General features: G+C 39.3%; 4 protein-coding genes across 5 annotated transcripts; 1 reads left to right on the top strand and 3 right to left on the bottom strand.

Annotated features, from left to right (window-relative positions):
- Positions 1-12,396: 12,396 nt before the first annotated feature.
- On the bottom strand, positions 12,397-64,078 carry USP13 (ubiquitin specific peptidase 13). Its single transcript, XM_005146921.4, has 21 exons — positions 63,844-64,078; positions 52,671-52,796; positions 48,224-48,284; positions 39,635-39,756; positions 39,078-39,220; positions 38,696-38,880; positions 34,708-34,802; positions 33,669-33,856; positions 31,917-31,988; positions 31,562-31,655; positions 26,978-27,103; positions 25,535-25,688; positions 23,576-23,750; positions 21,427-21,515; positions 20,931-21,053; positions 18,684-18,710; positions 17,774-17,917; positions 16,637-16,803; positions 15,343-15,502; positions 13,661-13,745; positions 12,397-13,019 (listed from the first exon to the last, which is right to left on the bottom strand). Exons 1-21 carry the CDS (start codon positions 63,994-63,996, stop codon positions 12,926-12,928), a joined length of 2,583 nt encoding a protein of 860 aa, XP_005146978.1. The 5' UTR covers positions 63,997-64,078; the 3' UTR covers positions 12,397-12,925.
- A 3,145-nt stretch (positions 64,079-67,223) lies between these two features.
- Positions 67,224-72,390, bottom strand: NDUFB5 (NADH:ubiquinone oxidoreductase subunit B5). 2 transcript variants are annotated; one of them, XM_005146920.2, is made up of 6 exons: positions 72,248-72,390; positions 71,561-71,649; positions 70,607-70,673; positions 69,825-69,886; positions 68,701-68,807; positions 67,224-67,468 (listed from the first exon to the last, which is right to left on the bottom strand). In XM_005146920.2, exons 1-6 carry the CDS (start codon positions 72,372-72,374, stop codon positions 67,348-67,350), a joined length of 573 nt encoding a protein of 190 aa, XP_005146977.1. In that variant the 5' UTR covers positions 72,375-72,390; the 3' UTR covers positions 67,224-67,347. The 2 variants fall into 2 exon arrangements, with proteins under 2 accessions (XP_005146977.1, XP_030903002.1); XM_031047142.1 differs by having other exon boundaries at positions 72,257-72,390.
- A 135-nt stretch (positions 72,391-72,525) lies between these two features.
- Positions 72,526-81,146, top strand: MRPL47 (mitochondrial ribosomal protein L47). Its single transcript, XM_005146919.4, has 7 exons — positions 72,526-72,644; positions 73,182-73,327; positions 73,901-73,961; positions 75,130-75,226; positions 76,820-76,950; positions 78,790-78,885; positions 79,269-81,146. Exons 1-7 carry the CDS (start codon positions 72,544-72,546, stop codon positions 79,384-79,386), a joined length of 750 nt encoding a protein of 249 aa, XP_005146976.1. The 5' UTR covers positions 72,526-72,543; the 3' UTR covers positions 79,387-81,146.
- A 467-nt stretch (positions 81,147-81,613) lies between these two features.
- Positions 81,614-90,722, bottom strand: ACTL6A (actin like 6A). Its single transcript, XM_005146918.3, has 14 exons — positions 90,541-90,722; positions 89,551-89,627; positions 89,182-89,356; positions 88,714-88,814; positions 87,306-87,403; positions 86,516-86,610; positions 86,174-86,280; positions 86,001-86,090; positions 85,768-85,829; positions 85,338-85,452; positions 84,874-84,954; positions 83,819-83,914; positions 82,677-82,763; positions 81,614-82,124 (listed from the first exon to the last, which is right to left on the bottom strand). The coding sequence occupies exons 1-14, from the start codon at positions 90,563-90,565 to the stop codon at positions 82,044-82,046; spliced, it is 1,290 nt and encodes a 429-aa protein (XP_005146975.1). The 5' UTR covers positions 90,566-90,722; the 3' UTR covers positions 81,614-82,043.
- Positions 90,723-111,379: the final 20,657 nt, after the last annotated feature.

Here is a 111,379-nt window from a genome sequence, read left to right as displayed (position 1 = left end):
AAACAAAGCTAGATAATCATTATTGCACAGTAGAATGGAAGCAATGCATCCAAGGAACCTGCTTACTAGCTCATCACACTATGCTGACATCACTTTGCCCTTCAACGTGGATTCCCTATCCTTTGGCTTCTTTGTTGAAAAGTCTTCTCAAGGTCCATTTTTAACATAGCTCTGAGAACAGATGCATGTAAAATGGATGTATTTTGGTTGAATATATTTATTAGCTGGCAATCAAGAAAATTTTTGCTTCCAAATGTAACTTTGATTAATTTGGGCCCAATCCCATAGGCTCATGGAGTTGTAAACCATGTGCAGCATTAAGAGAAACATTATACATAGAGGTCTATGGGATTAGGCCATGTACATACAGGAAAGCTAACTGTTGCCAGCAGAAGCACTAATTTGCACTAGAATTGTTGCTGTTCAAACCAGCTACCCCTGATCTTGCATAGAGCACGTCTGCTTCAAAGGGGCTCATAGCAGGATCTGCAACTACGTACTTAATGCACTTTAATTTTTCTTTTTGTAAGATAGTGCTATGCTTTTAGTTACTAACAACAGAATGTACAGGATAGCCTTGTTGGCATAGAGGACCAAATATAATTTCCTGAAATGTGATGAGAAGGTTTTCAATATTCTTGTGTTTAAAAAAATGCAAATACAGTATAAACTGCTATATCCATTAGAAAGATCATTCTGGTATCATCAGGTACTGCACACATACATGCATGTGCATGCACATACATGTTGTACGTGAATTATGACATTTCAGAACATATTAAGCCACAGATCTTCATTGCAAATAAAGAAAAACCTTCATAGGACTGCAGACCATGCTCAAGGGAAAATTCTCCCTGGAAAAGTTGGTCCGTATGCTTGTAGGACTGAGACTAAGATTTGATCCTGCTATTACAGCAAGTAGTAGCAAAAGTCTCAGTGATCTCCATGATAGCAGACTAAATCTTTCAATAACATCTGTATTCATAGCTGCCTAAAAATGTGTGTATATATATGTATATACACACACACACACTTATATACATATATATACACACTTACACACTTATATATACATGTATCATCTTAATTTTTCCTGACTTGATGAATGGGAAACAGTATTGGGAGATTGCATGATGAAGGGATTAATTCAGCTACAATCAAACACATTTAGCTCAAGGTGAAGGTGTCAATCAAAGTCAGGAATAGAAATTTTTAAGGTAATAATTTTCAGTTGCTGATATTTTTCCTATACAGTGAAAGATAAAAAACCTAATCAGATGGCTACTATGTTGCTCTGTGGTCAGAAATTCAACCTGCAGAGTAGGTACTGAAATCTGTTAAAGTGGGACAAATAGCATATTTCCTACAAACAGCATTAAAAGAAAAATCCAGCTCAAAAGATCACAGAGAAAGAAGCTCTGTGGAAATCAGACTGTTTCAACAGTATAAACCTACTGTTTCTTGCAGCTATTATTTTGAGCAACCACTTAAAGGAAAATTCCAGGTAAGACAGTGTAATCACTGCATCTAATCACCAACTATAGCTTGTTAAATAAAATAATCAATTTTCATTAAAAAATAAAAGGCTTACCTCACACTCTCTCCCACAGAATACAGACGCTGAAGCTGCTACTGGAATTCTTTAGTAGTGCTTTATTAATTCATTCTTTATACATGTATTCCTTTTTAGCTATCAAGCATTTCATAACTGATTTCTGCAACTTTCTCTAAGTATTTGTTACCAAGGACTAACTGGGAGTGTTGTTTTAGCTAAGTGGGCTGCTGTATGCATATCTTCTGATAACAGTTTGCTTCTTTGCTTTGATAGTGATGTGTGATAAGGCAGAGCAGAAGGTGCAACTGAATCTGGAAAGTGATAAGAAAGAAGGGAGGCATCTTTGAGAAGAGGTTCTAAGGCAAAAGCAATATGCTTACATTTTGCTTGATGCCTTGCCATCACACACATTCTTCCAGAATATCCTCTGTGCTGTGGTGTAGGACAATCAGTACTTATCCAGAGGAACTGGCTGCTCAAGAGCTTTATTTTTATACCTTTCAAATAAAATAAAACCACTTAACTGCTTGACTTCTCAGTCAGAATGACAAAGGGCATTTGATACTGATACCAGTTCGGTAAACCTCTTCTCTATGATGTAGGTGAGTAACAGCAATTCTGTTAGGAAAACCTAATGCAAATCCTGATGTCCCCAGAAAAGAACAGACCGAGTAGGCAATTTTTGATACATCCTGGAATGCACTGTTCAAAACTGTATTCATTTGCTGATATGTGTCCACACCCACGTGACTGGTGTGAGAAAAGTTGTCAGTGTAAACCTAGAGACAAATGAAAGGGCTGAACTCTGCCTCCCATGGGGATACTCAGGCCCCCAGTTCATCACAAGCACTGCAATCCTGCTGTACTGGACACAGGCTACAAAGCCTATCCAAAGGGACTGTACACTCTTGGAGGTTAACATATCTCCTCCAATTAACCATGTACCACTGACCGAGACACTGCATGAGGGAAAGACTAAAGCAGATAGAGGACAGTGGCACATCTCCTTACACTAGACACCAGATCTGGCCTGGTCTGTGTTGGGGAATGGCCAATGACTGAGCTCACTTCACCCTAACAGCTCAGGCTCAGCAGCTCTTGATACTTCTGGAGACTTCTTCAATATCCTGAGCTTTATTGTCCTCCTTTAGCCTCCACTGCCAAGCACTGTTGTGTCTTCTATCAGTGCAGAGGACATGATTAGATGCAGCTTTGATCTGACTTCCTCACAGTGTTTCTCAAACATTCAGCAGCATGTATATTTGGCTGAAACAAGAGAAAACATGTGAGGAGGTTGCAGCATTTTAACCTGAAGAGGAAATATATCTACTCAAGCTTCTAATCAAGCATGAGACAGGATAAGGAAGGCAGTTGCTGAATAGTAGCAGATTGAGCCTGAGAGTGACATGGTAAATCTGGGTCCTGTTCTCAGTGCTTCCTGTGAGCTAAACCAGGTCAACACTTCCTGCCATCTCTGACTTGCTCAGGTGTGCAAGGAAGATGGGCAATTAACAGCCACTGCCTGTGATGGCACTACCAAAGAGCAGTGGACTGCCACTGTCCCACTGACCACATGGGTCAGGTCACCACTCATGTAAATTGAAGGGTAGCATATGAACACAAGGTTGCTCAGATCTACATAAGAAAACAAACTTGAAGTTCACACAGGAGACTAGCAATTTGAGCAAAGAAGAGACTCGGAGACATTTCAAGACAACTGTGCAGCATCTATGGGATGATGACAAATTAACATTACAATGGTTTATCATCATCTCTCACCCCTGTTTCCCCTTCCTGTTACTCCCCTCTTTCTCCAGAGGTGATTTATCACTGCCAGGTAATTGATTACAAGTGGTTTTGAGTCTTCTATTTTATATTTTACACAGTTACATATTGTTTTCCCAACCTCAGCTTGTGAATGGCCCTCGCCTCTGCAAAGCTTTATGAGTAAAGGTAAAGCTTTTTTTGACCTGTAAGTCTGATCCATCAAGCTGCTGAACAGTGAAAGTCTGTAGTCTTCACTGGAGTCCTTCACACTTGGCATGATCAGTTCATGTGCCCATATTCAGTGACTGGACAAGGGCTGGCCTCTGATACCACTGCACATGCTAAGCAAGTACTGAAATCAAAGTGATTATTTATGGAGTGCAGCTTTCCAGTTAAAGCAATAGGTTCATTTCTTGCCTATCTTCTAAACTGCAACATCTATTGCTGCAATATAGTGGTTTATGTCAGTTTCAAGAATCAATCTGATCTTCAGGTAAACACATACACATATCTGTATCTAATAGTATTTTCTTATGATGTGATGAAACACAGCACTTGTAAAAATATTGAGGGGGAGGTTCCAATGACAAAACCTCATGAGAATATTGCATGCAATTACATTAATAACCACACTGAAATATTAACACAAAGCATGCAATAATAATACTTGAATATATGTTTACAGAATGCATGCAGAAGGCCAACTCATAGGGTATTTTTAAACTATTGATTGGTATCTTCTATGGGATATTTTAAAAGTACTTTGCATCTGCCATAGTCAAAACTGAGTTGCTCACATTACTTGGAACAGATTAGACCAAATGCAGAGCCCTTTTTAAATCCCATCCTTAGAAATCACTTTGTGTTGTGCATTTCATGTTTGCTTCAAATGCTTATTTAATGACAGACATGTAGTAACAGCTTTGGCAGATATGTATTAGTATCGTCTTAAGAATTAAAAAGCTAAATGCGTGCAGCTTTCACTGTGAAGCAGGTGTTTAGACTTTCACATTTTCTTCTCCAAACCACAGAAAAAGATTCCCAGAATCAGTGAAACAACTATTGTCTCAGTCTACACTTACTTACCAAGGCCAGGCTTGTCAAAGTTGCCCACCAGCTCTGAAGGTAGCTCAGTGTCCAACTGTCCTGTTTGAAATATATACACATAAAACTTCAGAGGATCTGTGTATCTGCTTCAGCCACTGAATTCAGCTGAAAGCTCAGGACATGAAGTTACACATGAAGAGCTAATGAGCCAATTTAGAGAACTTGAACCTGTCTGTCAGGTGAAATGGAGGACCCTGACAACACTAGCAGATCAGCCAGGTGATTCTAGGAACATCCATAGCACACAGGCCTCCATAACACAAAAGCCACCACAGCAGAAATAATAACCAACGAAATTACTGATGGCCACAGATGCAAAGCCTGAAGCCTAAATCATTGCCTGTTGGAGCCAGTGAGAACTGAAGTGAAACATAAATTGGTTTTACATCTCCTTTGCCCAAATATGCGTCTGCAAAATGAGATACATTAGTTACTTCTCATGAATAACCTGCACAGTTGAAAAATGCATTTCTGGTCACCAGTATTGTCATCCTAGCAGTCTGTACAGTGCATTTATGTAATAAATGCTTATAAAATACTGAGTATTCACAGATAAGTGATAGACAAAATGCACTGCATGTTGTGAAAAATAAAAAAGTGGTATGCAATACAGTACTACCTACTAGTCAAACCTTATCTAGGCTAGAAATCAGATTCCTTCATTATAGTTCTACTGATTTTGGACTGGCGAAATAAATGAGAGAAAATGAATGTCACACATGAAGAGATCACTGACACTTTGAACAAACCTAGGCAAAATGAAAACAAGCATGTTGCAGAATCCACAGAAGGTTTCAGAGCCTCAGCCTGCAAAATAATAGCTACTAGACATGGGAAAGAGACTGAAGGAATCCAATTTTCCTAAAATAAACCTTAACTTTATGAATGCTTGCACAAATGACAACGCATTGAGCAAGCTTGCATGGTCAAGACTTAATGTGCTTTGATCTTTATTCCCCTTCCACATTCACAGAATGCCATCAACATTAATAAAACTTTAATTTAAATAGCTTTTTTAATATCAGTAATCTATTGTAAACTCAGAAAAATCGAAAGCATTTGTAAGTATATTTTATATATCTGGGTATAATGTATCTAGAGTAGAAGAAAATTAGTTTTGAGAGGCATTCTGTGCAGCTTCTTCTTTATGCTGTAAACTGTTTGAAAATCCTGGCGATCTTGCATCGGTTTTTTTGGCTTTATTTTTAAGCCAACATACAGGAAAGAAGAGATTATAGGGTTGGCAGATACTTTCACCTGGGCCATCTGAGAGCCCTGTTGCTGCAAAGACTTACATTAATCACTTAACTTTTTGTGTGGATAGTTAAGTGTAAGTGTAAGGCTGAGCAATGAAGCGGGCAGTGGATGCAGAGGTGGGAGTTCAGCCCTACACCTGAATGTTTACATTCCGTTTCCAAGGTTCATATTGACCCAGATTGAGAATCTGAGTGCAAGCACATATGCAGTAAAAGATTAGTTTCTTACTACAGGTAACTTTGCCTATCTATACTTAGTGCATTATCAGCTGTGCATAATATTAAACACAGACCTGTAGTTTACTGATGCTTGAATTTGACGTTTTCTTGCACTGCTGTTTAAAATAATTTATTTCCTCAAAAAGGAATGATGCGCATACTGGATGTGTTTAATTTATTAAGGTCATAGATGACTATTTGCAGAGCACCACATTTAATGTAGTATTTTTGTACTATAATGGAGGCATGCCTTCCTTGGGTTCTTTTCCACATATTAAATTGTATTTATTTACCTGTATTTATAACTGTGCGATTTTTAAATATGGTTTAATAATAAACTGTCTGTGGCTTCAAATATTTCAAAATCTCTCTTCAATTCGAAAACAATTCTTGATTATAAATACTTGAACTGAAAGGAGGGATCTACTTCACCAACTGGAATAAACAATTATTTGGAATGAGGTGTTCTATCCCATTGTTTATGACGTGAGCATGCTTCTCTGCTTAAAAATTAAGAGCCCAGAGGATGCTTTTTTTTTTATTACCATTTTTCAAAAATTCATCATTACTCTGAGGTAGAGTTGTTTTTCTAATTTCTTTTTATTGCTATATGTTGATAATTATACTTACAATTGGGATTTATACTAGTTGAGGTCTGGCCCAAAGGATTTTGCACATACACTTCATATGAAGCGAAACAGAAAAAAGTACGTACAAAACCCCACAAACTTTCAATTACTGAAATTGTTACTCAAGCAATTTCCCACAAATCACAGCAGGAGCTGGCTGTTTTTCAGTTTTGGCTTTCATGCGATGAAACTGACAGTAGAAATTACATCATCTTTACATTTTTTGCTATGAGATACTAAGATGAGCACAAACACAAGAAGGACTTAAAACTCCTGTTCACCACTGTGGACAGAAAAGATGACAACCAGAAAGGGGGCTGTGATGTTATGGCAGAGAGCTATTGGCAAATCAGGACAACACTGTCATGGATCTGAAGGCTGACTCCCTTCAGGGACCTATGTGATGCCCCAGAAAAACAAACCACAAGCAAACAGACAATAACAAAAACTCCGTGAAAGACAGGCAGGATTAGCCTGTAGAAATAAAGTTCTGTCAGGAAAGTTAAAGTTAATGGCTTTAAGTAGAACCTTACAGAAAAATAAAAAAGGGAACCAACACTAAAACCACACTGACCCTCAGGATGCAAGTACAGGTGCTCTTGTTTTGCCAGATTTTCTTGGTGTCCTGGTTTAAACCAAGTCCACACAGTTCGCTCACTCACTCCCCCCCCTTGCTTCCCCAACTCCCAGAGAGTTAGGAAGGAGAATCTAAAGAATGTAGCCCCCATGGGTTGAGATAAGAACAATTGAATAACTAAGGTATAACACAAATCACTACTGCCACTACTACTACAAACAATAATGATAAAGGAAATAACAAATGAAGAGAATATAACATCTCACCAGCCACCGACCCATAACTCACCCCACCCTGCCCAACCAAGCACCGACCGATACCTCCTCCAACCCCCAGAGTCCCAGCCCTTCCAGGTAACTCTCCATTACATCCTGGGCATGACGTGCTATGGTATGGAATACCTCTTTGGCTAGCCTGGGTCAGGTGTCCTGTCTCTGCTTCCTCCCGGCCTCCCGTCCTTCCCTGGCAGAGCATGAGGCTCAGTCCTTGAACAAACCAAACATCTGAGCAGTAACTCAAAGCATACTTGCTATCAGCAACCGTTCCCAGCCCGAAAGTCAAAACACAGCACTGCACCAGCTACCAAGAAGGAGAAAAAATGACTGCTACTGCTTGAACCCAGGACACTTGGTTTAGTTCTTGCTGCTCACATATGCTAAGAAATAGCAGTAATGCCTATTAGTTATGTGTTCTGTAGCAAACACAGACCAGGAACAGAGCCAAAGACAGTGGCTGTGAGAAAAGCATTAGTACTAAATCCTACATACAAAACTGCTCAAAAAAAATTACTGGTAAAGAAGTCTGAAACAGAATCACCTGCTGTCAGTCATGCACTGTCTTCAATGTTTTTATAGCATTCATCTTTCATGACAGTTTTCAGTGCCTCTCTTATTTTTGTTATGCTTGTAGCACACCTGCAGGAGAGAGAAGTGTTACTTCCCACTTTAGTGAGGGGGAGAAGAAACCAGGGGTGGTGTTAAACTTGCCAGTTGTCTAATACTTCTTTCCACAAGCAGTCTGCAAAAGTTAACAGGTACAAACCCTGTGCAGGAAATTCTTGCACAAAGTCTGAGCAGAGACCGTTAGTTTGCACAAGGAGCCACATTTTCACACATCTTCCAGTTGCTACAAGTGGTGTGAACACAGCAAGGCATGATTTGACATGGTCACAATGTTCACCTGTGATAGAAAAGAAACCAAAACAGGTAATTAAATTTGGCCTTCAGGAGTTCAACCATCTTTAACTTTCTCATCATTCAACATTTCACATGTCCTCTATGTCACCTGTATTCCAACAGGTTTACCTCTCACCTCTCCTCCAGTTCCTGGTCCCATGATCCTATAAAAAGATGAAAAGGTTGCCATCTCACAGTCTTCTTTCTTGGCCATTACCAAAGAAACCCAAGGGTCACACTGCTATGTAAAGCCCTTAAACATCAGGAACAAAAGGCTTCTCCTTTACTGAACAGCAGGTGAAATTTCTAAACGAGTATCAGGAATCACAGACCAAGATAAAGCAGGAATTTAGGAGTGAGAAGACAACACTCTTCCACATGAACATTGCCAACTCTTGTGTTCAAAGAATATCAGGTGGCTTAACTTAAAAGTTAAAAGCAAACCCCCCCCCCAATCTTACCTTAAATCGTTTTTAGTTTTGCCAAGCTTTATATCCACTCAGGGCTTAGGTTTTTTTTTGTGGGATTTCCCCCTATGCCCTCCAATCCATACAAGTGCCATGAGTCACAAGAAATCAAGACTGTTACAAACCTCTTTGTTCCCCATACAGTTCTTTTAAAGAAAAGACCAAACATGACCACAAAGAGTAAAAAAAGAAGCAACATTAATACATATTCAAGGTATTCCTCTTCAGACAGGAAAGACAGAAGCAAGAATCCACACAATCACAAGATGTGAGAATATTTTTTAATTTAAAACAGTAGCAACAGTGTCATTCACAACCATTCTCATCACAGACAAATACTCTCCAAAATATTAACAGTGCTTCAACTCTGAATGGTGCAAAGTAAACCAGTACAGACACTTCCAGGATACAACAGTAAAACCACCAAAAATGAACAGAAATCAGAAACTGACCTCAGCCATCAAGGTAGGAAGGGTGACGGGAAAAAGAATAAAAAGTTATGTCTAGTTACACATTTTGCATAGTCTTTCAATGCATGAAAACAAAGAAGATAAAAATGGCTGCTGCCAGGATGGAGAACAAAAGGAATGAATTGGAGATACTTCTAAAACAATCTAACAAGCTCTGGTTGCATCTGTATTTAGAATGTGTGCTATGACCCAGGGGAGGCTGCCCAAATGAAAAAAATAAATAGATGGCCTGTTGCAGGTTTCTGTTAAACCAAAGTCAGAAGTGATGCTGCTGAACCCACTACAAGTGATAGCAGTCAAGAAATATCTAGACTTGTTTTTAAACTACAGCTTTGAATATTTTTTGTCTTAACTATAATTTAGCTAGGAAGATTAAATAGGAGTTATAGTCTACACATGTTTTGGAGACAGAAGATTGAGACTCAGAATGAGAGGTCTACTGGATCCAGCACACTGATAGGAATAAGAGGAGAAAAGGAAAACAAGGAAAAGTTGTTGAATTCTTCCTCCTTCCACCCTAACCTAAATGTATCTTGTCAAAAAGTAAAAATCAGTCTAAGAAAGAAAAACATTACTATTTGCTGTGAAGTCCTGGCTTGCCATAATTCTCAGGTTAGATTGTCTCAAACAGCTCACAGTGATTTTTCTTCCTCCATCCTTTTTGTCAAGGAGCTCTCAGCACACCTGACCCCTATTTTAGTACCTAGACACAGAGTTTCCCCACCAGCCACTGCCCAGGTTGCACATCCATGCCTGGCCCAACACCATTGAGTGCATACAAATTTTAGCAGGCAAAGCCAGATAAATCAGTCAATTATTCAGTACAGTCTGAGTGTGGCTTCTGCATGTTGAAGTTTAAAACAAAACAAAACTCCTCTCCCCACATTAGTCTAAAAAGTCAGGAGCTCATACCTTGCTCCTGCAGATTCATGATGTTCACACAAAATCCATTACAAAAATGACACGTTCTTAACTGGCCAATTGAAAAAAAAGGGAAGCCACCCTCGGTGATAAAATAATTCCTTAAATAGCTGAAGAAGTTTTAACGTATTTTTCAAGTGCTGTATTTAGGTGATCCATAAGCCTTTCCTCTAAGCTGCTCCCTGCATTTCTGACCCACTGGTAGGCAGGCAGTATGCAAGAATGATGAACTGAAAGGAATTTCAGAAGCTTAGCTGCTACAGTTCACCTATCACAGCCAGTGAATGGCTCTCCCCTTTTTCATGTGTCAGCTTTCTAAGTGTGCCTCCCACTAACCAGTCCCACAGCACCCCAGTTTCAGGACATACGAGACAAATGGTTTGCAAGTGTCCAAGCCCCATCCTTAATCCCACGAGACCAGCCATGTTTCCAGTTTAGTAATGAACATGGGAACTACTCTATTGACTTTCATTTACCCAATGCTTCTAACTAAAGAAGTAGTGGCCACCAGATCTTGTTAGCATATAAAACAGCCCTTTAAGTTCATGAAGTGAGAGGGAAGCTGTTATTGAGCTTCCTCAGAATGCAACTGGGCATTGAAAAAAAAAATTAAATTAAAAATAGAAGCAAAGGGGTAGAAGCCTTTTGTCCTTTTCCTACTGCCAAAATGAAAGAGCACAAACAGACGTGGAAGTTTTATTCTTTCACTTTAAATAGATAGTGCATCACTGCATAAATTGCTGATCTCGTTTTCAAATCTGTCACTTTCTGGTGAAATACACAAATATTTAAAACCTGGAAGAAGCAAAAATAATTACTGGCAGCATTTTCTTTGTCCAGAACTGTGGCTCAATAACGACAAGGCAGCTGAATCTGAGAAGCCACTTATTCATGTGCTGGGATGCCACTCTCCTGTGTCAATAAGAGCACTAAGTGCAGGAAGCTTTCCCAGCAATTAGGCACCATTTAGACTCTATAGAATTATTGCACTAGAATTTCTCTCACAATCTTTTAAGATCATAAACTGATTAAAAAAAAAAAAAAACAAAAAAAAACCCATCCAGCAGTGGACTATATGACTTTAAAGGAAAAACTATACTGGAAAAAACCAAATGCCCTACTCATAACATCATTTTAATTTAGATTCCCTTCTGTAGCGTGTAGCTGCCTGAATTTTGCTATTAAACTTGCAGGCACTAACTGCAAAGAAAACGTAATTACACCTCCCTGCCTTTCTTGATTCTGTGAGGAGAATTTTACTTTTTATTTTATTTTTGACCGTTTCAACTTATTTTCAGGGCTCAGTAGATTTATATGAAGCAACTTCAGCAACAGTCTCTAAGCAGTGGCCAACATTGTGAACCTCTGAGGGTTTTTGGAATCGTGAAAGGTTTCACACTCACCATTTACTTTTTTTAGAACCAGTATTCTCAAACAGTTTAAAACCCCACATACATATTTTTGCCTGCGCCTGTGACACAAACTGAAATAACACCGCTACTCCCCCTCTCATGAGAAAGGCAGGAAAAGCCAGCCCCTGCCTTTATATCTGCCAAAAATATAAAAACCCCTTCAGAATGTGTCTGTTAAAGAGATCAAATTATTAGTGTGTTTGCAAGTTTTAAGAAAGCTGAAACACTTCAAGGTGGGTTTCTTTTGTTGTTTGGTTTTGATGGTTTGGGATTTTCTAAGGGCAGAAGCAGAGAGGGGCAAATCAATAAATCAGCAATCTTACTAAGCAATTTCACCCACTCATGGATGGAACTAAGTATTTAAGCAATCTTTGACAGACAGCAGAATTGCACTGTGAGTGCTTTGTCAGGTTGATTTCAGATGGAATGTGAGTGGTCAAGAAGAAAATTTTCCTGAAATAAATTTAATGGGACATTAACACCTCCTTTACCTCCTTTATAAGAAGATAAAATTTAAATAATACCCTTGGCTTTCCTAAGGGTATTTAATTTTATAGTCAGAAAGTCTGCTTCCTTTAGCCATCTGTAATCCTGAATCTGTTGAAAGATCTTGCAAAAGAAACATTAAAGAGAAGATGAAGAAACCTGTGTCTGCAAAAATAAAATCTACCATTTCTCTTTCCAAGAAAATGTGCAGGGCACTGGCAGGAGATTGCTTCCATCTCCATTTATTTCTTAGGTTTATGCATCAAAAAGGTAAACCAAAATACTATAAAGCTGAATTATAACAGGTATATCTCTAGTTGTATCTGTTGGAATTTTCTTATTACACCAAAAATAATCTCTGAAATAAGACATTCTATTCTGAATTACACTCACATATCCCCTCCAATTCTATATGCAACATGATTTATCTAAGTGGTCTTGTCTCTGGTTGAAAACACTGGTTCCCACTTACCAAAGGTGCAAGTATTTCTTTGTGGTCTTCAACAGATGCATGGACAGAACAGGCAGGAGCTGGGCTGAACCCCAGTTGATAGGCTATTCTTGCTCAACCCTGAAACTTCTGTTTTCTCCATATACTAGCTGCAAACTCCACCAGTAATCTGCATGGTCTTAAGGTATCCTTTTAACATGTACAAATTTAAAACAATGTACATCACCTAATAGAAATTTGCCCTCTAACACTTAAGGCAGCATCAAATGACTTTTTAAATAAACTATAAATATCCCAGGATGTCCTTGGCTTTTTGGCAGTTCAAGGGCTAGGGGTCTTCTGTATGTTTTAGATTTTCTTTTTTTATTGTATGGGGTTTTGGGCTGGTTAAAAAGGCTTATGGCTTTTTAAGGCCAAGTAAGAGATTTCAGGTCTAACTTGGTATCCTGTGGTAAAAATAAATGTATCCCAGGTCTTTGGGAGGTCGTTCTGAGGCACAGACTCTAAGGTCATTGTAGATCACCCATCTGAAAGGAAAACAAGATTGATTATATTCCATGTGTATAAAAATCATCACAAGTTTATCAGGGACTTCTCTGATCCAGACTTCAAGAGCTTAAAATCTAAAATTAGGTACTGCCATAAGAACAAAGGATCAGAGAAACAGACAACGTTGGATTACTGGCATAGTCAGGAACTGGAAAGGATGAGGGACATACAGAGGAATGTGTAGTTGCAGTTCAAGTGAAGGAAAATCAGAGATTCCCAATGCCAAATAATAGCAGTATATAAAATTCACAGCCAAGATCAGTATTGCAGTACTAGCACTACTGATATCAGCCCATAGTTTGATGGGTTTCTACTGATGGGGAATGAAAGGAAGCTGGGGAAAGCTCAGATAAATGAAGTCAGATACAGAACTGACACCCCAAAATGAACAGATTTGGAACAGCAAGTGCAGTATAGTTGATGGTACATTTCAGCACAGACCTTGGCAGTATCAGAACTGACTCATCACATCTACAGTCTGTAACAATATCCATTTATTTGGTGGGAAATGTACACCTGGTAACAACATTCATGTTTGCCTGCCACCCTGCTCTGTAGAGAGGTACGCTTCAAAGAAAACATTTATTCATCCTTCCGTGTCTCTCTCAGTTCCACTCACCTTCCTTCTTTTTTGAGATGACAAACATAGTGGCCACTCATTGTGGATGTTCCCATGTGGCTGATGAACCCAAACAGTTCGTACTCTGTATAAGAAATACAAATGGGACCATAAATCTTTTATTACTAAAATTACAATATGACTTGAGGGGACGCTTTCTTTCTAACACAGGAGAAATAGCTAAGCACTCCTAACTTAGATTCTGCATCCCCAAACACAGTTTCTGTTAAGACTGCAGCATATTCTTGCTTTAACTAGCAGCCAGATTCACTGTAAAAAATCAAAACAATTCAAATCAAACCCACATAGATCTGTGCATATACAGCAGGGCTGTGATCACAGCCCCTGCTAGGAAAAAAAAAAGCAGATTCATTCCCAGTTCACAGAGAGCACCACAGAAAGTGCCAGGTACGGCATTCACTCTGCACACAAATTAGGTATGTCTGTAAGTGTGATCACAGACCCCTTTTCCTTTCACGTGAAGAAAAATTTTGTGGCTAATGTCTCTGGAGAGCTCAACATCGGTTCTTTCTCCCCACCCATTCATGCCATTCACCCAAATTACCACCAAAAGTAAAAGGGTACCTTCTTTCAGGATATTGCATAAGGACAAGGGCCTGGATTTTGGTGGAGAGGGCTTTCTGGAGCCATTTTACAGTATCATGTTGGTTATCACGATTTCAGGCACTCAGTAAATGGTCTCAGTCTATAAAGGCTAAGTACCACAAAAAATTATTATTCCATATCTATTTTTTAACCTTATGATAATCAATGTTTCCAATGTCTCCAAGAGACTTAAGATTGTTTTTAATGTTATAGAGACCAAAGAACCTAATATTCTTGTATAAGAACAGCAACCACAGAAATAAAAATCAAATTGGCTGTTACTTTTTATTTATTTTTTTCCCCCTGTAAGACCGTTGCAGTCAAGGTCAGAGGTACAAGTTTAGAACATACCCTGTTGCTTGAACTGGTCACTCAAGACACTTGAAAAATCATCATGTGATACACTTATTTTAGAACCATTACTGAGGTTTGGTACTCTAATGCTTTTACACTCACAAGAGGCTCTTTACCTGCTTCACAACTTTGGCATACATTAGCCCCATCTTGTGGTTTATTCAGTAGTAGTATGACTGAGAATCTCAAAGAAAAACAAACAAAACCAAACAAAAATAAACAAAAGAAAATATCTAAACAGTACATGCAGGATACCAACTATACCTGCTGTATTTAGATTAAGGAATTTTGTTGAAGGAATTACCAAATCTCCCATCAGACCACAAGAGGACAAAAACTCAGGTGAACTGTAACAGCAATATTATCTTTAGGGTGCTCAGCTTCTGACGATTTAAACAACCTAGTTTTTCTTTGTCTTTTTATCTTATAGCAATAAAACAAAGAATAAAGCTAGACCAACAGAGACTTATATGCTGGGGCAACAAGAAACTTCGACTTGGGTTATTCAGTGAGTCCAGGGAGTTCTCTGAGCAAATGCAGCCCACAGAATCTAGCAGCTCCACAGAGCTGACTCAGACCTAGAAGCAAGACTGAAGTAAATTGTCTGGATCACATCAAAAGGACCCACAATAACTACTTTCAAAACAGAAAGGAGCTCTAGGAATGGCATAGGTTTGACACAACAACATGATACCCAGGTTCTACACTGAAGAACAACTTACTTCCAGAACCATCTTTGACCCTGGGTCCCTCCGATCCAGTCTCTGCAATATTGGCATTAGCATTGTTGTCCATATCCATCATGTCCAAAGCAGGCTCACTTTCTTCCTCGAGTTCAGGGTGGCTGAAGATCCATTCCAGTCCACGCTCCAAATTATTGTTCTGTGAATCAAACAAGTGAAAGAGCAGCCTTTAATAAAATCAGTCCAGGAAGCCAACCGTATCCTGGGCTGCACCAAAAGGAGAGTGACCAGCAGGTCAAAGGAGGTGATCCTGCCCCTCTGCTCTGCTCTCGTGAGACCTCACTTGGAGTATTGTGTGCAGTTCTGGTGCCCTCAACATAAAAAGGACATAGAACTGTTGGAACAGGTCCAGAGGAGGGCCACGAGGATGCTCAGGGGACTGTAGCAACTCCCATATGAAGACAGGCTGAGAAAGTTGGGGCTGTTCAGCATGGAGAAGAGAAGGCTGCGTGGAGACTTCATAGCAGCCTTCCAGTATCTGAAGGGGCCTATAGGGATGCTGGGGAGGGACTCTCTGTTACGGACTGTAGCAATAGGACAAGGGGTAATGGGTTAAAACTTAAACAGGGGAAGTTTAGATTGGATATAAGGAAGAAATTCTTTACTGTGAGGGTGGTGAGGCACTGGAATGGGTTGCCCAGGGAGGTTGTGAATGCTCCATCCCCAGCAGTGTTCAAGGCCAGGGTGGACGAAGCCTTGGGTGATATAGTTTAGTGAGAGGTATCCCTGCCCTTGGCAGGGGGGTTGGAACTAGATGATCTTGAGGTCCTTTCCAATCCTAACTATTCTATGATTCTACGATTCTATGCTACTGCTAATTGTTCTTTGAAGAAAGGAAGGCTCATGTTCAACAGCATGTACAATTTGTAAGATACATACTTTTTACCTTCATGAAAACAGTATTCAACAGTCCCTCTGCAGAAGCTTGACAAATGCAAAAGAAATCCTCCCACAACTAATCCCCCTAACCCCCAGGTTCTCATCTTGAAGATGTACAGTCTTTAGGCATCCAGGTTGTTTCTCAAAAGATGGTAAAAGAAGCTGAGTTTTTCTCACTCTCCTCCACACTTAAACATTCATGTGAAATACAAACCACCTTCCTTACCCTAACACAGTCAAGTCAGGCATCCTATGCTTTGGCAGAATAGTTCTATGTGCATCACCCACTAACTGGATTTTTATACACATTTCAAAGGCATCTAAGCATGCACGTGTAACAAAGCACATAACATGAAATGAAACCCAAGTGTTATCAATAGCTCCTGGAACTCACTGTTGCCTTCAGCGCTCGAATTGCCAGATTCCTTTGGAAGCCCATGGAAATTATAATTGCAACCATCTCTTCAGGAGGTTGGTTATCTAGCCCAACAGTTCCAAATGCAGCTGCTCCATTGGAAGCAACTTCTCCATATGCAGGTATGGCCAATGGCTCAGCAAAGTCTGGAACAAAGAGACATTAATTAGTTTGTTCTTTTGCCCCACTGAAATGGAAAATCAACAAACAACAAAGAGGATCTCAAAGCAGTCCCAAAATCAACGTAATTTTATTTCACTGGAGCACTTGGGATTTAGATGACTGGAAAGCCTTAAAAACAACCAAACATGCACATTACAAAATATCTAACTGGACAAACTCATACTGAGCCATCTGTAACAACTTGGCACATCACAGAAGTGAAAAAACTACAGGAAAGTAGCAAAGAAGAATATGGAAGCAATGATGGCACCGAAGTCGACACCCAGCTGATATACATATAGCTGTAAAATCAATTGATTCCATAGCTGAAATACATCAGTTAAGCCCCAGTGAAACTCATTCCCTGTTTACATAAGCAACACAAAAGCCCATGGTGAAGTGTGAACTCAACCAAATTGAGTTTCCTGGCAAGGAAGTGCTCAGATATACTCAGCACTGAATCATGAGTCCAGACTGCATGGATGAAACACAGGAAGTGGAGAACATCTAGCAGCCCTGTCCACCACCATTAGATAGTCCACATTCTAAGTATGTCACGAATGCTCTAGCCTGAGCTAGAGGAGGCTGATATGGAAGAAAAGCATCTGGACCACAGGATTCTTTGTACTTACACTTGATCACAAGTCAGCTTCCCCCTTAGCAGCACGGACCTAAGCAAAGGGCAGAAAACAGAGAGCTGGCCCACATGATCAGTGAGGACAGGAGAGTACTTCTGGTGTAGCTTATGTTTGTCGTCTTCTAGGCAGAGGATGCCACACAATGGTAAAGATCTGCATATCCCAGGAATAGCTTAGGAAAATCTACTCACACCTCCAGGTTTCCTGGGGTGGGGAAGGTGCCCGTTGTTTCTCCATCACACATTATAAAATTTCTACGGACTGCCAAAATGTACAATCAAGAGTTTAGTTTAACTTACACCTTCCAATCACTAACCTGGTTCTTCCATGTGTGCAATGATCCAGTTGAAAGCAACTTCAGCACCCAGGTTGCCTGTATAGTACACAGCTTTACGACATGCTTCCAAAGGAAAACCCATCTCTGCCAGTTGCATAACTGAACACTCATCAATATCTAGAGCTAAAAGAAAGGACCTTCTAAAATATAAAAGTCTAACTTTATCCATTATATAGTATTTCTTATCATTATTTGTGGTAACACATATCACAGCACATATTGGTTGGATTTGGTTTAGTACTATAATAAGCCCACACCCATTAGAAAACAGCCTCGTAGAAATCATTTGTTACGGACATTTTTTATAGTATTTATTATAGACTTACTGGTAATCTTTTGTCACCATAATCTAAATTAGATCGTTAAACATTTACAAATTCCTACAGGACTTTATTTGCTAAAAGCACTCACCACTGGATTTCAAGGGGTGAAGAAATTAGGTGCTGTGCTTAGCTAGAGGTGGCAGCCAAAGCAATCATCTTTCTTAAAGCCAGGATCTTGCAGGTCAGAGAAGCAACAGCTGCTGGATCTAGCAGTCTCCAGTTGAACTTCATCTCTGAATGACAGGGCTTGACAGCTGCAGCTGAGATCAGAGTCCAGAGGGAGACAGGATGAGGCAGCTGTGACCCTGAGAACTGCAAGATCCCTCTGATGAGCAGCAGACAAAGGGGCAGCTCATATTCTGGCTATGCTGATGTTGCTACAGACTCAAAAAGTCCTGCACACATGGAAGCAAATGCTGAACAGGTACAAAAATCAGCTCTATTTAGAAGCATGCAGGGCAATAATTCATGCATCTCTATAAGGACAGAGAAGCCATTAGCTGAGCAAAAGCATGAAAATTTTTTCAGCCACTTAAGTACCAGTCTCAGAAAAATGAGATACGTACACTCCATGACATTGTTCATCATGCGACCTGAAAATTAAGAAAGAAAAAAAAAAAACAAACAGGAAAAAAAAAATATTAAAGCAAGGTAGATTCATATTGGAAAAACAAATTCACATTTTTAAAGTCACAGAAACATTTGATGTTTTCTATGCCTCACATCATATTTTTCTATGATAACATCATATGGATGTTATCATAGAAAAATATGATGTTCCTATGCCTCACGCAGGCAAGGCATGTTGATTCTCTCATCCCTGATGTTTTTGCTATGAATTAAACCAGGGATATTTCTGCCTAGTTATTTCTCTAACCTCAGAGGGAAGTGTCACTGGTATTATAAACTGGTAAGAAATATAGGTGATGGCTGACCTAAACCAATTTTAAGTAAGGATCTGTTTTGTTAAAAATGAGGTACATCACCCATACATTTACACTAAATTTAGGTTAGTCCACTGAGCAAGAGAATAAAAAAGAGTAAGCCTTTATAAGAATCCTACAGATAAGGGACAAAATCAAAAACTTGAGAATTCAATTTTTCTATAGCCTTTGCTCTGACACACAATTTCAGGTATGAGCTTCCTTTCACATATGTACAGCTTTATATTATACCACCACTAGTACAAATATCCAAGCAAATGAGGCAGTTATGTCATGGGAATAGTTGCATTACTGGTTTCCAATTAAATACCAAAGCACCCAAGCTTAAGACATCTGGAGGAAATTGCAGCAACCTGGGCCTAACGTCACACTATAAAACCAAGATTTTACTTGCTATAAACCATTTAATCCTCCAGAGAAAGCCAGGGAATGAGGAAGTGGGATATTCTAATATTCTTGTTTCTGAATTTCAGTGAGAAACAGTAATTATAAAAAAAAAAAACAGCATAGCATGTTAAACACACTCTTTCTGCTCTACAGATACTTTAGTCAGCAGTTTGACATCAGCTCCTTGAGACAGAGCCCTTCTTAATAGCCTGTGCAGCCCACATACGTCAAGAGAAGTGGACTATGCATGTCTGCACAGCTGCTAGGGTCTACTGCAACCTAACAAATCTTGAAATTTAAAAATTAGTAAGATTTTGAGTCTTAATCTATCCCTATAGAAAGGTTTTCTTAAACTGTAGTCCTTTGTGCTTTAAGTATCACTGTACTGTGAATGAATCTATCCTGCAGACAGAGTGTTTGTTGTTCCACCTTGAACCAAAGTGTTTCATGTTATCAAAGCAAATCATGTGACTAAACAGAAAACCATCTGCTCAGAACCGTAACACTAAAATCCTACAGCAAATTATCATAGTAACTGACAGATTTTAAAATTCCTTCTAATCAGGGTGGACCATTTACTGTACACAAGAACTGACAGATTGATTTAGCTACAGTCCCACACAGACTACTTTATCACCAGGTTTCAGACAGAAGTTAGTACAGAAGTACTCAGAAGATAAACAGCAGTTTAGTAACACCTCTAATGAAAATGTAAGAAATTAGTGGATTAACACGCCACCTCACGACACCTGTCATGAGACTCAGCTTATTGGTCTGAGTCCAAGTCCTTCACACCAGACCCTGGAAAGTGCACAGTGACTTTACTGAAAGGGAGTGATGAATATGCACTGAAGGTCGATGAATGGTCAGATGTTCCCTGCATGTAGCTGATATTCCTAAGCCTAGAGGTGTTCACACACTTCTCTATTCCTTTAAGTCTTACATATCAATGAACATTCAATGAAGATGAGCACAAGGGCTTCATCCTTAACTAAGGATGATCACCCATGCATATGGAAGACATGAAAAAACTCTGCTAGCAAAGATGAAGAGATCGTAACGCAGCACAAGCTGCTCCATTAAGCAGCACTACACTATGGCAAAAGAGGCAACCACCACACAGTAGGGTATACAAGACTATAGTCAGTAAAGCAAGTGAAATAATCCATTTCACAAAATAGAACATCCATTTATGAGCACAACAGTTTCACAAGAATGCAAATTATTTTGAGAGAGTCCAGAACAACAGCAACAATCATAAATCCTGAAAACATCCAAGCAGAAAAGCTGGAAGGATCTAGAGTTTTCCAGTAGAGAGGAACAGAAAAAGCTGTGGGGTGTTGTAAGAATCTTCAATTATAAAAGCACAAGAGCTGCTTTATTGTTCCTAGCTCCAAAAGATGAAGATTAAAGAGAATCAGTATGTGCTAGAGGCAAAGAGGACTACAGGAGAGAATCAGAAGAGAGAAAGTCAGTAAATACCTTTTGGGTCATCAGGAATGATAATGGGAGGAGCAATGTCTGGAAGTTCCTCTTCTCCTGCCTGGAGACCCCTGGCCCGAAGGTGGTTGATATCTAGGAAATCTGGCATGTCTATAGAAACATCTACAAAAGTAAAGAAACAGTCCAAGTTTATTAATCCAGTGAAATGACCTCATGGTGCAACCTACCTCTTCAGAGAGGCAGACTCTGGTACTCAAGGTACAAACACAGCCAGGATTGCCCTCCTGAAAACAGTTATTTGAGAAAGTCAGAACACTAAAGTACAGTTTATCTCAGAAGTCAGATTATATGAAACTGTATTTTAACTCCACAGACCTGACAGATTAATTTGGGGGAAAGAAGATTCAGCTACGATCTTTACAAAATAAACCCAAGATTCAATGTAGGTTCTCATTATAGACCAAAGCATGTATTTTGTAATCTTGCAGATTACTTTGGGCAGAATGAGAAAAAGGTAAATCTAAAAAGCACATACCAAGCTTTTTGGGTATCCAGTCGAGGCCAAAGGTGAATTTTTTTATCTGCACCACTAAGTATTCAGGAAATGAAGCAAACCGAGAAGTCCTAGGAAGCACAAGAAACACAATTCATAGAAACAAAGTCACAAGCAGCACAGATTTCAGTACTTCATGCACACTGAGATGAATAGCTTGAGCCCTAAGTGAGATCAAGTGATGGATTTTATAAACATTAACTTCACAAAGACGTTTCCAAGTACAGTGGAGAAGTATGGCAATACCTTTCTTATACATCCATATCCTTAATGTCAGCTCAAACCCTTGCAGACAATTCAGCCTCTAGGAAGACTACAGAAAACACCTAAAAGTACTATTACACTTGCTCACTCAAAGTGTTTTGAAGCTGAATGTCAGGAAATAATTTCTGAATGACACTGACTAGAACTTCAGGAAACAGGCTTAAAACACATCTTGGACAGAATAGAGTAACAGTTCAATCTACATTTTATTTGCTCTCTTTCTAGTAAGAGTACCATTGTCCATGAAGTATCAGTCCACCCATAAGACATTTTATTTATCAAAGACTGAAAAAGCTGTCATTTGTAGTTTTTCACATGAAAGTGCTGTATAAAAAAATTCTACATGATATGCTTACTCAGATACTATAACATTTATCAAAATAGAGGATGACTCATGTTTAAGGGCATCCCTGATATTTAACCAATTAACAAAAAGAAAAAGTTTAACCTTGAACACAGTGTAATGTTAAATGTACCACCATTCTTCTCCTCTCTGGGTCAAGTACAGTAAATGCATCCTAAATATAAGGTCTTAATCATAGAATCATAGAATAGTTAGGGTTGGAAAGGACCTTAAGATCATTTAGTTCCAATCCCCCTGCCATGGGCAGGGACACCTCACACTAAACCATATATTCTTACCATACGATAAGTAACTACTTTCTAAACTCTTCAGAGCACCACCCTACAATTTTAGTAACTTTCTCATCTGCAGCATGAAACTTTATATCCTAAATAGCAAATTATTCTTCATCTTTCAATATTTGTAAAGACCTAGAGGACGAAGAACAGCTAAATTACAAATTAACCTTGGATATACTTAAAGACTAGAATGTTCTTCCAATATGTTCATAGTTAATACAAAAGCCTTTAGATTTGTTGCATTTTTCTTCACCAAGTGCACTTGTCTCCCAATTTTCAATACAATGTCAGTGAAATTCTATCCTAAGATAGCAATGAGTCATTGGTATGCTAAGTGATCTAAAAATAGAAATTACCTAGTCACTTAGCAAACCAGTTGCAGAGTGCAATTTTCAACCACTCCTTGCTGCTGACATAAAAATGAAGCCAGATGAGAGACTAATTCTTGTTCTCAGCAAGAAATACTGCCCCTGAAAATTGCACTTATCTCTGCCACACTATTTCTTCTTAATGCTTTTTTAAGCCCAAGATGGTTTTGGTTCTTTTATCTATCTCATTATAAACACAGGGTGGCCTTGTTTAATATGTCCACCTTGTACCATGGCCCCATGTAAGTTACAGCAAACTTAACAAATGCAACCAAACATACAAAGGAGATGGGTTGAAATCCAAATGCAAACAATAGATAATATATGACAATATAATAAACCCAAAGTTTTCATCACTTCACAAAAGCAAAAGTTTCTGTTTATCTAAAGAATTTTCTCAGAAGAGAACACTTTTGTTTGCTTCACCCTGTTTTGTTGTCATACAATGCCCCTCACCAGCCTTAGTGAAATGAGACATTAAGAGATTAAGCACAGAGATCCAGACTGTATTTTCTACCACACAATACAGAGCTCTATGACTACCTGATACATATGATCCAATTTTAAAACATGCGCAGACAATTAAGCTACAAGCATTTAAAGTTCAAGTTCTTAACAACCAGAACACATCACTTCCTGAAGTCTGACAATTGAGAAAAATTTCTCTCCTGCTCAACTGCTCATTACAATTCCCATCAGGCTTGATCTACACACTACATTTGTGAACCCCAACAGTAATACAATGCCAAATCCCACTATGCCTTTGTCTGTTTCTCTCTTCATCATATCCAGGTACTAAAATAAGCACACAACACTACCATACATATATTTTAATAGGCAGCCAGACACACACTTACTTCACTCCTGCAGACTTTGCTTGAAGGGCACTGCTCCAGAAGTCCTCTACATTGCTTGGCTCAGAAAAGGCCTGCAGACATGCACTAAATGGGATCTTGGCACGAACAAGCTCTGGTAGAGGTCTCCTTGTAGCTTCTGCTTCTCGCCTCTTCAATTCATAGGCAATTAATTCATCTGAGAAATACATATCACACTAATAGCTAAATGAACATTGTCATGGTTATAATGTCCCTCACCAGGCTTATTTTTGAAAGTTTTAGAAATTCAAAACCCCACTTATCAATAAAACACCTTATGGCTTTCACAAGGTATCCAATCTTTTTTTCTGCATTGGGGTCAGGAGCTGCACTTAACAACCACATCTGGTTTCTGAAGGCTTCTGTTCATGGTGACAACACAGAACTGGTAATACCGGGCAACAGGCAATTAAAATCTTGCCATTATAGCCTGAATCCTGTGTTAATGAGAACACCAACCACCTGCTTTATCAGCTCAATATGACTTGGAAAATTATTGCTGTTTGTGTCATCTGACTTTCTAGACAGGACAGGATTATGTACAATATAGAAAGAATCCTGACACTGGCAGGACAAGCATCACTGTACGTTAAATTCAAAATCTAATATACCTCCTGAGCCATTGCCTGAAAATAACATGCCATTTTATAAACATAGAATCATCACTGAAACTGATGAACAAAGAATGTAAAGTTCTACAAACCTTAGATTTTTCAAGTCAAAATGGTTATTTCAAAACATTGTCCATTCAAGAACCTGTGAGCTAGGTAAAAAGCAATAGGTAGAACTATGTTTTGTCCTATTTCAAAGGATCAGATCAAATAGTCAGGATAGCTCCTTCTGGCTTTAAAATATTTTTTCATTTTGAGATTATGCAGGAAACCAGAGGAAGATCCCCCTTCTCATGCACCTGTGATGTTCCCTTCACTTCCACCTCAGGCATACGTTTATTTTGTTAACCTACAACACTCTTCACCACTGACTGCAGGGCAACCAAGATGTGTCAATACCTCTCTCCTGCTTCCGAGTCCTCTAGCCTCCTCAGCCATTTTCTCCTTTAAAAACAAGTATGCATTTTCAGGAAGCTCACAGACATGAAAACCACCCCTGTATATTAAATTAATGTCCGCCACTTCATCCTCCTTCCCACATCTCCTAAAGCTCTAGCTATCCACATTGTGCATCTTGGTGTAACAGACAACAAACTGTCTTATACCCCTATTCTCTATCATCATGTTAGGCCTTATCTTCTGCTGCTAATGAACACAAAGCCAATGTGGCGGGAGTTTTGGGTTGGGTTGGTTTTTTTTTTGGGGGGGGGGGGTTGGTTGGTTGTTTTTTGGTTGGGTTTTGTGAGTACCTGCTTGTTTTTACAAGATATTTATTACCTAGTTTATTTGATTCCCTTAGAGCTAAGAATTTTTTATATACTGGTTCACTGTCCAGAAAAAAGAAATCCAATCCTAATGACAACCTTTGGGCACACATATGCACAAACCCCAAGGGTGAATAAATTGTACTACAAGTGGTGTGGCACATCCCTGAGTCAAATCCAGGTTAAGGTTTTAAATCATAAGTCACTGACATTTTTATCAAATAAACTGCTACAATTCTCTGTGATATATTCCTGAGTGGTGACACTTAATGGTGGTCCACAGTTTGAGGAGAAATCTGTCTGAAAACTTGCCAGGAACATCTAGGTAGAATCCTTCTTTCCTAAAAATATAAGCAGGTACAGTATAGCCACAAACTGATGTGTGGATAAAATCTTCTTTAAAGAAAATCAAATCAAGTAGCTTTCCCCAATCAGTTCATTGGTGTGATATGCCACATGGCCTTGAACCATTCTATCTGTGTAGAGAGATCATATAGGGGTGAGAACTTCATTCCCTCATGACTGAGAGTCACCAGAAGGTCAGTCAAACTAGTTTCTTTCCTTACCTTTGTTTGCTGCTGCCTCCATGGCAACAGGTAACTGCATGATATAGTCCACCCTCTCTGTGTAGCGGACCTTTCTAGACTGGCAGCATTGTGTGCGTTCTTCCACCAGAAACCTGAAAACATCACTAGGGTTTTCTGATCCTACAGGGTTCCTCTGAAAGGAATATCAGATCAGATCAGATCATTTAAGTGACGATCATTAAAATGACCAGAGAAGCCAAAGGCTCCTGATAGTTTTATGGCAAGCACAAAGACAACAATCTTGCACCAGATCTGGCAGCTCATGCTCATTTTACTGCATGTAGAACTCTTATGCAGACAGAATCCCACTGAAGTCTGCAACACACATCAGTATCTCTTTACACATAGTAACTTTCAGAGTGTGTCCCTAATAAATCTGAGTCAAGGTGAACAAAAGAAGATACAAAGGTGGTAGGTTACAATAAAGACAGAAAGCTCAGGTAAATAACATGGAGCATCCTTTCAGCAAACAATTTCTCCTACCACTCTCAATCCGCACTGAAACAGAACAAGCAACTTATTAATTTTCCAGATGGGAATGTCATACAAGTCATATACCTCCTCTTTATTGTTCAAGTGAATGTCTTATCAGGCGAAAGCCAGAAAATGTCTTCTAACCATCCTATAATCAGTACATGTATTTTGGGATATGGAACACAATGCATGCAAATGTGAATAACTTCATCTAGACTGTAATACATTAATAAATACCCTCCGTTCTTGGGGAAAAAGGGGATAAGAGGGTGGAAGGATGGGCAAGAAAAGTTCTTTAAATCAAAACCACATATACTTGTAAATTTGCTTTTCAGAAAGACATTAACGTTCACAGTACTGACTCTTACACACAGCACTGAGCTGGAGCTCAGTGAAACAAATTTTATACAGAAATACTCAACTGGTAAGAGTCCCTTTGCTGTGGGAGATGTTCTTTCTCCCATAATGATTCACTGATGTACAGCTGTGATTTTTAAGAGAATGGGACATGGTAATTAGTTCACTCCCAACTATGATATATATTTGGAATAATAATAATAGCCAATCCATTAATATCCCAAGACAGACTTCAATATAGTAAACAAATGGATAGCATGTAATCATAAAATGAACAGCAATTTAAAAGGACAGTCATGTATGTTTATAAATCTTACAGCCTATACAGTAATGCTTGCTTGATGCCTTTCTATATCTCTAGCTGTAGTTATCAGTAGCATTGGCCCTGCGTGTGGTCACACAGAGAAGGGCCCAAAGTAGAGAAGGAAGAATTAAAGAAACAAATGTTTATAAACCAAAATACATTTTAATCAGTGCCATTTTCTAGGTACCCAAGGCTAAAAAAAAGGATAACAAAAAAACCTGAGCCACTCAGCTCTGTCCTCATTCTCCAATATAAACAGGGAAAACAAGTAATTCAGATTTTCTCACCTCTACTAGATTTATAAGATGTAGGAAAAATTCCAGCGCATCTTGCTGTCTATTAGAGGAAAATTCTGGGTGACTTTTACTTATAAAAGCTTTAAACATCTGAGGAGATATTCCATTGTGTTGAGCCTAAACAGAAGAAAGAGAAACCTTTTAAAACATTCTTATTAATTCCTGGACCAAATATCACAAAGTTACTCAACTAGATCTATCTAGGACCCATTTCTGCCACTGTAGAAATGATAGTTTTGGTATTATCTGGTTTTCCATTTTAATAAACGTGATCGGGGGGGGGGGGGGGGGGGGGGGGGGGGGGAGTACGTATTATGACATAGTTTCTACAGCATTCACTCATCTGATTTTTCTATGACATTTGCAAGTTAAAAGAGATTACTGAAGGTTTCTTAAAGGTTAGTGGTTTCCAGAATCTGACTTTTTTTCAGAACCATCTTCCACCTAAATATATGTGGGCATGAAGTACGTTGTATATCAGCTAGTAGCTTTACTCAGGACATAACCTTTCCAGAGATCTCTACAGAATCAAGCAGGGAACAACTAATGTGTGCAGCATTGCCTTCCCAGATGGGCTGCTAAGAAGAGATAAGAATTTGCAAGTGTTGGCCATGTTGAAAGACCATAACATACTGCTTTAGATTCAGTAGGAAACTACTCTAAACTAGAAAATCTTTAGCTTCCAAGGAAGTCTTAGTTTTTACTTTCTCACTCTCTATACCATTTCAAGAAGCCTTCAAACCACCCCAAATGGCATCCTAAAGACCTAATTAGCTATTAAGCCTTTAAAATAACATATTTGAAAGGGTCAGAATCCCTTACTCAAATTTGCTCTCATCCTCCATGGCACCAAATCACTTTCAAGACAAACCAACCAGAAGCGCAGCCTTTAGGATATTAGAGGCTGTTAAAAACTTGGCCAATCTCATTCTTTACTACAGTTGTGCTATCACAGCAATATAAAAATAGAAAAAACAGTATAAAATGGAAGGCACATAAAACACACACTAGCAGATCAAAAGTTTACTCTTGGTTTCACCAGGTATTCCTAGATCCACTGAATTCAAAAGTAGGTTCTCCTAATGTTTTTTCAATTTCTGGCAGTACACCAGCAACCACATTAGGTTCAGATGCTCTTTAAAGGCTGTCATAGAGAGACAGTATCAGTATTGCTCGAACAAAGAGGTATTCTAGGGATATCTGAATCTTGGGTTATATATATTGCTTCAGAGTCCTCATCTGTCTTTCATCAAAGCTAGGAGTAGGGAGAAGAATGCATAAACCAGCTCAAATTACTATATACCAGGCTTCCTTGTACATCAGATGCAAAAATATGGCCTGTGGCACATTTGCCCTAATGTAATAGAGTAAGTTTGGAATCAAGGCCTGTTTCCACCTATACACCTTTTACTCAGCCATTTGAGCAGGGAGAAGAAAAACATGTCGAGCATGACAGTCTGTAGAAGAGAATTGGTCCCTGTCCTCTAAACCCTTTCTACTTCAAGGACAAGTAAAATAACAGAAGAAATGGCAAAGCTCTAAGTAGAAAATCAAGTCCTAGCTGACAACCCTTTAGGCTTTCAACTTATTTTTAATGTTAAAGTGGGTACAAGAAAACTGCTGCCATCTCCACACTAAATTCCCCCAGTTAAGAATTTTAGCTGCACAGTACCACGAATATTTATAGAATACCTAGCATACTTTCCCCGTCAACAGTCACAGAACAGATCAGCTAAATATAGACTGTGCTGGACCACTGCAGATCTCATATGAATGCTTTTACAGGCAACAACTCCCCAAAACTCTGGATGAATTCCAAAGACCCAGAAAACTAGAGAACTTTGCATATAGGAGAGGGGAGAAAAAAAGTGAAAAAATAAAAATAAAATTAATGATTGATTTTACAGACAAAAAGCAGAAGCACTTGAAACCACTGAAGGCCTAAAATCCTGTGCAATTATATTTATTATAAATGTCAGTACAACTCTCTGGATGAGAAAATACTAGCTGTAGACACACCAGTATTAATGGGGGAAGGAAGGGGAAACACACCAAACAAAAAAGCACCCCAGATTGGCAAAAACATAGATTTCTATGCCCAGAGTGAGGGAATGGAGAAAATATCTACACTTGATTTTTCTTTTAAAATAAATCTTCAATACAACAAAGAACAAAAGCAGTAAAAGCTGTTTCAAATCCTAATACATGCTATTAATTACTTAAGGAAGTCATCTGATGCTACATGTAACTACTACATTATTAAACTGAACTTACGAACAACACAAGTATTGTGAAATGCTGGCAAATGGCTACCACTCAATGACAGAGTTTTATACCATCTGTAATTAAAAAAAAAATCTCAGTATCTCATTGCTAGTAGTGGCTGCTGGGCTAAACATGAAAGTGACACTTTACTCAAAGGGTTAAAATCTTTGAACTTCTGCATGCTATTCTTCATTCATATCTTGTTTGTGTTTAAGAAAGCAGGTAAGTCTGTTGAAATCTACTCCACTATTCCTTAGTCACAGTGATGTACTGATTAAGTTTTAAACCATTAAAAGAAAAAAAACAACATTCATTCATTGCTTCAAAACACTAGATAGCTACTATACAAAGCAACTAACTCAGCATTTCAGATCATGTAAACTACTCTGCACCAGATGCTCTATCTTTCTCCAAAATCTCCTTGGTATTCTGATTTCAGAAGGAGGAATTCCTGTATCAGCAACTGGTAGAGGAAAATATCTATTACCATGGGAACTAACACCAAGCTTCTGTGACAAAAGTGTGCATGATTTCTACTGTGTAGAAAACTACAACTTGGCATCAGAGATTCTTTCTCAATAAAGGCAGCTCTTTCTACAGGTAGCATTTTCAGTATTGGTTATTAGTTGACCTTTTATTTCTAAATATCCCATCAATGGAGTCTATGGGTTGACTCCATATGCTGCTTGGGGTCACAATAACAGGAGGCTTGTAGGGATGCAAACATTCTAGTCCAGTGTTCCCAGTATCACTCTAAACAAGATGCTTCACAGTAGATGGTTTGAGTAATAAAACAAACCCAAAACAACATGTTTGCTTGGGTAGACAATATAGTCCCAATAACTAGTATTTTGCTTTAGACAATTGTTAATTGGATGACTCCAGGGAAAACAAAGGCAATTTCAAAACCAGTAGAGTTTAAGCAGAACAGCAAAACCTGAACTGATCTCACTCTCCAAAGGGTGATGTAAGCTTAAACCAACTGAAAAAAAGAGAAATTTTCCATTTCACCACTAAGCTACTGTGATTACTTCACAACATCAAGCAAGAACAAGTAAAAAAATAATCCAGTGAATCAGGCAATGCCCGTTAACCTTGTTAATACAAAGAGATCGGGAAGACCTTCATCAAAGATCATCCTTACTGCTGAAACCAAAAGGCTGTTGAACAAAGTGGCTTTCTGATGACTATGAATGAATTTATTCATTGCTGGTGAAGGAGAAAAGCACAAACAGATGAAGACATGGGTCCATGGATATTACAATGCCAAGACATGCCATAATGATTTATGAAGTGTAAGAGAAACAAGCAACTCTCTTGTTGCTGACAGAACACCACAAAGGCAATATGAAAATTACAGAACAATACTGGAGTTCTCAAAGCTAGCTCACTACGTCTAGTTCTAAGTATCTGCTTTGCTGCAAAAATTATTGCAAATTACAGTAAAAATAAAAGGACAGTCTCCCACTGGTAACACAATGACAGAGAAATAAAATTCTGTATTATGTAAACATGAGAGAAAAGGTCATTTCATCCTCCAGTTCCTCTCTTTCGCATCTAGGGTGTTCTTGCCCCTCACTATTCCTTTGTTCTGAAATTGCCTATTCTGAGAAAAGCCAATTGCAGTATTTTTTTCTATTGCAAATTATTATAAATCAGGATACATACATTATTCTCCCTCGGTTGTCTGGCAATTAGAATTTCAATTTATATCAAAACCCACATGCACTGCTGTTCTCAGTATAGATCACACTGGTACAGACATGCTTCTGAGTGATTTTTGTACCATAAAATAACCTGAGTAAAGCCCCAGCAGACAAGACTCTGCATGGTCCTTCCTTCATCTACATGAAGGCCTCCAGCACCACTTAATCTTGCATATTACCCAGACAGCTTTTCCTGTAATCAGGCAGAAATCTGTCAGGCACATCCTGGAAACAACTCTTTAGCTCTTTATAATTCTTTCCGAAATTAAAGAGGGTTTAGAAATTTGCTTACAAATACATAGTATTCTCTAGATAACTTTTTTATTTTGTTCCTCAGAGAAGATAAACGTAAGTTAGAAGTTTTATGAACTTTTGCACTCACATTGGAGCAGTAGCATACTTTATTAGCAGAACCAGTGGTTACTTTGATGCTTTGCACAAATAGCCCCTGACTAATATATTCCTGACTGAAATCGTGCACATTCCACCTTGCTAAGCATCCCATGATGGATCCACATATGCTCTTCAATGCCCAGCACCTGTTCCCTTTTCTCAGGATATCACTTTTACCTAGTTACCAGGCTGTACAAACTCAGGCAAATACCTTGTGTTCTTCTTTCATCACCTGCTCAATAAGCTCAGATTTCATGGGTGGCTTAGAGTACTGGCCTGAAAGGAGGCCATGTCCCAATTTAGCCCTGTAGGGAAAAGAGTGATGGGGTAGAAACAAACATGTGAGAAAAACAAAAAAGAAAAATTTTATTCCAAGCAGTAAAAGTTCACTGTCTTTGACCCTCTGCTGAAAGATCATCACCTGCAACTAAGTGGGCAAATCTTCCCATTCTACCTTGCGCCATATCTCACTTTCAAGCCCACACAGATGTGTTTTTTTGTTCTGTCATTAAATTGTTTAGATTCTATTTCATTTGACCCAGTAAACACTGAGAAGTGCCACTTACATCTGAGTGCTAAAATCTTGCGTTGGATCAAGAGGGGAGTAGTCAAATATTCGTGGAAGGTTTCCTACATACCTGGGTGGCAAGAACAAAGCAGAAACATTTAAATAGTGCAGTTAGATTTACTGAAGAATACCCTAGCAGATCCTCAGTGTGATACATTAGCAGGCTTCCTCTGCACTAACATGTCAACTTTTGCATCATAGCAGTGACTTAATCTATCCTTTGTGAGTGCTTCTGCATGAAAAAAATAGTAATAAAGAAATTAGGAAATGGGCATTCAAAGTTTTGCTTAGATGTTTCTAGCTATAAAAGATATGGTGGTGGTGGCCACCCGGAATTTAAACTCTATTCCGTGATCCTGAAATAGCTTCAGGATGGTGTTATGTTTTGATGTTAAAACAGAGCTGGGTTGAGAACCAATGTACTTTTTATTCTTAATCAACATCAGCAAATAAATTCCAAATTTGTATCAGGAAGAAAACATGTAAAAAGAATGTTTCTATGGAGTTTTTTCAGAGAAACAAAAGCTAATTCCTGACAATAAATGCTGACGTATACATCATTATAGCCAGTTTGTTGGACAGTGAGACATTCAGTACTATGTTATCTGAGCACTGCTTCCCTTGAGCACAAGAAAAAACAGGGTAGGTATGTACAACCATGTTGAAAAAACACATCTCATTTCTGCCTAGTCCCTCTTTCATCAAAGATATTCACTACTTGGTTGATAATAAGTGTTCCAGGTAGCTCCAAGGACCATGCTGTGGGAACACAGTCTCCCTTTAAAGTCCATTTTAAAATTTCTTGAAAATGGAAGTAGAAAAACTGGCAGACCGTAATCTACAGACTGTACTACACACAGCTAAAAAAAAAAAAAAAAAAAAAAAAGAAAAAAACAACACAAAATATACATCTTCTCCTTCTTCTTCTCCAGAAGGCAATTGCTACATGAAAATCTGGGAGGCTTTCCAAAATCTAAAAGCTTTGCTCCAGTACACGCTCTACTACTGCTGTGGAATGAAAGAACATTCTGAATTTTATTGCAAACTAAATACAGTCCCTTATAAAAAGGGTGCCCTCCTTGGAGTGATGTGATCAGCTCCAAACAGTCACAAGTATTTCATATTCCTCTGTTGTGCTTCTGTCCTTTTTTAATTATTCAGTGGAATAATAGGCTCACAGTACCCTTCTCATGAAACGAGACTTTAATTTTTTTAATAAGAATATTAATTTTAAAATGCCTCTGATAGTTTCCCTCTTTTTAGCCAGACCTGCACATCAAAGGTGCACTGCTTTACATTAGCATGGATCAATATTAGCATGTTTGTGCCAGTACATTTTTTTGCGCAAATGACACTGGAGCAATAGAATGATTCTTGCACCTTTAGAGGCATGGGCCACGACAAAAAACCTTAATGTGTTACTGATGATATTGAGATAGAAATCTATACATACATATTATGAAAAAGAGGGATAGCCTGTGGTTTTCTGACAGAGCAATCAAATTTACAAGGTGGCATATTATTTCCCACCACTAAAGCCAAGTTAAGAAGTTCTGATTTCAAAAGCAAATTGGGTTTTGTGTTCCAACCTTTTCCAGAACAGAATACAATCACTAAATCCTCTAAGCCACTGAACTGACTGAAAGAGACCTGTTTGCAGGTGAGACAAAAATTAAAATACCATTTTTCTTAGAAAAAGAGATTGAGGAATGCAGCAGCTGGTGACAAGAACTAGTTTGAAGCTACTTACGCTCGCTGGAACTCTGGAATGCTGAAAATGGCTTGCATGACAGCATTGAGGTAGCAGCTATTTCCCAGGTTCTTCATGCCAGTGTATCCTGGGCCATACATGGGCTTGAGTTTCACACCAGCTTCCTGAATCACTTCCCATTCAGAGACTCTTGGTTTTATATCATTATCTCTTAATCCATTCTCTGTCTGAAAGCAAGAAGATGATTTTTTTTCCTCATCTGCTTAACTTCTGCAAGAATCATGTTGCTGCCATCATCACCAACTTTGTGATATATACTCTAGAAAAGACGAGCCAAGCCAATAGGCAAAGAGAGGTAAATCCTGCACACAGTGGAGGAAATTGGAGTCAGAACACTATCAGCTTGTTCTGCTAATATACATCTTAGCTCTTCACCACAGACTACTGGCTCTTTGAGTGTTCCTAGATGTGACCTCAAACCCAGCTGGGAGCTTCACTTCTCCCAGGGCTCTGACCTCATCAAAACACTGCATTATTTCAGGTTTCATATTCCACTTTTAACGAACAAGAATAACTGCTGTAGAAGCTGGTCCCAGCAAACAAACCACACAAAAAGCTGCAGATCCAAGAACTATTGCCCTCTTTCAAATGGGAAAAGCCAGAATTTATGACACTGAAGTTTCTCCCCTTTACAGCTCAGCTTTCAGATACATCAATTGTTCACAGCTTGTAGGTACGGATCACTATATTGTCATTTACTGCAGGCACTACTCCATCACTTCACTAAGAATTTCAGACTGATCTGAAGAACAGAGATGAAACCTTTACAACAGCTAAGACTAAGTTTTCAATGTTGCTGAGTAAAATAGGTTTTCTGGAAAGACCACTGGATAAGAGTAATGATTCACTCAGACCTCAGAAAATAAAACATGAAGTGTCTGGCTTTACAAAACTACATACTATCAGAACAGTCTGAAGGATCACACAAATATAAACTACCAGTATCATTCTCCTGTTTCTCTCCCACCCCCAGCTAAGACAAGTAAACAGCAAAATAAACAAAAGACAGATTTCCTACCACTTGCATCTGCAGCATATCAATTCCGAAGTGTGCCAAATGTTTTGCTATATGTGGGTCTAAAACCGGCTCCTCTTCATCAAAGGAATAGACATCTATGAAAGCAGAGAGAAATCAATAAGTATCAAATGTTATTCCTTCTTTGTTTACCAACATCTCATGCTCAGTACAGGACTGCCTATAAACATGCCTCATTCATATTCACCAAATTTGGCTATGAAAAATGCAGAAAAATGCATAGACATCCATATAGCTCAGTAAATATCTTCAATGTTCTCAACACAATCACCTCAACTGCTCTCCTCAAAAGAAATTACACGGCTCACAGTATTAAGACTTAAGAACATTCATAGTGATTATATCATTTCCCCCCCAAAAAAATAAGAAATTTGTAGGGCAAACAAGAAACAGGGCACGAGAGTATGCAAAATTCTCAGATACGGGGCCAGTCCACATTTTGAACATGACAAGAGACTGAATTTTTGCGGAGCTATTAGGTACAGGCAGACACATCAAAACTATGAGTATACAGGCCCAACAGACTACTGTCAATGGTATTTTAATATCTAGTACAATTTAAGGAATCCATCTATGCCCTTTTCCCACAGAGATGCAGAGAGAACTGAGAAATTCTGTATTAGGAATAAAGAGGTATTTATTGGATTGGACACCACTGGACTGGCCTCTTCCTCTGTAGTGAATGACTACTTCCCTCCTTTGGTCCCTACTCATACCTAAATCCAGAATCCCTCTGCTAGTCTGCCTGTGCTTCTCAGCCACGTCTTCAAGTCTAGCATTTTCTCACAGTGACTTTCCCCCATATGACCAGATGTAGGCTAACAGAGAAAACTTAGCCAGAAGAAAGATTAAACAAACCCAGAAGAAAGCAGGAACCCACATAACAGCTGTCTGCAGCACAAATATAATTACTAAAATGTCCTTAACCCTGCCCTCTCCTTGCAACTATAGACCCTGGCTCTGATGCAGCCCATCCCCTATGTAAGACTTCAAACAAAAAAGGCAGCTTCCTTGAAGACTGCTAGTACCAAACTCACACTAAAATGGTAAACTGAAGGTCAGCCAAGAGCTCAAAGACCTAATGCAACTTTTTAAATCTATCAGCCCTATGAAAAACAAACACTCTTAAACCAAGGAATTGAACTTTTCAGTTGTGCTGCCAGCTGCTGAATAGCCAATCAGACTCTCTCTTTACTGATCCTGATGACCTCTCTGGCATGCCTGTGGCTGTAGCTGCCCATCTGCTGGAATACCACTATGTGGTAGCAAGCATACCCAGAAGTTACAACTGTTCATCCACATATAAGACATCACAACATTCTCATAGATTTCTGGTGAGGTCACAGTGCAACCAACAGATTACGAAAAGTTCAAACTTAAATGGAGCAAGATTACACATCAGTTGATTTTGGGTGAATATTTTCGATGTGGAAGATTTGATTTCGTTTTTCCTCTGCTCTGGCAACTGAAGAGAAAGCAGCCATCTGGGACTACTGACCCAGAGCAGCAAAAATGGAACACAAAAACACATTAATCTTTCACTCAAGGCCAGCCTGTGCCATATACTTTAGTACTTTTCAACTTAAATTCATGTGAGAGAGATATAATTCACTTACAAAAAAATAGAAATAAAATAAAAATCAAAGAGCAACAAATCATAAAAAGAGGATGAGAGATCACAAACATGGGTCTGTAATGCTGTTATATGGACAAATGTAGACAAGGAATGTAGACAAGTTGGTAAATGTGACGCACAAAAGCTGGTATCCTTAGAGTGAGAAAGGGGGGAAAAGGGAGGGAGTGGCACAAAAAAAAACCAAACCCACACAAACAAAACCCAAAACAAAGAAAAATCCGAGACAGATAACAATGTTATTAAAGGGAAGAAAATCATTATTTTTATTCATATAAATATAAGAAAAATTTACAATGCTACCTCTACTTCCTTTTCCTCCACAGCTCAAGATTTACACCCGTTCTGGCTGTGTAGACATCACTCCTTCCTACTTAGAGGGGATAACAGGCAATTGCAACACTGTCCCTGGAGAAAAACGGTGCTGAGGATCTCCCAAAGAAGTACCTGACAATTGCCAAGACTGGCACCCACAAAGCAACTTATTCAAGTATCTGTCAGATATGGCTTCCCATGTCAAATCCCCATTCCATTCCTCCAGCCAAACACACAACCTCAGAATGTCTTGAAATGAAATCTAATGGCATTGTCAAGAGAGGCAGCACGTCGCACAGTCTGCAGAGTAGTACTCAACCTATTAAAGCAAGCAACATTTCTGACACTCTTGTGCACCCTGTCCAAGGTCCAAGAGCAGAAGACAGAAGTTTCGTTCAGATCCCAGATGTATTTGTTGTCAGAATGTTACAAAACAAGGCTAATGCTCCAGAAATCTTTCATAATGTATACAAGATACATTTCCTACACAAGCAGCTCTCCTCTGCTCTCTCTGTTAACACACACGGGAAAAGTGTAAGTGGAATACTGGCACCACCTCTTTCCCCTCTTACTGTTGTGAAAAAGTAGTAAGTTGTATCAACAGAGGGACTAAAAGCTTATTATTCCTCTACCATCACCTCTTCACCTCCAGGCCAGGAAACCAGAAACCAGACAGACTGCATCACAATCAGCCATGGAGCCCTGTTTCCTGAACCTCCCGTCATCCAGCCCTATTGAGAGGTTATGATTAACATGGCAATACACATCAGAGAGAGAAAAATTACTGGAAAAGAAACAAGGAGGGTTTGGGGAAGGACATCCTTTCTATAGGGAAACCAAGTAAATACTATCCAGCAGAGCAAAGGTCTGTGGAGAATAGATGGTATCCATCTTTCAGAGGGAAGGATGACCGCCTGTCCGTTGTTATCCCAAACACACAACCTATTAAAGAGTATTTTGTTTATTTTGTAGATGCAGTTGAAATCTACAACTGGGCAAACCCTAAACACCTTCAATAACTCAGAGATTTGGATGGAAAACATCCAAGACCAGACTAATGCAAGGAAACAATATTCCATCTGGGAGAGAAAAGAATGAATTTTGCTCAATTGTTTCTTAGGCAGCACTGGTTGAATCTGACTAGTCTCCTTTTCCTGACACTAAATAGGAGGAAAAGATGGGAAAAAGATGAAAAGATGAAAAATTCAACTGATGTGTTAAAACAGGGGCTGCTCTAAACAGCTGTCTTTCACCCACATGGTCATAAGCATTAAACCCAAAATATAATTATGCTATGTGTTCTGCCATTTTTATTTCTCCATACCATTACAGCAAAGGATTGCTTTGTTTATGACTTTTTCAGCTTCATGCATTTACTCCATTTAATCCTCACACACCATAATACTCCACAGTAACAGTGCAGAACATTTGCATATTCTCCAAGTGTGACAAAGATACTTTTATAGCTTTTTTCCCCCTCAAGATCATGAGGCATTTTACAAATGTACACCACAGCAGCTCCACAAAGATGGGCGTTTATTAGACTGAACCAAATGTTACCAAAACAGTAAGGAAAACCAGCACAGTTTCCAGTATAAAAAACCCCAACATACACACTGTTAAGAACAGGCTTTTCTGACTTAAAAATAATTTTCATTATTGTTTCTATGTACATAAGATTGAACCATTTGCCCTAACAAATGAAGAACTGGAAAACACTTTCTCTGGATTCTGCTGTCTCAAAATAATACCATTCTTCTATTACATATCTACTATTATACAAACCAAAAAACCTATTTACACTAAATATGAAAAGGGGAGAGCAGGTAAAAAAGGTAAGGCCTTTCTCCAAATGGAGTATGTGTTGGTCCCTCCTATCCCAATCAAGATTCACAGACTCACAAGGTTTCCTTTTCATATCACACTCTCAGAAAGATTTATACTAGAAGTACAAACACACTTTGTAATAGATACACACATGCACAAAAGGTAGCTCATCTCAGAACCTGTCAGGTGGCTGACCTGCTCCATCAGGACTGATGGTTCCCAACTTCACTGCTAGGGGATAACCCGTCTCCTTGTAGTGCTCTGTTGCATGCCCATTCCCACCACTGCCATCAAAGAACCACTTTCCACAAAGCACAGAACCATCTGTCAAGTTTAGCCACAGATTCTCCCGCAGGTCACATTTTGAGCATTTCCAACCACTGCAAGAAAAAACAGGAAGAAATTACAGAAATAAGTAAGTCAGAAACTAGTCCTGTATTTCCAATTACAGTAGATCAAACCAAGCATACACACCCAGCCCGGAGTCACATAGAACTGCTGGCTGAGTTGCTGGCTTAATTCTGTTACTCTGGACATTATTAGAGTATCTACAACAAACCAACCTTATTACCCTTACCTGGGTGGAATTCTAACACCATTGTCTAACTGTACAAGAGTTTTGGCATGTTTAGATGCCTGTAGTTCTTCTTCCCAGGAGTCAGGGTCCTGCTTCCTGTAGGGTGATTTTGCACTGAGGAGTGCATCACAAGCTATCGTCACCTGGAAGACAAATGTATTGTCAAACGAAACCTAACATGGTTCAGTGACTAGACAGAACCTGGCATTCAGCCCACTTCCAACCACTTGCAGAACTGGATATCAGTAAGACTATATGTATACTTAAATATGCACATAATATTCTGGATTGCAGTTTTATTTTAGCAGAAAAGTAGACACACGTATTACTTGAGTTTCCCTGGAACAATCTGGCATCATAATAAGGGAAGCAATACAGGAGGTAAAAAGCAAATGCAAGAAACAAAGACAAATCAGAGTTTTTAAAATTACTATTATAGCTGATCAAAAAAGATCTTTATGTAAAACCAAGCACCACACATGAGAAAACAAAGCACCATCTTGATAAAAACTGAAGCAGAAGACAATTTGTATCACAACTTCCACACACTCACTGACCAGTGCTGGTAACTCTTCTATATTAGGTAATGGGATTTCATAGTGATCAGGAAATAAAACGAGTTTTGCTTCATCTTCATATTCAAAGTCATCACTGTTCAGATCACCGTTTACCTCTAGATCTGGAAAACAAGATGGGGAATGTTAGGAGATTGTCCTGAGATCAAGGTTCCTAAATTGTGGCATGGGTACCATTATGAAGCATTGCTCGCCTGGCATCAGCCAACAAGTTGATACTGTCAATAAGTAGTTTCTTCTGGCTACAAATGTTGCAAAATCCTAATCTAAACTGAAATCTGACCATCCTGCAAGAGAATGCTCTGAGGGCAAAGATTTCCATCTTAATCTCATCCCCAGTCACAGTTGATTTGGCCCATCTCCAAGCAGTGCTCTGTTGCAGACATCACATTCTGGAAAGCAGCTAATAAAATACTGCTCATTTTGGACAAAACCAGGATATAACACTGTTTATGTCTTTCACCCAGGATCTTGAATGCTATACAATATAGAGACCAGGTCACACTACCCATGTCCAAATTGCAGAGCAGGAATAATGCATCTTTTCTTCAGCCCCCCCATATTTTCCAGATGATAGGACTGGCTGAAACATGCTATGACTCCCATCCATCTTGAACCTCTGGCCTTTCTGCCCATGAAGATGTCCAAGGCTAGAAGTATTCACACATCTCATTCATACTTTCAAATAGCTACAGCAAGTACAGTTATACCAGCATTATCCCTCTCTTGCAAACTCCACTCTGTAACCAGCATAAGTGTTTAGAAAACACTTACTAATAAAGCTTTCCTTCGAAGATAAAAGTCTTCCATAGTGTAAAAATTACTTTTTTTGCTTAGAAATGTGCCTTCAGCTAAAACACTCATCCAGAAATAAGCGGACCCAGAGAGAAGCAAGGGGGGTGTATAAGTAGCTAAATCACTAGTATTTTTATCTCTAGCTTCATCAAAAACATAATTATCCCATAGTGACAAGACTGAGTTCAAATCTTGCTTAGCTCTTTCCAGGACAACGGAAAAAGTGAACACCAAATATGTGCAAGCTCTGTCTGATATTTCACAAGATTCAATTGCAAGAGTAGCTTAGGCAAGGATGGAATGTTCTGGATTCTTCTCCCATCTGAGATGCTGGATCAACTGTATTCCAATGTACCAGACAGTCACTGACAGAGTAAGGTTCAACCAAGAAAGAAGATACGTTAGCAGTAGCTAAAGCTGGTTCTTATTTTCACTCTAAGTACATGCATATGCTTAATGTCTCACTCAATACTAAACGAGCATTGGCAGCAACCACTGCACCCAGGGAATGACTGAAATCTCAAATGTATATTTGGCAGAGAGGTGAGAACGGCAGAAGCCAGATTCAGAAAACTAAACTCTCTGTTTACCCAGTGGGCAGTAACAGCCTAAAACCTAAGTAATAAAACAAATATCAAAAAACATTTTAACTTGACCTGGAAAGACGACTTCTTGAGAACAGCATAATCTGGTTTCCATTCAATTCTTGGCTCACCTGCTCACCAGCCAGTCCTCAGGGGTGGCAACCCCCCCACTGTCAGCAACTTCCAAGCAGCATGACCTCTTTCTCAGCAGTAACAAACAAAAGCCCATTCTTATCAGCTGAATATAAACACAAAAGCAAGGACTTCTTCTTGTACTGAATGACATTTATAAAGAAAATATTATTTTGTTACTAATTCCCAAAATCACAGTACTTTCATAACGATCCCTTCCCTTACTGCACCATAAGAGATAACCAAGTACCTCATTTTACTCTGGGCTTCTTTCCCATCTTGTATTACAAGCCTGTGTTTTAATAGAAGAGTGAATCTCAACAGACATGGTCTGTAACAGTAAGCTTTTTCACTCTCTGAAGCAAATAAATTTAGTATCTCCAAGTTGACACAAGCAATGGATCAAAGATTTCATGCCCAAAATTTGATAGTGACCAGGACAGTGAAACCAGAAGCACTGCCCATCTCCTAAACATGACAGAGGTTACCCAGAAACAACGAAAACTCCGTGTATCTTCATCCAGCTTTAAAGACAGCAAACGTCTCTTCCAGGGCCTGCAGTCACACACCTAGCTCAGCCACCAGAGGGAACCTAAGGACAGCTCACATCAGCTGCTGTTATCTGTAGACATGTGTGAGATGGGCTGGTATTTTTATTTCCTTATGACACCGACATTAAGCTTATGGTATTTAAAATCCGCTGTATAGAAATGGTAATGATACAGTTCCCTGGATTCAAAATTCAGACACACTTCAGCTTATCTCACAAGCCAGACACAGGCCAGACAACAGGCACGTAGTAGTAACTTTACTGCTGCTGACCTGACCTGCATTTGAACTAGTGATCCAGAGATAAAAGACTGAATACCATATTAGCAATCATCCACTGTCACCTAAGGACATCACACACTTAAAAGCATCAGCCTTTTGTGTCCAGTGGGTAGGGAAGGAAAGCTCCCTTTTACCTTCGTGGGTCTCATACCATGCACGTTTCCAGAAAAGCAGAAAACCATGTCTTGTCGGCATGGCATTCTGGATATCCAACACACCGATATGGCAGCATCATACTTCCTATTTTAAAGAAAGATACATGCAACCTCGTTACAGGGAAAAAAAAAATAAATGAGGATTTAACTGGCAATTCAAATCACTTCTGAAGGTGACCATGTGAAGCTGGTAGACTTCTACTCCACACTCCTACTCCCTCTGAACAGGCATTAAGTACTGCCAGTACTTCCTGGCAATTATCACTCTGAAGACATTTTCTCAGGATTCAGATCCAGTACATAAGAGTGGAAAGGACTTCTATGGTCACTGACTGAAACCCCTTGCTACAGCAGATAACCATATAAACTTATCCCTTCTGTTGACTGTCAGAAAGGCCCCTTAACGATGTTCAGCAGAAAACCCCCAAATCACTACTCATCCTTTTATACCTTGGTTTGTATGTGCTGAGAGCCACAGTTGCGAAGTTCAGTAAGAAGGTCTACCCGCATTATATTTTCCATGCCTGTGCAAGAGCCAACACGGCTAAGAAAGCATGAGCATGGATATAATAGAAACAGACAATTATTACTTTAGAAGGCGAAAGAGCCACACTAAATGAGGGCAGAGGCTGACCTTATAGCCAGCAGGCACAATGTGTAGTCTTGTAGGCAGCTTTGAACTTAGATTTTAATACTAGAGCAGAATTTCAGAGAGGAATAAGAGTAACTGCATGAAAGAGGAGCAGGGAAAAATTGACTTCCAAATGCAGCATTATTTGACAAAAATGACTGTAATATTAAAGGCACTGAAAAATACGAACCTTCAAGCACTATACTTCAGACAAGAACTTCTGAGGAAAAAAAAAACGCTTTGCTCAGTTCCAAGACTGAGGCACAAGACAACCAACCAGTTTAATCTTTTTAAAGAGCTGACAACTTGATGGGGAATGCCCATATGACATTGTGGACTAACAGCTTTACAGTGTCTCCTCAGGGCCCCAGTTAAACTCTGTGGTCACTAAAACAGTGTCCATAGGTCATAAGTGTGGTGTTGGGATGCCAGGATGACAGGCAAAGCAAAATAACAGACATTACAACAGAGGCTCCACTGACGTTATTTTGGGCAAGTAGCCAGTAGAGTAAATTTACTGCAGCTCATAGGCATCACTTTAGTGACTGTGAGAAAACTCACTGCTGCTGAACTGACTGAAAACAGCAGCTGGAAGTGGAAGACAGTACTGTAAACCAACCCACTGGAGGGGAAGAAAAGGAGTGGAGGTGCTCAGATCAGATTTAGACAGGTTACCAACAGACTGCACTAATAATAGTGGCATAAGGAGACTCCAGCCAGGACCCCTAAACAGGATTTCCTGTGCATATGAATGTATCTGTGTCATATGAATGGGAACACAAACACAAAAATTGAATGGGAATGTTAACTAGCAAGCCTACAACTAATTTTGAAACCCTAGAAAGACATCTTGGGAATCTGGGCTTGACCCTGCTCTCTCACTGAAAAGCAATAGACAAATTTGTATTGACTTGGAAGTGGAGAACTGAGTCCTTAAACCAAAATGTTTCTTCCTGAAGCCTCTAAATAATAATGAATTGCAGCAACAGCATTTTGGAAAATAAAGGCTGATCAATTCATTTGTCTTCAGTCATATCTGGAACACTGAACTCACCAGATGAGCTATTAAAAAAAAAAAAAAGGAACAAAAAAACCCCACCACAACAACAACAACAAAAACCCTCTTTAGTAATGACAGTCTCCTTTGTGGCAAAAGGAAAAGCAAAACTTTGTACTAAGATCATTTAGATAATTTGCTATCTGTAAAATAACATTAAAATTGCTTGCTATGCTCTAATCAGTTCCACTGCTACTGCTGGTAAGTTTACACAACTTTACTACGCTAAAATTTAAAAATATTGCCAGAACACACTCAAATCCTCATAAATCAAGCTTTCCACTCAGGCATGCATACTCTTTAAGTACTTACTAATGTAAATATAAACTTAAACCACTGGTAGTAAAAAGTCCTCTTCAAAAGCTTATCAAACAAAAGCATCCATACTGAAAATAGGGTTCTGCTACTCCCTACTATGAGATCTGCAACAGTTGAGTGAAGCTGTGGTGAAATGCAGCATGGCCACTCTTATGAATGGTCTTTACAGTTAGAAACAGCATTCATAACTACATACACTGCCACAGGCAGGCAGATGCCACCCAGGAAAAGCCCAACAAGTTTATATGTTCCCCAGAAACTCTTAGTGGAAGTTTTGTCTTCCTTTCCAAGGCCTTCTCTGAGACCAGCTGTGCGTCATGGATACAGCCCCTCACTGAGACTCCTCTCACCAGTAATTACCATCCTCACAGATCTGCTGACAGAGCTGTTCATTTGAGAACGTCAAAACACTTTTAATTGATGGTCTAAGTTAGCCCTGACTTTGCTCTGAACAGAGCGCACACAACTTGTTGCACTGGCAGATCCTGCTGTGGTAACTGATCTGGAAGAGGATGTCTATGGACAAGTTTTACAACAGCCCTTCTGTCAGCTCTGTTTAGCCTAGATTCCAGACTTTGGAAGGGACCAACAGGTGCCTAGAAGAGAATACCAGAACAGGGCAAAAATGCAGCGATCCCTCCTGCAAGATATACCTTCTACCTTCCAGATAACTATTTTGTTTGCTGGGGCAATAAGGAGTGTGCCTGTCTGGTTGGTTTTAAGAGATGGGGGAGATACTGCATGAACCTGTGGTTTCTCTATTCGAAAAGAGAGGTTCACTTATTATTTAGAAAGCAAAATAATAGAGAACAACATTTAAAATGCTGCTCTACTCCTGATGTTTCACTTAACTCTCCCAGCTGCTGAGAGAACCATTCACACCGTCTCCCTCAGAACTACCTTTCTGAACAGCCATAGCTAATTTAGACATCACTATGTACACACAGTTAAAGCACTTTTCATCTTCTTTGCGTTTTCCAACATTTACTTCATCTATAGTTTCGTTACTAGCACATTTAAGAATCACTTTCAGATTTTAAATCAACCACCAAACTCTATTTCCTCATTTTCCAATATCTTCCCAAACCATTTATGATTGCATTAATTCATCAGAACTAGAACATTATGAAGGACTCTGCTGATAACTCTACTGTAAGAACTGGGCCTCCAGTCTTTTTAACACAAGGATCTTCCCCATTATTCTACTGCCCCTTTTGACCAGGGTCTCATGAGGAAGATCACAGTACATCCTGTTAACCAAATTGCTCTTATTCACATAATCACCGAATACGAAGGAAGACTACTACACACAGTCACAGAATATTCTTAGGCCCAGAACTATTACTTCACTTTGGAAAATCCATAATGGTTCTTATCTGTTACAGCATATTTATACAACTCTCCCTCAGTTCTCATCCATCCGTTTCCTTCCAGATGTGCAAATATGAAAATCAGATTTAGTGATGGTACTTTTCCTTGTCCCATCATGTCTTTTTTTTTTTTTTTTTAGTTTTTCCCCTATACCTGGTATCACATTTACCACACTGTGGCTGATTTAAACAACAGTTTGCATACCAAAGGCAACAGTGCAGCTGGTTCTTATCTGAGAGCCTTGTGAGGTCATGGGGAGCTACCATCTTGTCCAAACAATTAATTTTACAGACTGGATCTAAAACCTCTTTGTGGGACAGCCACACATACTGATAAGCACAAAGTATCTTCAATCTTGCTAGCCTAGCTAACAATGCAGTAAGGATACTATTCCATGCATCATGACGCAGTCTGCCCTAAATACCACCCCAAATCCCCTGAAGCTTGCACATCTGAGCTGAAGTAACCATATCTACACTGCCTAGCAACACCTAAATAACCTAAAGGCAGCTCATCCATTTCAATGCACAATGTTTTATTAGTCTTCCTGATTACATAGAATACTCACAGACAACACCCTCCAGCCTTCTCCAGAAGGAAAACAAAACAGAGTAAGCTCAAACCCCAATTTTATTATTATGCACACACTCTTCGTAACAGATCTTTTAAGGTTTAGGAAAAAGATAAAGCTTTCAGCTGACTGACCCAACCAGTCTGTGTTTCCATTGTATTTACCAGATACCAGCAGTGCTAGAAAGTAATCAGTAAGTATCCAAAAGATGTTGTCCTAATACAGAGGATATTGAGAAGGGTTTAGTATCTTTAATAGCTTTACATCAAAGAGGATTATAAGGAGCAATGTAACAAATGCCCAAACTGGACCGAGTTTGTACCCAAAGCTTAAACCTCTGGGTCTTCAGAGAATTCTTCAAAGACACCTAAAAACACCATGATGTTAGATCTATCCATCAATAATTATCTATTCCTGTTTGACAGGGTAAGCCCTGCATTGCCAGCTTTTTGCAAACCTTTACTGTAAGTGCCTACGGTCACCACAATGAGAAAGACATGGCCTGGTAACATTAGAAGTCCAGCAACAACGAACCAGTGAGGAAGATGCTGGATTAAGAGATAAAATGCCCAATTTGGCCAACCATGTCTACTGCTGTCACATGCAATCAGCTGGCCTCTATGTGCTTTGATTTCCTCAGCTATGAACAAGGACAGGAATAATTATTTGTTAAGTATGACCAAAAAAATAATAAAATCTGCTGAGCCAAAGAAGTGAATACAAAGCATTTGGATGCACAGGAAGGATCAGAATTTATACCACTTTACTCCCAGCCAGCAGGGGCTGCAAAGAAGACTGCAGTAGAACAGACCAGATGAGATACAATTTCAAAAGCAGATTAGATTCTAGAATGTTGGATTAAATGGTGATAGTTCCATGTGCTAAATCCACCCCAGTGGAACTATACCACCTTCATAAGTCTTCTGGGACACTTGGAACTGCTGCACCAGATTTATTCAGTGGGAACAAAATGCTCATGTGCAAGGATGGAATCTGAAGACTGCAACATGGCACAGCAGAGGAAATATGCTACATACACTCTATGCCAGAACACCACAGTGACAGGAGCCTCAAAATGCAGGGAGTAGATCAGGAAGAATAAAATTAGACCATGCTTTTGTACTTATTTATTCTCACATTGCTAACACTGTACAACCTTTGCTGCACCGCAACCAGCTTTGTTGCTGAACCTATTATTTTATAAGCATCCAGTAAATGGCATTTAGACCAGCATCTGCAAATTAACTCCTTAACTGACTTAACTCCTACAAAAGAATTTTCATTTCTTTATGACTCATCTTTAGATTTTATTTTTCTTTTCTCTCTAAGCCCTCCTTTGAAATCTTACTCCAAACATTAACAACAATTTAATTGAACACAATCTGCAAAGTACTCCACACACCACAGATCAAAGTAATTCCAAAAGGAGGTCATGCTATTGTTTCCCTTTAGCCATAAGAGCTTCTAACTGTAAAGAAAACGTTTAACCTCTTCACTACAAGGAAAAAAAAAATTAAAAAAAAATCGCTATTTGCTATTAATACAGAGAGAATAAATAATAGATGAATCAGCTGCTTTCCATGAAGCAAGGTGATATAACTGTGGACAAAACAGGAAAAGAATTGGTAAAGAGATGCTCATGATATATGTACTACTGCATTAATTACAGGAGAGACGATTTATCTAACAACTTTGAAATTATAATAAACCTTCCTATGAACAGCTGCTTAGCAGAACAATGCCACACTGAGGCCCTGTTATATCTAAGCATTCAATCTAACTAAATATTTTAATAAAAGGGTGTTTTGTCGAAATCACAAAGAGAATTAGTCAAAAAATACCTATCAAACCCTAAGCTGTTGTGAGAATAATTGAGGGCCTACCTTTCCAAACTAAAAACCACAACAACCCAATACAATCAAAACCAAACAAAAATCATCCAACCAATCAACCCAATCCTCTTCCCCAACCCCCCAACCCCCCTCCCCCAGAAACCCCAAAATAACAACAACCAAAAAAGAAAAGCCACAAGGAGCTCCAAAGCCATACAACATGGTGGACAAAATGCAAGTTCACATGCAGACAGGGTGAGAAGCGGACTGTGTGAAAACAGTTGTTCACAATACCTAAGAATAGCTTAGCATTCCTCCTTTTTGGTAAAGCTCCACCAGATGCCCCTGGTACCTTCTGGAAAGAGAGAAAGAAACAGTTTGAAAAAAAAACATCTATCAATTGAGACAAGAGTAAACCAGAAATATCCCATACCATCACCACTTCTAACACACATCTATCTGTTCATGGTCCTACTATTAAATCACAGTCCTTGCTGAGAAGGAATGTAAACCCTCTTCATTCACCTCTGACAAGAGGACTCATCATTGCTTACTACCCTCATGGACTGAGAAAGCCACCATCTGAATCTTTCATACTTCGCTCTGCTCATAATTACACAGAGCATGACTCATGGTCATTACGGGTGACTGCTATTCTGTCCACGAACAGAAGCATCTACCATCACTCAGACCTATCACCATTTGATCCCTTATAGTATTTCTTAATGCTAAAGCTGAATTAGAGAGGAGAAGAAAAGGCTATTAGACGCATAAAAGATTCAATCCTTCATAACTAATTCCAGTATGAACACTTTGCTGTGATCTATTAGTTCAGCTAATTTTCTTCTATCCAGAAAAAAATGCCCTTTCCGATAGAATCCATGCCTGTTTCCATTGAGATCAATCCAAGTTACCACCATGCTTTCTTAATATTAGAAAGTATGGAGGAAAACCTGACAACACCCAAGCAATTGTTTTAGAAGGATTTTCATTTTATTTTATTTTTATTTTATATTTTAAGTAAGTTCCACAGCTGAGAATAGTAACTTCCAAGTGACATTCCATTTCAAAAACTACTTTCCCAGTTCAAAATACCTCATAATAGGGAAAACACTAGAAGCCAAGGAAATGCTTCTTAAGCTGTTTATTAACAGCCATCATTAAATCAAATCAAGATAAATAAGCCTCTGTGGCTATAATGCCAACACGATGTATAATGTAGTATATAATGTTAGTACAAATTGTGAGGTTGTTGAGTAAGTTTTTTTCTTTTTTAATAGTAATATTGGGATACAACAGGTGGAAAGAAACCAGCCAAGAACCTGTCAGCCTAGGGAAAGTTCATGTGTACCTCTGCTCCTTCGTAAGTGAAAGGGTCACATATTTTGGGTGGTTCCCTTCACCATGTAAATAAAGCTTTGGCCAAAGCTACTGCTTAAATCATCAGTGAAGTCTTACACATCATAGGAAAGTTTTCCATTCTTAGAAAGAGCAGATGTCAACTAACACTCATTGGCTGCACTAAGAACGGAACCTATTATCCACATATACAACTCCTAGCAAAGTGGACTTGGGGTCACAATTCCAACATTAAGGAAAAAAAAAGTCCTCAATGAAGTGAAAATAATAAGCAGAACTTTTTTTTTTCTCCTTAATACTACTGGAATTTAAGCAGTGGAAAGGAAGTTGCCAATAACCCAGATCTATTTTTAAAAAGCAGCAGCAAGATACAACATATTGAACTTCAATAAGAGAAGTTCAGGTTAGATATAAGGAATAAGTTCTTTACTGTGAAGGTGGTGAGGCACTGGAACAGGTTGCCCAAGGATGTTGTGAATGTTCCATCCTGGCAGCGTTCCAGACCAGGTTGAACAGAGCCTTTGGCGATGTGATCTAATGTGAGGCATCCCTGTCCACAGCAGGGGGACTCAGAAGCAGATGATCTTAAGGTCCTTTTCAACCCAAACCATTCTAAGATTCCATAATAATCCATTCACAAATATACTATGAATGTATATTTTAGTATGAATAAATTACTTATGAATAAATATAAATAAACTATGAATAAATAAATACCATACTCCAAAGATTATAGCTTCAGAACTAAAAAAAAATGTTACTAATACTAGGAAGTTCGAATTGAATTCTGATGCCACCAAGTGGGATATTGTGAAAGTCAATAAGCTAGAGGAATAATTTGCATGGAGTGTTTATCTGCCAGCCTGACATTAAATATTTCAGCCTGATTTTCCAAACTGCTGAATACATTTGAACTGGAATTGCAGATGCTCTAAGAAAAAAACAGGAACTGACAGGGTTTTTTACCTTGTTTCTCCACCTGTCAGGAATCACTGAAAACATTCCCCATTCACAAAACTATTTTGGCTTCTAGCAGACGTAACACACACAGCAAATGGGACTCCACACAATCCATCAGCAGTGGGATTAAATTCTGTTAGTGATGTTTCTCATACAAGATGACAGTGTAGCCTATTCTCTTTAACTGCACCATTGCCACATTTTTTAACAGCACAATCACTGAATAATATAATAACCCATTACTGTAGGAAATTTCATGCTTCTCTGCTCAGGGTTTTCAATAGGGCTATTACAATAGCATGAAGCTAATGGTCCACCTGGGCCGAATACTACCCAGGCAGTTGTATACACACCATATACTACAGCAAAGTGGTTAATATTAAAATTCTGAAGAGTGAAACTCTGTGATAAGAAAAAAATAAATAAAAAATTTATTTTTTAATTATTTAAGAATTTTACCAGAGGGTGCTTTGTAACTTGTAGTTGTGCATATTTCTGACAATACTGCAGATGCTTCTGGTGCTGATCCGCTACTGGCAGATATCGCAGATCCACTTAAGCCAGTAGGCTGAAGATCTGACCATTATTTTCTAACTGATTTGTGACAAGATACAAGACTCATTCCACACACCTCTAGAAGCAAACAGGAATTTCTGTTCTGCAAGCAGGATGCCAAGGGAAGCACAGGCAAGAATAGTAGCCTCACTAAAAGAGTCCTAAGATAGCATATTCAAAGTTTTGGCTTTACTGTATCCCACATCATCAAAAGATCAGCTTATAAAAAACAGACCTAAGAAAACCAAAACCCACAATGTAGCATGTGCCAGATGCTTCACGGAATTGTACGAGTGAAGGCCTGATGTTTCATGCTGCCCAAAAGAAAACATGGATAGCACATAAGAAGCAAACACTCATTGTAAACTAAATCCACAGCTAATCTATGAGGAATCTTATCTATGAGCTATGTCAGATGACACAATCTTCACCTGTACTGTAGTCAAACACTCTTTCCTACCACATGCCCCAGGGCATCAGTGTGTCACCACCTTCAAACAGAGATGCCAGGCCCCTCTGCTACATTATGATTCACAGGGAGAAAACCAATGTCATGGTTTGAGCATGTTTTGAGGGTGTTTTTGTTCAAGGTTTTTTCCATTAGGGAACATGAAACAGCAGTCGATATATTTGTTCCCGTTTGGAGTTCTGCAGCCTAATCTTTATCCAGGAAAGGAATTTCTGAGGCCTTATTTTAATCCCAGTTTACCTTAATGTTGAAAATTCCCAGGTCATAAGTTACATGCAAGGAAAGGTGACAGGATTTCTGCCCACCTGTCTCTAGTCCTAGATACCATCTTTGAGGAATGTTAAATTCACTTGTAAGAACTGTTGCTAAAACTAGATGAGGTCCTCCAAAAACTCAGTTAAGAGTGTGAAGGAAAATATTGCTATCACTCTTGCAAGGAAAAACAAATCTGAAGTGTAACAAACACCATTAAGAACCTCAAACCAGAGACATGCAATCCACCTCACTGTAATTCAGATAAAATATGAATAGCCATCTACTGGAAATAAGTGGTCAAGGCACTCCACATATCTCAGGGCCTTCATCACCCATGGAAAACATTGCTATAGAATGAGAAACATGAAGTATTCCATTCCACTCCAAGCAGCTATTTTAGGCCCTCCATCTTGCTGAAGGGGACAGAGCTTATGGGAGAGTGACCTGTAGGCACACCCAGTGCTTCCAATACAGCTCCAATCAGAAGTCATTAACAGCCCTTTAGAGATACCAGACCAGCTACACACAAACAGATGTTATGAAGGACAGGTTATAAGCTAGTGTAGATATGCAGTGGTATTATGGAAGAACAGTGAACATGAAGTTTGTATGTATACATCCGTATGTGTGGGTGTTAAGACTCAATGAGGGAACCGTATGGCTCTAGAATCTAGCATTAATTTAAGCTAAGCTTTAGATCCCAGGTCAGGATTCAGGCTTCTGATTTAATTATACAGAAATTTGAGGATTAAAAGTCCCACTACCCTGAGATAATACCTCATATTAAAACAAAAAAAACAACATGTAGTTCTACCAAAGCTTCAGAAGAGTATTTGGTTAACTACAGTATGCATGTAATATGCAGAAAATATGCATGGGATAGGCAGAAGCATGCAGTGAAAAAGATCAGTGGAAGCCAGGCAACTGGCTGCCTTGAAGTTCTGATTCTTTAGGGTCTTTGATTCACTGCAGAACTGAAGTTATGGGATTGGTTGGGATCTAAGCACCTGAATTTGACATCCAAGCCTCAAATCTGAACATGTTCATCTCTGTCATTCAAGATTTGGTCTATGTCTGCAATGCGTTACCTAAATGAGACCCAAGAAATACTGGGGTGATTAGTTTGGAAGCCACAGGTCTCACCTGTATCACACGTCGTTTCAGATGCAAATATACACACTGTCCTGTTTTCCGGTAATGCCTCTCAATGTGTTCTCTTCCAAATCCCAGAAATGTGTTCATGCACACATAGAGACCTCCTTCTGAATCCTAAAATGAATAACAAAAATAGTTATAGCACAGAAGGAACAGAGTAGGACAGAAAGTGCATAGCAAGCAGGAAATAAAATAAATAAATAAATAAATAAATATAAATGGTTGACTCTTTCTGTTATGAGGCAAGCACTTAAAATACACCTTTCATAGCACATTATGGTGTTTACATTAGTCATCCTCTAAAAATTCCACACCATATCATAGCCTATAGAAAGTCACTGGACTGGGTCACTTTTAAACTACAGATTAGCAAGTGTCTGAATTGGAGGTCTACAAGTCAGTCTTGAAAAACTCCATTTAAGTGCCTGATCCACAGAGATTCGTAGGTGCAGAAATCTGTAAAGCATAGAAATAATCAAGCACAGCCATCTGAAATAGAACTTTTTTTGGACATTTGATTGCAAGAACAATGTTCCAAATCAGAAGCGTGGCAGAGCTCATAGTCCAGGGATTCAGCCACAACTTCTACTGTTGATCAGTCTTGTCTGAGAAGAACAGATTTCAAGTGATCTTACAACTCAAAACTGGCTAACAAGAAAATTCCCAAGTGTTTTGTGAACATTCTTCAGCGCCTATCAGGGATTCTCCCTGTTCATGCAATTAGAGTGCTTGGAGACAAGGGTACTGAAAGGAAATACAAAGATATATTTTCCTGGTACTGATCAGAAATGCTGACATAACCTGGCAGGAGTCTTGTCACTTTCTGCTCTCCCAAAAGCTGGCTGTTGATGCTGTTACTGGGGTCTTGTTCCATTTTTACACTACTCCTAGATCTCTCTTATATATTCAGACTCCCAGAAGGACTTTCAGTCATCTGGTTCATTAATGTTGGATCAATTTTTTAAGCCCTCCCCAACTTGTATTGTTTTGAGCAGATGGTGCATAACAAAGATTGAGCCTCTCAGAAGCACTGTGACCTTCCTTCTATTGGGAATGTGTTTGTGCTATTGGAGCACAAACACAAGTACAGAAAAGCTCACACTATATTCCTCAAAGAACATGAACTAAACCATAGTCAACTTGAAAAGAAATTAAGTAAATAAAAAAATAAATATAAATCCTTACATCCAGAAAATAAAAAAACAAGTCACCTTAGGCACATACATGCACATAATCATGTATTGAGAATTGTTACACCAACAATTGCTTTGACAGGATACCACCTGATAGTGCCACACCTGAAATATATTCAGTGCAGTAAACCATGAAATTCTCTCCTGCCCAGCTTACCTCCCTCCAGTGCTCTGCCAGGCAAGAACCTGTACTCTACCTCCAAGCCCTAGCAGGCCCCTCTCTCAGAGCAAACACAAAGCTGTCCATCATGCTGCACCAGCCAGCCACTGTACCAGTTAGGCTCTTTCCAGTTCAGTGCACTCAAACAAGCAGCAGAGGGCAAGTCTGACAGAAATCGTAGCTGATCTCCAATATTCACCTAGCTGTGCCAGGTTAATACACCTTATTCTCTTGCAGAAAAAGAAGCTGAAGGGCTAATAGTGTTGAATAGTTGTTGCTCATTTGATACCTGGCACAGAACAGATAGAGCCTGATAAGTCTCTCTCCTCTCACTACAGAATGTGCCACTCTAAACAGTTATTTCTCCCCAGTCTCTTTTAAAGACTGGTGCTGAGTATTTCTAAGGTCTTGAAGGAATGCAAAATTTCAGTTTACCTACAATCCTCATCCATACCTCTATGCTACACCTTCAAGCATGTTTGAATCAATACACCAGAATTGAAGAACTGCCTCAGACACCTACTAATACTGGTACTTCCATAGTGTTCAACACAGCCATGGAGCTGAGAAACATACCATGAAGGGAGATCACACAAGGATGATTTACCCCAAGACTTCAAAAAATGTCTTTTCCACTTTTCTTCATGTGGAGCAACACTTAACAAGCTTCAGCCTCAGGTTTAGCAAAAGATAAATGTGTAATGATCTATACAGCTGTTGCTTTAACTAATTGAAGGACAAAAAATTGCTCTGAGCATTCCAATCAATCCGAAGCATAAGGGTTTAGACTATCTGCCATTCACACTTAACATATACCAAGAAATCATTCTTTCAACATCTAGATACCACAATGATTATCTCTGCAGAGTAAACAGTAAACTGTTTAGCCATCTAATTTCTGAAGCACACAACACCTGAGATTCTATTAAAAATAAAATAATAAAATAACCATACAACTCCTTTAAATCTGAAGTGTTCAGTTTTGAGAACACAGCTGACAGTTAAGATTGTGCTCAAAAGTAATAAAGTAGTTAAAACTCAAAATCTGCTATTCAAAATATTCTTAAAATACAGTTGCATTTAAAACTGTAATTATATTAATTTAATTAATTTTAATTTACACTACTCTTTCACAGATTTATCTATTTAAGGCCCATTATACCTTTGCTGTCTACTCTTACATCCTGTATTCTAAATCCTTGTGCATTATTTTCTGTGGGAAAGTCATGGATGTGTCCTCTACAAGAGTCCTATAGGTACCCAGCCTAAATAAAAACATATAGTGTTGTCACTCTAGGGTCTCAGGAACTTTGTTTACAAACTTGTTTTCTTGGATACCATTTTCTCTTTTTCTGGAGGGAATCCAAGAGACCACTGAACCACTCTGATAAGCAGCCTATGACAACAATCTGACACTTCCAGTCTATGAGCTAAATGTAGAATCTGAGTAAGTTGGTTGTGGTTACTAACAAAACAGTAATTTCTCCTGGAGAACACAGGCATGCTGTTATCTCACACAGTTTGGAAAGAATTGGACAGACTGTTCAAAAGCCTAAAAGATCACAGCAAAACAGGGATGCGTGGAAAAGCCACCTTTTCAGAAGGCTGTAAAAGGATTAGGCCACTACTTGGTGCTTAAAGAACACCTGACTGTGATCTAAGACAAGCTTCATGCTGGAGAACTTAACCCTACTGAGCACACAACCAGCTCTGGAAGGAGCAGTATTTTACATACCCTGTGGCATATAAATCTTTGCAACCAACAGTCATTTTACATATGTGTGAAAGTTTACACTGGAGAAAGGCAACATATCTATAGTACTGAAGACAATATCTTACACCAGAAAAATATAGCTTGTCTCAAGAATCAAAGCTAAGATGGTCACAGCAGAATCATAGAATGGTTTGGGTTGGAAAGGACCTCAAGGATCATGCAGTGCCAACCCTTCTGCCATGGGCAAAGCCACCTTACACTAGATCAGGTTGCTCAAAGCCCCACTGAACCTGGCCTTGAACACTGCCAGGGATCGGGTAGCCACAGCTTCTATGGGCAACCTGTGTCAGGGCCTCACCACCCCCATAGTGAAGAATTTCTCCCTAATACCTAACCTAGATCTTCCCTCTTCTTGAGGAACCCCTTTAGGTACTGGAAGGCTGCTCTAAGGTCTCCCAAGGGCCTTCTCTTCCCCAGGCTGAACAACCCTAGCTCTCTCAGCCTCTTCACAGGAGACAAGCTCCAGTCCTTTGATCATCGTGATCGCCTCCTCCGGCCTCTCTCCAACAGGTCCATGTCCTTCTTGTACAGGGGGCTCCAGACCTGAATGCTGTACTCCAGGTGGGGGTCTCACCAGAGCAGAGGGGGAGAATCACTTCCCTGCACCTGCTGGTCACACTTCTTGTGATGCAGCCCAGCACCTGACTAGCTACACGCTCACACTGCCAGGTCATGTGGAGCTTCTCATCAACTAACACCCCAAAGTCCTGCAGCTCGGGGCTGTTCTCAGGCCATTCTCCACTCAGCCTGTATTTGTGCCTGGGACAGCACTGACCCACATGCGGTACTTTGCATTTTTTGACCTTCACAAGGTTTGCACAGGCCTCCACTTCTCCAACTTGTCAAGGTCCCTCTGGATGGCATCCCTTCTCTCCAGCATGTTGACCACATCACACAGCTTGGTGTCATCAGCAAGCTTTCTGAGGGTACACTCAACCCTGCTGTCCATGTCACCAACAAAGATGTTGAACAGCACCTGTCCCAGTACTGACTCCTGAGGGATAACACTCATCACTGGTCTCCATCCAGATACCGAGACATGACCGCAGCTCTTCAAGTGTGACCACTGAGCAAGTTCTTTATTCACTAAGTGGTCCATTCATCAAATCCACAACTCTCCAGCTTAGAGAATGTCATGAAAGGATGGTGTCAAATGCTTTGTACAAGTCCAGGCAGATGATGTCAGTTGCTCGCCCCTTATCCACAAACACTGTAACTCTGTCATAGCAGGTGACCAAATTTGTCAGGCACAATTTGCCCCTACTGGAGCCACAATATACCAGGTGCTTTACAGATACAAAGGGAGACACAGTCCACACCAGGGAGAGAAGTTATGCTTTTTTTTTTCTTTTTTAAAGTTTTTCTTACTTATTTAGATGGTAATTCACGTTTTGCAAAGGAGGAAGACTTACCCCTTCTCAGGTCTGAAAAACAGAGCAAGGAAGCTGGTGGACAAGAGGTCTGGCCAACACAAACTCCAGTCCACAAGGAAACAGAGAGAATACCACCTCACATATGCTTATGACTCCACAGACTAACAGCTTTCTAACACTACTAACCTGATCAGGATTTGAACTAATGGCCCGTATCTCATTACCAAACCCCGAACCATTTAAACCCCTCAGGGAAATCTAGGGTTTAGCAATTTTAGACAATAATGAATTTATAAAATCACAGCTGCTGTGGTGATCTACTAACACAGCAAAGAGTTACATACTCAGGCAAATCTACTACACAGCTATGTTCTTTAGGTCCACTAGAACAATGATGAATATTGCTAATATAAGTATTAGAAAAGAAGGCAAAATGGCACCTCAAGTCTTCACAAGTCTTCATACCTAAATATAAAGAGAAGTTTGCTTATCCTATCACATATAAAGTAAAAGGTGCCAGTTATGACAAAGGGTCACTGGCTTCTCTGAGCATTTGGCCATGAGAGCATTTCACTACAAAACCCATGACCATACAGAACTGTTACAGGCTTTATTCAGACTGTTTATTCACCAGGAGTCACCATAATTAATTTGGCTGTTGTCACAAGACCTTTGCTGCATAACTGCAATCCAATCTTGAATATATTTAGAAAATTTACAGGACCATCCCTAACATACATATCACACTGAATCTCACAATAGTGTAACTAAATTAAAGCGGAAAAGGAATAATAAGAGGGTACAATTCGGCATCTGGTAAAGAGGAGGAGAGGGAGAAGCAACAAAAAAGGAATGGAACGACACAGACATACATAAGCATTAACGTGAAAATATATATAAGAAGTGAAGAGGAGGCATGTACTACCGGAACCGGTAAAAGGCAAGAGAGATGAGAGGAAAAGAAAGAGCTGGATTGGGCAGACATAGAAAGGACAAATGATCTGAAATTAAGTACAGGATTTCTAGTAACTGGACTATTAGCTCCGAGTGCTAAAGAAATCCTGCCCACAGCCTCCCATCAAAACAAACAAACAAAAAAAGAAACAAATATATAAGTTACTATTTACTGTTTTGTCACACTTTGCAATAGCAACATGGAAAACACTGAAGAAATGACGCATAACCAAAATTAAAAATGTATCCAGTCTCTGGGGTTCTGATATCATGTGGACAACCAGATGAAGTTATAACAGCAAATATATCACCATTCTGAAAGATTTACAATTCATCATGTTCTGGGCTAAATGCCAAATACTAAGGATGGCACTGGGTATTTCCCTACAAGCAGATTATTCTACAATTGCTTGACAAAGATCTCCACTGGAGCTTCTAGATGGGCACACAGACAAGGACAATCAAGTGCAGCATCTCTATTTCCTGGCAAGAAAAAAAAAGCTGTTTGGGCAGCCAGTCACTAAAATGAAACCAAACCACCATTCCAAGAGGTGGATTGTCAGCAGAGGTATAAGGCTGTCCATTCATCTACATTTCTGCGTTTATCGTCTATCACTTCAGGTAACTTACAATCAAAGTCTCTCTGCTACCCATAATATTTCACCCCATCATTGCTCCGGATAACAGGATAACTAATGTTTGGTCAGTCATGGATATAGGGGGAAAGGCTAGTAAGACCCAAATTTAGATCAAACACACAGAAATGTACAATGCACACAAACGATGTTTTTTCTCCAAATCCACATAGTTACTTCTCACATTTGTGAGACACTGCAGGCACAGCCCTTACTGATTTTACCATTCTCCAGCTTTGGAAAACCATTTCCTTAACCTTGGTGTCCTGGTGCACACCCAGCCAGCAAAGTACTCACCCATGGGACAGCTTTGGTACTGCCCTGTGATGCAACAATACAACACTGCTCTGATTTTTCAGATGATCACCCACCACCAGGAAATTCACTCCCTCAATACCTTGGATATAATTTTGCATCTAGGTCAAAATCCTTTGTCTGGAATATTCGATTTGTCTTGGTGTATTCAGTCACCTTACTTCTTTTCTCACTGCTGCTCCTGTCCCATTAATAGAAACAAGATACCAGGCTACCCCTCCCAGACAGTGGCCCCAATGACTAATTTTTTTCAATGAATATTGACCAAAGGAAAAGCCAGATGAGAGGTTCTTATTTCTAGAAACATTTATGCAGCATGGTCACCAATATCCATTATACACTGCAAAATCTTAAGGATTTTCAGAATAGTCTAGCCTCTGTGAACTGTCCTAACATAACCATTACAGAGTCCCCCAGTCACAAAAATTAAGTTAGCAAGATGCACAGAGGAAGCTGTCAGAAGCAGTAAGGTGTTCCAGCAGAGGGAAGCCAAGCTTTAGGCTGCTCCATCAAACAGTTCTGCAACCTACAGAATCAGTTTGGTCCTGTCACAGTATCGAGCTCATGACCTGTGCTGTGGTTGTAAACAATGCCCTTCATGGAGAAGCTTTCAGAGCACATCCATTTAAACATACACAGCCTGAACGCAAACCTTTCTTATGCTCCAGTTTGTATTGCTTTCGTAGCAGCTGCCTCTCCCTCAGATGTGTTTGGTCGAAAATGATTGGAGGCCTTTGAGACAAGGATCCCATTAAAAGACAGAATTTCCAGCTGAGTACTCTACTTCTATAGCAATAATACTAAGACAAAAAGATTATATAACACGATCTTTTTCCTCCTGCATTGTACTGAACACAATGTCTGGCTCATCTGACAAAAGAGGAAGAGATGTCACAGTGGAGACAGGAAATAGAAGACAGAAACCTCCATGACAGGGGCACAGACACAGAAAAAGTCACCGGGAGGGACAACCATGTGTCAGATCTGAAAAATTAGATACAGGACTTCATCAGCCAAGTTGGAAACAGGAAAGTGGTACTACGCTACAATAGCTAGTTGCTGGACCAGTCACTCAATTCCTGTATAAATAACCAATGGTTATCTGGAGTAGGAATCCTCATCAGATAAAGTTTTTCTAGAAGCCACAAAAATAAAAAAAAAAAACAAACCAACACCACAACCAACCACCCAACCAACAACCAACACAGAAAAGTCATTAAAAATTAACTCTTAAAAAAGCATCTTTTCTAATCTTATGAGACAAGCAAACTAAAATGTGTCATTTAGGCTCTTAAGCACACAGAAATTTGCTTCCTGTTTCTGCCAGCTTTCCTAGAAACTAACTCCAGTATGTTGTAGGCCAAATCTAAGGACGTGAATTTCTCATCTCTCTGGTGGTCTTTCTAACAATACTACCTTACTAACAAGACCATCATGCTACAGTTAATCCACATGGAAAAAAAGAATAAACTGAATATCCTCTTGTACCTCTCCTACCTCACACTTTTGATCTGAACCAACAACTCGCTTTGTAGCACAAAAGTACCACTGTTCTCAGATCTTCATCCCAAGAAGTAAGATTTCCAACTCATGGAAAAGGAACCTCAACCAATTTGAGAACAAACAGTGAAGCTGCTCATATCCACTGGAACACCAATCTCAGTGATGCTACACTGCTCAAATCTGGACAAGGAGACATGATAGAATGACAAAGCCAGGTCTCATAGTCTCTTTAAGCTTTGCACAACCAAAAGTTAAAGGTGGAACCTCACACCCAGTACCTCATTTTCTTGGCACCCCTGACACAAATAGCTCTGGTTCTGACCATCCCACCCTTCATGGTTCTTTTCAAAACTGCTGCAGAATCTTTTATTTATAAATATAATACTATTTTGTACCTTAATGCTCACAAGTCTGACAGTGTGTTTTAAAGATCACAAGACTTCCTTACAGTAAAAGTAATAATACACAATTAGTATGTAAAAAAACTTGAGTATAGACTTACTATGTGACTGGATACAACACTCTAAGGATACAGACAAACCTCAGAAAATTTACTTCTCTGTGAGGAAATATGCTTTTGGAGAAGAAAACAACAACAACAAAAACCAAACACACACACAAAAAAACCCCACCAAAAAAGGTAAAGCTTGAGAGACAATTTTACAGCATTGATTAAAGAAAATACTAAAGATCTGCTACTGAAGAAAAATGACAGAACAAAACATCTCACATTGAGTTGACTCCAGAGACATGCTGGAGTTAAACTGCAACACAGAGCGTATTTAAAATGGCAAAATGAGATGATGTGAAGAACACTGAGAAAGAAGTTTACAAGAGAACACACCTCTGCCATCAAAAAAGTAATTTGGAATTTTACCATGGATCATAAAACCAAGAGTGCATTTTTTAAAACACTGATCATTTGCTTTAATATTTAACAAAACAAGCAAAGTGTGTATCTTCTTCCAAAAAGAGGCAGACACCTCAGCAGGAAGAGGCTTGCTTGGGTTATATATAGCTGACCTAAGAACACAAATTGCAAAACTAACCTAATACAAAGCACAAATATCTCCCATTAGCCAAGGCAACAACCTGTCTGTATCCCTTCATCTTCCTTCTGAACAAAAGACTGAAAAAACGCTCTCCTGCTATTTTCAATTTGTAAATAACATTGTTTAACCCAAGAAAGCACACACTTGCTCTTTAGTATTGTCGTCCTATAAACAGTATTCAGTATTTGTTAGGTTATACAGGAAGAAAAAATAAAATCCGAGGTAAGTCTTTGCTTTGTTAAGGTGCATGAAAAGCCATGGAAAACAATAGAAACTGAGACTAGTTTCATTTTTACTGGTATTGCACAGGTTCCGCTAAGCCTTTTGCACAGTGAATGCTTATAATGCAATTTTAACAAAAAGCTTCCACAACAGAGAACAACATTGTCCAAAATCTGAAATCTGTTTCCAATAAAATCAAAAGGCTGAAACATTTTCTGGAGAAATAAAAAAGTAAAATCACACATGGCAATTCCAACTCCTTTTGCTAGTTTTATACAGAGTGTTCTGTTCAAACACACTTTTGCTACACACAGCTTTTGCTGCATCTACTTGAGGCTTGTTGGGGGATGTTACTGCTTTTCCAATCTGCAGCAGTATTTAATATCCCTTCCTACTTGTTAATAGCAAGTTTTATAATCCACAATTCTGAAGACGAATGAAAGTGTTGCTAAAAAAAACAACCATGTGCTCATCCAAGCAGAAATTTAACAGAAAATTGCTGTACACTGATTTCCTCCCTAAAAAAAAAACAAAACAAACAAACACACACACAAAAATTAACAAAAAAACCTTTATTAAATATATAATGCAATTAGCACCTCTGCAGCAGTCTGCTTTGGCAGTTTTAATCTGACTGCCTCCCAGAACAGTCGGAGCTGATGGGTGACACTTGAGATCTGAAGAGTTCGGGTAAAAATAACTTCTGTTCAACAAGACATGATGAACACCAGACAGCTGAGTCACCTTTAAACCAATTTTGATTTTCTGAATTAGAAAGTATTATCAAAAAGAGGGGGTTAAAGAATTAAAAAAAAAAATCTGTCTGAAATGTATCTTTAGTTAAGTATTTTGTAATTTAAACTCTGAGCTTCCTTTTGCTTGCTGCCATTGATTTAACATCAATAGAGTGCTCAACCACCTCTGAGAAACCTCAACTTCATGTACAGAACAAACTTATTAAAATTTCAGCTCCATTTAAAAAGTATAATTTCTAAGCACCTGTTTCTTACAAAGCATTTATCATTCCTATTAATGACGGCTTCCAGCATTATCAGCAAAATTAAGAATTAGGCCCAAAAGTGCTGCTGAACACGTACAATCTGTGGAGCTTGTTGGTGTTTTGCAAGACAGCTGTAACACCATAGAAAGTTTTCTGTACATCAAGCATTCCTCTGACAGCAAACTAAGCAAGCTAGTGGGGAAATACTACAAGTTCGTTGAAGCCCAGTGACAAAACTGAAACCTTAGGAGAAAGTGCTTCAGAAGTACTTTCACACTGATTTTCAGGAACAGCCTTTACCTTGGAAGCTTTCTCTCAAGACTGCAAAAAGAACAATGAGCACAGACACAGCAGAAGAGCAAAACGACCGGCATCTACTAGCGGAAACATGCCAGCGAGGCGGCCAGCTACTGCCCTCTTTTACTACCCGTGTAGTGGAGCGGGCAGACCCAGGACCGCTAAAGCCCTCTTCCCAGCAGGCAGGAAAGTTTCCCCACATCTGCTAAAACCCCGTGTTTAAACAACCACTTCGGACTGCCTTAAAGAGAAAAGGAAACATACGAACAAGCACGGCAACGGCGTACGAGCCGGCAGCGAGGTGCCGAGAGGCGCCCCGGTGCAGCAGCCCGGGGGCACAGGACGGGGCAGGGCTGGGCCTCTACCCGCCGCGATCCCCAGGCGTGGCGAGGGAAGCCCGGCAGCCTGGCGAGGGTGGGAGGGAGGAGAAGGGAAGCCTGGCTGCGGAGTAAGCCACGGCAGGTGGAGGCGGGTGAGCTAGTAACGGAAGGAACAGGCGAGATTATGAAGCCTGCGGAAGAAGCAGCAACCCCGGGGAGAGAGACGGGCTGTGCATCGACCGGGGTGCGATAGAGAGCGGGCCGCGGGAGGGGCGGGTTTCCCGTTGAGCGCCGGCTGAGGGCAGGTCGGGCGCCGGCGGAGAGGGGGAGCGAAGGCAGCCGGGGCGGCTTCGCTGCACTCACAGGCGAGTCGTAGGAGAAGGCACACTCCGTCTTGTAGACCCGATCCCCTGACTTGGGCACCCGGATTGTGGGCATGTAGGGGACAAGCAGCTCGCCCAGGTCCCCGGCGGCCGTCTGCGCATCATCGCCGCTGAAGAGCGCGGCCCGCTGCATGTTCCTTCCCTCCCGCCGGCCGGCAGACGACGAGCAGGCAGCGCGAGGGCAACAGAGGCGGACAGTAGCCGGGCCCGGGGCAGGGCGCGGCGGGGACGAGCCGTGCCCGCAGGAGGGCAGGGGGAGGGAAGATGCTATTTTTAATCCAATGGCGACGGGAGCAGCACCAGCTGCGGCGGCCGCGCTCGGGGGTCCCGGAGGGGGCGGGAGGGATGGAGGGAGGGGCGGAGGGGCCGGGCGGCAGGGGCGGAGCGGGCCCCCGCGGCCTCCGCGCGCCTCTGGGCGGCAGGCGCCGGGAGGTGCCTCCCGGGGGGGCGGTGCGGGACGCTCCGCTGAGGTGATTCCCGCCCCCGCGCGCGTGCCTCGGACCACCGTTAGGTGGCAGCCGGCGGAGCGCGGCTGGGCTGCGGCCCCAACGAGGCCTCGCGGCGGCTCCCGAAAGGGTCGGCTCCATCCCTGTCAGTGCTCAAGGCCAGGCTGTACGGGGCTTTGAGCAACCTGGTCTGGTGGAAGGTGTCCCTGCCCATGGCAGCGGGGTTGGAACTGGATGAGCTTTAAGGTCCCTTCCAACCCAAACCATTTTATGGTTCTGTGAAAGAACGGAGGCTTGGTCTCCCAAGTCTCCCTGGGTAGTTTAGAGCAGGTTTGCCTTTGACCAGTAATGCTCTGCCACAGGAGGCTTTATTTAGTTTTTAAGCAAGCAAATACTAAACGTATATTAATTCTCAGCTGCAAGAATCTACTAACTTTATGTGCCTCAAGTAAGCTTTCAAACCCGCCCTGCATTTAACGGCAAAGATGCCGTGACCATTGGGTACACTGGGCGAGCGTGGCGGCCCCGCCCTGAACAGAGCGGGTGGTGGTGCCTGCGGGCGGGCCCTGACCCAGTAGTGTATAACCCGCGGAGCGAGTGGGACGGGCTGCTCAGACGTGCGGGCTGCCCGCATGCAGGGCAGGAAGATCCAGCCCGAGGTCTCCTAGGAAGCCTGCTGCAGCATCAGCAACTAAACCCATGTCTTGAGAGACAGGACCCTTAGCTTAAAATTACATTTTCTTTTCCTGCATTTGCTGTGTTTCTCTTTGCTTTTCATTTTGAAATAATACAGCTGGGGGAAGGAGAAATAGAAGTAACTTTCTGGGAAAAAAAAGTTGCTTTTCTTTCCCTCTCCCTCTCAATATCTAATAACTATTACAGATGCCTGTACAGATGCAGTACAGCAGCAGGATTAAAATGACCAATCACTTCAATTTAGCATCTGTAATGTAGATTAATAGCCTTCCACCTACAGTCCACATCATATCCAAAGATTCAATTCAAGCAGGTGATGTGACCTTTGCTAGAACCACTGTTTACCTCAAAAAATTTAAGTTTCAAAAGGTGATTCTAGTAAAATCCCAACTAACAACAGACTTGAATATTAACTTTGTATCCAGCTACAAAGAAATAGGCTGTGAGAGTGAGACCCCAGCAGTCTGTTCTCAGCATTCTTTCTCACTTGAAAGAAGTGTTTCAAGTGTTGGAAACAGTGTGAAATACTAGCACCAAATTATGATACCAGTAGAATGAATGGCCTTAGGCTTAGTTAAGAACAGACATTGCACCAAAAACTTGTGAGCATCGTTGGATGCTGAATAAAACCCAAATCAATAGAGTCACTAGACAGATGTATTTTACCTGAGAAAACTTTGTGCTTTTATAATGGCTTCCCTCATGATTAACTCACCATTTATGAGAGCCTCAGTAAGATATACAAGCTGTCTAACCTGAAAGATTGCCTCAAACAAAGAGGAAAAGTCATTGCACTGATATAAAATCGATCTGACTCTTTCTAATGTTTGGCAGTGCTAGGAAACAGCAAACAAGACAGTCTTTGCTTAAAATTGTCTTTGTAATGTTGCTTCACATAAATTTATGTTTTAACAGCTTTAAACCACAAGATGGCCAAGGGGTTATTTTGGCTTATATCCTTAAAAAGTAAAAATTTTGAATTGGACAGATAGTTTAATGTCACAAACTGACAGAGCCATCAATCCATCAATCTCTTGAGGCATTTAAAAGCAGGGTAGTATCACAGCCTCCGAGGAAACACATCCCTCTAGTGGCAAAAGTCTGCCAGGTAAAGAGTACTCTCTATATAGTACGTAATTGTCAGAAGTGTAGAAAAACACCTAGTAAAGACTATCCTCCCCACAACTACATGTGATTCTTAATGTCACAAGATACGTATTTAATAGCATGAAAGTTATGTGACAATGGTATGTATCTCTCACAAAGATTTTTCTGAAATATTAATGTATTACCTTGCACTGTGTTTTCATCACTGGAGATCTTTTCTGCCACAAAGGGAGTATGTGGCTCTGTTTTAGATATATTACCATTTAGAGTATGAAGCAAAATTACCTTTTACACTTTTAAGCCTTATTAACCAAACCATTGAAAAACCAACCAAAAACCCCCAGTACCATGGAGAAATATGTTCGACAGACAACAATTTCTGGATGATCTACATAGAGAATTGCCCAGTTCAAAGTTTGGTTTTTGTTTGGGTTTGTTTTGTTTGTTTGGGTTTTTTTTGGGAAGGGGAGGTTGGTTTGCCTTTTTAAGAGTCTGTTTATGAAGTCTTTTACAGACATAAACTATATATAGGAGGTGAGACTGAAGAAAATGAAAGAGTAGAGAAGCATAAATTATGCATATGCAAGAAGAAAAAAGTTTATAACTGGTGGCAATAATAAAAGAAGAACAGGATGGGTGACACTATCAGGGATGAAGGCTATTAACAGTTCTCTAAAGAGAGAAACATGAAATCATGCAGAGAAAATGACAGCACATTGTTGAACAATATGCAAGTTGGGAAAAAATAGAGATGAATTCAACTACAAGTAACAAGAAATAAACTATTTGCATAAAGTGGTAGATATAATCCTAATATTCCAAAGATCTGAAGATATTTTTCTTAGTTAATCTTCCACAAATTACCTGGGAACACTTTGCACAAGAAAGCCTTGCAGTTTCCCATACCTTTCATTGAAAATTTTTAATACTAGAATTCACACAATGAACACTAATAGCACCAACTTGTTTCATATACATTAGGTCACAAAGACCATTCTACACCTGTGCTCTACAGAAAAGGAGTAATTGTTGGCAACTGACATCAGGCATTTTCTCTGATTAAGACCTTTAACAGCTATATGAGCTTAACTACCACACAGTTTCTTTCAAATTATGGGAATCAACAAAAATACGGTTTATTGATTTCCATCAGTTAACAGCAGGATGTGTATTACATAGCTCAGCCACAATCTGTTGGTATGCATTTAAGATCATGCATACAGTCTTAAAACTGTTTAATTGTCAGGTGTGGATTTCATAGAATTGTCAACAAGATTCTTATCAGGTGTTTCATAATGATACCAAGGTCCATCGCCCCTCTGTCTCATCAGTCTGCGTGCCTCCAACTCCATCAGCCTAAAAAAAAAAAGAAACCAACAGACACACTCAACATGAAGTTTATTGGGTTTGATCATACTATATCAATATCTGTAATGCGTTTAGCATCTATGGTTAATAGATGCTAAGTATGCTAAAGATGCTAAGTATGCTAAAAGATGCTAAATATGGTTAATACTACTGAAACATAGATAATACCAAAATATGAAGGGCTCAACTAAAACATGAGCTATTACAGCCTTCTATTTCAATCGTTTTTTTCAGCAAGTCATAGAAAAGTAATAAAAATACTTGCAGGAGTTCTGTCACAGGTTCTTGCCTAGTAAGGGGCTAGACAGTTTTGATACAGCTTTCAACTAAGAATACATAGAAGCAAGAAAATCTGTGGAGACAGTGTTCTCACAGGAGAATGGATATTTGGTACATGAGCTCTGAATAACTCCGAGGGATACAGCAAGGCCATGGAAGGCCCGAGGAAGCTTAAGCAAGCAAGAAGCTGGAATTCACTGAATGATGAGAACTGTGGGCAAGCGTTCGAGGTCAAGTTCTCACACCTGTGCTTAACCAATTATATGTTAGTCACTAAGAGTCTTCAAGACAAGTATCCAATCATGATATGCCAAATTGCTGTAGGTGTGTGTAAGCAATAGTATATAAGGAGTTAATGCTTTGCAATAAATGGCTTTTTGTCTGATCATATTGATCTCTGAGTCTGTTCCGTGGCAAAAATCAGAAGTAAATGTGATGACTGTAGGAGTTATGCTGTCTTGATCCAAGTGGCAACAGCTTGTGGAACTCAGACTTTCTTCCACCACAGTTTACTCTGAGTAAGTACAGAACAAACTCAGTACAATGTCATTCCTGCCCACAAAATTTTCAACAACAACAACGAACAGTATCAATCCTGTAAATTGTCAGCTGCCCAGTTAAGTGATGAGCATTAGCAGAAGCAAAAAGAGCTGTCCATCTGCTGACTCAGGAAGACCTATACCTTTATAAATACCAACTGTTCTGAAGAGTCACTGTTGTTTTACAAGACTGCCCTTGGATCCTTCCAGTTACGGTAATACTGAGAAGGCAGAGACTGCAGATACCCTAACTTCCACTTTTGCACCAGCCAGTGCAGCAAGCACTCAGGGTCAAGTGATACAGAAGTAAACATGCTACATCAGCATTTAACTTTGTAAGTTAAGCAAATGGTCAACTACAGTATGAATCACGTTTTTAAACCCTTGGGCTACGTAACATACCTCATTTGAGTTTTCTTTGCTTCAATATGAAGTACAGCCATCTCCTTTTCATAGTTCTTTTCAGGGGGGTCAAGGAGGTAACGAGCTATCCAGCGACTTATAGGGTGCTGGAAAATATAAAAGCAGAGATTATTCCTGCAATTTCCAAGTAGAAATGTCATCATAACTAAACCATTTTGCATGTTCCTGGTCCTGAAAATATGTCATCAACACTATGAGTACTGCTATTCAAACCATAATAGTAAAGTCAAAAACACGCTCAACTATTTGTAAGATCAGAACTCCCAAATGCCATATTTCTTTTGACATTTCTGATGCCAAGATAACCTGCAGATGACTCTTCTGTAGCAAAATTAAAGGCTAATGGAAGACGTGATCTGTTTTCTTTCTGTTGAAGTAAAAACTTCCACCGTAATTACAGAAATGGACTTCAAACCTCTTACCATATTCAGTGACATTATAAAGTTTTGCTTCCACATAGAGGTTATTTCACTAGGAACAGAAGTCTAAGTGAGTTGAAACAGTCGTAATAGAATCACTGAATTCAATTACTTCCTACCAAAAAAGTGCTTGCAGCAAGAAGCCACAAACTAGTTTTAAGAAAATATAATAAAATGAAAAAGTATAACTGACAGTTTCTGAATATAAAAATCTCCAGTTCTAGATATAAAAGCCTGTGTAAGTGCTGGACTTTGAAATGACAGTAGGAAACAGTACAAAAGAAAGTAATGCCTCTTTAAAGTCCAGTACCTTAAGATGTTGTAGTTCCAGAGCAAGAAACAAGCACAAAAACTGCATGCAAGGAGTAAGGAGAACAGAAGACTGCTCTTACTACTTAGGAATATTATAAAAGAATTCTTGATATACAGCTTCAGCAGTTTACTTGCATATAGTTACAGACCATATCTACTTTTGTCAATAAACAGACCTCCTACAGCAACATGCATGTTCCATAAAGCTGAAAAAAGCATGTTTACCAAAATCATAATTGCAGAATTTGAGTTCTGTTACACCAATACCCAAAGGCCATCCTCATTATCATATTCCACACATTTTACTCCCAAACGTGTCATCAAGAGGAAGGTTGTTAATAAACATGCCACCCTTTTACATGTTACACTCACTTTGTAGTATTCCCAGTACTCTGGAACATAACCTTCAGGAATCTCTGCAAGTTCAGCTTCACCTGACAAGGAAAAGGGAGGAACATTTAATTCAAGTATTTTTCTTTTATGTACTCTATATTCTGCTTTGCATACTGGGAAAAGATCATTATTATACATGGAGGGTACTTAATTCCTCAGTATGAGCTCTACCCATAAATATTTCCAGACACTTCACACTGTGTGTATCTAGCTCATAGATTAAGCCACACAATAAAGTGTGAAATTAGCTGCTATACATAATAACTATGATCACGTCCGCACAAATGTCCTTTAACGTATATGAGATGAAAGCATGGATTTTTCCTAATTTCTTTATTTCCATATCATTACAGTAGTAGATTTAAAACAGGTATTGCCAAGCAGAATTTTATTGCTAGATAAAAGCAACAGTTGCAGTGTATGCAGCCTTTTTAAAGTATGCCAAACAAGGTAATACAGACTCCTCATCTGAATACAGAACTGTTCTCTATACCTCACTGAAGTTTGGAAGACTGACAAAAGATGGAATTCTTCTGTTTTTAAAAATGTGGTAATCTTCTTTTAAAAAAGCAACAGCTACAGAAAAATAAAAATACTCGAACATATTCCATGTACTCACAGGATTACTGTAACTGTTAGGCCTATTTCATGGTCTCCCAAAGAGCAAACCTTAAGAGATCACTTGTTTCAATCTAGCATGCTTATTTTCCATTTGATAATTTTTGACAGTGTACTTAGCTTAGTCATGATAGAGCACTCACCTATGAAGATGTTGACATATGTTATAAATATTGCCACTGGTATTCCCGTGAGAAACACATAGAATCGCTGTACAGGGGATAAAAGAAAAAAGAAACCGTATGGGAAACTCAGAAGTCTGACAACATTTAAATGAGGTTAGTCTGAAAATTATGTAAGAGCCAATAGATTTGCATTCATATGTTGGATAAGGATGCTGTATGTAAAGACATATTGCTGCTTAAAACAGCTTAATTAGAACACAGAAACGGTGATGCTGTGTCAGTCCAGGAGCCTGTTTAGTTCAACTTCCCATCTCTCAGTCTCTGCAGAAGCAGGCAGTAATGCTTTCCCTGAATGCTGTCTCAGCATCTTGTGATGACCAGGTTCAGCATTTAACCATACCAAAGCACTAACACCAATGTAATATAATCCATCATAAATATAAACATTGTTGGCTTTGGTAACTGTGGAAGACAGATAAAGGAAGCCTGATTGCACAAAGGGGGTTATATCAGGTTGGTTGTTACCGGTTGTAACAGGCTGTACCCAAAACCTATAGCTTTTTAGGGGTCAAATTCAGATCAGGCTTCCAAAGTCTCATCTCTGGCACTAGGGATTTGGGTAACTGAAGCCAAACCCAGAAGAAGAGTAACCTAATACATTATTAGAAGGAGGCTACAGTACAAAGCATTTGTAGATTATGCATATACAACATATGCACATAATTTAAGAATGCTACTACAGCTTTAAGTACAATCTTTGCCATTCAGCCACTCTTTTTACTTCATCTGGCCCTGATTTTACAACACATGACAAAAAAGTCTTTAGAAGGACTGGAAATTTAGCTGTCAGTAGTGCCAGCCACATTTTAAATGCTGTCATGTAAACAACAGAGAAAATTGTATCTTAGACATTTTTACACCATTTGCAATGGATGTGTTATAGTGAATATAGTAAGTTCGGTTTTAACTCACCAACAAGTTCAGAAATCGAGTATCATAAAATTTTGTTGCCTTGATAATAAACATTCTTTTCCCATGGCTGCTGCTATGTCGTACAGGAGCTGAAAATTGAACCAAAGTATTATGTGTTTTTCTCCCTTTGGTGACTGTGCCAGGACAAGGTCAACAACACATGTGGAAAACAAACAAAGAGTATACAACACGATATGAATAGTTATGAGCTGGTTTTCTGGGGGATATCAATGTACCTACAGGTCTGTCTATTTCTTATTTTGCTAGGATGAACCTATTTTTCTTCTAACTTCCAACATAGGTCTATTTCTACCTGCAAGTCCCAACAAAGAAATCACCAAATGTCATCATATGGGGCCAAGTAAATTCACAAATGGGTAAGTTTGGCCTCCCACCAATTCTGATCCAAGTTCTATCCTAGAAATGCAATTTCTGACGGGAACGATGGCACACGTTGCACCCCCTCAAGAGATTTTCTTCACGTCGAACGCGTTTACATCTGCACAGACAAGAGCGGAAGCAACGGTAACCGTACCGCACAGCAACCCTCTCCTGCCCCATTGCCGGTGCAGTGGGGAAAGGCAGGACGGGCGGCCCCTCACCCTCAGGAGAGCAGCTCTCCCACGACCCCCAAGGTCACCTCGACCCTGGCACACCCGCCCCCCATTCCCGCGGCCGAGGCCCTACCGACAGTACCGGGGAGGCGGGAGGCTCCGCCGAGCCAGGGCAGGTGGGCGCCCCCCGCCGCGCCGCTCGCCGCCCGCCGGGCACCCCAGGCAGCCGCTGCCCGGAGAACCAGGCTCATGGCCGCCATAGCGGGAACTGGCAAAGGGCGGGGCCGGTGACGCTGTTTTCCGCTGCGGGGTGAAGCTAAGCAGCCGCCATCTTGGAAAATGGCAACAATCTTCTCTCCCCTTCTGGCGCCCTTGCGGGCCGCCGTCCGCGGCGCCAGGCATTGTGGGAGGAGCGGGGCTGAGCGGATCATGGCGGCCGCTGCGGGAATGTCTGCCCTGTGCCGGCGCCTCATGGGCTCGCTGCGGCTGTCAGGAGTGCGGCCAAGCTTGATGGCTGCTGGCATCCCTGGGTGGGCACGGCACGGCACAGGGCGGGGGAGGCACAGGCTCAGGAACTGGTTGGGGTGGGCGAGGGCCGGGCGCAGGGAGGAAGGAGAGCTGCCCTTGGTGGGAGGCGGGCTGTCCAGGTGTCCTGGCCTCAGAAACCACCGCTGAGTGTGGCTTATGCTGTGGGGCGGTGTGTAAGCGTGAAGCGCTTCTGTTTGCGTGTTACTGTTTTGTTGTCATGCATCACTGCTGCCTGGGTTTTCTTTGTGCTTATATCGTGTGTTTACTGCTTTTGCCGTTTGGCTGAAGTCATCGTCGGGGGATACTGTGTAGCTTGAACTTTTAAATTTCAAACTTACTTATTTCTGAGTATACATAAGTGATAATTAGATGAGATGAGGGGAGGAGAAAACACAACTGAGATGACAGTTTTATGAAGGACTGAACCTATGCCTTTCCTCCCTGGACTGTGGCATTCATCTCTCTGTAGAACAACATTTGCATTTAGATTATTATTGTTTTTCTTATCATATATGGTTTTTCTTGTAATTTTTATACAGGTTGACACCAAATCTCTTCCACAAGAGCCAAGCAAAAGTTGAGCTACTCCATCAGTTGAAGTTTCTGCACACTACTTTGTCTCGGAAAGGTCTGGAGGAGTTTTTTGATGATCCAGCAAACTGGGGAGAAAAAACTGTAAAGTCTGGTGAGTTTTACATTTACATTTCTAATAGAGATCTTTAAGCCACTTGTGCTCATTTGAAATCTGACATCCGTTGCAATATAGGAAGTATTCATAGGTACAGAAAACATCTTAGGTGTGTATATGTACACAGTACTTTTGCATCTTTATACTTGTTAATTTTATTTGCTGTGTGTATTCTGTGTTTATGAAAGCAAATAGCTATTACGCAGCAAAATATTTTAATGTAAATCATTTGCCTTGCTCTTATGTGAGAGTGTATCACAGAAGAAATGTTCTTTGATAAAATAAACGGTATTGCGGAAGAAAAATATTTCAATGTAAAGATTCGTTTTTCATCTTTCCCTGTTCCCAGCCTCTTACAGACACAAAGAAAAGTACATGTAATTGCCTTTTTAAGGTGTTTGTATGTGCAAAGCAAAGCTGAGATCCACAAGGACAGCTTTCAAATGGTAGCTCTTTTTTTAAAAAGTGTCCCTTGTTCTGTAATACTGCTAATGGAAGCATTTCTCATTTTTCTGTTGGAATACGAGAACTTTGTTCTATTGATGATTTTTTTTTCTTCAATTTTCACAGGGGATGCATGGAATATAAAGCAACTGAGGGCCAAGAGTAGTGAGGACTTACACAAGCTTTGGTAAGTATGTTTTAGTGAAGTAGCTGCTCTTGTTTCAGAGTAGCTCTGGATGTTTTATTAAAATGTGGTTAGTGAACTTACTAGTCAGTATATTTGGCTAATGCAGCAGCCTGCCGTATCGCTCTGCATGCTTGGAACAGCCCAAGTTTAGGTACCGCTCAGCATGCACAAGCTATACAGCAGGTGGCTATGTGATAGCTGTGCCCCATGCAAAGGGATCAGGGTTGGTATGAAGAGGCTGTATCTGGACCCTTTGGAGGTTGTTCAAACTGCAGGACACTTGGGTGCAAGTGACCTCTGGGGGAGGCTGACCATTATATTAGATTAGGTTCCTCAGCTCTGAATCCATTCTGGTACCAAAGTCTTTGAGGCTAGAGATTGCATCACCACTCTAGGCAACATGTGCCTGGACTGAGATAGTATTTAATTATTACTGTGAATGGTTTTTGTCTTGTTATATATTCTTCTTGCTGTATATTCTTGCTGTGTACCTGTAAGAGTACAGGCAGTGGAAGACTACTTAGTATTAACCTCTTCCCTTCTCAGCCTTCTTTATTCCAGGTTAAGTAAACCTTTATTCCTCAGCCTTTGCTTTTATGTTCTTGCTCAGCCTGGGGAAGAGAAGGCTCAGGGAAGACCTTGGAGCAGCCTTCCAGTACCTACCTAAAGGGGCCAACAAGAAAGCTGGAGAGGGGCTTTTACGAGGGCACATAGGCTAGAAAAAAGGGGAATGGCTTAAAACTGAAAGAGGGAAGATTTAGATTAGATAATAGGAAGAAACTCTTAACAGAGAAGGTCGTGAAGCCCTGCCACAGGTTGCCTGGAGAAACTGTGGCTGCCCCATCCCTGGCAGTGTTCAAGGCCAGATTTGATGGGGCTTTGAGCAACTTGGTCTAGTGGAAGGTGACCCTGCACGTGCAGGCGGGTTGGAACTGGATGAGCTTTAAGGTCCCTTCCAAGCCAAACTGTTCTATGATTCTGTGTGTCAGCCTTCCCCACCTCTGCTGCGCTTTCTGCAGTTAGTACCTCTGCCTCTTTGTATGGAGCTAGAAGGCATGGGTTATGAGATCAGAGGTTGAACAACTCTGCTCTGTCCAGCAGGTTAGTGACTGAATAATTGCTAATAGATCCAGAAATTATTTCTGAAGTACTATGCTTTCTGATTTAGGTATGTCCTACTGAAGGAAAAAAACATGCTTTTAACTTTAGAGCTAGAATCAAAACGACAACTCAAGCCTATGCCAAGTCCAGAACGATTAGAAAAGGTAACTTTTTCATACTAGCTAAAAGTATGACTCTAAAACAGCTGAGTGAAAGATTGTTTTTAAACTTAATGACCTTTTTTTTTCCTTTTTTTTTTTAATATCATTTTCCTGATTTTAGTATGTGCATAAACACTGCTCACTCAACACAGTGGAAAAGGTTTCTCTGTTATATAACATTAAGGAATATTTTGCTTTCTTTGTGTTAAAACTTCAGTATGCTTTCTCTCCTTACCCTCCACTGTTGCCAGCTTCTTGCCTCTGACACCGTCTTCTCCAAACTTGTGCTCTTTAGTTCTTTGTTGTCCTCACATTCCTTCCTTCTCTTGCTTTATTGCAGTTCTGCTGCTGATTTACTAAATTCTTTCCTCAGTATGTTTACTGTTGGAATCATCATTTACTTGTAAAGCCACTGTCTTCTCTATGCTTATGTCTCGCAGATGGAAACCTACACCTTCACTGGCCAGTTAAATAATCCAGCTGGTTGACATGAGAGATATTCTCAGATATCCCCTTATGCAACCAAATTAATTTGGGAAAAGCCTTTACATTGTTAATTTAAGTTTCTTTGTATGTTTAATAATTCAACTGTTATTTGCCATTACATATATCTGTAATTGCAGTATGGTTTCTCTGTTTTGTGTCAGACATGGAATGATTTGGTCTCCTCCTCTTGTCATTTAATCACTGTACCTGTAAATTAGGGAAGACCCAATATAAAACTGGATCTTAGTGTATCTTTTTCTTATGTATTTCAATACAGTTTTTTAACTGTATTTTGTGATTCCCATTCTGAACAGCATTTTTTACTTCAACCCACCTCTACACATCCCTATTCAGCAATTACAAATCACAACAGAACTTATTTTGGGAGGGAACTTAACTAAGTGGCCCTAACACTTTAAAAATCAAATCTTACTAAATACCTGTAGGCCAAGAAAACTAGAAATCAAGCACCAGTTAAATACTATGATTGCACTGAGACAGAATACAGCAACCTGCTTATTAGAATTAGCTCTAGCAGCTTCCCATGCATTTAACATGTTGCCATATCGTAATGTGTGTTACAGTAATATTATGGGACAGATCTGACTAAAGTGCTTCAATGCAAGTGACATGATTTAGTCAAGGCAGCTTTCTAATCAACCAGTAGGAGTTACTGAGCTGTGACCCAACTCCAAAGTTAAAACTAGATTAACAAACAGCCAGTACAAACCATCTGACAGAAATACATAAAATAGCTGCTGCAGCTTCTACTTCCTCCCTGCCTCAGAGCTTTTTATACTTCTGGCATCAGCATTAGATCTGGCTTTGTGTATTATCCATCTATTCTTTAATGAAATAGACCATCAGTTATTTCATATCTCTTCTGCTTGTAAGTTAAGTTTTTAAAGCACTGGTTCTTTACTGTTCTAACACAGGACCAACTCAGCTGTTTCACTCACTCCACAAGTGTGAGATTACAGATGACAGAACTCCGATAGTGTTCAACCTTTGCTTTTTCTTTAGATTTTGTCTTATATCTTTATTTGAGATCTTTTAAATTGTCGGTATTGTGTTTTGTTGGCCCATCCTGAAACTGTTTCCTATTCGCAGGTAGAAGAGTCTATGAAAAATATAGATTTGGTTGTCAGAGAAAGAGAAATTGCTCTGAGGCTTCTACAAACTGGCCATGAAAAGCCAGTACCTGGCGAGTGGAGACATGACTTCCTAGGACGCACCTACTGGTATGAGAAAGAGAACCTTTTCTTCTAATTCTTAAGTGATTTTTGCTTGTGGAAAAGTCTCTTTAAATCCTTTTCTAATCAGGAAAGCATACATGTGGTGTATAGAAAGAAATATTTTCTGGTCAGTGTTCATGTCCTATTTTATTTTTGTTGTTTCTTTATTTGTTTTTTTTTTAATGTGGTTATAATTGTTGGTAAACAATTCAATAGCAAGCTTTATCATTAATAAAATTAGTACCATGCAACTGATACAATTTCTGCACTATAGCTATTCTGCAACACACAGATGAACTGGTCAGGTTGAATCATTTGGACTTCCTTGGTTCTAATGCAAAATCCACATACTGGGAGACAACTACTCAGTGTTACATGAGACCACCTACGCGTCCCTTGGAATTTCATGCTACTCTTGGCAGATAGTTAACTTAGAAGCTTCAAAGAATTATTTACTGTCCAGATGCTTTCAGTAATCTGTAACTTCAGGTGATGACACTGAAGGCTCTGGCAGGACCTGCTATTTCATCAACCAGTTTTTTACCCTCATCATATTGGCATTTGATGCAGTAATTACAGTATTAAGCTTGGCAGTAACAGTGCAGATAACAGAAGGTTGCATCTGTTTACCCATAAAATACAAATCGGCATTTTACTAAATGCACCAATGACTAGGTTTAGATCTCTAGGGATAAGACTTCTTTCTGTGTCTGTGACTCTCTTAAGGTAGCCAAGTACCTCATCATCTAATTAGGAAGATGCAGGAATGGATAAACAAGATTACTACTGTCTCTGCCTACTAGCTAGTGAAGCCACAGCCAAGAGAAGTGGCTTGGTGGAAATCAGAGGGGAAAGACCCTGTTGTGCTTGACTGTAGTCTGGTGCTGTGGATAGGGGAAGGGGGAATGACTTTGAATTGAAAGGTAGATTTAGAAATGGATTGGGAAGAAATTTTTCACTGTGAGAGTGGTGAGATACTGGCACAGGTTGCCCGTAGAAACTGTGGCTGCCCCATCCCTGGAAGAGTTCAAGGCCCAACCCTAACTATTCTATGATTCTAGGGACAGGGCTTTGTGCAGGCTGGACTAGTGGAAGGTGTCCCTGGCTATGGCAGGGGGTGGAACTGGATGGTCTTTAAGGTCCCTTCCAACCCAAACTATTCTAAGATACCTTTGTACTTGGAAAAAATGTCCACAAAGAATTTACCCATTTATTTGAAAGTCTAGTCCCCAGTTAAAGCAGGGGGAAGGGGCAGACACCATGGAGTTTTTTTTAAGCACATGCAGAAACTGCAGTGTATAGAAGTAGGTTTGACACCATCTTGATGCACAGAAGTATGCAGGTAAGTCTGCAGAAGCCATCCGTGCAGCCCATACACAGAAGAAACCCCAAACAGACATAATAGAGTCTGTATTTAGAGGAAGAGACATTCAGGCAGATACCAACTTGATGTGATGTTCCGACACTGGTATTTTAAAAGAAAATTACAGTAGAAACAAAATTCTTCACACACAGTTTGTTCACATCAGCTTTTGAAAGTTTTCTTATGAAGGAGTAACTTTTAAATATAAGTGTAAAGAATCATTATCTATGGTGATAAACCCTTCAAACTTCCAATTTTTAAAGCAACACTGATTTCTACGCTGAGAGACACAGAGTTAGGTATGAGCCGTAGTTACAAACCAGGCCAGCAATAGCGATTAAAAGTAAACACCCACAGGCAAATTCCATGATTTATCAGTCAGACCCCTTTGTCACTGTGCTGTGACCAGGTGTATCTGGTAGAATCCAAGAATGAAGACGGTAAGTATACATTCTATAACCAGTTTTATCTGTCTTTAACAGGTACTCTTACAAGGAATGGCCAATACCATGGTACTTGAACAAAAAATACAAAAAGAGGAAATTTTATTACTTACCTCACGTGGAACGCTTCATCAGGTAAAAAGATGGTTTTGACATTTAAAATAATTTTCTGATCTGTTCCTCAGTCCTCTTTATTCCACTTTACAAGGAAAAAATAATAGTTTTCCTATTTTACTGTTGGTAGATGGAAAATAAGGCTTTTTAAAATAACAGCTTGCTCTGTTTTTTGTAGTTCCCATCTTAATCATTATGAGGCTTGGTTACTTGTGAAGTTGCAGTGTAAAAGTAACTTTACATGCAGGCTATCTAAGGTTGAATTTTTGTTGAATTCAAAAGCAGATGAAAAAAAATTATTTGTGTTGAAGGCATTTTAGGTTATTGAAAGTAAATGAATACTGAGCTCATGAAGGTTCTTAGAAGCAATCTAGAAATTAACCACACTGACTTCTTTATTTCAGGCTCAGACTTGAACAATCTTTACGCACAAGGGCAAGAAGGCAAAGCCTAGAGAAAACAAAGCAGAAGCTCTTGGAAAGGAAGTTCCCTCACCTTGCTGCAAAATCTCAGAGCCAGTAACACAGTGGAAGCCTGGCAAGCAATTGGTCAAGTGTCTTTGCGACCAGAACATGAAACAACTCTGAAACAACGACTGAGCATTCCTGAATCTTTTTGTTTTTTTTTTTTTATTCCCATATTTGACCTAAATTAGATTTGTGATTGGGAATTAAAAGCAGCTTCAGTGCATATCTCTAATCCTAACAGCTGTTTCCAGAAACACTTGAAAAATTGCTTAAGTCACTTTTATAATAGTGATACAGGCATCATTAAGAGTGAAGAGCAGCAACTGACTGCCAGATGAAAGTATGAAGTGTAGAGATAAGTTACCTGGTTTAGTTTAACACACTTTAAAAGGAGAGACCTAAGTGTCTCTGAAACTCATATACAAAGCTTTATTCCTTGACCATCTGAGTTACAGGTACTTCACTTAAGTTACACATGCTTTCTGTATAAAAGCATAGGAAACCATGCTTTTGGTCTGCTAGAGAAACTTTTTCCCTGCCTTAAACCCAGCTCGTTAGGAAGTCTGAAATATTTAGTATGTGAACTTTTACCTGTGCAATTTTTCTATCTAGAGTTCTAGATAGCTATGACAAATTCAAACATTAGTGCAATGTTTTTGGGTTGGTTGTTTTTTTTGGTTTTATTTTTTGTTGGTTTTGGTTTTTTTTTAGTGTGCAGAATAGTTGAAGGAAGATAGTAATACTTGTAAAACTGAAGTAGAAAGGTGCTGGTGCTGCTCTCAGTTGATGGTGAACACCTACTCAGGAAAGCTTTTAACCTTCTGCTGAGGTGATGTAGAATTTTTGAATGAAGTCTTTTAGGAAACAAATGTGCTATACAATGCAACCTGATGAAACACAGTAAACTCCAAGGAAGCCAAAACTAGCAGATAAACAAGTCTGTCTCTATCATCAACAGTTACTCCTCTGTGTCACAGAAAATACCCACTTAAAACAGAAACTCTCTACAGTGGAGAGAAAACCACAGTGTGTTTTACTCTTCAGTATAGGGATAGGACATTCATAGATACTACCATGGCATTGCAATTCTGTCAAGAAGATAATCAACATTTATCTTCTAAGCACATGACACAGAAGGAAGGTTTCAAATGCATAGCCAGTTCCTGAAGAGAAAGAAAAAAAAGCCTACTTTGTATCTTCACCTCTAGCTATGAGCTGTCCAGTCAATCTTAATGCTTCACCAATGCCACAGTAACTTTATAAAGCATTACTCCTTGCAGTGTTCTGGGATACAAGTTCAACTGACATTCCACATTCTACTTCCATGCAAACCAGACTGAGTCTTCCAGTCTGACACTATCTGGTGACATACCCCCTACTGTAACTGACTTAAGTTTGCCTCATTTTGTGAGAGAAATATGGTTTGTCAATAGCTTGCAAAATCTGGAGCAAGCAACTTTGTCTCAAGCAACTAACGGTCATCATGATAAAACATAAGCAGGCTGTTTTGATACATTATTTTATTGTCTGAAGGTAATATGAAACTTTTCAACTAGAAGCCTCATCATTATTTACCCAGGAGGTTTTTAGGATAGAAAAATGTTGCAGTACTGTTCACATTCTTTTTTAAAGTCAGTTAAATGGTATTTGGTTTTCCACAACTCTGAAGATAACGAGCAAAACTTCATTGTGTTCCAGTACAGAATATCACACCATTGTAAATGAAAGCAAATTTAACAGCAACATTGATCTGCATCTTGACAGCCAGTTCCTGCCCTCCAAAAAATTAAAAATCATGTTACTTGCTGACCCTGATTGCATACTCTCCCTCCAGAACAGGCACTTACTGACCCTAGTGCAAGTCAGCTGCAGAGCTATATAAACAATAGACAAGTAGCAAACAGCCCCTTTGAGTTACAGCTTCCTGTAAAAATTTCAAGCCACATCCTGAGGTCTTCTAAGACTACTCTCCTAGTCTTGCAAAGACAATTCATAACTTCCCTGGATAAACCAAGTTTTGCTTCTCACCTACATCACAAAGCCATATTGTACATTCCTGAATCAGGTGGAGAGCACTGTTTACTGAAATGAAAATGCTCCATAATAGAAAATTAGCAAATCAGTGCTTAATGTAACATTCACTACATGGAATGTAACACTTTCACCAGACAGTAAAAGCTCACACTGAACCGAGTCACCTATAATACAGTACTAAAAAAAACTCCATTTTTAAAAGCAGAAGAGTAACTTTCTCTTCAAGTACGCACAAAGTTGCTCAAATATAAAAGATGAAATTTTATTTCTGAAGAGAGAAATAAGAGCAATTTAAGGCCAAAGTACCAGCAAGGAAGACCAGTATGTGAAAGTAGACAAGAGATTTTTAATAGATTTGCACAGGTATTTGCAAGGTTATGCCTCTATCAGCCAACCTGTAAACCTGTTCCCAGGAAAAGATACTAGAGAAAATAGACATTTATAAAAAATTACAAAACGCTTGTTATGTAAATTATTGCTTTACAAGGGATGTAAACATCCTTTTTCTATGATAGTACCAATTAGGTCTCAAAATTTCTAAGGTTTGTTAAAATGGAACTTGAATTATGCAAAACCAATATAAACTTTCTACAAAAAATGTCCATCCCATTCCTGAGTAAGCTAAAGCTATAAAACAGAAGGAGCACTGAGCAGACAGCAGTTTTCACAGTAAGAGGTTTAAGGACATTTTCTTTCTACACACTGTTTCCCTCCTTCTTCATATTCTTGTTTAGAAATCCACATCTGTTGAAAAGTACCCTACAAGAAAAACAAAACAACTCAATAAAAAGCAAATGAAAGTTAAGTGAAACATGATTAGCTTTTGCTAGAAGGAAAAACAAGCAAGTCTTAACATTAATCTAAGAGGATGTGACCTGCTTATCTTTTCCTTGGAGATTTATATTGCTAGCAATTAAAAGGCAGGAAGTTGCAGTACCAAAAGCCAGTTTCAGTTTCCCTTTTCACTGCTATGTTAAATCCCCACAAACCATTTTGGTACTCAGTAACTTGTTTCTGCATTACATTCCTGAGCTTCATTCTACAAGTTTGCTACTTTCAAGATGCACTATATACATGACATTTTTACCTATCATATTTCAAGCCCGTGCCTTGTCATTAATAATGGGAGAATGCAGTGAGTTATTTTCTGATTGGGAATGCTCATGTTGTCGTGTTCTTTAAATTGATTCTCTTCACCTTACTACAAGGACAGACAAGATTATGACTGCTATGTTAGCACAAACTCTGCAATGCATGCTTATGCAGAATTCGGTTTTCAGACAAGCAACACAGTAACACAGGTTTACTAACCAAAGAAGCCAAAATGGAACCACCAATCCATGAGCTGAACCTTCGCTCCACTGTTGTGTTGTTCGCTATTAACTTCAGACGCATGCTCTGAATAGAGGATGTAAATGAAAGAACAAATCAGACAAATAGTAAGCTGGTGACCTTTACGGACAAGCGAAGGCAAACACAAAGACCTTAGTGTATATACCAACATGCAAGTGAAAAGGTCATTTTTGTTAAACTTGCAATAATGCTCATCTGCCCTGCACTCAGAATTCAAGTATAGCCACAGTGTAACAGAACATGTGTAGCTTTTATCTTGCCTCCCAACAGGAAGCAGCAACAAATGCTTAAGGTTAGAAACAAATCAGGCAGAGAGCAATAATACAGCATGTATCATTAACACTGGACTAATTAAAATGTGCACTGGAACTAAAATGTCTACCATTGCTGCAGTTCAGCTGGTCCTCTGGAACCATTCATTCCTTTTGCTTTCAAAATGCCTTACTGTAATAAAATCTTCAAATTTCAGTGGGTTCCTCTTCAGCTATTATAAGCAGCAGCAGCAGGTAACTACCTCCCTGTTTCTCAGAACATTTGATTTAAGAGTTACTGTGAGTAGAATATTTTCTGAATACTCAAGAAATTTCATACGCTATGTGCTCTCAAGAACACTCATGTAAAGTATTAATATTTTCTTTGACACCAAGTGATTAAAAAACAAAACAAGTATGTTAAATCACAAGGTTTTATCTATGAGTAGGTCAAGTTCTCTGTAGAACCCCTGTGACCAAGTGACAAGACGTCAGGCAGAATGACTGAACGTGCCTCAAGTTAGTCAGCAACACTTCAGAAAAGGGCCACCAAGGGAAGAAGAGATAGTTGCTTAGGGACAATTACAGAACTTAAAATCACAATCTGAAAGCAGGAATAGAGAAGTAAAATATCCAGAAAGCTGTTATCTGCTGAAATTCATGTCATACAAGACTTTTTCAAGACTTCTTTCTTTTCTTTAGAGAAGGGGGAGATTTCTTACCCCAGAGAAATTTCTCCAGCTGTTGGGATCCTAACAAAGTCAGAGTTACAACACATGGTTGTGTATTATGTGGCAAAATCCCAAAATAATAAGTAACTCAATGCAGTAATTTAAAGAGCTGTTTTACCGGTGGAGTTTTCTGGGACAGCTCTCTGTTCAATCTGTCTGTGAAACTCTGTATTAGAGTGTTTCCTCCCGCTACAATCACGCTGCCATAGAGGCCCTAAAAAGAGAATAATCAACCTACAATGTTCACTCCGAAATCATACACAATAGAGGAATGGCACATAAGTGTATCTTATCAACAGCAATAATACATCAGTTGTGTGACACACTTGGCAACAACACTACCTCTCCCAGTCCAATTACTTTTTTCACCACTTGAAAAAAGTTTCAAGGCAGCTTAATATTGAACTACACAAGGAAGACAGAAGCCACATGATTAACAATTCTAAATGATTTCACAGAATATTTTCTAGTATAGGAAACCCTACACCTACAGATACCTTCTGTATTCAAATTGTTTTCTTACAGCTCGATGTTCCAACCACAAAGGAAAGCCCCACAGCACTGCAACAATTTTCAGTCTAAAACTGCAGCTGGTGAACACAAACCATGTCCTTGCCTGTTAAGCCTGCCTGCCATGCCACTTAAGAGGAAAAGTTTTTGAAACAACCCCAATGTAGTCTGTATCAAACTTGAATATTTTCAAATTGAGAAAGTTAGAACATAGTTTTAAAAATAAAGTTTTCCTTTAAAAACTCTTTTCTTCCTTCTACTCTCTACAGACAGTTCCAGCAGATTAGTTACATCTCGAAAGTATAACTGCCATGCCCAGAAGTCCAAGGAAGGCACTCAAAGTTACGAACACCAAATGCTCGTCTGAAGCAAATCCCACACACCCTATGCAGTGCCAGCCACACAATCTGGATAGTAGCTAATTAAATACTGGTAGAAACACTAGCTAAATAAATCCTGATTCAGCATTCTGTAAGACAAAACAGTAATTGCACATATTCCTATATACAAATGTGTAAGTAGTATTTGGAGAATTATTCTCATGTGTTTATCATTATCCTAGGAAATCCACATTTCTTCATCAACAGTGTTCTAGTCCCAAAAAATTCTATCAGCACAAAACTATCTATGCCTTATAACAATACATGGCTGACTAACACTTACCGGCCTGATGTCTATATCACACATTCCAACACTTGTTGTGACAACGTGGCTCACGCCCAACATCGTGTTACCAGATAAACCCTAGAATTAAAATTCATAATCTATACATCATCGCTTCAAAAGAGCAAGACATATAAAAGTCCCAAATGAGTTCAATTTACAAGTATTACTAGACAGGCATTTTTAGGGAAGGTAAAAAAAAAAAAAAAAATACAACCACAAAAAGAAAAAAACAACACCCAAACAACCCTATTCCCCCATTCAGCTCATCGTCACCCGGTTTGAGCATTTTATTCTTTGCTTGTCCAACCTTAATAAAACACAGGCAAATTCTTCCTGTAGAATTGCACACTGTAAATAACACACATACAAATCATGAACTTAAGAGCATCATACAAAAGGAAGCCATGTGTAAATCTAGCAATTTACAGCCTTCCAATTCCTACACACCATAGTTGTTTTACCTTTACATTAGAAGGGTCGAACAATCCCTCAGGGATTTTTAGACGCTCAGCACCAAAGTCACAGTTATAGCCATTAGGGAACTCATAATGAACTGTCGGCATCTGTGCTGCTACCCTGGAGCGTCAGCCAGAAAGTAACACATTAAAATGCTATGCAAACAGGATGTTAAGTTATCCAATTAGCATTATAAACTAAGGTTTAAATGGAATATTGTGATTTATACGACTTATACTTCCAATACTTATTGTGAAGTCATGCATCTTGGAATATTAAGTAAAAAGCTATCACCTGTATGTACACTGTATTTCTACTTTCAGAAACAAACATATCCAAAATACACCTCTGTGACAAAACCAGCCAAGAGCAACAAACAAGCTAAGTACCCCATGCACAACCAATAATTTTGCAAGAAAGAAAACAGTGACATACTGTTCATCATAGGTTGAATCTGATACTTGGAGGACAGAAGCCTGGAAGTCTTGAATGACACACTATGGAGTTAAGAAGAATACGGTTAAAAGAATTTCAGTCTTCAATTTTATATAAATACTGACTTTTAAAAAAATTTAGTTATTCAAGAGGAAAACCTGATATACTTACAAACAAAACTTCTTTACGGGTCAGCTAGGGGAGTCTGAGAGTGGGAGAAATGGCCTACTTACATTACACATATAGTTGTGCCAAGACCTAGTGACCTGGGGTAACTTCTCTTTCCTCTTCCAATTTGCTGGTGACCCCTCACGAACTGCCTCCTGAGATTGTAAAAACCATGATCATCAGTTAATCATTTAAACCTCTCCTCAAGAAAAAGCTTATTAATAAATTACTTTCTCACCTTTGAAGCAATCATATATGGAGGAATTATCTCTATGTTCATTTCCTGAAACAATTCTCGGCATTGCATAGTTATAAAGTCTCCTGCAAGCGGCGACTTCACAATACCTCAAAGACAAAAAGAGAACCAAAGAAACTCATCATCCTTGAGAGAAGTGAAATCATGAATAAACTCTCCTAACAAATCATTTGTCAGTGAACACCATTAGATTGTTTTGGGGTGTCCCCCCCCCCGTATTTTATGGGTTGCACAGATTTAAAAACAGTAACAAAAAAGTAAAAGCAGAAAGCAAGCTAATTCAACCTTGGCACTACAATGTTGTTAGCCTTAGATTTTTTTTACCTTGCTGAAGTACGTATCCATCATGCACTGGAATAGCAGTGGTGTGCGTTGCTCCACTATCCAAAATGAGACCTGTAGATCTTCCATTAGCAAAACTAGCCAAAATGATTATGGAAAATATTGTCATTTTCACTTCAGGAAAAAAAGTTGTCTACAACTACAGCATAACAAGGACCCCAGGGTGTTATTCCTTGGCTCTGCAAAAGGATTTGCTGTTTTCCAGTGTGCATCGTTTGTCTACAAAGTGCACAACCTCAGCATGAATGGTATTTAACTTCCAGCTCTGAACTGACTTGAGCTCTGGATTTAAAAAGGTGAGACTTCACATCAATACTATGCAACAAGCTCCAAGCACATTCAACTAATTTGGCATCTGAAGCTGAAAACATGTTATTAGTTTAAAATAACTATAAATATTAATCTTGAGGCTATGGGAACTTCAAGCTCTAATTACTGTATTTAGTAGTCTGGACAACACCATTTTAGGTCTGCAATGTTCTTACCCATGGTATACAATGGGAAAAAACTAAAAGAGAGAAGTAATAAAAAAAAAAAAAGGACATTGCCTCCAAGCAAAATAGTCAGATTGGGAGTATTTCAAAAGTGAGCTCAGCAGCCTTAAAGTTCATAAATGGAATTTATTTATTTCCTCCTTAGATGTTTATGGAAAAATTAATTTGAAAGAAGAAAAATTAGACATGCTGTTACACTAAGAATTGCCTATAATAAGCTTACTGTAATTTCCTGGGGTAGGGGGAAGGAAGAAGCAGTGAAACATTGCAAAGGATACGCTGTTAGAACAGCAGTTTTACACAAGAAAAAAGCAGGGATGTTGTAGTGTTCAAACATCAATTCAGTCAGTTTTTCACGCTTTGCTCTAGTATTCCACTAGAAGAAAAAAAAAGCACACCAAACCACAAATAAACAATCAAAGGGAAGATAGGTTTATCTTGAGGACAATTGGAGTACACTAAAAGAACGCTAACATATTTCCCTAGTAGTTAGAATTATTATACTCATGCTTTCAAATCATACCAAAATTCATAGACAGATTTCTAGCTATTTACTTCTTCAGAACCTTTTTTATTCCAATTCTACTACATTACTACTTATCTATCACACAGAAATTATATACATTTTCACTGTTACAACAGATTTCTTTACACTCCTACAGCTCAGTCTCTCAAAAAACTCTATAAAATAAGCAACATGCCTATTTTACAAGGGGAAAGATACAAGTAACTTGCCTAGTTGAAAAAAATCCAGATTTTCCTGTTTCCAAGTTATTTTCATACAGTTCTACTGTAGCAGATTAACCCAGGATATATATATATAGATATATAAAAATATTCTACATATTACTGAAAACATAAAGCTTTTTCCAAGCCAATACATTAAAGTAAAGGTAAGTTCTCTAAGGAAACTGTTAATGGGATCCTCTATTCAGACACACAATGAGGCATCAAACATGAAATAGCCATTGCAAATTTATCCACACCCCACATACAATTCAATGAAAGGAATAATGAAGAAAATTCTTTTCATAAGATTTTATTAAAGAAAGGCATAAATTTTGTATGGCTATCTTCTATATTCTGACATTAAGCTCTGTCCTTCACATGCTGCACAGTATTGAACAACAGAAACCTTGTCCATACATTTTCTGAGAAATTTCTTTACATCCTTTCACTTACTCAAAGGGCCATTTACAGAAATGAAGACAGAAAAATGAAAACTTCTCCATCATTCTCTGTTATGTAGTATTTGTCATAAGGCTGACTAAAGTGATAGATTTTCAATGGCATTTTATTAAGGGTAATTTAGAACATACTTAGACGTCCAAACATCTTTTTGCTTTTATTCTAGGCAGTAAAGTAAGATTATATTTAATTTTTACTTCTTTTTAATATGTGAAAAACAATAACACTTTCTAATACTTTCCAATATAACTCACACAAACTATTTCAAATTGGGTTTGGCCTTTGGTTTTTCTTTTTTTTTTTGTTTCCCCTAGACATTTTCTTAAACAGATTACTTCCCAAAATCTGGCAAAGCATTTTAAAATTGCTATTTCTCTAGATAAGTTTTAGCACTTGTAACCTACAAGCCTATGCCAGACTTGTCCCACACTAATGTTTATAGAGTCAGCAAGAAGATACAGCCAAGACTTATCAAAATGCAAAGCTGCTTTTACTCACTGGTGCTTCGGACATAAGGACAGGATGCAGACTTGCTTCAGATTTAATATGCATCTTGTAAGTGTGATCCAAAATTGCCTGGAAACTATCCCAGTCTTCAACTGTAACAACATTGAAGTGAGTGGATTAGTTACTTCTGAGTTTTGATCCATTTCATAAATGCATAAAAGTTTTCCAAAGCTTTTTTTGAGTAGAGCTCTTTAGCTGAAAGATACCCTCAGCAGGCACAGACTTCTTTGCAGCCCTACAGAATTCTCTTACTCTGTAATCACCATCATCATAACATTTCAAGAATTCTGTTGAAAGTTTGAAAGTTATAAATGAATCATACTTCATGCTATTTGTAAGTCAGGTATCCATTCTTATAGCTTCTGCTGCCATACATAGCCTGTTTAAATGAAAGCTATGACTTTTTGCTGCCTAGCAATGCTATGTCACAAACAGATACAAAATGACAAAGCACCATACTCATTCCATTTTTTAAAGGTGAAATTGCCTCCATATTTTCCCTTGGAACTCTCAGGGCATTGGTGTCTATGTAGTAAGTCGGGCCGCCTTGTTTGCCTTTGTCACCATCTATCTCCATCAGAGTACTGCCATTGTCCCTTTCTAGCACCACACCAATGGCCGTTGGAAAATCAACCTGTAAGGCAAAAGGTAAGCAATATATGAGAATTAAATGAACGTCTGGGGTGGGGTTTTTGTTCATTAATTCAGAGCTTTCCTTATACAACACAGTCATAACAAAACCCAACATATTCTGAGAACTCATAACTAAACAACAAGACTTAAGGCATAAATTCATGTTGCAATTCCATTAAGTCACGAGATCCTCACCTTTGGACAATCTTCACCCGCATAGCCTGCTCTCACTGTATACGAGCCAATGTCAAATACAAGAGCCCCAACTTCATCTGAAAAGATTGTTAACAAAGAGATTGTGAAAGGTTATTATACTCTGCTACAATCCTGACCTTTCCCTACCCACTGCCTGTTTTGCTTGCAAAAGAAGAAAAGCAAGTCAAGACAACTTTTTCCAGGCAAAGAAAAACCCCTCTACAGAATTCCAATTACCTGAGAGCTATTAAAAGACTGCAGATAAGTTTTAACTGAGACATTGCAATACCTTCTATTAGCATACGTAAAAGGTGAATTTAAACAGGAGAGGGGGAACATAGTTGCCTCTAAACAGATTAGAAGGTAAAATTTTCAGAAAGTGCTAGCATAACAGTTAGAGGAAGCCAGGTGAACCCAGACCTCCCGGAGGTGATCAGAATTAGAAAGGTGGGCCTGAAAACACCAGGTCTGTAAATGAAGGCTGTCACAACATGAAGCACCCTCATCCTCGTGGGCCTCGATACTCACTGAGCGTCCTGAAAAAAACCAAAGCCTGATACAAAATACCGGGGCTTTCATTCTCACAGAAGGGTCTACAGAAGTGCTCTGGGAAAAAAACTGCATCCCCGGCACCCGAGTAAGCTCTAATTCAGCCAAAGGCCACGGTTTAGCCGGTGTCCGGAGGAAGCATCGCAGCGAAACGACGCCGTCAGAGACACAAGGCCGCCCACCGCCGTCACCACCGCCTCCTCCTCCTCCTCCTCCTCCTCACGCACAGTACCACCCCCCGCCTAGTTCACTGAGACAGGGAGGGCTCCGGCTCCATGGCGGAGAAGCGGGCCGCGGGCCGCCGTGCCCGGGCCTGAAGGAACCGCGGGGAGGCGGAAAGCACCCGGGAGAGGCTCGCACGCGCCGCCTCACGGGACGGCGCCGCGCTCAACGGTCGCTGGGGGAGGGGAGGGCGGGCGAGTGAGGCGGCGCCAGACTCACCTCCCCCATACACGCCGCCGCTCATGGCTGCCACGGGGCCCGAGCAGCGAGGCACCGGTATCTGCCGGCTCCTCTCCTCAGCAATCCAAGCAACAATGGCACCTTCACTTCGCTCTCCGGCGGCGCGTCTGCCTAACCTGCAGGCCGTAGCCTTCCCGCCAATAGCAGTGCCCCTGCCGCTGGCCCGCCCACCGCACGGCGCTCCCCTCCCTCCGCCTCTCGGGCACAAGAGCCAATCGCGATAGGTAGAAGGAGGAGTCATGGCGTGAGTAGCCAATCATGAGGCAGGAAGTGTAGGGTGGGTTGGTAAGCGAGTAGGCGGTGGTGTAGTGGTGGGAGTGGTGGTGTGGGGGGTGTAGTGAGGTATGGGGAATGGGCTGGGGAGGTGGAAGGCTGCCTGAGGTGGGAGGGTTGAGGGGAAGGCTGCTGGGTTCTGTGGAGTGGGCAAAGGGAGCTCTGGAATCCTGAGGTCTGCTGGGGTGGTGTGGGTTGGGTTTAATGCCGTCTCATGGGGGCAGAGGAATGGGGTGAGTAAGGAGCTTGGGAGAGAGGCTGGTTATGGAAAGGAGCTACAGTTGCTGTGGCTGGGTTTTTCATGGGTCCTTCCCCTGCTACCATAGCTGCTCCTTTGGCCTGTTCCACTGAAAATTAAACGTGATTAAAGTATATCTTGATATTCCAGCCTTGTGGTGTGTTTTTATGGCTTAGAGTGCTCCTTTGAACCTCAGACCTCGATCCCTGGGGCTAGCTTGCCTGGCTTATTGGACAGTCTTAATTTGCCAGCTCAGGTACCAGTTTAGCAGTTGAGCTTGTGAATAGGATTTCAGATTGCCTTGAATAGCATTAGAGTTCTCAGCTAAGCTTGGTGTTCAGACAGAACATCCAGAGAGGCGAAAACGTAAAGTTGTAGGAATTAAAGGATATGGAAGAAAGAGGCATACCATAGAGATACTTCTAATATTAGGAGCTAATATTAGAGAAGAGTAAAATTCTAACTTGAGAATAAAATACAAGCACACCTGGTGTGCACCTTTTTGAATTCCTGTATGAGGGTTTGGTTTTTTTTTGAGGGGATGTGAGTTGGTTTGGTTGTGTGTAGCCTGCTATAACCATGAGTGTTCTTTTCCAGTTCACATAAGATGTATAACTTATTTATGTAATACTACAGTAAGGATCCCAAAATTATTAGATTTAGTCAGCGTAAGAGAATTTTATTACATTTACATTTACCTATGAAGTGTTAGAATAACAAGTGCCATTAATAGCAATTAATTATTGGACTGTATATAATAAAAAAGTGTTTCTTATATTTTCACCGTAAGACAAAATTTAGTGGTATGAGTTTCATTTTGTCTTATTTTGATAGAGTTCAGAACGTCCTAAAGAGCTGTGGGTTTGTTTTTTTTTTCTAAGTTGTGACTTAAGTTTCAGTGGTATCATCTTATTTACACTGAATATAATCAGTGAGGTAAGGAAAGATGAAATTTACATTTCGTGTACCCAGTAAGGTACTGTGTTTCTTGTTTTCCAGGAAGTTTGTGAAATTGTTGTGACTAGAAGAGGTTATGACCAATTTCAGGAACCACTGTGCTAGTGAAGGAGAAAAGCAGCCCATGTGTGTATGTGTGTGTTTGGAATACAGCTCTTGAGGTGCTGCAGTTAATGTCAGGCTGCTTCCCCCTGAAGTCTCATCCTGAATCAAAACATACAAAAAGCAGTAAAATCCAACAGTAAGGGGGTTTTAAGCATAATTATGAGAATAGCAGGAGCCATTTGGACTTACTAACTCTCCAGGACAGGGAATTTAATTTGGCACACAGTTTGATTTTCTGTTTCTTTAATGAGCAGACTTTGTAATTTCATCGTGCACTTAAAAAATGTGAAGTTTTTACATAAATTTGATAGTGTAATAAAACTACAAAATTTAGATGCTAGCATTAGAAAGATAAATACTGCTCTTTGACTAACTATACCTCAAAGTCAGTGCATCCCGATTTTGTGAAGTCTGTTGAAGTTAATTTGTTAACATGATATCCAGTATGTGGCACTAATACTCAAGGTAGAGTTGTTTGAGGAGGAGGAATTAATTGCAGATGGGGAAACTGTTCGGAAAATTTGGAATTACAATGCCAGATGATCTTCATTTAGCTCCTGCTTGTACTTTATTTTGTAGTAATTATTCACTGTATTCATATGATAATTGACACTTTAAGCCAGATCCTGCTGTCTGCACAAGAGCTGCTTGTGACTGATCTGCAAGCTGGAAACAAACACAGCATTCTGCTGCTTTATTTTTCTTCAGTATTTCTTCAACAAAGAAGAATTTCCAGTGAATGCCATCGGAAAATGTGTGCCAAGGTAAAAAGGCTTGTGGCTTTGCGAGACATGGAGAGAGAGTGAGCCTGTAAAGATCATTTTTACTGCTCCAATGGCTGATCTGGATGGAACTGCAAGGTAATGTGCCCTGGAAACCATTCTGATATCTAGAAGTTTCGTGATTTGACAGGTATAGGGAAATAAAGTCAGATTTGTGTAATCTTCAAGAAGCTTGAAGGATACAGGAAAGAAAATTTAGACTGACAACTCTTGAGGTCTTATTTTTTTCTGCCTCACACTTTCATAGGCATTTACATCAGCGGAGAATGTGTAGTTTGATAACATTTTGCGGTGACGTTGCTTTGCAGCAGTGGGGATAACCATGCAAAGTTCAGTGCACAAGAGGAATAGACACCAGGCATCTTTTTTAAGCAGAGTCCAACCTTTCTTAGTGGTGCAAATCTAGGATTATTTCAGTGAATTCCTGCACATCATCCTATGTTTGTATAAGAGCACGTGAAATTTAGAGCTTTGCCACCACTGTCCGTAGCGTATCAAACGCTTGGTTTGGCTGGGTTTTTTTTTTTTATCTGTTTTTGCTTATTTTCTCAGAAGCAAGAATTATAAAATCAAAGTAGATAGAAACAGTGAATGAATTTTATCTGGGTTCCCATATTGGTACAAATGGCTACAGCACCTTGGCAGGAGTCACAAGTGTAGGTATAATGTGAACTACATGCTTTTCATGGGAATATCACATACTGCTTTTATCTGTGTTTCATTGCATATAACTCTAGAGCCATATACTAACATAAGTTGTCAATAGGAATAAACAGAGGCCTCATTGTAAAAGTGAGGCATTAATCAAGACACCAGATAATGATGTTTATTAGTAAGTAGAAGTTAATCCATGATAGTCTGAAGAATCTGAAGCCTCCTGATTATTTCTTTGAGGTCTTTAAAACTTCATTAAGACGTAATTTTTTCAAGCAAGTGCATTCACCTTTTGGTAATATGAAGCATTGTGGAAAGTGATGTGTATGTCAAGCCAAAACTTAACAGAATGATCTTCTGTTTCTCAAGAAGCTGCACTTCTCCATTGGGTGGCTGATGGCCTGTTGCTTTTCAACATTACTATACAATTGCCAAGCAATCTCCCAGACTGCAGTGTCAGCTTTTGGATGTGGCAGCAGACTGGTTGTAACAGTGGGTTATTCATAACATCTGTATTCCTTATTGTTTCTTGATTGCAAAGTTCACGTTAAAGGTTTTATTTTTACTGTTTTCAGAAGAGGTCTTAAATGTTTATGTGAACTAAAAAGTGTACGTAGATGGGGAGTGAAATCATCATTAACACTCATTCACTCAAGAACTTTGTTATGACTGCTCAACATTCCACTTTCTTTGCTGAAGTACTTGGATACTTCATCGGTTTTAATACTTTCCTTCCCTACTGGAATGCTGTGAGTATAACTACACTGTCATCCTTCCCCTGTAGAGAAAGTGCTAGAACACAAGGTAAATGCTAAGGGGCCACACCTGACAGGGTTTTTACCTCGGACTGGAATCCAGATACTGATTTATGGTTCATATAAGATGTACTAAAGACATACATCTCAAACCTGGATGAGTTACATTATAGCCACTGTACATTATGTTTAGGTTTAGCGATTGAAAATGGTGAGGAGAGGAAATCTGTCTGAAATCTGTCTGTGATTCCAGCAAGGCAGTCACGGGGACAAAGTCTTCTTTGGAGCTGGTGTGTTTAACTGGTCCTTTTGTAAAAGACCCATGACTCACTCTTATTTTAGAACATGATAGGAGGAAGAAGACATGGTGCTTGTTGGTATTATACAGTCAACTTTGCATCACCAATAGATGGGCAGACTAGTTTTTGGAGAGAGGAATGGAAAAAAAAATGCATTTTGATATTCCATCTGACTGACTGGAATAATAGTGTCTTTGGTACACTGGAGAATGGGGAAAAAACCTCATCATATTAGTGCTGCCTTATAGTTCTGAACCATGATTGGGACCTGTGAAACAGAATTGGAGGACTGGACCACTTGTCTTTCTAGCTCAGGCGTAGTATGAATTCACAGAGCCAGATTACATGTGAAAGTGCAACATTTGCCTGGAACTGGTTCTCAGGTAATTAATAGGTCTGCTGGACTAAGGCCAGCCCTAGTCAGAACTTAAGTGTGCCTGTATTGCCCTTCTGAAATGAGCCTCTTGTGCATATGTGTTTCATTTGGCTCAGATCTGGCAGAACTTACTGTTTCAAGCTTAGTGCTTGGTCTGTAGTCACTTTGGATTCTTGCAGGGCTTATTTACTTGGCAGCTGGGCCAAACCTGACCTGGCTCAGTACCTGTCATCCTTAGAAACAAAGCTACCTACAGCTGGGAAGCCAGCTTAGTCTGATAAACAGAAGATCATAGAATCATAGAATAGTTAGGGTTGGAAAGGACCTTAAGATCATCTAGTTCCAACCCCCCTGCCATGGGCAGGGACACCTCACACTAAACCATGTCACCCAAGGCTTCATCCAACCTGGTCTTGAGCACTGCCAGGGATGGAGCATTCACAACCTCCCTGGGCAACCCTTTCCAGTACCTCACCACCCTAACAGTAAAGAATTTCTTCCTTATATCCAGTCTAAACCTCTGCTGTTTAGGTTTCAACCCATTACCCCTTGTTCTATCACTACAGTCCCTAATGAAGAGTCCCTCCCCAGCATCCCTGTAGGCCCCCTTCAGATACTGGAAGGCTGCTATGAGGTCTCCACGCAGCCTTCTGTTCTCCAGGCTGAACAGCTCCAACTTTCTCAGCCTGTCTTCATATGGGAGGTGCTCCAGTCCCCTGATCATCCTCGTGGCCCTCCTCTGGAGTTGTTCCAACAGTTCCATGTCCTTTTTATGTTGAGGACAGCAGAACTGCACACAATACTTTTGAAGATCTTTGTGCCAGCTGAACCTTACCATTATATGAGGCATTTTGATCTTACAATTCCCACTGCTAGGGTGGAAATTTGGTTATAATAGCTGAGCAGGTAGCATGGAGTACAGATCTCCTGTTTCTTGGTCAAATGCTGTGTCCTCAGGCTTGCAAGGTTCAAATTCCTATTCCTAACTTCCCAGGAAGGGAAGTTGCCTTGCTAGCAGTTTGAAACTGTGATACCATGCAGCTAAGAATCATGGTTTTGTGCAGCCACAGGTAAGGAATCCAAAAGTAGAGCTTCCTGATTAACCTACTTCTCTGAGAGAAAAGAGCCCTGAGTCCCCGATTCTGCAAATGCATACTTTACTGAATAAAATAAGGCAGCCTGGGGAGTAGAGCTGCACAGGTATGCTAATGAATGATCTTACAGCAGTATTGACACTTTACATTACTTTTCTGGAACCCTGTTAGGCGTGGAATCTTGGCCTGGTTTACTATGGAAAGCTGTTTTCACTTGATGTCTGGAAATGTTTGCTGTGAAGGGAAGGTTTTGGTGTAACCATGTCTATTCTGTGCAGATTATACTACCAGGATAGGGCATAGGCAGAGCAGGGGCAGACACACGGCAATCAACATCAGTGTAGCAGGTTTTGGAATACAAGCCAGAGTCCTCCTGGGACAAGGTATGGAATTGATTTGTCTATATTTATTTATTATTTTATCACCAAAAAAAAAGAAAAGAGATTTTTATAAACAATTATTAAACTGTAGTGAGGAAAAATAATAGTGTATTTGCTGGATAGGCACAATTGCAAAGAGATTGTCACTTTTTTCCTTAACTAATTCAGGTCATTACTATGACAAGTACATATTTTATCATCCAAATTGAGTATCTAAAGCAATGCAATTGCACTGCAGCAAGAAGTCTGATGCAGAAAAGGTTGTGCTTTTATTCAGGAGACACTGATTTACACAGGAAAGCTTAGGACTGCAATGTTTTATCTGAATATTTATTCACAGAAAATCTGTTTTCTGGGGCAGTCACGCTACTACTGTTCAAAAGTATCAGCTGCTAAATTACAGCATCAACACACATCTGTATTAATATACTACATATTTAAAAGTCATTAGGGTGGTTGATAAGATCGTTGCATGATCATTTATATTGCCATAGCAGGTAAGTTCATGCCATTTTTAATAACTATAATAATTCTGATTTTTTATCATATGCAAATTTGTAATCCCTTTTTCTTCTACTTATGGAATTATGATAGAGTCAGATTTTTCTCTCTTGCCACTTTTCCACTGGCACAGTGTCTTTTATTTCAGTGCAGCAGAATTGTAGCCAATAGGTTCATCAGGCCCAAGACGTCTTTCTTGCAAGTGAAATTGAGAGGAATAAGTGTTTCCAAGTATTGTTAGGAAAAGATGTGGTACAGAGCAGAACTTGACATTTGCAGAGGATGAGCTTTCCTAGAGTTCTGATATATCACCTTACCTGTGTGGGTAGTCTTCATTATTTTGTCCTTTATATGAAAATTAGCTTTGGCATAGGAAATACTGGCTAGGAGGGTGGTCAGGGGAGTTCTTTCTCACAGAACATAAGCAGCATGTGAAAGCACCACTCTGTAACAGTCTTATTTCATATTCCTTAATTTCTTGAACCTTTCACTGTGGAGACAGTGTTCTCACAGGAGAATGGATATTTGGTACATGAGCTCTGAATAACTCCAAGGGATACAGCAAGGCCGTGGGAGGCCCGAGGAAGCCTAAGCAAGCAAGATAAGAAGAAGCTGTAGTTCACTGACTTATGAGAACTGTGGACTGTTGGCAAGCATTCGAGGTCAAGTTCTCACACCTGTGTTTAACCAATTATATGTTAGTCACTAAGGGTCTCCAAGACAAGTATCCAATCATGATACGCCAAATTGTTGTAGGTGTGTGTAAGCAATAGTATATAAGGAGTTAATGCTTTGCAATAAATGGCTTTTTGTCTGATCACATTGATCTCTGACTGAGTCTGTTCCGCGGCATTTCACCTATATAAGGCTTTTAGAGGGAGAGTTTTATTATCAATCATGATACTTGTTTTCTCTGAACAATCAAAAAAAAAATAGAGATAGAAAACTATCTCTGTGGGATCCTTGTGGCAGGAGAGATCTAATGTCAGCAAGAAATCTCAGGTATTTTTAAACTAGTACTAAATACCAGTAAACTAGGAAACTGGGCTTATGCTACATTTTGGTTGTTTACACAGATGGTAAGGTTGCAGCATAAACTATATTATATTAGCTGACAACATCTAGAAGCATAGACTGCATAAATATATTTATCCTAATATGGGCTTTGATCAGAAATTTTTGATTTTTGAGATATACAAAATAATCTAAACATGAAACCCAACTGGAGGAAACCAGGCCTTTTAAGCTATATTTTTCAGAGGCTGTTTATTTTCAATGGCTTGTTTATATCTGCGTCAAAGTTGTAAGCACAATTCTCTGTCTATACTAGTGCTTTCATGCTAACTAGTGCTATCACAGGGATAGCCAGTCCTGGGAACTTAAGATCTGTGTTGCTTACTAGAAGCTCCGATGCTGTGTGGATCCTGAGGCTGTTTTACTGGTGAGAAGTATGGTTCAGTTGACTTGGCAGCTGATGGTTAATCTGTACTACCAGCCCTGAAAGTAAGTCAGCAAAGACTGCAGATGTCACCATCACTGGTGGTTCCTATGACCTATGACTTGTGTTGGAAGGTTTGGACTTGCCATTGTGCTCTCTTGTCAGAACTACTCCAATTTTCCTGCCCCAGGGTTCCTTAGCTGAGGTTGTTTTCACCTACTGGAATGTTCTGTCAGATAGTCTGGGAGATCAGGAGAGGCTGCTCTGAGTTTCAAAGTGCTAGACAACAAATGCTGGAACTGGAAGAAAGATGAAGTGAGAGTAATGAATTGCTGGGTTTGGATGCGACTGTGTTAAAGAGCAGACTTTGTCTACAAATTTGATTAAAATCTAGTACTAAAGGATGCTAATAGCAGTGTATGCATATTCAGATGTTTTCATTTTCTGAATGCCAGTACTCTCTATTCCATAGTTTATCTCACTGAATTTCACCGTAATAATATTCCCAGTTAAAGCTAAACCATGGGAAGGCCAAAGAATGCTGAAAGCTCATAGTTTCTGCTACTGAGGAATGTTCTTATCTTTCAACACAGACATCCTTGACATCAGCTAGTCTATCTGCAATATTGCTAATGGAGAATTGCAAGGACACTAATGATGGGTTTGGCATCGTCTAACGAGGGACATATCTGTCCTCTAGAAGGACAGTGAACGAAAAAAATATTTTGCTTGCTGAACAGTGCATTGCTCAGAATATATTCAGTGCTTAGGAAACAAAAATAATTACTGACTCCTTTGATTCATTTTTTTTATATAATGGTGTAAGGGTCTTTATAGACATAATATATTCTGATAGTTGGGTTTTTTTAATTTATTTTGACTCTCTGGCATGTAATACACTAGGCCTGCTAAACCCTGAGCTCATTTTCTCCAGCTAAAAAGCAGATTGGCGTAGACACACCTAAGAGGAATGACAGACCTTGAAAAGTATGGAGAAGGTCCTGTGTGATTGTCTTTTACAACATGTGACTATAGGCATGTTTAAATGGCTGGATTCTGCAACATGCTGCATTTCACAAACATTTAAATTGTTGGTCCAGAAAAATGCTGAAGATTTTTATCTTCTACTGACTTGAGTGAGCTGATCCTTTTCTGGGATTAATCACTTAGAATAAAATCAGTAATAAATTAGTTATTAGATTATTCCCATCTCCAGTCTTTTTTTAATATACTGACCAATTTTTAATTTAACTTTCTAACACATTTACAAATTTTGGCAGTGTATGGAAAGGATTCTTTAGGGATTGGCTACCCAATTTTTCATCAGGTATTGCATATGCTAGATTCAGCAGCATGGCTGGCACAGTGTCACAAAATACATGTAAGATTCTGTCATTGTGCCTCTTCTTAAGACTCCATCAGAAGCCTTGTTCCCTGACTGCACCTCTGCACCAGTGTCTTCCCCTTCTCCCCATTCATTGACTGGATTTGTCCCTGTTGTGCTGCTCAGAACGGTCACATGCCAATCTCACATGCTGAGACAAAAGCAAGTTAGTAGGGTTGGATAGAATAAAAAAGGATGATTTATTTTTTAAGACCAACTCTTTGCAAAAACACAGAAATTTGCTGTATATTTAAAAATACTTTCTGGTCTTATATCTAATAACATTTCACACAAAATATGTCCATGACAGATCGCATTTGTTCTTAAAAAGGCAAGTTTGGGAACACTGGTGGTAAGAGTTTTGTTCAGTTGTGGTGAGGTAAGGTAGGTGGAAAGTCTGTTGTTGGATCTAAATTTCTGCAAACAGTAATTATGAAGAAATTAGCAGCTTAGATTTTGATCATCAAAGAGTAGACTTATGGGAAGCATAGAGCACACACTGGCCATGTTTAGAAACCACAGAAAGTGCAAAATAGCCCTTGCTGTCCTCCTGTCAGGAGAATGTGGTATCAGAGGTAATGTTACAGTGAGGCTTCACTTTGCTCAGATCACAATATTTCTGTCAATTACAACCCAGCAGAACATTTGCTAGTATGATATTGCCAGTGTTTAAATAATTTAAAATGTGTTGTTATCAGCAAATAAGTAGAGTACACCTAATGGAGCATTATCTTTTGAATAACCCTTCTGTTCATTACGTGTTTTGTCATAAAATTCAGTCACTTAGAATGGCTCTTTCAGCCTTTTGGAAGATGGTCATAATATGAGTATACTGCCTTCTTCCTGATAGCAGGAGGATAGTACATTCTGAAAATAATAAAAATTAAACCCTTTCTTATATAAACCTTTCCAGTGATAGCATTGAAAGCTCTTTTTAAAGTATTTAGAATTTTTATTTATATTGTACAGCTGGGGAAACATTTTGTGAGAACTTAACCCAACAAGCTAGTAGTAGAGCTTGAGTTAGCTTGGGTCTCTTTAAATCTTGGCTCACTGCCCTATTCATGAGGACAATCAGAGGCACTTCTGCTCATTTGGTTACATTTTATCTCATATAAATGGTGATTGTGTATTGATCTAACACCTTGATTAGAAACAAGTGAAAAAAGGAGTGAAGGTGCTTGTCTTCCCCCTTGTTATCTGCTTCCAAATTTTGGAGCCGCACAAGATTTAATCAAATCTACAGTCTGACCAACAGCACCTGGAGGGTAAGGCTCATTCATGCCTCATGTCAGGAGGCTGTTTCCAGGTGCAGAATGACAGTGCAGCTTGTACATGCCTTTGTCACACCTTGAAATGGAGAGCTGGGTGTGTTGCTATGCCTGTGAGAAAATCTCGCTATTCCAGAGCAACTGTTCTGGTAAAGACTTTTCTTTTATGTCAACTCCATTATTTGGTGAAGTATTGCATGTACTTCCCTGTGCAATTATCAGTTCAGAGACTTCCTTCTGTTACACTTAAAAAATCACATTTTCAACAGGATTTCTTTGGTAGAAATGTGTATGCTGCATTTAGAACGCTGAGTCTTCTTGAAGGACCTGGATATAATTTTTTAACTGAGGTGTTGACAGAGTTTCTTGCCTTTATTCTTGCATGAGCAAGCTGGGCTTCTACAGCCTGTCTAACCCCTTCTTCAAGAACACCTGAATTTGAATGCATCTAAATTTCAGTAAGTGCTAAATTTTACTCCAGAAAGTTATAACTAATTGAATTTAGGCAGCTAGGTTCAGAAATAACCTTGTTGCAGCTGATGGTTACTTACGTCTCGTTTCAGATTTGAAGTGGGGCAGAGTTCAAATACATCATCTTATGTGTTTTCATAAGGAATTCATTGCAATACTCAGTTGTCATGGTAGAGCCATTCCCATCCAACTTTTACATAATAGCTAACTGGTTAGAGCAGCTACCTCAGTTCACTTACTTCCTCAGCTCTTATTTAATCTCTGAGAATTGTGCCCTTTCCTGTAGGTTAGAAAATGTGCTAATGCTTTCCAGTATACTCTTTGAAAGTTGGCTTATGTGCATTTAGGAATCCAAAAATCTGAGGTCAAAAGAAGAGCAAGTAAAATGATGCCTGATCCTAAACTGTAATTGGTAACATATGCAAGCAAGGCTAGAAGATGCTCTTATTGGGTTTTGTATACAGAATTCCTTCAGGTTTACTTAGTTGCATGAAGAAGAGGGGTACAGATGCTAAGGAATCTCAAAGCACATTTCCTTTTCATCTTACTTGCATTCTTTTTTTCCACCTAATTGTAGAAGAATTAACCAGACTTAGATTTCTCTAGCTCTATGATGTACATGTCACAGTGTGGTCAAATCACTGTGATCACACTCTACAAAAATAACAAAATGCTTTTTAATTTGTTCTCTAATATTTCTTCTTTGTTCTCTAATATGACTTCTTTAGGCCAAGTATAGTTATCCGTAAAACTAAATACAACTGCCAATGCGTTTATTTCTATGACATAAGCATAAGGACTCTTGCACAAATTGTACAAATGCACTGTTAGGGAAAAATGAGGGTATGAGAGCTAATATGAATAAATAAAACAATAAGTAACTTTATGTAACAATAAATGAAGTGAATAGGAATAATGAAAAATGCATCCACTCTTGTCTGACTAGGACTGTGAGCTATTTTAATGGGAAATTTTAACATAATTGAAACAAAAACAAAAAACAAAGAAACCCCCAGTGTGTGAATTATTAAAATAATCAGAAACTAATTTGCTTCAATTAAAAATGTAAAGATGCTCCCAATGCTTTGATTAAGAAAAAAAATAGAAAGTTTCTGTTCACCTCAGCAGGCATCTCTGCAAAATGGAAGGTCCCTTGTGCTCCTCTGAAGCCATTTAATGCATATATGAGCATGGATTCTCAGAACTATCTATAATGCATATAGTGCTTTCTGCTCTCAGTGGCTTTTTTCCCACTCTCTTTACGTCATTTGCCATTTGTGAGGGTTGCCAGGGTAATGACCAATCATCCCTGGAGAGACGCCTGCTAGTAAAGACAACATAGGCTTTCTCTTTTTTGGTATTCTGCAGTATGTATTTGAGAGCTATTCTAATACCAAGATTGCAGAACTTTCGCTTAGTTAGGAGGGAGTGAAAGTTTACCGAGTATGAAATAACAGCTTACAACTATTAAGGTAAGTGAGATTTTTCCTTTTTTATATTAGTAACAGCTCTGTCTGGACTTATTCAAAACACTAAGCATCATTACCACTTTTATTCACTATATGCGTTGCTGATCTTGAAATTAGTAATAGGAGAGAGGTTTTGCTTAACTTGAACAATGAAACCTTAGTAGTGCTGCACATACAGCAGGTCAGGTTTTTATTCTCTTTGTAATTATGAATCCCACAGCCTTTCTCACGACTACATTCACCATATGCATCCACTCATCCCAAAAATATTTTCAGAAGAATTAATTAAAACCAGAAAACCCTACAGTGTGTTGTAATGCAGATTACAGAGCATTAACTGTGGTTGCCTTTAAGGCAAATAGGAAGTTCTGAATAGTCTTCATTGTACTGTATGTACATAATAGGCCACATTAACTGGAAACTGAAATTCTAGAGTTGAGCCCTATCCTATAAGATGTTGAAGACGTGTTGTTTTCTAAATTTTGTCTATTAAATAGACACTTGCAGGCTCATAGGCAAACTCCTTGTTCACCTGTATGCAATTAGAAAATAGAGTCTCCAGATTATTTTCTGGAACTGATCCCATCAGTGGAAGCTGGTGGTGAGAAGTGCCTTGCAGAATGGGCCTGTATTTTGTTCTGCATGTGAGGACACATAAACATTGCATAGGAAACGAGGAAAAAAAAATCATTCAGAAGTTCCCAATGACTTTAGAAGTTTCTGTGAAGTATTTACATGTGATCTGGGTTATGACACATATGACTGAAGTGGCTGGTTTGGGGTGGGTTGTTTTGAACTACATTGGAATAACTTCGAGGCAAGATCACCTTTGTTGGTACAGTCTGCTGTTTGTGACCTGGTGTCCTGGGAGAAAGGGAGTGACAAAGTGGTAGTATTTTTCTACTGTAGAATTGCTGAGGCATCAAAGTTCAAAATGGTAACTGTCTCACCAAAATTACTATTTACAGCTTCATATATTTGTACCTATGCATTGTGCTTCGCATCCTGGCAGTCTTACATGTTGTGATGTGCACAACATAAACTAACCAGAATAAAGCACATATATTTTTCACTTGTATTTTCTGCTTATTGCATATGCATATAGAGTATGAGTTTGACTTGCACTTTTCTCCTGTGGAAATATATGTTTGGAGTGTTTAATTTAGCATATTAAAATCCAGTTGCTAAATTTTGGATGTTACTCTGTATTGAGATATATTTGCAATAGCTTCACATTATCAGAACAACAGAAGCACAGCAGTAAGTCTGGGTGAGTATATATGAGAGAACACTGAGAGTGACAATTTTAGTCTGAGGTAGAAATGATCTTTTCATCATGCTTTTGAGAAAATAGTTTTTTCAGAAAGTATTATTTTTCCTCTTTTTAAAAGTTGTTACTGTTTTTTTTCACATCTCTGTTCTGGATATCACTTTTAAGCAGTTTAAGATATAAATAATAGTTAAATGCTTAGACTGGATGAAAAAAAATCAGTAAGCTCAGAGAAAATAATTATCTAATGTTCCTAGTTTATCAGCATTCCATGTGATTTCACCATTTTTAATAATCTGGGAAGCAAGAGCACAAAAAGATTATTTTGTATTATCCTTGGTGGTATCTAAGGAGAGAAAAATAACATGATGACAACTAGATAAGGCATGTTAATTAGTAAAGTAGGTTTTCAAATGAGAGATTCAGATGTAAACCTTTCTGGAGGGGATGGTGGATAGCAAGCCCCAGCCTTTATCTTTCTGTTCAATGTTTTCCATCTGCTTCTCTATCTCTCTTTCCAACTTGAAAATGCTCTGTAACTGTATTATACAGAGAACAGCATTTACTTTCAGATAGTGGGACAGAGAGACAGCTGAAAGGAGGAGAAGGAAATGAATTCTGCACTGTGAGTTGTTCACAGCAGAATGCCTGTCAACAATTAGGACAAGGTATTTGGGCTCCGAGCAGTAACGCAGGATGCAGGCAGTTCTGCAGCAACAAGTCCCAGAAATCAGGAGGCAAACAGACTGGGAGTAATGAAGGATAGCTCTAAAGTTAGGTGAAACTAAGTGGGTTTAGCAGTGCTCATACTGGGAGTGCAGTAAACTAACCAAGTTATAGAGAGCTCCAGGGAGCACACTAGGAAGAGACAGGGTTCCTGAAGCATCTCGATTAAGCTGGTATAGAAGGTTTGGGGTGGTTAAGCTGGAGAGGGTAGGCTGGATAGAGACAGACACTTAAGTCTGAGATACAGTATTTACCCATGACACAGGGTAAGTGCTGTTTGAACAATTTGACCCTTCTAATGCCATTGCAGTCACAATACCTATTGCTAGAAAATTTGGAGGGGCAAATTACAGTTAATTTGTTTCTTTATCTTTTACTTTTGAATACATGGAAAAGGAGGAATTGACAGCACAAACTGATACACTGACAAAAAGTTAGGCTTTAGAGCAGGGTGGAAAAGTATGGCAGAGGCTAGAAAATGAGGAGATAACTCATGAATGGGAAGATAAGTTAGAATGACAAAAGCAGTGCTTATCCTAGAAAGACTGAGACATGCTGGATAAGTGCAAGAATATATAAAAACATTCACAAGTCCAAACTTCTTGTTCTTTGAGAAAGAGAAGGCAGAAAAGTAAGTGGAAGTGAATAATCATCAGGTGAATGATAATTTCTAAACAAAGTGTATGACAAAGCAGATCATTACTGATAAAAGTGTTAGTACTATCACTGCACTAGACGGCTCAGCCTAAACTTTGGCTGTTGCTGCTAAAGGTTACTTCTGAGACCTGATGTATTATTTTATCTGATAGGTGTCATATATGATCTGGTTTATCTTTTTTGTTAGTTGATTTTTTTTTGTGTGTTTATTTAATGAACAGTAACTCTCTTAAAGGAATACAGTGAGTTTTAGTTCATGACTGTAGTAATGAATAAACCATCTGATGAAAAATTGACTAATTCACTTTTATCTAACCAAAGTCTTGTGGTTCTGTGTTTTTTGTTGCTGTTCGGAATCCAAACTATTATTGCATTACCTGGGTCTGACTGTTCTCTGTTATGAATAACCATATCTCTATTACTTCTGGGATGTGGTGACATAACTCCCAAACTCTGATGTGAAATCATGGAATACATGTATTCAGGGCATTAGATAAATAATATAATTGCATGGACTTAGTTAAAGTGGCACCAGAAAGCACAGAAATAGTTGTGATATAAATGTCTGATTTTTAAATTACCAGTTATCAGCATTTTTGAAAAAAAAGTGGTAAAAATGTGCTTTATCATCCAAAATTGCTATCTGGGAACATAATAAAGGCATACAGGAGGAAAGTTACTGATACTTGACCAGAAGTATGCATAGTTAGGAAAGACTGAAAATTAGTAGGTATTACAGATCTCCTCAGTGGCTCTTTAAAGTCCATGTTCAGGTTTTACTTCAAATAAGTAATTTTAGAGAATGTGTCCTGTGATTTAAAACAGAAGTGGTTGCCAGAAGATGGGCATTTTAAAGCATTTTATTAAAAGCTTCCAATTTATAATTTTAGTCATATTTTCATATTATATAACTTGAGTTTCATTGAACGTCTGTAGGCTCTAAGTTTCAAAGAGACATAGATGCTTTTGAACCTTGTGAGACTATGGAAGTTATATGTTATTCTTTGTGTAGTGTTTTGAGTAGTAATGCTGTTCAGGGCCTTGATACTTAGATATACACAGCCCTCTGACATCCCCCAGTTCATCCTGTATTTCTATTGTAGTTACAGGGTCAAATTGAAATAATTCATATAAGAGCTTGTATGAAAAACTTTCCTGGAGAGCAACATCTGTTATCTGGTGGTAATAGTGACTCAAAGGAGCTCTCTGGGAAGAGAATACAGTCTGTCTCACATGAACACGATGACTCAGTAGCTCACATTTGGAAAGAGAAACATCCTCCAGGCCTCACAAATGTGATTCTGGAGACTCATTACATGCATTATTACATGCTTTTGAGAAGCACTCTGACACAGTGCAATGCAAATGGTTTCTGGCAGCCGTGATCCTGTCTTCCCAGAAGCAGAAGTGATACCAAACCACCTGCAATGCCAGTGCTGTAGACTGAATCTCATTCCTGTCTGATTCCTCAATGGCAACACATGTGGCTCTCATTTCACATGCTTGGTAATAAAGCTGAGTAGGGGGTATAACAGATAAGGACTCTTAACCACTGCTGAAGTCCCAGACCTTTTAAGTCCTGACACAGGTTGCCTTGTACAAACTATCCTGCATCATTAGACAGAGCCTGGGATGACATGGTCTTGTACGAAGTGTCCCTGCCCATGGCAGGGGGATTGGAACTAGATGATCTTAAAGTCCTTTCCAACCCTAACTGTTCTATGATTCTATGATTTTATGATCATCATAGAACTCTGCCACACACTTATCTGTTCATTGGTAAGTACATAACAGCTGAGACTATAGGTTAACTTGTTTAGAGGAATTATATTCTCTGAGTATTATGGGCTATGGACATGCACATCAGATTTCACAGAATTAATTTTACTTCCCATTTTATCTAAAATTTGTGTTAAATTCAGTCTCCTTGTAACATGATTGACCTTACTATTTCAGGCCTACAAATCAAAGGAGCATTATAGCCTCACCTGGACAAGTGAACAAGCATCCTATCTTAATGTGCTGCTGATTGGTGACTGCAGTTCAGTTCAGCTGAAATACATATGGGTGTTGCAGTCCTGTCTACTTGCATCCTTCTCATCCTGCAAACATTGCCCTGTACAAATAAAACTACTCGTTAAGTTCTATGTAGTAACGTTATATAAAATGCTACAAACCTGAAATACTGAACAGCTTAATTGAGTGCAATTCCTGTCGACTTTGATGAGTGTTTTATTCAATTAGGGACTGCAGAATTTAGATCATTGCCCTTGGCTTACATCATTGCAAATATTAGTGATGCTTATAAAGCTTTCAGGGATCTTTCAGGCTTTTAGTCCACAAATTGACTGCAATGTGAAAGTCTTGCTTGGGGCTAAAACGAGTACTTATATCCATCTCATTTTTCATTTACTTATTCCTGAGTCTTTCTGTGCTGTTCCTTTGGGAGTGCTCATATAAAATACGCAATTTAACAAAGAGGGGAAAAGTAGAGTTGTCTCAGTTTAGCAAGATTCAAGTTTCATTTCTGCACATTAGAAGTATGCCTTTCTTATTTTCCTGCTTAAAATGTAGAAGTGAATCTGATTGATTTCAGTTCTCATAAAATGATGCAATTAAGGCACAGTAAATTTAGAATTAATATTGAGGAAAATTAAGAATTTCCCAGAGGTAAGCATGGATACAGTGCTTGAAATTTTAAAACTACACTGGTTGTAGCACTAGAAATATTAACAGAAAGAGATAACCTGCTTTGGCAAGAAGGGGCTGGATAGCTTAAAAGAATTTTCACCTTTCTAATGTGGATGCAAAGTAAAACCAGTGCCCGAGATACTCTACATGAGTAGCACAAGCAGGCCTTGTGTAGCTTAATTCTGACCACTCAGCCTCTGATCACGGTAGGAATATGGATAGGATAGATACCCTTATGCTGGCTCTGTGTTAGCCCCAGAAAGAAATGGAATACAGTTTCTACTCTTTTCCATTCAGTGCTTTGGGGTAAAACAGTGAGTAAACCATTTCACATATAGTGTGTATAATTGCATTTAGTACTTATCTAGAATCAACAAAGAAATGTATAGAAACATATATATGAAAGTAAATGAAAACAAAACAGGTATTAGAAATGGGTATAAGCACTTTTAGGACATGTACTATAGAAATCTGATTGCATTTCATGCAATATATTCTTACCATAGATCTTCTCTGAAAAATCTGCAGAAAGAGCTAGGAAAAGTCACACATATGCACATGCATATCTTCAGGTCTATTTAGTAAAACTTGAGAAATGTATCAATGGGAAAATTGTTACCTATCCTGGCTGGAACGCTGGCTATTCTGTCATCTTAGGTGAAATGAAAGGTAGCCTTAGGTGGAAAAAAAAGAGGTAGCCTCCTTATAGAAGGCAGGATTTTTGCTGCAGCAGTGAGCACAATAAATGCTATCTGTCAGGCAAAGAAACAGGCTATTTAAATTCAGGCAGCATAGCATCTTCAGGCGGAAGAGCTATTTTTAACTTCAGATGTAGCTTAATTTAGAAACTGAGCAGTTGAAGTCCCTTTTTTTTCCCTACTCCTCCAACATGAGATTTTTTTATAATGACTGTAGATATCCTTGTGTGAAGATACTGAGTAGAATAAAAAACACATTATCCTGAGCTGCAAGGTCATAAAGATACAAAGCTAAACAAAGTAACTTTGCAGCAAAATTGTCATACATGTGTAAACACAGAGATTAGGTTAGATTGATGTACTATTTTGTAAGCATAAGGGCCACTTTGGCAATTTGTCATAAGGTTGGTATAATTTTTATATCCATTTGTGCAAGATCTTACCAAGATCTATATTGTTTTATGTAGGAAGTGTTGTAATTGCATATAGTTATATACAACACATGATAAAGGGAGTGTAACTTTCAGTGGTTTCTAAGGAGAAATATTTATGAGAAAACTGTCACTGATTCCCTGCATTGATTTTTGTGAGCCAGCTTCTTGTATTTGGCTTTGTTTCCACATTAATCATGAGAGTCGAGAAGCTCATCTTGTTACAGATGATACTCAGAATTAAGAATTGCAGATTTTACTCTATTAATTAATTACAGGCTTTTCAATATATTCAGATTCAGAATACGAAACAATCCTCTTACAAATGGAAGTACTTCCAAGATGGCTTGTTGCAAACAGTCTTCTTGCATAATTGCATACTCTATGTCACTCAACATTCATCTATTGAATTGCAATGGCATTTCAGCATAAAACTTGAGTCTAGCTGAATTTTGTAATTTACCTTTTCCAGCTCAGCCAAAAGTGATTCTGAAAGCTATTGTAGTTGAATAACAATAACAAAAAGCAGAGAGAGACGTGTGCCATTGCAACAGAAATAACTTGGTTACTAATAAGCTGAATGTGACATGGGAGTCGGCCCTATTTCTGAACATAGTGACACCTTCACTGTTAACTCTTAAGCACATACAACTTCTCACCATTTCTGAAATTTTGCTTAAATGGTTGAGCATTTGTTCACAAGCAGAAAAGATCACTTTTTCTGTAGGTACCTAAAATCCTGCAATTATAAGTGAAAGCTGTTGCTGCCATTTATTCTTTAACTTGTGACAGCTAAAATTAGGGCTTTTCATCCCATTGTTTTATACACAGGATAGCATGATGTAATGTAGTAAGAACATCATAAATCAAGTTAGAAATTTAGACTTATATTCATTAATGTTCAATGGAGGTTAAAAATAAATAGCATGTAGAGCTGGACTGCTCCTGAATTGCCCCCCTTTGGATGGGTACTTTTTCATCTTCCTCTTAAGCATCTGTTTTTTAGGAATGTTACTTTCCCCAGCTACTTACTATGTGGAGGGAATATGGGATTTAGCATGTAAGCTGTTAGAGGCATTAGACTCTGCAGTGGGATTTCATTAATTCTCTGCTGGCCAGACAAACCTGAATTAATGCTGAATTTAGTCTCTGGGAGGCATTTTACTAGTGCTATCAGACTGTGAAATTCAGTCTGTGATGCACAGTTTGGGCTGGGAATATGAATCCAGAGCCCTTCCTTAAAGAGGATTTTCTTTATAATAAAGCAGCTACATTGCACCAATATTTTGCTTAAGTGTTTCAACTTTAAAAAGAGAATGTGTTTTTCTTATCAAAGGCTTGCTCTGAAGCTTGTAGCAGAAGGAACATTCAACACATATACTTGGCTAGGTATGTTAGCATGCTGACAGGAAGCAGGATTTAGTTTGCCTATTAAAGAGATTTTTAAAAAGACTAAAAAACATCCAAACGGAGTAGTGGGGTTGTCAAGAAAAAAATGAAATCTTATGGAATCATAGGTAATAATTTTGGTCTTAAAGAAACACGGGATATTTTGAAAATAATTTTCTGAATGGCTTTATAAAATCTAATTTGCTTAAAATGGTAACTGTCCATTTGTATCGGCTGTATTTTCATTTAGCTTGTAGTACAGAGGGAAAAACTATTTTGAGAGCAAGTAATAGTTCTATTTTTGGGCATTCTAACACTTCAGTAGCACAATGCAGCTATGAAGAATTAAGATGACACACAGATGATGAGGCTTAGGTAAGGCTAGACTTTGAGACTTAAGTTTCAAATAAAGCTAGGGTTTCTAATAGAACAGTGCTAAAATACTCTGATTTATCCTTCTGAGATTCCTGCCATTTCAGGCCAAACTCTTCTGATGAGATTATAATTAC

Source organism: Melopsittacus undulatus, chromosome 6, assembly GCF_012275295.1.
Source record: "Melopsittacus undulatus isolate bMelUnd1 chromosome 6, bMelUnd1.mat.Z, whole genome shotgun sequence".
Lineage (NCBI taxonomy): Eukaryota > Metazoa > Chordata > Aves > Psittaciformes > Psittaculidae > Melopsittacus > Melopsittacus undulatus.
Note: the sequence above shows the minus strand (reverse complement) of the source record. Positions and strands in the feature narration are given on the sequence as shown.

What these genes read in the sequence shown, in the direction of transcription:
- NDUFB5 (XM_005146920.2), bottom strand. Translation starts at nt 72,374, where the DNA reads ATGGCGGCCATGAGCCTGGTTCTCCGGGCAGCGGCTGCCTGGGGTGCC. An exon ending in CTCGATTTCTGAACTTGTTG is followed by an intron (nt 70,674 to 71,560) that starts GTGAGTTAAAAC and finishes TCCCCTGTACAG; the next exon opens with CGATTCTATGTGTTTCTCAC. An exon ending in GCAAAGAAAACTCAAATGAG is followed by an intron (nt 67,469 to 68,700) that starts GTATGTTACGTA and finishes TTTTTTTTTTAG; the next exon opens with GCTGATGGAGTTGGAGGCAC.
- MRPL47 (XM_005146919.4), top strand. Translation starts at nt 72,544, where the DNA reads ATGGCGGCCGCTGCGGGAATGTCTGCCCTGTGCCGGCGCCTCATGGGC. An exon ending in AGAAAAAACTGTAAAGTCTG is followed by an intron (nt 73,328 to 73,900) that starts GTGAGTTTTACA and finishes CAATTTTCACAG; the next exon opens with GGGATGCATGGAATATAAAG. An exon ending in GAGGACTTACACAAGCTTTG is followed by an intron (nt 73,962 to 75,129) that starts GTAAGTATGTTT and finishes TTTCTGATTTAG; the next exon opens with GTATGTCCTACTGAAGGAAA.
- ACTL6A (XM_005146918.3), bottom strand. Translation starts at nt 90,565, where the DNA reads ATGAGCGGCGGCGTGTATGGGGGAG. An exon ending in CGGGTGAAGATTGTCCAAAG is followed by an intron (nt 89,357 to 89,550) that starts GTGAGGATCTCG and finishes TTTGCCTTACAG; the next exon opens with GTTGATTTTCCAACGGCCAT. An exon ending in GTGATATAGACATCAGGCCG is followed by an intron (nt 83,915 to 84,873) that starts GTAAGTGTTAGT and finishes TTCTCTTTTTAG; the next exon opens with GGCCTCTATGGCAGCGTGAT.
- USP13 (XM_005146921.4), bottom strand. Translation starts at nt 63,996, where the DNA reads ATGCAGCGGGCCGCGCTCTTCAGCGGCGATGATGCGCAGACGGCCGCC. An exon ending in GGTCAAAGATGGTTCTGGAA is followed by an intron (nt 13,746 to 15,342) that starts GTAAGTTGTTCT and finishes TTTCTTATACAG; the next exon opens with AGTACGAACTGTTTGGGTTC. An exon ending in CATCTCAAAAAAGAAGGAAG is followed by an intron (nt 13,020 to 13,660) that starts GTGAGTGGAACT and finishes TTTTCCTTTCAG; the next exon opens with ATGGGTGATCTACAATGACC.